Source organism: Canis lupus, chromosome 24 (genome assembly GCF_048164855.1).
Source record: "Canis lupus baileyi chromosome 24, mCanLup2.hap1, whole genome shotgun sequence".
Taxonomy (NCBI): domain Eukaryota; kingdom Metazoa; phylum Chordata; class Mammalia; order Carnivora; family Canidae; genus Canis; species Canis lupus.
Window position 1 is genome coordinate 41,108,706 of NC_132861.1, and position 144,179 is coordinate 41,252,884.

The following is a 144,179-nucleotide window of genomic DNA, read 5'->3' on the forward strand; positions in this document are numbered from 1 at the left end:
AGAAAAAGATACGATTAAGGTGAGTCTGGAAGAGAGAATAGTTGCAAGCCTCCCTCATTGGGAAGGGGTGTCTCACTTGAGCCAAATATAAAAGGAAATAAGCAAATGTGAGAAGTTTGCATAGAAATGGTGGGTATTTCCAAACCCTACCTCCCAACCCATAGCTCCTGGAGGAGTTTTGAAAACCAATCATTTTTGTACACAAATGTTTCTTCATGTGAATGCCTGTTTGTGCAAGAATCCTTGCTTGGACTTTACCCCATCCAGCAAAGCGTCTGACAGGAGGGAGGGAGGGGGAGAAAAGGAAGAAAAAGAGAAAAGGGGACACCTGAGTGGCTCAGTGGTTGAGTGTTTGCCTTTGGCTCAAGTCATGATCCTGGGGTCCTGGGATTGAGTCCTGCATCGGGCTCCCTGAGAGGAGCCTCCTTCTCCCTCTGCCAATTTCTCAGACTCTCTCTCTGTGTGTGTCTCTCATGAATGAATGAATGAATGAATGAATAAATAAATAAATAAATATTTTTTTAAGAAAGGAAGGGAGAGAAAGGGGGAGAGAAAAACAGATGTTTCAGTTATTTGCATGTTAAAGTATGGCTTGAACAAATGGCAACTTTTGGTATTTTTTTCTTGATACTAGAGCAATATAGGCTTATTGTACAAAATTAGGATTTTCTTTTTAATATACAGAAGAAAATCAGACTTACTATATAATCCTCTTCCTCCACTGTATCTGAATACCCTAGGCTTTATCATTAGCTATCTCCCGACACCCATCCCCTATGCCTCTAAATTCACATAGATTTTTAAAATCAAATCAGTATCTAAGTAGATAGCTGGTTAGCTTAATTTTACACTTTGTTATATTATGAGTCTTTTCCTATACCCATGAATATTCTGCATAGAATTCTGCAAAATATTCTGCAATATTTTCCAATACCCATGAATATTTGATTGCTTGGCTCTGCCATTACTTACCTAATGAGTTACATAATTTAACTGATCAGTTTTGTACTAATGGATGTTGTTTCCATTATTTGCCTAAAGTAAATAATACATGTATTTGTGAGTCTTTATGCACTTCTGTGATTATTTCCTCATGAGAATTTTCTAAAATTGAAAATCCTGGATCTAAGCGCATGAGTCTTTTAAAGCATTTAATGCATAAGATTGTGTTTTGCGTTTTTCTAGTTTTTGTTAAATTTGACTATTCATCTTGTTTTTTTCCCAGTATAAAAATGTCTTGAGTTTATCAAGTTAACTTTCTGTTTAAGTCATAATTTTTGCTTTTATCTGTGTTATACCATTTTCCATACTTTCCTTCAGGTTATTTTCTTCAATTATATTTAAGGATGAAGTGGTTTATTTTTATTCTTTCTATGGAAGCAGTGACAAGCACTTAAATGTAATTTCTCCTTTGACCCTGGCAAGAACTCAGGTGCTACCAATAATTAGCTCCATTTTACAGATGAAGAACTGCCTTTAAATAAATTAAACAATTTGCAAAGATCACAGAGCTAATAGAAGGTGAATTTTGGGTCTGATATCTCCAGATCGTGCAGGTTTGAAAGACTGTGAGCTTTCTTACCTGAGAGCACAGATCTGTGGGCTCCTCCCTGGAGATGGACGTGCCTTATTCTCTCTTAACATGAAGGGTAATTGGCATGTTCTACATAGGACAGTGTTTTCTGGTTTATTCGCTTTAAAGTGCCCAAGTGAGGGGTGCCTGAGTGGCTCAGTCAGTTAAGCATCTGCCTTCAGCTCAAGTCATGATTCCAAGGTCCTGGGATCAAGCCCTGCTCCTCCACTTGCTCTCTCTCTCTCTCTCTCTTTCTCAAATACATAAAATCTTTAGTGTCCAAGTGATAGCAAGCTTTCATGGAAAACTTAATACCAATTTCTAATATTCTTATATGAAAAAAACTCATCAGGGAGTTTTCTGTTGCATCTTCCATTCTTATGAGTGAGTCTTATGAATATTATGGGAATGTTTGGAAAGACCATGTTTATTTTGTCATCCTCTTTGTCTGTAATGCCCTTGCTGTATTTTTTCACCTGGGTAACTTTTATTGCCTTTCCCTAAATCATTCTCCTCCAGAAGCTTCCTCCAGAACACTCTCTGAGACTTCTAACGTGTCCTTGTAGCACCCTGCATGCTCTTCCAGGAGATCTACCAGGGTACATCCTATAAGAATAAATTTATAAATTGTAAATAAATGAATTTTGAGGAGCCTTCTATTTATAATTGCAGTATTTCTTCATAAGAGATTTTAACAGCTTACCAATAGAAATGTGAAGCTTTCTTTTAAATGAAAAGGCAACTGCTGTCATTTGGGCTTACAAACAAAATGGTTCTATCAATTCAGACAAAAGGCATGATCATAATAAAAGCCATGAACATGGCACAGCAGTGATAGACACCCACTTTCGTGGCTGCACAAAGAATGGCATCCCACCTCCATAGGAACGGATTTGGAAGGCCACCTGTCTACTGAAACAATATATTGAGGTCCATAAAGACGACGTTCTACTTTATCATCAAATGGCTGCTCTACACTTAGTCACCAATCATTCTAACAGTCACTAGGCCGCCGTGTCAGAGGTAGGCGGCAAGAAATTACATCCATGCCGACAGCTGCTCCAGGATAAACAGGGAAGCCCTGAAAAGTCCTCTCCTAACTCTGTCTTTCCTAGTTTGGCCATAGCTCAGATCACAGTCTTAACTTGGAAAATCACATTTCTCAAAGCAGAGCCTGGGAGCTGTAGCCAAAGTGATGGATGACACTAGGTCCTCATGCAGGCCCTCCTTGTGACCCAGACAGCTTCAGGAAGGCACTGTCTGCACACAGGGCAGGCACACGTGCCTTCATGCACTGACTTCTTCATAGCAAAAGTCAAATAGACCTTCACAAAGTTCCACACCCTGAGGGAAACAATGTGAAGGGTCTTGCCAACTTGGCAAGCTGATCTCACAATGCTGCTCTGCTGACAGATATCACCTCTCTGCACCATTCCCACTTTTCAGAACAACAGTGAGAAACATTCACAACTTTTGAGAGAGTGAAAGCAACTGTCAAAGCAGGAACAGAAAGAGTAGGAAGATAGTTCACGGGGCCATATCAGAGGATACCAGGGATTGGACCCAATCAATCAGAGGTAGAGATAAAAATATAACAACAGACACATGATGTGCCCTCTGGAAAGAAGGCAAAGACCATGCTCTCCGTATGCACCAAGGCAGAGCAAGCATCCACAGAGACCAGTTGGGGGGGCTCAGCTGTCCTCACTATATATGAGTGGAATTGTCTCTCCTTTCCTCCAACTTACTCAGAATCCTTTTGGTTGCAAGCAACAGAAACTACAATGCATACTTTCCCAAGGCTGAAAAAAGGAAAAAGAAGCAAAAAGAGGAAAGAAAAAGAAGAAAGAAGGGAGGAAAACAGGTGGGAAACAAGGAAGAAGGAAGAAGCCTCATTCAACTGAAAGTCTGGAATTGGGGTCAAATTTGGGACACAAATCACATCATTAGGGCTAGGTTTGTACCCCTTCCTCCTCAGTTCTAATTTCCTTTGCATTGATCCACTCTCAGCTAGGCTCTTCCCTTTGTATGGAAATTACACTTCAAGAATTATCTTAGCAGCCTCCAGAAGTGAATGAATATTTTTTCTCTAATATTTCCCAGAAAACAAACAACACAAAAATCCTTGGACACACTTTGGTTTGAATTGCCCTGGGTAGGATCGCCTATGCAAATCTAGATCCAGAAAATTTTTAAATCATATACCCTATATTACTTTCCCAACTCTACCATAAATAAGTACTACAAATTTCTGTGGCTTAAAACCTCAGAAATCTATTCTTTCACAGTTCTCAAGTCAAGATGTTGGCAGGGCCAAGCACCCTCTAAAGAGGGTTCTAGGACAGAATCTTTCCTTGTCTTTCCCAGCTTCTGGCATTTCTTGAGTGGTAAACACTTCATTCAGTCTCTACCCCCACCATCCTCTCCTCAGTGTGTGTCCCTGTGCCCTCTTTTTTTTTTATGAGGAGTGCAGATGTATTTATTTTTTTTTCTTTTTTTTTTAATTTTTATTTATTTATGATAGTTACAGAGAGAGAGAGAGGCAGAGACACAGGCAGAGGGAGAAGCAGGCTCCATGCACCGGGAGCCCGATGTGGGATTCAATCCCGGGTCTCCAGGATCGCGCCCTGGGCCAAAGGCAGGCGCCAAACCACTGCGCCACCCAGGGATCCCGTGCAGATGTATTTAGACCCCACCCCAAATCTAGGATAATTTTATCTCAAGATCCTTAACTAATTACATCTGTAAAGGTCTTATCACCAAATAAGATCACATTCTGAGGTTCCTGGAAGATAAATTTTGGGGAGACTATACTCAACCCACCACACAACTTATTACAAAATTAGAAACTAAATGAGACCAAGGAAAGGAAAGAATATGATCTCATAAAACGATAAGAAAAAAATGTGAGACTGTGGATATAGTTTTCACTTGCTATGTAACAAACTACCACAAACTTAGCAGTTTAAAGCAATATCCACTTAGTATCTCAAACTTCTATAAGTCAGGACGCAGGTGCAGTATGGCTGGATTCTCTACCGGCATCCCAGAAACTGAAATCAAGGTGTTGGACACATTGAGTTTTAGCCTGGAACCTCTGAGGAGTAATTCACTAACAAGCTCCATTCAGATGGTTGGAAGAAATCAGTTCCTTGTGGCTGATGGACTGAGGTTCATGTTTCTTTGCTGGCTGACAGCTGAGGACTATGCTTGACTCCTGAAGACTACCTACATCTCTGGTCACAGAGTCATCTCCCTCTTTAAAGCAAGCAACATCAGCACCTGGATAGCTCAGTGGTTGAGCAGCTGCCTTTGGCTCAGGTCATGATCCCAGGGTCCTGGGATCAGGTCCCGCATCAGCCCCCAACCCCACAGGGAGCCTGATTCTCCCTCTGCCTATGTCTCTGCCTCTCTCTGTGTCGCTCATGAATAAATAAATGAAATCTTTATTTAAAAAGCAAGCAACAGAAAATATGCTTTGTGTTGAATCTCTCATGATTCATTGCTTCTTCTTCTAGGAGAACCAGTTCCTTTTTTAGGGTTTACCTGCTTGGGTTAAGCACACCAAAGTAGGATCCTCATCTTAAAGTCAACTTATTGAGATCTTAATCAAATTTGCAAACTCCCTTCACAGCAGTACCTAGATTAGGGTTTCACTGAATAACTGGGACAAAGTATCTACATACTGGGGGCATATTTCTTAGGAACCATCCTAGAGTTTTGCTACCACAATGGGTCAAGGAAAGGTTGCCTGAGAAAGTCATCATGAATCTGAGACTATAGGCTGTCTTAGCTAGATGAGGAAAAGAAGGACCATTATGGGGATAGAAAGAGTGAAGAGCTACTCTCATTAAACTGTGAGGATGCCCACATGGCAAGAAGACAGAGAATATGGGTGAGTCTGGAGAAAGGTACAGGTATATGGGTAGGGCCACATCATACAGAGCCACAAAAGCCATGAGAGGACTTGAATCCTCCCCTCTGTGGGGTGTAGTTTATAGCCAGAGGCTAAAGGAGAATCTCTCTCACCATCTACAGAATTTGAAAATTTGAAAAAGGCCAAGTCTGTAGGGATAATAGCCAAAACGTTTACTAACTAATTGGGCAGAGTTACCAGCCTTGATCCTGGGCCATCCTCCTTTCTGTAGGCCCTGCCTGCATTGTCATTAACCCTCTGCCTGCTATTTGTAGGGAGATCCAAGGGGAGGATACAGTGGAGGACCCTTAGTTGAGTGACCACATAATTTATCACCCAAACTAAAACAGTTTTGAGAGTGATAAAGGGCATTCTATTAATGACACTAGGATAAGAAGTATAAACCAGGACCATCAGAATTTTGGGTCACTTTAGTTTTTGGAACTCAAGGCAATGACTATTTACTAACCAAAAAAGAATTTAAAAAAATATGTTAACAAAGTAAAGTCTCATTCGTGCATATTGACTGCATATCTGCACTACACACTGAGGCAAGAGGCTTGAATTCAGTAACTAATGGGGCATTAATTGTCATTCTGGTAAATTGTTCTAATACCCCAACTTCCCCTGCTTTGAAAGTACGTTTACTGCTATTTCTCCTAAATTCATTCCATGTGAATTCCATTTCACCTGATTTATGGATACACATTTCTTTCTTTCTCAACGTGTAAATTGCAAAATATTTCCTGTGGCTTTCCACTGTGATAGCATTGGGGAGAAATTTGATAAGACAAATAAAAATTCCTGAATGAACAATGGCGAGAATTGTGCTCAGGGATGCCGTCTCTTCAAGGTCTGAGGTAGTTTAATCCTTGCGTGTAAAGCCTGGATGGAGTCTTCCGTTCCTGTGCACAAAGGCCACTCTCTGTAGGAAGTCAGCCAGCTGTCGCTTTGCTCTGCTCTAAGCAGCGTAGAGAAAATCTCCACTGATTCCACAGGGGAGCATTTCTCGCTCTTCTCCATTTAGCAGCATGTTACCCATTCCTCAAGAGCCTACCTCAAATCCTGCCATTCCTGGGAATTCTTGGCTCATGATGCCAGCTGGTGGCTCTTTCTCTCTCAAGTTACACATTTTATGTCTTTTGTGTGCATCACGTGATGGGTATTTTATCACATAGCACCCTGTTCGATAAGTGCCTATGTTTCACAATGTCCCAATTTTGTGTGACTTCTCACAACCAGATCCCGGGGTATAACAAATTGGGCTAATCAGCTTGAGCCCCTCACTTTGGGGGGCCCTCACCGCTCCTGGGACCAGGTGGCTAAGGTTTCACATGACAGGGGTGAAGGGGAAGGGCTGCCAACTGGTCCGAAAACAGATCTGAGGCTGGTGTACACGCAGTCAGTGAATCATAATGACCCTGAGGGCAGCAGCCCCTTCCACATGCTCTCTTAGGAACATACACTTTCCTTCTGTTTTGCCTTCAAACCGACCCTTGAGATTCATCTTAACCTCAATATTCCCCAAAAAGCCTGTGGAGACCAGGCTCATTGTGGTCTACCTTATGCCTGTAAACCTTTAGGAGTATCTCAAAGTATTACTGCAGCCTCTGTCTAAAGCAAGTGTTGGCAAACTGTTTCCGGAAATGGACAGAGAATAGATATTGTAGGTTTCTAGGCCATATGGTCTCTGTAGCAATTGCTCAACTCTGCCATTGTAGTGAGAAATCAATGAATGTGGCTTTCTCTAGTAAAACTTTATTGACAAAAACAGATGGTAGGCTGGATTTGACCCACAGGCCATAGTTTGCGGACCCCTGCTCTAAAATTCAGTGTAACCTAGTGTCTGATCAGTATGTAAGCATCTGAGGTACAAACTGCCTGATTCATCCAAGCTTTAATTCTGTATTTTTCAGCCTTTCTCCTTTCCTTTCTTACATTATATCCTTGGTTTCTTAGTAACAGCAACTACGTATTTTACAGGGTCCCAATAAGTCCAGGCCCAAAGGGGAAAAAAAAGAAACATACTTTTCTATACCTAGTTCATACTTTGCTTGTTCTACAAACCTGAAAATCTCTTACTGAGGAAGAAGTAATATATATTTTTTAAAATCTTGGGAGCCATTTGAAAATGCAAACCTAAGTAGAGAAAATTGCAAGCTCTGTGCATGTGTTACAGCACATTAGTGAGGGATGTAACCTCATTACTGCTGACCTGATTTACCGTGCCTGTGTTGAGTAATCACATCAGAACTTATATGAATGAAAGCTTTGTTTTGCTGTCTTTTTAATAGTAATTGTCCTATGATGCTGAACTTATAGGACAACCTGAATTTCTTTTCTATTAAAGTGGCTAGCATGATTTCTAGATTTCAGTAAGTTCCTATTGCTAGATTATAACACAAAAACACATGGTGGATCTCTGCTGGACCCCCATGGAGTTGGAGAATGTTCTTAGTGTGAATCTGAGAATCAGTGTAAGTGAATTGCTGACTTTCCATCAAAGACTCCAGTGACTTGGTCTCTTTGGCAACCTGAATAGCTAGAGAGATTCCCAGCTATTCAGAAAGTAAATAATTCCAGGATAGCTTTCCTATAAACTGTGTTCTTCTCATATGATATCATCATATTTACTGCCCTACAGAATTTGTCCTTTTGCCTTTACTTGCACCTTTCAACTCCCTATTTCTGGACTTTTCCATATTATCCAATTCCTGTGAGATGCTTTTCTCCCTACCCCAAAGTTATGCCCCTCCACTTTGAGATCTTTCCTCAAAATCCTGTCTGTGTTTCAACCTTTTTGTCATAGTAACATGTATGTTAGAATTCTCTATATTACTTAACAATCAAGACTGGAACAAGATTTAGGGCAAAAAGCATGAGCCTCTGAGCTACATGTTTATGCAACAACTATAAAACCACACAGAGAATCCATTAGTCACTACATTTCTCACTAACCTGGCCCTCACTGCAGGGACTTCTTGGTCTTGAGGTCAAGGGTGAGACATCCAAGGCACCCCTGCCTCCCATGATCCATGCATAAGTCTTCCTGCCAGTGAGGAGACCAAGTACAGAACCTAAAATCAGCACAAGCAGTGCCTTCAAACACAAGGCGCAAAGGCCAAAGCATTTTGAACTCCCTTGGGAAGAAGTGTTACTGGGGTCAGATGGGTTTTCTTTTGAATGCCGAAATTTAACGTTTTCTCAAAAGACGCAGAAGAAGTTGTAATAGGAAAAGAATTCCATAAATAAAGGTTATTAAAATGCCAGAAAATCGTCAAATGATAGTCATACAAAACAGATCCCTTGTTTAAATTTTAAAACAAGCCGCCCTCACCTTAATAGGAAAAATATGTGTTTGTTAAGCTCAGGGGCCCTATTCTGCTTTCAATGAAAATCCGGAATTCCTGCTTAAGTGAATGGGGTGTGTGTGTGTGTGTGTGTGTGTGAGTGAGTGTGTGTGTGTGTGTGTGTGTGTGAGTGAGTGTGTGTGTGTGTGTGTGTGTGTGTGGCAGGTCTTTTAGAGTAATGATGGAGAATAGAGGGATGGGCAAAGGAGCAAGATAATGTTTCAAGGCAGAGTTAGAACCTGGAATAAGGACCATCCTGTGTGAGGCAAGTACTCACCACACCAGGATGACTATATACAGTTGTTGAAGGCCAGTATCCATTCTGATGCATCAATGTTTCATGCATTACAGTCATTACATCTTTTTAATATCATTCTCCTAAAATTTCTTTGCACCATAAGCCTACTTTGCCTAGCAGTTGAAATTTGCTAGAGGTCTTAAAAGAGAGTTATTATTTAAAATGGGGTCATACACCACCTTACAAGGACTATTTCCCTTACCTTCTTTCTGAGTTACATATCTATTATCTTTCTTTCACATTGTCACTTGCTATGAATCCAGAAAGAAACATGGTTAAGTGCCAATATTGGATGGCAATGGATGGTTAAATGGCAACAACATAAAAATTTACTTGTGTGCGATCAAAGAAAGATGGTTTGGGGTACAGTCATTTTATATTGTCCAGTTAGGTATAATTAGCAGTATTGCATCAGCTTATGCAATGAAAATTTACATTTTTAAGAACTAAACTATTCTAAAAATGAGAAATATATGCTGTCATATACTCAAGAGTGGATGCCACAAATAACTCTCTAAGTAGCTCAGTCAAAAAAGGGGGAAGGGGTGATGGTTTAACATCATGAGATACTTAGAATGGCAAAAACTTCTCTAAGGCACAAGGTCTTAAGTCTGGAACATAGTCAATCTCCTCTCCCCCTAAATCTCACTCTTTATCTCTCTGCTAGTTGGGTCCCTGCTCTCACGCTTCTCTGCATCATAGAGACATGGCCACTGATAACTCTAAAGTCACACACTTACATCCTTTGGTCAAAAAGCAAAAATGGCTATTTCCCTTCTTCAGTTTTCAATACCCAGGGGAAGGATGAGGGTTGTCCTGAATTCTCCCTCATTTCAGGTATAACATTTGAAGAGTCCTAAGAAGAAAACAGCTTCCTATCTTAACATATGACATTTAACTATCACATCCATTAAGCCTCTGAACTTCAAAAGATCTTGATCCATTGGCACATACTAGTGACTTACTATTAAACAATACAGTCTACTGTATTGGCTAAGAATGAAAGGAATAGAAGACCTGTCTGGAGAGATAGGACACCAGAGGTTAAAGTGGGTGGCCCAAGGGGCAAGACTTCCTGGGCTTGGACTTGTTTTGCTGCTCTCTGAATATCTGACTCTGGGATGAGAGCTTAACCAAGATGGCAAATGATAATGCCAGATAAGCCCAAAAAAGGGGCTTGCAAGAATTAAATTTAAATTAAATCAGTATCTGACACTTAGTATGACATACATCAAAATTTCACACTGAGTTAATCCTTCTTTTATTATCCAATGTAGTGCTAAATCATTTGGTCTAACAGAGCTAGCCAAAGGCAATAATATTCCTTTCCAGGATAAAATTTAGCAATCCTTAGCAGTCATACAATGCCCATTGTTTTCTGACCCCATCTCACCTCCCACTACTCACCTCATATAACCACACCAGATTACTGTCCCTTCTCTGAACCAGACCTATGTTGACTCCAAACCCCTGGGATTTTGTATATAAATTTCCTGCATTGTTCTCTTTTGGTCATTTTCCCCCAACCACATCTCTATGTATCTTTGAAGTCCTAGCTCCTGTGACTTCCTCTGAATTCCCAAAGGACATGTGGATTGCTTTCCCTGCTTTATCTGCCTCCATTATAACAATTGTCATCTTATATTATAATTGTTAAGAAATTTGTTTTATTCTACTAGAATGTAAAAGGAGGCAGTGTCTCATTCAATTTTCGGTTTATTTCTAGAGCCAATAATGACCAGAATATAGTACAGTTCAATAAATGCTGTTGAATAAAGGGGGAGATTCATTTTCTTTTATCTCAAACTTCGCTGCATTGAAGCATGAAAAGGGATGGCATTTTTCCCAGATAGGAAAAATATCACAAGATTGTTGGGCCCAAATTCATTTGAGCACAAAGGTGTCACTGGGCAACAGATGTCATCATGCAGTTATCCTCTCCAAGTCATAGCCCTTTCTAGCAGCTCACTTCTAAGGGTTTAGTACATAATCCCACCCGTCCTAAAGGTAATACACTCTTTCATCTAAGAGGAATTTCCCGCTTTGTTTTAACAAGTGTGATCAGCTCCCTGGAAACATTTGCAAATCCCAATCAGAAAGAAAGCTTCTTATAGCACACAGACAAACCGCCACATGCATGATATCACATGCAGAACAAAAGAAATATTATAGGGCTGACCAGCTCAGACATCTCTGCACTAATATTTCCAACAGATGTCAAGAACCTTTCCTCTTTTCATAATGTGATTGAGATAAATGTGTTACATTATTCCTTAGAGTAAAAAGACATTTAAAACTATGAAAAGATATTTGCATATGGATGTATCCTTAGGAAGATATAGAAATATGTGTATGCCTATCTTGTATACGACAGTTTTTACTAAACAACAAAAAATCCGATACTTTGACATACCTACAGCTTCTTGCTGCCTGTTGTTTGTTGAGTGCTTTTTAGGTCTATGTTATGTTAGACCTAAATCATTGAGTTCTTAACCATTTAAATGGTAACCATTTAAACTCTTTGAGAACTCTGAAAAGTAGGCATTTTTAGACCCTTCTAACATAACAGAAAACTAAAGCTTGGATAATTTAAATAACAAGTCAAAGGTCAGACATCAAGTAAGAGGTAGAGCGCAGATTTGAATCTGGTCTTATCTGATTTTAAATTCCTTTGCTCTACATTTTCAAATTCTTTTCACATACATCTCATTAGAATACTTCAATAACAATATGAGGCAGAACAAAAATACAAAATATTATACCATCTAAGGATATGCGTGCGTGCATCTATGCCCGTGTGGACATTCACGCAGACTACTAGGGTTTGATGATTTTAAATGCTCAAGACTTGTTTTGAACCTAGAACTTTTGACTCCAAAGAGATTTCGGTTTTACTAACTACTTAAAAAAACTATGTACTCTTTATAACAAAACCTATATTTAATGAAACTAATATCCACGGTACCAGATATTTTTATTTCTTTAGGCTATCTATGAACCAATCATCCTTTCTATGGCCAAGACATATGCCTAGATTATAGAAAAGACTACCTTCCAATGTAGACTTGGAGAATGTCAGCCTCCCTTAAAACTAGGGAGCAGATGCAAGACGTAGGTTTCTCTAATCACAATCACCTTTCCTGAATTTTGGATTTTGAGAAGGAAGACGAGAAAATGGTCCACATAGAATCCATTGTGGTTTGTCTTGGATGGTGAGGTGGAGATACAGAAGAATTATCACCTGCATCAGTTTTCAGGGGCAGAAGTGCCCAACAATGGTGTTGATGATGCTGGCTACTCTGGTTGTGTCTCATAGTCATAGTTTATGTGTAGGTTTGCGGCATGACTTGAGGTATTGTTCCTGGTTGCATCGCCCAAACCAGTTCTCCGATCCTCTTGGAGAATTAATGAGCCACCACTGATTTCCTAATAAATTGCTTTACTAGTTATATTAGTTTATTTTTGTTGCTTTCAATTAATTACACTATCAAATGCCCCTACCATTGGTCTAAGTGATAGATACTTTTTTCTTGGAGTCATATTTGACTATTTAAATAGGTATAATTTCTGAAGTTACATATACTTCAGAGAATTTTTTTCTTTTTTTTTAGTAAAGAAAATGCTTGTGTTCCAAGAAACTCTACAAGCGAGAAGGAGAAAGGAATAAACATATCATGAAACAACCAAGTCTTGTTTAATCTTACAGATCTTCTGCAGATGTTTAATACAATCATCCTTCGTTCCTTTCGTAACATTTTCCTGAAAAATATCTTATTTCTATGGGGAAAACTTTAGGCATGAAATGACTGGAATGACTGCAGGATTTTTTGACATCTTGAAAAAATAACTGAAACCAAGAGTATTTTGAAGTTAGCAGTAACATGCAGTCACCCACAGGGATATCTGTTTCCTTAATATTCTACCTTCAAAAATGTGACCTTTGATGGTCTGCTTTTTATATATGGGTGTGTATTTCTTTGATATTAATGTTTAATCATCTTTAGAGATGCACTCCAGTTGGAAATCTGGAATTTTCCCTCTTGATGTTTTTAGTAGTTTTTATTAGAAGCTGTATTTCCCAGATTGTCTCAGCTGAGGAAAGCATCATTACAGTAATTTGGCAGTAAAATTTAAATATTTCATGAGGGAAATTAATCTTTATTTGGTTAATGAACAGCAATGTAGACACTGTTTTTCTTTAATGAATGAATGAGGAATCTTCTGGAAATTTCATTCACTATAAATGACTTTATTGTCCTCAATATTTTAGCCCCAAATCTTAGAAGATTAGATTTTTGTTTGTCTGTTTTGTTCTGTTTTATTTTGTTTATGAAAAGGAAAGAGAATAATGAGAAAAGAAAAAGAAAAAATAGGAAAGGAAGAAATGTAAGCTGCCAGTCAGAGTGGAACAGACTGTCTCTTAAAGGATACCACTGAAAGTCATGGGCAAGTTTTTGTTCATCTTTTGGCTGAACACTAATAGCCACAAGACCTATTTTGTTCCATCAGCCTCCACATCTATATCATACCTACCTCTTTCCGTTCCTCAGAGGATCACTAATTTTGTTCTACCAGCTTCTTGGTTTTCTTCTTTGCCATGGCTTATAAGTCAACTGAATCTCCTGGTACAATTGTACTCCACTGAGGGACCCACATCCATCTAAAAGTTTCTCACCTACATACTATGAGCCAGGAATTGTGCTAAGCGTCCTACATTTGATGGTAAACAAAATGAATGGGGTCTTCACTTTTTCCAAATATACAGTGCAATGAAGATGACAACTTTTTCAAAAAGATTTATTTTCTTTATTTATTTAGAGAATGTGCCCAAGTGGCAGGAGTCCAGAGGGAGAGAAAACCTCAAAAATCCATTTTGAGGAGAAATCCTCAAAAGTCCTGCTGAGCATGGAGCCAGGTGCAGGATTCCATCTCACGTTCCTGAGATCATGACCTGAGCCAAAATCAAGAGTTGGACACTTAACTGACTAAGCCACCCAGGTGCCCCTTAGTAAAATAATATATAAGCAATTACATAAATACAGATACCTTTTATGAAGGAAAAGAGAAAGAAGCAGAAGAAAAGTTGGAAAAGGTAAACTCACAGAGGAAGCTCAACTGTTGGAAGATTAGTGAAAGTCTATCTGAAGAGACCAAACTTAAGTTAAAATCTGAAAGATGAGAAAGCCAGCCAAGTTGTCAGTTAGCAGAGGTGAAGGTCCATGCAAGGCCAAGAGTTTGATGCTTGGGAATTAAAATAAGGTCACTAGCTAGAGAAGCAAAATAAAGGGCAGTCCACATTGAAGTTCTAGTGTAAAGCTGGGAACATACCACTTAGGGCCTAGTAGACCAAGGTATAAAATAATACAAAGTAAAATAGTAAGCAACAGAAGGACTTTGAGCAAGCAAGTAATATCATCTGATTAATATTTAAAGACTATTCACATCTTTAGAGGATATATTTTGCAAAGAGCTGATTTACTTGTAAACTTTAAATATGATAAGTATTATGCAAAATTCCACCCACTGAGAGGATTTCTCTTCCCCTATTGTCCCTCAAGGCCAGTCATGCTGCAGGTTGTAATGCTGGTGCTAGCACATGAAGCATAGTCATCTTAAACAAGGCTCTTTTTCTCTCCACATCATTTGTTCATAGGAAACTGCTCTTAGGGCCATGATAGTATTTTGAGAGAGAAGCAGCAGTATGTTTGAAACAGGCATTGAGGGTATATCAGCCACTTTGTGCCATCAGGACATGCTTGGATCCTGACCTGTAAATTCAATTTCCATTTGATAAAAGAGTTCCCAAGGAAACATTTGACTTCATGGCTCATCCAATCAGATGAGGCTGAATTGATGCTGGAGATACTGTGCTTAGATAGCACAGTAACTCTATGTTTAGTCTCTATGAGGTCACAATAACAAGTTAGGGTCTCCTCTCCCAAATAAAAAATCACCTGCTGCAAAAATATCCCTTTGCTCCAAGCTCTATGGAGTTTGCCATCAGCTCATACCACAGTGATGTCTTCCATAGATACTCTATCAGATAGGTAAAGCCACTGCTATGACAAATTATCTCTAATTCTTACTAGTTTAACACTATACATATTTTTTTTGTCCCATTATATTATAGGTCATTGGAGGCAGTGAGGGAAATATACTCTGCTCTAAGATCTTCCCATCTTGTGATTCCCACAGGTCCTCAGAGATCTCTGGATTCAGACAGGTATTATGGAAAAGGGGCTTGGGGAAGGTTTTGTGGGGCAGGTTCATAAGTGATATACATCATTCCCACCAATCCTATTGGGTAGAATTCAATCATAGGAGCTAGGTGTGGATCTAACCATAGGAAGTCTAGATAATTTAGTCTGGATGTGTGGCCAGAAGAAGAGAAAATGAATATGGATGAGCACTACCAACTATTTGGCAAATATTGAACCCATTAGATCCAATGGGTCTTAAGAGATTGGTGACAACATCCTGATTGGGTTCTAAGTACATTGCACTTTATACACAATTTTGAGCTTTGCCAAGTCAGAAAAGATCATTTTATCAAGGCTCGATTTGTAATAATAAGCAAAGGCTGCAAATCGCTGATCAGACCACGTACAGAATAAGATCTTTCCTTGGGCCCAGTGTTCCATTGGCACAAAAACAATTATATATGAGAGTTCCATTCTAAATCTTTAGACCATTGAATGCCATCATCTCTCACATCCCTGGCATTGTTGGCTTCTACCCAAAATTCAAGTCTTTTTGTACGCCATTCCCTGCCAAACTCTCATGCAAACCCCATTTCGTTCTACTCATCATCACTTTGAGTCTCTCCTTGCCAATATTTTTAAGGACACTCTCTGGAATGCACGTTTAAGTGTAAACTCTCTATCTATCATCACCTTCAATTTGCTCACAAAAGGTTCCCTTTACCTAAAACCATCCCTAAGATCATGTTTCCCTCTATTTTTCCTTAAGATAAATTTTTTTTCTCCTTAAGACTTTTCCCATTTGCTTTTGGTCCACTCAGGTAGAGCCTACACATTCTCCAACTCCATGTTCCCACAAGGTTAAAAATAGAGAGCAGACGTGAAGATCAGGAAGCATGTGGAAATTATTCAATAATTTCTTGTTGCCCATTGCTACTTGTACAGCTTTACGAATCTGATCCCCTAGAGTAATTATATCTCTCTGGGACTCCTCATCCCTGTCATCTACTTATATTTTACTTCCTTCTCCACATTCACTAATGATATTTAGCAGTAGATTTATGGTCTTTGATGGGCGTAGACCCATAGTCTTGCCAACATCTTAGATGACGTCCATGTCCATTCTGACAATCCTACTATCTTAGGCAAAGTGCTTCTTGGCCTCCTTCATTTCAGTGATTCCTATCTTCACACAATCAGTTTCTACAAATCTTGGTTATATTTTTGTGAAATCCCACGTAGTGTTAGTTAAATTCTAATATGCCGCTCTCCCACCACAAACTCATCATTCCAACTCTTTCTATTTCTTGCCCTCATACAGATGGTCTGGCTGTGACACCCATCAATGCTTCCTAATTACCTGCATTTTCCAGACTTACTTCTTTTCATTTCCAGCTGATTTGTTTAGGATTCTCACATAAACACCTCCTTGTTCTTTCCCTAAACGCTTGTTTTCTTGCTTTCTTGTTTTTTTCTGCCTCACCTGTCCTGGAATAGTTTAGACCTGGGTAAATTTAATTGTCTAACTTGTTTTTTCTGTCTTTCAGACTGCTGAACACTGCTAACGCATTCTACCCAGTGATCTTGATGAGAACCAGTATTAATAATTTCCTAGCTCATATATTAATAACCCCAGGAGCCCCTCTAGCTACCCAAACTCCTCTTTTACATGCTCTTTAGCAGGTGTTCTAAATTTTGCTTCTTCCCTCAAAACTTCTAACCCATTACCTGCTTGCTCACTCATGGAAGCTTTGGACACAGCTAATCAAGAAAGATTAAGATCTGTTGAGGCAGAGACCTTTAAGTCCTTTCTGAGAATGAGGGAACTATCAAACCAAACAGAAAAATTCCTATTGATTAGAAACCTTATTCCTCACTTCGTTCCCTCTCTGAAGGAAAATTAAAACCTCAGCTCTCCATCTCCATAGGGGATTTCTCACTTACTTTTTACAAAGAAGCAATTTGATATACAAGCAAACATTTGCATTGTCTTTGTGATATGTCAGGCACTTTTCTGAGTGTGTTATGTATATCAAAACATCAGAGGTGTGACTCCATAAGCCACCACATGCGTCTTTCTAAATTATAGCATTTCCTCTGTTTATAATTAGAGTCAACACAGCACTCTGCTTCTGCCTTATGCCTACCTCACATTAATTATGTAACATCTAAACTGTTCCTCAATCTGTTATGGTATCAGCTAAGATCAGTGACCAAAGTCCTCTTACCTAGGACCCTGTCCATGGTTGGCCAACTTCACAAGGACCAGATCAGTCTTTTAGAATTAGAGAAGAGTTGCCTTGTTTAGCAATGGCCTTGATTCTATCTTCAAGAGAGAATATGACTGATAGTGAATTCTCTAGAGAGATCAGAGATGTGACTCAAGGGGAATGTCCACTTGAGGATAAAGAAGGCCAAGTAAGGAGCATCTAATGTTTGAGGAGACCACTTCTCCTTATCCAGATACAGGTCAGTCTCACATGCCAGAAAATACTGAAACCGATATCTAAATCCCAAACCCCAAACTGCTACCTTAAGTTCTAGACACAAATTTTCCTGAGCATGCCCACTTCCCTCCTCTTGTGTTCCCTATCTTAGCTAATGATCCCACCCATTCCCAATTACCCAGACTAGAAATGAAGGAACCTTGAGTCAAGCAGTCACAAAAATCAAAAAGATTCCATCTTTCACGTCCCTTTTCATCTTCCTCTTCCCAAGCTTTCATCATAGCCTATGTAGATAGGCAAATAAGGCTTCTCTCCACTCCCAAATCCTAGACGGGGGCTTTCCTTTGCTGTACTATCAGAGTGATATTTCCAAAATCTTAATCTGGTAATGCAACAGTTATACATTTTTCAATGGTCCCCAGAGGTATTATGATCAAGTTTTAATAGTCCAGGTAAGTGTTCAGGGCTCCAGATGATCTAGATCTGCCTTGTCTCTTCCTGTTCCCTATTTTGAATCCCTAATTCCAGGCATACTAAATACTCCAGTCCCTTAAATAAACATGATAGTTCTTATCTTCATTTTATTGTGTATGCTAAGTCCTTCAACAGACATCTTTTCCATACCACCACTACCAAGCTAAGTCTTACTCTTCTCTGGATCTCAGATCAAGTATCATCTCCTCTGAGAAGCCTGGTTTAAAGATTCTCCTCTTTCCTCTGAAGACACCCAGCAATCATCACACTTCACTCATTGTGTGTTATAAAAAGTTTAAATGTCTGTCTGCAAGCATGATTAATGCCTGAGGGAATTCACTTCCTTTATTCATGTTTATGTCACAATACTTATAAAAAATGGTCAGGTACATATTGGACACTAAATAAATGCTTGAATGAGATTTTTGTTTGAACTGCACCCACAACACCCCCACAACACCTTCTGGTGAAATTGCCGGTGGTAGACCTTCCGAAATTTCTATAGCTATCAAGTATATAACAATAAGATGTTTTATAAAGAGAAATGGACCAAATCAATTATTTGAGCCAAGGCAAAGTCAAAATATTTATTATAGTCTAGTTGCTTTTACAAAATACAAATTCAATAATGACCTAGCAACTCTTAAGCATCTACAAGCTTTTAAAGTCATTTCATCTTAACATGGCTATAGGGTTTTCACTGACTTCTACCAACATCAAAAGAAACAAGAAAAACATGTACATTTTAAGTGCAGGAGAAACAGGTTGCAAATATCTTGTGTTTTGTAATAACTTTTGTTTCATGGAAGTTTCTTTGCAGATTATAAATACTTATCTTAAATTATCTTATTGAAGCTTTAAAATCACCTGGTGAAAGATATATCATAATTCTTATTTTATAGATCAAGAAACCATGACCAGAGAAATTAGATTTGCACAAAAGGACATAACTAATAAGTGTAAAGTATTACTACACAATATTACTGTCGGTTTTCTGTCATGATTCTATATAAAATTTTCTGTTACTCATTAAATTTTCCTCCAATACACAGCTAATTGAGTAGAAGGAGTAGTCCAACTACACTCCAAATTATTTAAAACAATAAAGTTCAGTGTTTAATAATACAGATTCTGCAGAGAACTGAGGCTGTCATTGCTGTCCTGGCTATCCCACCTCACCTTCACCACTCTGATTCTATTTCCATATCAACAAACAGGGATGGTCCATAGTGCGTTCCTCATAGGGCCATTCTGATTACTGGATAAGATAATAAATGTAAAACACTTAAAAAGATGCCTGTACAAAGTGTTATTATGTAATATTAAAAACTAATGAGGGGCAGCCTAGGTGGCTCAGTGGTTTAGCATTGTCTTCAGCCCAGGGCATGATCCTGGAGACCTGGGATCGAGTCCCACGTCGGGCTCCCTGCATGGAGCCTGCTTCTCCCTCTGCCTGTGTCTCTGTCTCTGTCTCTGTCTCTCTCTGTGTCTCTCATGAATAAATAAATAAAATCTTTTAAAAAAATTAATGATTTCATGGAAATGATGACCTATGAGATTAAGTCGACAAAAAGTTGTGCTTACAGGGTAGTTCAATTTTTCCACCTAAATAATGCCACTTAATTTAAAAACTAATCAGACTCTCAATCATATTTATTTATGTTTAAATATATATACAAATATATATACAAAACAGGATCACTTAAGCACCTCATCCTAAACGTTATTGACACATACTTTAGTTGACCATTGAACACACAAGTTTGAACTACATGGATCCACTTACATACAAATTTTTTTCAATAAATACAATACAGAACCATAAATGTATTTTCTCTTCTTTATGATTTTCCTAATAACATTTTCTTTTCTCTAGCTTACTGTATCATAAGAACACAGTTACAATACTTGTAACATAGAAAATAGGTGTTAACTGTTTATGTTATCAGTAAGGTTTCTGGGCAACAGGAAGCTATTCATAGTTAAGTTTTGGGGGAGTCAAAAGCAATATGCAGATTTTTTACTGCATTGGTGGAAGGTGGGCAGGTTGGTGCCCCTAACCCCCATGTTGTTCAAGAGTCAACTGTAGTTTTAAAAATATAAAGACTTTAAGAGTCTTTATGTTTGTATTTTGAGAAAATTTCTTTCTTTTTTTTGGGGGGGTGCTAAGTTGGTAACTAATATGGTGGCTGTACTCTGTTTCAAATATTTTAGGCATGTGTAAGAAAAGTGAAAATACAAATGATTTACTTACAGAAATGAATGTTTATGGGAATAAGTAACACTTAACATGATTTATGGGTAGATGTGATAAATATAAACAAAAATAGAAGGTTCTGTATAATAGTGCGTTTTTTTTCCTTTTTATTGCGTACATATAACAATATACCTAAAAGCTACATGTAAAGGTTAAAATTCTATTTCATTAAATATTATAATTTTTCACAGTGTTACACTAATTCATAAAGATGGATTAAGTCAAATATAATATTATCATAAAATAGAAAACATTTTATCATAAAAATAGGAAGCATTATTATTATTTCCCCACAATAAAATACTTCTATTATAACCTTAAGACTCAAATGATTATACATTTACTTAAAGTATTAAGCAAGAGCAACTAGATTTGGAATATTTATTTAAGTTTATAATATCCACCATAGCGAGTAAATAAATGATAAGGATTAAGAAAAACGAATACCAAGATCATGGCATGAATGAGTCCTAACTCCTTTTTGGGAGAATGGGAAGAAGGTGAAGCCTGTTAAGAAAGGAGGCCAGAAGCCAGAAGGAGTGAAGGGAGCAAACAAATATCTGTTTCAAAAGAATATATGAGCTGTCCTAACTGCACAAATATTTCTACCAAGCAACCATTGAATTCCCATGAAGTCATGGCCAAAACACCCAGGAGGTAGAACGAAGAAAAGTGAGAGATATTAATCAAGACATTCCATCACCAGTAATGGGAAAACAACAGCATTTCACCCACAAGAGGACTGATCATTATGAATAGGTATCCTGGAAATGCTCGTAGAACGTGAAGACTATGTAACTGGCCAGTCTGTGAGCACATTTCTTCACCATAGTGATTCAAGTGAATGATTTCCATTGAAAATATGTCTCCCTGACACTCTGGAGTCAGTCATCTAAATCTGGCTTATTGGGAAGTCTGCTGGGCTGGATATGAAAAGCAGGTATATAATTGTTAGAAGAACATTTGATATTAGCATTCAGGAAAGTGGCCTAGCAAGTCTCTTTATGAACAAGGCAAGGACTTACATGTTTTTGATTTCCTCTTTTCCATCTTGATTGCTTTGAAAATGCCATTTCCTTTTGTTCAATATGTTCCTTCCACGTTGTCCTGCTAGAAAAATCCCCCTTATTCTTTAAAACATGGTTCAAATGTCACTCTCTGACAAAAGCCTAGTCGAAATTCTCAGGCAGAGCTAACCAAATCCTTCTCTGTGCATTGCTCACACTTTTATAAGGACATTTGTCATACCACTGTAATTATTTCCAGGTTGATCTGTCTAGTAGACGATGAGATCTTGGAATAAAGAAATGAATGAGAAAATGAATGGAGGGACATGTGTTTCAGAAAGGGAAATTATTGCTTTCTGTTCATTTAATGCCAAGAAAAATAGCTTTCTATAATCTGGGATTTCTAGCACTTTGAATTTATTTTATAAACTATAAATTGGGGACAACAGGTGGCTTCCATTTAACTGACTCAAAATTTACTTTTCTAACCCCATGTATTCATTTTTCTTTCTTGTTCTTGTCAATAGTATGCTTTGGATCAGTAACCCTTTCCTCTAAGAAGGAAAGGTCATTCAGATTTTTATTAAGTCCTAACAATTTCCTTTTTAGCTCTCTTTGTTGTTCTGCTCGCCAGTCTTGTGAACAGGGGATGCCATGTTTTTCTGTGAAAGAAAATGCCTCACAGAGTAACCCCATCCTGCTTGAAACATTGAACAACTTTTACTTTTATGTGCTGGAAAGAAAAAAAAACTGCTGCTCAACATGTTCTTCTTCCTGAGTTCGTTCTAATTTAACAGGAGAAAGGGAAAGGGTGCTTGGCACTCAAAAAGCTCAAATGATCCTGAAAAAATGTAAAATTTATGGAAATTTCAACTCATGTAAAAAACAAACTTTTTCCTCATACTTCATAGGCAAGATATAAAGAAGTATGGTTGTCAAAAAACAGAAAATTTCCTTCCTCTTCTTTAATGAAAACTGAAAAAAATAGGAAGAATTGTTTTGTGAGATTATTAAACTGTATACCCATGGAATCACATTTTTTTTTAAAAATGCTTCCTTTCCTATTCACCAGAAAAGTAAGGTTGATTTTTTGTATTCTAGCTAATTTGAATGTCTGCTTATGGGTTTTTTCTTCATTCCCCTTCTAAAGAGAAACTTATAAGGGTTTAACATGTCTAGTGTACACTAAACAACGACAAAATTAAGTCCTTACATAATTACTATTTTTTAAGGATTTATTTTTGCCGAATTGTGATTCTGCCCACAGATTTCCAGTTTCATAGTATAGACAATGTGAAGTCAGAAGCAAGCATTGGTGCTGCTTTTCTGGCAATAGGCTAAATGAAAAAATATTATGTAGAAATTATGTATGGAAATACTTGTTCATTCAACAAATATTTGTTATGTTTTTATAAGTGACAGACACAGTAGACCCAAGAGCAAAACAGACAAAAAGGAAAAAATCTTTGATGTGTAACTTACAAACCATTGAAGAGAAACAGAACATGAAGATAAATAAATTAATAGTGTGTGTGTGTGTGTGTGTGTGTGTGTGTAATGTTAAATGGTGATAAACTGTTAAGTACCAAGGAGAAAACTAACAGGAGAAGGGAATTGAAAGGGCCTGATTCCTTATCCTATCTTATTTTTTATTTTATTTTTTTTAAGATTTTATTTATTTATTCATGAGAGACACAGAGAGAGAGGCAGAGACATAGGCAGAGGGAGAAGCAGGCTCCTCACAGGGAGCCTGATGTGGGACTCGATCCCCAGACCTGGACTCCCTAAGCCGAAGGCAGACGCTTAACCACTGAGCCACCCAGATATCCCTCCTTATCTTATTTTAGATAGAGTTATTAAAGGGGCGCCTGGGTGGCTCAGTCAGTTAAGTGGTGGACTCTTGATTATGGCTCAGGTCAGGATCTGAGTGGTAGGATGGAGCCACACTTGGGGCTCTGCCCTCAGCAGGGAATCTGCTTGAGATGCTATCTCTCCCTCTCCCTCTGCCCTTTCCCACTGCCCGAGAGTGCACTCTCTCCCTTTCTCTCTCAAATAAATAAATCCTTTAAAAATGATAAAATAATTAAAATAGAGCTACTAAAATAATTTTTATCATAAGAACATGCACATAAAAACATAGTTTGATCAAAAAATAGGAAATGAGCCCTTGCTCGAGCTCTCTCTCTTTCTAAAAAAAAATATATTTAAAGATTTTATTTACTTATATATTTATTCATGAGAGATACAGGGAGAGAGAGAGAGGCGGAGACATAGGCAGAGGGAAAAGCAGGCTCCCTCTAGGGAGCTTGATGTGAGACTCAATCCCAGGATCCTAGGATCATGACCTGAACCAAAGGCAGACGCTGAACCACTGAACCACCCAGGCATCCCCCCCATTTTTTTTTTAAAGAGAAAGAGAGAAGAACCTGAGACTTCACAAAGCAATATTTAGTATGCCAATTTTTTGATTATGTACTCATGCATAAGAATGAACTACTTATTGTCAAGATTTCAAAAAAACAATAGCCTTTGAATTAGGTGATTCTGGTTCAGACAAAATGACACCAACACAAGTTTAAAAACAGGGAAGGGGAATAAGTGCCATGAAATTGAAGCTCATCTGCCTTCTAATAACTTTTATATCAAATATTTCTTTTAAGGGAAATAGTATGCATTCAAGCATAGCATCGAAATTCCCTAATAAGGAAACACAAAGAATACAAACAAAACAAAACAAAACAAAAAGCTTAAAGCTTAGCAGATCTGGAGTCTTTGGTATCCAGACATGATTTATATTACAAACAAAAGCAGTGAGCCTGGCCCAAAGTACAGAAGTGGAGCCTGATGAACTCAGAGCATTGAAACTCTCCTCAATAAATCACAATTACCAAAACACCAATGATAAATAGTTGGAATTTCAAAGTATTTAATAGCTCTCCCTATCTGTTGGTTTGTTGACCATTTGATACTCTCCTTCAGAAAGTGTTCTTTGGTAGTTCAGCCCCAATACATTAATATTTAATCATGAACCCATTGGAAACATGAGCTAGGAAATTTCTAAAGAACTTACTATTATAAACAAGACTGGAGCGCTGGAAAAGAATTATTTTTCATGAATCTATGTTACAGTTGAGAAGAGGAAAAAGGCTCTAAGATCACTTTAGATCAAAGCAGAGATGTTTAAAAATGGAAAGAAGAACTTAGATAAACAAGGAAAGGAACACTGTTGGTTCAGTGTCAATCAGAATGTCTCCAAAAAAGCAGCTAAGTCAGGGCACCTGGGTGGCTCAGTCAGTTAAGCATCTGACTCTCAATTTGGGCTCAGGTCATGATCTCATGGTCTTGAGATCAAGCCCTGTGTTGGGCTCCACACTCAGCAAGGAGTCTGCTTAAGGATTCTTTCTCTCCTTCCTCCTCAGACCCCACTCCATGCTTGCTCTCCATCTCAACTAAAAAAATAAATCTTAAAACAAAGCAAAAAAACAAAACAAAACAAAAAACAAAAACAAACAAAAAAAAAAAACAAAGGGCAGTTAAGTAAACAATTGATGTGTTTAGGGAGTGTAATCCAAAAGAGCAGGTAAGAATGTGAGTTTTATCAATAAATCCAGTCAATGATCATTTTGCATAAATATAAATAATGTTTTACTCTTGTAACATTTCATCCATGCAGAATGACTCAATAACATTTCTTTTTTTAATATTTTATTTATTTATTGAAAGAGAGAGAGAAAGAGCATGAGCAGGGGGAGAGGGAGGCAGAGGAGGAGAAAGAGAATCTTGAAGCAGACTCCCCACTGAGTGTGCAGCCCAAAGTACAGCTCGATCTCAAGACCCTGAGACCATGACCTGAGCCAAAAGCAAGAGTCAGACACTCAACCAATCGTACCACCCAGGTTCCCCAATATAACATTTCTTAAGTTGTTTCTTTTAGTAGCGTCATGAAGCAGCATCGATCTCCTCATTTTGGAGATGATGAGAATAAAGGCATTGAGATTGCAGAGGATGAATATAAAGGAAAAAGTGCCAGAATCAAGGCTAAATCCAAAAATGCGTATTTTTAATATTTTTTGTAATTATCTAAGTATTTATTTTTACACTGTTAAAACATTTTTATCGACCATAATTTTTAGCATTGTCTTGAGATCGTAATGCCCAAATATAAATCTAGAATTCCCAGTTCTCCCAAAGTGGACCCCAACACCAATAGAATTCCCAGTTCTCCCAAAGTGGACCCCAACACCTATTTACAATTAATGCAGCCTCCATAATTTACCCAATCAATCCCTCAATTACTCTGGATGGGACTTCATTGATAGGAAGAACCCAAGCACCTTCAATCTAAAATCACTTTCCATTCTTGTTCCCCACGCCACAATTGAGAGCTATCAGCAGGAGAAAGGCTTTGAATGAAACATAAATTGGTATTGTAAGCAGCTGTAACTTTAGGGAAAAATGTTTTGAGCAAAACTAGTCCTGAGCAGAACTGTAAAAGTGTAGTGTTTCTTATCATCACCATCAATTCTGTTTCTCTTTTCTGGATTATTTTGTTGGGTTTGTTTTGTTTTGTTGGGTTAGGTTGATTTGTTGATGTTTTTAAATCAAAACAATGCTAACACCAACTAGAAAACAAAACAAAACAGAAACACCTGCATTTCAGATGAGCTTGATCACAAAGCTATTGCCACGTGGAATTCACTCCAGAGTCTCTCATACTAGAGGTTTGTTCATCCTCTAGGTTTGCTCCTGAATTTTAACCACATCTCTAAAGACAGTAAAAAAGAATCAGAAATTCATACAGTCCCAAAAACAAGAGGATTTGACTGATTTATGTTCTCCAAAGAAATGGGTCTCTAATCTAGCTGCACATCATACTTTTGATTTTATGTTCAAGGCTTAAGGTTACACATTAAGTACAAATTATGGATGATGCATATTTGAAACAACTTGTTAAGATAAAATATTTCCTTCCATGATGTGAGATGACTGCTCACCTCATTCTCTACCTTTTCCAAAACATACAATCCCATTGACTCTCACATGAAAATCCCAAGCAACATACTCTTAAAATGTGTATCCTTAATTTTTTTCATAGGTCATATAACAATTTGTAGGTATAAGTTAAAGTCTTCCTTCTACCACTCTTTTTTTTTCTCATCACAACCACACCCACTAACCAAGCAACCATTATTAGAGATTCCTGTAAATTCTTTCTGAAGTTCTAAGCCACACACTTTTGATTTTGCACTACTGCTAGCATACCATACCGAATACTCTGTATTTCTTTTGCTTAATATCAGATCATTCTATATACATACATGAAGAGCTCACTCATTATTTTATAAGGGCCCAAGGTAACCCATTTTGAAAACTGGCTCTTGTCCTAACAAGAACCCAAATGAAAACATTCTCACTTACCATGGCCCTTCTTCCTGCTTCTATTCTGGGTTCTTAAAATTTTTCCCAGGCACTGACCAAAGTTGCAGCTCTACTTTTACCACCACTATCCGACTCCCCTTGGCTCAAACTACCACCTTGGATCTTGGCCATTGTCTACTCTTGCTTGTGTGGTTGCCTACGTATACAGCCCATAAGCCTTTCTAATCTATGCCTGGAGTTGACCCTCATTAACTATAATATTCTCTGAAATTACATGATTTGTTAGCAGTCACTGAGTTTGTGTCCCTTCTCTGTCACACACTGTCAACTACATTTCAGCATTTCTAATCTCATTTGTTTATCCTGAACCCATCAGCAGCCCTCTTCTGTGATTCTAGAACAAATGGTAAGATACACAATGTATTTTTCTTCCTGAGCTTAGAATCATCATGTTGCTCCTCTTCTTTTTTTGAAAATACAAATGTTGGCTTTTAAGAGGAATCTCTTCTCTGTAATATACTTAAACAATTCCCAGAGCAAAAGCTCTCTGCTCAACTATGAAAATGTTGCTCAGAGAGTAATTTCTGTGACTGCTTTCTTTCGCAACTTTTCTTTTTGACATAATCCTTCTAAAAGCTTTCAGCACCTCTTAGATGTTTTCTGAGATCCTCTGAGACATGCAAAAAAATGTGAAACAAGCAGCCATTTGTTCTAGCATCCTGAGTCTACCTCCCTCCTGAAGAATGCTGCCTATCTATTCTTTATTCTCTAGGAAAAGAAGAAAGGTGGTTTTGATCCTACCCTTTTTCCTAACACTGTAATATTACTTGTTAATTAACTTATAGTTCTGCTTAGCCTCAGGATAGAAGCAGATGTGTTTTGTTTGAAGGCTACATGAAAACTAGAAAAGAACAGAAACCACTTGGCCTCTTTATTGTTTATCTCAGTTAAGGGTAGAGGCACCATCATCCTCCCAGTCAGCGGGAGATAGGAAACTGGGAATCAGTTTCAAGAACCTTGCAACTTCCTCTCCAAAACATCAGCATCTTCAATGTCTTTGAACTCACTCATTTTCTAGTCTCATGGACATTGACCTAGCTCAGATTCTCTCTGCTTCTAATGGTTCTCCTCTTTATATCACCTTCCAGGGAGGCCTCTGAAAATGCAAACAGCTACTTTCCCCTGTGCCTTCTTTTTCTTCCCTGGAGGGGGAGGAACACTCAATGAGTCAGATCCCAGGCATGTGCCTAGGCCACATTTACTATTGAGCAAGGTCACTGTGGATTAATAATCGGACCCATGGGTATGGCTCTTTCTTTTGCTTTCTCCTTTTATGGATCTAGAATGGCAAAATGGTACAGGACTTCTCCCACATAGGGGAGACTGAGTCAGCCTAATGTCCTGCTCATCACTTCCCTTTCATACTCATTTCAGTCCACCAATCTCAAAAGTCTGTCCTTCTTTAAGGCCAGGAAGAGCACAGTGCCCAGGTTAGGGTCTAGACCTAGGGATAAAAAAAGAAGCTCCTCTGGCTTCTAGTCTATATACCACCTTCTAAGCCCATCTTACTAGATAGAGTTCTCTAGAGTTGAGGACAAACAGTCCAACTAATAATAAAATATTATTTTGCTTTTTCTTACCTTTGACCCCCCCACATGGATATTTCCCTTGGCAACCTTATGAGAAGAATAGCTGTATTCCTGTTAGTATTTGGATACCAGACCATCAGTCCTAACATTCCTTGGAACCATAAACGGCATGGTTCTGCAGTCCATATCCAATCATGCCAGGTCTTTCTTGGAATTCTCTGATGTTCTGTTTGCCTCCATTGGTACAAAATAAAATTTAAATCTGTAGAATGCCATGTAAGACTATCCAATATCTAGGACTAAACCTACCTTTATAATTTCTTTATTCACTTATCTCAACTCATGAATTCACCAGCCACTAACTTCCTAAATGGATCCTTTCCATGGCTCCATGTGTGGTTTATACTGTTTGCCCTCCAGGATGCTCTCCCATACTCTTGACCCCCACATGCCATACTCAGTCACTTCACACTTAATCACTGAGCACCTTCTATGTAGTAGGCACCAAGCCAGGGCCTGTGGAAATGTAAGGCAAACAAGATATTCAAAGTCCCACCACTCCTAGAAATCTTATCATATCTTCCCAGCTGCTAGGAATATCTCCTTCCTTTGTGCTCTGATCTTACCTTATTTATTGTGCCTTGGACTATAGAAATGTACCTATACTCCACATCCCTGCCACTGAATAACATGTCTCCTGGTGGCAGACACTATTTTTTTTATTCATCCCTACATTCTTTCAATGCCTTAAAAAGAGATATGTTTATAGATGACTTTATAAGATTAGTTAATTATTCTGCTGTCACCTGGAAAGTCAAGCTTGGAGTCTGGAGGTGATGGCTAATTTGTAATATTAACCAACATTTGCACACCACTTATTACATTCCAAGCAAAGATTGTTCGAAAGACCTTGCATACATGAATTCAATTTTCCCTCACAACAGCCTTTTGAGGTAGGTGCATTATTATATTCATTTATACAGATGAGGACACTGAGATATGTTAAATAACTTGCCACACAGTTGGTGAGTGGAAAAGCCAGACCACTGATGCTTATAGTGAATGACTAGGTCAGAACGTGCACATCAAGGGTACTTTCTGGAAAGCTCCAGCCTGAGTATTTCCCTTGCAATTTCCTAGAAGAGTGGATATCCAAGGTCATTTCAAAGGAATAAACCACACTGTTAGGAGATGGAACACCTCTGAAAAAAAAAAAAAAATGATGAGGGCATCAAAATTGCTGAGCTGTAGTACAAATAACCCTTAACTAGCATCCAAAACACTTGGTTTTCCTGGGCTTTGCCACTTAAGAAGTGGGTAACCTTGCATAGGTTACCCCTCAATTCTTTTCTTATTGGGAAATGGGCATAATTATGCCTGTTTTGTAGGGTTGTTGAGAAGATTAAATGAGACACTAAACAAGACAGCATTCAACATTAGAATATAGAACAAATGGAAGGATCCGTGTAGCTTCAGTTTTATGGCAGGACTATCCTGGTTGGCAGGGTAATGGGCAGGGAGTTTGTTGGGAGTCCCAGTGAGAAAGCTGTCATGTGGGGTTTGGTACAAGACCTGAATTTGCTTCTGTAGTCTGTGAGGATTCATTTTTCGCTATGTTGAGACAGAGAAAGAGAGGGTGAACAGGGCCTATTTTAACTCCAGAAATTTTGATTGGAAATTTTCTCCTTATTTTCAGTACTGTTTGAGAACCTGTTCCAGTGAATAAAATGATTTCCATCTAAGTTTAAAATCCAAGTCGATATTTTGTTCTTTTTTTAACTTGCAAGACTTGGAAATCACAGGCCAGAGCTGACAACATTCAACATTCTAAGTAAGGATCCTCCTAGGGGATTCAAAAATCTCCCTAGCAACTTCTTCCAGGTCCTTATATTGAACCCGAATCCCTCTAGCTGCAGCCCTGTTCCTCCAGCTTATTTTAGGAAGGAACAGCTGGTCTGCAATCTCCATATAATATCCATTCATGGATTTATGAAATCGTAATGCATATTAGCTGTGTTACGTATTCTGAAAGTAGCAGGCTCTTAGCGTTACCAGCAGTCATTTTTCAGTCCTCTGCAAAATATACCCCTGGGAGCTCTTAGCAGATGTTTGGTAAAAATTATTGAAAGAAACAAGAAACAAGACATTCCCTGGTTTTAAATCCATGGTGAGTAAATCATTCAAAAACAGCCACTAGGCATCTCAAAGTCTAAAAATTAGGAAAGGCACTCTTATTGTCAATATCCTTAACCAAGCAAAGACATCACAAGTTGAATCCCAAACGAAGATGCGATCTCACACAGGAGAGCATATTCCCATCACAACAGTTATGGCTTGTGTATGTTAAAATACCATTTTTAAAACTCTGATTTTGTGTAATCTTACCTACAAAGAAACAGATAGGATCAGGCTTTGTGTAACAACCTAAATCAGGAAGCAAAGAGAGAGAGAGAGAGAGAGCAATAAAGTAAGAATAAGAACAAGAAAAAAAGGAATGGAGGGTCAAAGGAAGAAGGAAAAGGGAGAAAAATCTCTTTTTAGTTATTCCTAAAACACATATGGCTATTTTACAGCATTTTATTTGTTTTCATTTATTTTCTACATTGCACTATGCAAAGCCTGTTCTGGGAGAAATCTTGGAAGGAGTGGATCAAAATAAAAGGGGCATATAGGGTCAGATGAAGAAAACAATTTCCCTGGAGAAATACTAAACATTGCAACCTCCCATTGTACTTCTCACTGAATGAGTTTCTATTCATACCAACTCATGATTTCTTTTCTCATTCAGTAGACATGGAAACTAGCACCTTGCTATTGTTATTTGTCTAGAAATTGACATTTTCTCCTTCCCCACAAGGATGTTTGAATTCCTTTCTCCTAAATATCCCCCTGGTTATAAGTCAAAATTCATGTCTCAGCAGTTGACAAAGACTATGGGCCACAAAATTCTATGCTTTGCTTAGAGCTTAACGTGTTGGCTGTTTCTAAGAAGAGAATGAAGTTCCAAATTATGCATAGTTATGAGGGAAGCATTTTAGGAAGTAATCATCAAGGAATAACAAAAGAAAGCAATTCCCATTGGCACCCTGCGAAGGAAGAGATTGAGCTTTTAATGCTGTGCTTGTAATAAGTGCATGCCAAAGAAACCCCAGACTGAGATTTTGAGAATAGAAAACAGAGAATGGTGAGACACTTTGTGGGAATAAACTTCATGTACGTCCATCATTGCAGGGCACTATGTGCATACAGAATGCTTTCTTCCTCATCCCACGAAGGGAACCAATGTTGTCTCCGAAGACAAATATCCCTTGTATGAGAATACTTCTATTATTCCTTCACAATGGTAAGTAACACATAGCCAATGTGGACAGCCTTGAAAGTACAGAAATTACAAAGAAAAAGGGAAAATTCCCCTTGACTGTGCTACCCCAAGAAAAACATTGATCACACTTTGATGTATTTTCATACTGGAATTATTTTTTTCCTTAAACAATGGCAATGTATTGTCTCATAGTTCTGGAGGCTAGAAGTCCAAGATCAAAGTGTTGGCATGGTTGGTTCCTCCTGGAATTTTTTCACACCCAGAGAGATTATTCCTTTCTTATGAAATTCTGATGACTCTGTAAATATGATAATTTTCATTTAATATAATAAGTATCTTCTATGTCATTGAATGTTTTCAAAAATTAAATCGATGCATTTTATTCCATAGTACAATGATGGTATCATTTGGTTGACCATAGTCTATTATCAGTACTGGGTTGGTTCTAATTTTTGAATATTACAAATAAATATTTAATAGGCATTGTTGTACATAAATCTTTGCTTAATCTCTGACAATTTTTGTAGGATAAGTCCCTGAATATGAAATTACTAAATCAAAGGGAAAACAAATATTTTGAGGCCCCTGTCCAAAATTATCAAATTGCCTTTCTGAAAAAGCAGGCCAATTTATAGTCACACCTGTTAAGTGAAAAATGTCCATTTCTTAAACCCATAGAAATCATTTTTGTATTTATCTTTGACAATTTAAGAGTCATGACATGGTACATCACTGTTAGTTTTACGTGCACTTTCTTAACAATTAACATGGTTGAACAGAGTGATTCCTATTAGTCAAGTGTTCACTCAAGCCAAAATGTTGCTAGCTCAGACCTCCTCAGCACTTTCCTTACTCAAAGCAGGGACAAGCGGAAGAAGCAAGGTGTACTTGAATTCTGGATTTGGTTTCCTCTTCTTGGCAATCCTTTCATTCATAATACCAGCTTCATTCATGAAATCTCATTATCTAACCAGGAAGTGAGATATTTACTTAGAAATGTAGACTACAGTGAATCATTGAAGTGTGTGAACATTATAAATAGATTCTTGTGGATACTAAGAAAGATGCTTGTAAGTTTTAAAATATAAAAGAAAGCCTAAGTCAGTCAACTCTGAAGATAGGACTGCAAATTCCCATCTGTATAGCTGATATGGTTAATGTTAAGTTTCAAGAATCTAATGTCAGTATTTGTATTTCAAATTGACCATTTTATTATCTGGTGTGTTGGCTATAGTTAACAACTTCAATAATAAAAACAAAAATCATTAATACACATAGACCAGCATATTAGATCCTAGATTTAATAAGAAAGAGAGATCGATGTTGCCCTAAAAGAATTGTGTAGGGCAAGTAGATATTCACTGCAAGAAAGTGCTAGATATAGTGTGATTATATTTTTGAAATATCTGAACTGGCTTTTACAGATATTTAAGGGTATTTTCTTCTGTAGCCTATCTTTTACCCTTTGTCCAATCCAACCACCTAAGCCTTCTTCATTTATTATCTCAGAGGAGGCATATAGCCAGACCAAAAGTAAAGGTGATAAAGACCACTCATTCTTCTATTTCAAAAATCTTTACCCTAAGGGAGTTGAAAAGCTTATTTTAGTCATTCTGGGGATTTGAGAAGTGAGTTCATCCACTAACACCTGCCCCAGTAGTTGATATCTTCTCCCTGGACAAGAGAGAAGGGAAGAAAAAGGAAGTGCTGAGAAGAAAGAAGTGAATTGATACTAATCATAGGGGCCAACTGGCCCCCAAGAGTGTGCCCAATATTAGGAAACTCAGAAGCAGCAGACAGGCAGCAAAATCAAAGAGATAAAAAGAATGAGAATGATTTCACAGTGTAGGTGCTCGTAGGTATACAAAACAAGAGACTGCTTTATGGGTTCTCATGTTCTGGCATGGCACAGAAAAAGCAGAATAATTCTCATGTGCTTTCTTAGGACATCCGCAAACAAGGCAGTTGCAGGTGGGAATGAGGGCATATTCACAGTCACATAGAAAATGGTAAGTAAGAACCAGACCGGATGATGCATGTCTGTGATAGATGACATCAAGGATTAAAGGCATTATACATCCTTCACTGCAAGCATTTTGGCACAGCTAAGGTCAGATTCCTATCCAGTAAATAGGTAAGAACAACATCTCCAAATGTGGTGGCAACAGAAGCCTACCAAGTTTGTGCTTCTTTCTCAGTGGTAGAGGATGCAAGATGCAATACTTTGTCCTCTTCTTCACAAGGGATTTCACAGCATATTCTAGACCATTAGATCCCTACAGCTTTACTGATGTGGCCTACCACATCTTGAAATATGGTATAATTTATCTCTCATCCTCTGGAGCACATGTAAATTACAAAGAACTTCAAATATCTGCTATTTATCAGTCCAATTTGCTCTATCAGTCCAATTAACATTATCTCATCAATACAGTAGACTAGGTTCTGCAGATATCCAAATGGTCCAATCCCTTTGGACTATATTATAACAAAAGCGGGGAGGATTAATTATCCCTGGGAAAACATAATAAATGTATACTATTTTTGTTTTTGTCCCACATCAACACAAATTGCATCTGAACCTACTTCCTCATAAGGGTGGAAAAAAAATATATGTTCACCATATTGATCACTTCATACAATGTACTGAGGCTGTGTTAATCTACTATAGCAAAGTCACGGACCTGGCCCAGCAACTGCAATTGGGAATGTCACTTAGTTAAGTTTGAAGTAGTCTACTCTTATCCACCAGGACCTATCTGGTTTCTGTTGGGCCCAGCTGATGGATAAAGTCTGGATATAATGCACACTTTAAGTCTTTAAAGGTGACATTAATATCTTCCATTTCTCCTGGTATGTGACACTGCCTTTTATATACCTCTTAGCTGGGGTAGTGGTGTGGAGTAGGGACAGGGACCATTTCAAAAATTTCTCTTTGGCCTTATACATTTTGTGTTAAGGTATTTCTTATCCCCACAGGCCAAGGAAAAAATATGAGGATTATAGGTCCAGAAACTGGGAGAGGAATCATGACTTTCTTTGGCATAGCTGCCCTCAGCCTCCTGATCATCCATCCATGATTTCTTTTGATAACATAGATTAAGCAGTATCATTATTGGCCACCCATCTATCTCCCTGCTAGGATGTACTTTGTTAACAACCTAACTCTCTGCATGTCAGGCTTCTTCACTGCTACTCAACCTTGACTCTCATTACAAAAATTAAGCCCTCATTCATTCAGAGGTTAAGCTTTATTACTTGGTCTCTATTATTTTGGAATCCTATAATCCCCTTTTCTATTAGGAAGCCAAGATATACAACATCTCCTATCATTAGCCCTAGCATACAGAGCATGGCCACTACTGAACTTCCCAATAATATGAGTACCCCCTTACCATCATATTCCTCATCACTTTGATAAATGAAGGGTATTTCAAATCCTCCCATAGAACATAGTTAGCTGGTGGGGTCTCCAGCCTTCCTTGGAATATCCAAGCTACATCAAGTGTATTCACTCCTCTAAGCCTTGGATACATTATTACTCCATTATCTTCCACAGAAATTCTGATACTTGTATTTCATTTTGTATAGGCCATTTCTTTTTTTCAAACTCATAAAAGCCATCCTAGCAGTATATTAGTGCAGTCTCCCTGGCTTCTGGTCAGGTGATAAATTCTGTGTCCTGGGAAAATATTCCTATACTGATCAGTTTTTCAGTCCAGTGCTCCCTGGATCATGTCTATATTTACTCTCATAGCTCCTGCAGGTACCTACTGGCTGGGCCATGTCGCAACATTAGCCTCTTTCTTTCCTTAGCAGGATAGCATTTCCCCAGGTGGATTATACTATAAGTTGGTCCTGATTTGGTGTCTAGGAAGGGAAGTAGTGGTGGACACTATGGCAGGTAGGGTGCATGTTGTCTTACAAGCTAGAGGCTACTGAAATGTCTTCAAGCCAAAGGGAGCACGGTCCTCTAATAGAAATGAGAAGGCCAGTTCTGCAGGCACAAAGTTTTAGAGGAATCCAAGTTTTCAAGGTTCTTGAGTACATCAAATTAGATGTCTTCATATCAAGTCTCAACATGTCATGCATTTCTAGTCAAGGCCTTGACCTTGGCCTGGCATATTTGCCAGAGTTGAATATTAGACCATACCTAGAACTCTGCTACAGACCTATCCTCATCACCAGGTTTTTCTGGCTCCTGAATACAAGAAATGAAAGTCTCATCATACAGAGGTAAGGAGGCCTTCTGAGTTTCACACTTCATCTTCAGTTGGTGATGAATCACTCAGTTTTCTGCAATGCATCCAGAGCTCCCAACAGCAATCTGATTCCCTGGACCTTATAAGTAGAATTCTCCCCCTGTATCTCCCAAATGCCTGAGAAATAGTACCAGCTAATGCATTCCCTTCCACAGAGATCGTATCTCCATCTCATCTGCGGTGAACACGTTAACACTAGCACAGTCACGGTATACAGCGATTGCTTGTATTCCCACCTATGTCTGGGTCTTTGGTACAGTAGTCTAGCTCCCAAACTTCATTTCGGAGTCTGCTTCCTAGAACTGCTCCTAATACCTACCACCTTAGGTCAGGTCCCTTGAAAGAGAGAATTGTGTGCTGAAATTTGTTTGGAAATATATTTGGGAGCACAGGCAAAGACCTAAATGAAGCAGATTTGGGCAGGGACGGAGCTAAAGAGCAATGCAGTTATAACTGAGGTCTCAGATAATTCTTTAGGGAGCTCTGGGCTGGGAGAGACTCTCAGAATTGTCCCATATTGAGGCTAGGGGGTGAGCCTTTGTACTCCCATTTCAATCATCATTGGATATGTCTTGCTTCCAGGAAAGGGCTATAACCTAGGGCATCTCTTTTAAGCCAAGGTCAAGTTTCAGGGTGGAATGAAGCTGTGAGCTCTCCAGAGACAACACTCTCCTCAGCTGGGGGAATAGATATCTCTGTGCTGATAAAGGAATCTGGGAAGAGTACCCAGGGTCCATTTCACCTGGTTAGGGCCTCCAATTCACCCCCCCTCCAAACATAGCTACAATGTATATAAAAAGCATAGGAAACCCCAAGTTGACTAAAATTGTTTTTGCTACCACTCTAGCAGGATAGAGATTCTAAAGACACGTAGAATAATATCGGTAACCATAGCGATGTTACCTTAACCTCTTACATATGACAAAATACAAAAACACTACTACAAAAATAATTTATAAATATCCTAGTCATTTATTCAACTATATTGCCAAACATCTTGCCTTGTGTGTCTGAGCTAACTGTGGTTCAAAATACAGAGATAGATAACAAAGTCTGACTTCATGGATGTCAATCTTACAAGGGAGGTCTGGCAATGAGAGCAGAATGAAGTATCCAATTGTCTGGTCAGAATTATCTAGTGGGTTCTAGTCTGAACGATGGCAAGTCTAAGGTTTACCTATGTGACAACTATGTCCAGATCACTTTTTGCCAGTAGAGTATGGACCCCAGGAATACCAGACTGCCCGAGTCGAAATCTGAACTTCATCACTAAGTACTTACAGTAAATTATTTTAACCTTTCTGGGGCAACATCTATGTGGATCAAATGGTGATTATTATTGCATATAAATCGTGGGGTTGTTGCAGGGATTAAAATTTAAAAACTCACACAAAGTACTTAACACTGTGCCTGGCACATAGTAATCACTATGTAAATATCAACTGTCATACATCGTCTCACCCTCGTAGACTTAAAATCCAGTTCCAGTTATTAAAATTCAAGGTACTCACATTTCTCTTTTGGATAAAGCATATGAAATGAGGTGCATCTGGCATACACTCAGACTGGGGTGGGATCGTGTAGAAATATGGGTTATTTTTGATGCCACCAATTCTGCCCTTGGTTACTAATTATTCATGTAATTTAGAAATCAAATCCATAATTATTAAAGGTGGAACAGTTGCTTTGTTGCTCAGCTATTCCCTGATCTAAATTTCATGTCATTCATAGTAGGCGGGCCATCCAGAACGTTGTAATCATGCCTCTGGGATGACTTACCCAATATTTGTTTGTTTATTTGTTTACCTCTAGAAGAAGGACCAACTGCTAACCCATTCCATTATGCATGTACCTGGGTTTCCCAAGTCTTTGCATCCAGACTATCTTCTATCACTATACTTTTCCTATCATGAAATTCAACAGTTATATGGGCGGGGGGAGGGGGGGATTATACGAAGAAAATGGAACTTGTCCTTGTTCATCATGGAAAAGAGAAACTATCTCTGCCCATAACCTCCAGGACCGCTTGGCTGCAAAGCAATAATGCACCACCCGGGCTGGGCTTCCTGCTTCTTTTGGTACCACTGGGACTGGCTTAGCAGAGAAGACAAAGCAAGAAGCAGAGCATGAGCAATTCACACTACAGTGGTATTCTTGCTACCTGCAAGACTAATTGAGGAGGCTCGCGTGTGAGAGTTACAGCCAGCCTCCTGGCTTCCCAAACAATGACACAATGGCTATCACACACCTACAGTGCACACGCAGCTTGCAGAGGCACCAGCTCACTACAGCAGATGCTTAGCACCTGGCTGTGCTGTGAGCTGGCAGGGGCACTCACCATATCCTATGCTGCAAAATCACAGGAAGGGCTGTTTATAAACCTGCGAAAGGAGGAAGCGTCTTTAAAGGGAAAAGGCTTTAGAGGAAATCCAGCTGCCTGGCACATTAAGCTGTTTCCCCTGCCTTCATCTTCCCGGGGACCTTGCAGTAAGTAACGCAAAAATGACCATTATATTTTCGAAACACCGCAGAGTGTTCTTGGGACCCAAGGCAGTATAGCCGGTTTGCTGGGAAGCTGCATTTGGGAGCTGGTAAGAGCATTTCCTCCTAAATTGCTGAATATCTAAGACTTTACGTGAAAGTCATCAGATGAATGTCTTTAACCCCGTTTTGCCTGCAGTCCGTTGGGCATTCCGTAGGTGTTTCAGCGCTTAATAAAACATGTCAATAAAGCAAAAGAAAGAACTGGGCTGAATTCTAAGAAGCTCCAAGTTAGACCTTCCCTGCAAATTCAGATGGGTAACACAGGCTCGATCACAGTTCTGAATCACAGCCACCAGGCACTTGGTTGATTTCGTGCAATTTACCAGAATGACAAAGATCGCCACATTGCAGCATAACTCTTCTGCATACGGAAAAATCTAATGAAACCACTGGGGAAATTAGTTTTAACCTAGTGCCCAACTGTAAATCTTTCTATGGCTGGTCACAAATTTAATCTTTGGCAAAGCTCTGGTTTTCAGCTTTTCCGTTGTTTTGCCCTACAAAGCTTAGGGTGCAATTGAATCATTGCCAAAAATGATCATGGTTAAAATTAAACCATATCCTCATATCCTCTCTCTCTCTCTCTGTCTCTCATTCTGTCTCTCTCTCTCTCACACACACACACGCACACACACACACACAATTCATTTGAAGCAAATACCGACAACTAGATTTTACTCCCAGATACCAGATAAAATGAGAGAGAGAAAGAGAGAGAGAGAAGGAGTGCAAAGAGTCCCTCCTGGCACTCTGTGTACAAATGCGTTTTCTCTCCACCACTTTCCTTGTGAAAGTGTTAAGAATATTACGTTAGAATGCTTTTGCAGGACTCCAAAGATTACCATCACCGTATTTCAGAATCACACATAGAATTATGATTTCCCTTCCAAGTCAAGTGCCGGCCTGAACCCCTGGAAATGCCTTATTCTTACTCCTTCCCACTATTCAAGAAACTCCTGATGTGAAAGTCATCGGAAGTTTGAAAGGACCAAACACAAAGCCACACTACTTTTCTCCTCCTAAATCCCTCTCAAAGAGTCACCTCTGGCCAACTGGTTTTCCCTACCTCAGCTTCCTCCAGACAGCTTAATCCCAACCTACAATATTGAACATTCCTGACTCCTACATCCCACTGACCCCCTAATCTTTTAAATCACTTCCCACTCCCCTTTCCCACATTCCTTGGATTTACCCAACTTGTGTGATTCAGGATTACTTTGCTTATTTACCTTGGGTCACCCTGGGATACCCAGAACTATTCCAGGGCTTGGTGAGTTTGCTGTCCCCTAAGGAAGTTAGAGGTAGATGACCTATAAATCCAGATTCTAGGACACTAATACATGTCCTAAATGCCAGATTTAGCATGCCAGATTGAGCAAATAAACATGGAGAGTATTCAATAAAATTTGAATTTTGAATAAACAATATCTTTTGTGTAAGCGTGTCCTTCGCGATATTCGGGGCATATTGAGAACCAAAATGTATTTGCTGTTTACCTGACATTTGGGTTTCTCTGAACATCCAGTGTTTTATCTGACCACCTTAGCTGAGTCTGGACATGGTGAGGAGGAAGTCAAAGCTTAATTAACCGGTGATATTCCAGAAGCATAGCTCAACAATGTGACAGATGATCCATGCCTTGCCTTAGAGTTTAGGAGAGCCTGTAGCAAGAAGGGCAAATCAAGGGGCTCTGGGTGGCTTAGTGGTTGAGCATCTACCTTTGGCTCAGGTCATGATCCCAGAGTCCTGGGATGGAGCCCCGCATCAGGCTCCCCAGGCTCCAGAAGGAGCCTGCTTCTCCCTCTGCCTATGTCTCTGCCTCTCTGTGTGTGCCTCTCATGAATAAATAAATAATCTCTTAAAAAAAAAATAAGGACAAATCAAGGCATGCAACTGCCCTTCCCTTGCCCAACACCCATGGCCAGTATCCTTGATCAGTCAAGATACCTCTTTCTGGTTTCATCACAGCCCCTCAGGCATCTATTACAAATTAATCAGATCTTGCTTGTGAGATGAAACTTTACAGTAATCTTTGGCCTTGACAGGACTGAGAAGGTGGAAATATAGAATTACTCAGGCTTGGTTCCCAGGCAAATCTCAATGCATTCTCCTATAGTCTCTGAAAAATGGGGGAAAAAACAATTACCTTAAAAAGCTATAAAACTGTAGAGTTGTTACTAGGTAGCTCAGCTTTGGTAATAAATGATTCTCTGGTAGCGGCTCTAAAATATGGATTATAATCTACATTGGGCCTCTTAATAATGCACATTCTGTGGTTCTTTCAGCTAAACAATGCATAATTCATATAGTGTCATTTTTATATACATTCAGTGACCACATATTGGCCACCTAGTGAATGAATGAGTTAAAGTTACTAAAATAGTGTATTTGCAAAATTAAATTCTTGTTTGAGTAGAGCTTACTGATGAGTCTAATACAGGGTGCTACCTCACCATGTAACACTAGAAGGTTGCACAACTCTGAGAGCAACTTGTGGAATTCCTGCAGATTTCAGGAAGTGTACTTGGTTATCTGTGCGGTCTTAGCGTAGCCATGGTTTCCAAATGCCTTCTACTTATGAATTACTTTTGGCTTAGCTTCTTCATTCACATTGGACTTTGTTGTGGATTGTTTGGTTAACCCCAGAGTGTAGAGTGATATATGCTTCTATCAATGGTACTTGAGGACCATAATTTTGCAATCACTAGACTTTAAGTCATATATACATTGTGACTCAAATGCAAATCATCTCTACCACTCTGTGAAGGCAAACCACAAAAATTTGCTTATACAGTGACACGTTCCCTCTTATTACGATATTCTTTTTCCTCTGTAGGGTGGGAATGGATAGAATAAGTGGGCTTTGGGGTCTCTTGCCCTGCCAATCACACTATGGTAAAAAATTGTTTGAAAAATTCTTTTCTAAAAAAAAAAAAAAAAAAAAAAAAAAAAAATTCTTTTCTAGAATAGTGATAGTCAACTGTAATCAGGTGATGTTAAATACTAATACATTAGTGATATCATTAGGTCAGACTTTTCTTCTCAAGAAAAATGTCATGCCAAGAAATATTAATTCTATGATAATAAGATTCCAATCAAAATCACATCACTATTTTTTTTAATTAGACTAAGCATAATTGACTCTTTCCATTTCTTTTCCCATGAATATTTGTCTCCTCTTCCTTTATTATGTTTACTGACAGTTGCTAGCAATCAAGTAATGGCAAAGCCAGATCTTTTTAAAAACTGTACAGGAAAAAAAAATCTTTGAATAGACAAACTCTTTTCTATTTAATTTCTTTTTCTTTTTTTTTTTTCTGAAAACTGGGAAAGTACTTCCTGCATTCTATTTCAGGACTAGGCCACTTTGGTCTCTTTAGGAACATAAACCAAATGTGTCACAAAAAATTAGTGACTTATGAAATCAGTGGAGTGGGTGTTGACCTGTATTTTGTTTTAGAATAGGCCAGAATAGGATAGCATAGCATAGACGACATACATTTCCCCCCCTGAAAAATTGTCTTCAGATGCAAGTGCATGAGCACACATCTTCTATGCCACAATGTAAAATGAGTATCTTGCCATGTGGAAGGGTGAGTTTAAAAAAAAAAAAAAAAAAACTTGAAAAAAACATTGCCCTAGACTAATGTTTCTCAAACTTAACGCATAAAAACTACCTGGGGATCCTGTTAAAATGCAGTTTCTGATTCAGCAGATCCACAGTAGGGCATTATATTTTGCATTTCCAGGAAACTCTGAAGTCATTCTGATGTTGCTGGTCCTGGGATCACAGTTTGAGTGGCAACACCCTAGAGGAAGAGCCACAAGTCATGTGCAAAGGAAGACTAGCCCTGTACAGGAATGGCAAATGGAAACCCTATATTCTTATATATCCCACTCCAGATACCCAACTAGCATGAGGAGCCTCCTATCATGGAATCTAGCTAAAGTAGTTCTTTCTACCAGAACCTCAGACTGCTTATCCTCCTTCTTCTGTTGCCTTATTTTCCTCCATTCCAATTTCCAGAACCCAGTTGCCTTTTCCAGTCATCTATGTGTTCTTGTACCATCCAGAGTAAATTCTCCATCTGGGTGACTCCTATTCATCCTCCAAAATTCCCCTTTGAAAGTTTCCTTAACTACTCCCTTGCCCTGTGTGTGTGTGTGTGTGTGTCCCTGGTAAAAGAGAATTCCAAGTACCCACATTAATCACTAACTACCCATAGGGTTTATCACCTGTCCTGGTACTCTAAATATACTTGCCACTCTAGGATTTTCAGTTGACATCAAGTTTTGGTCGATTATATTTCTATTACATTTCTTCCATTTTCAGATATATTTGTTCTTCAAAAAGTTTTCCAGCTAAACATTAATGCCTATCTCAGAGAATTATTGATTTGCCTTAAGCAGAATTATTATATGTCATCCCCTTTAACTGCTGCCCTGAAATGTTTGAATTCTGCATATGATGCTTCTGGTGTTCCTAAAGCCATCCCCAAGCTCTTGCTATATCTGCATCAAGGGCAAAGACAGTCTAAAAATGGTACTATTCGTATAGGTATTATTCAGGATTAGCTGAAGAATGATTTTAAAGGCAACATGGTATGACAAGCATGTAAAGTGTATTTTCTCCTTTGATAACATGGTCTACTCAAGATTTCCAATTGTATTCTTATATCCTTTTTATCTGTTATTATTACAGAATGATGTATTCTACATAAATACATCTTGAATTAAAACTTCACCCCTATGTGTGTTTCATGAAGTAGATGTTCAAAGCTTTTTTTTGAAAAGGGTATGGTATTTCGATTTTAATCATTTTATGTTAAGTATTTCCAAGCCATATGATACGCTTGTTTGCTTAAACAAGAAATTCTAAATTTGATCTACTTTTTCTGGATTGTTAGCATTATGACCATCAATCTATAACAAGAATTAAGACTTGTTTTGTTGTTGGTGGTGGCTTATCTTCTTTCTTCAGTCTTCCCTTCCTTTATCAGCTCTTTTCAATGTATTTTATCCTGAAGAAAAATGACCAAGTCCTTAGAATTATAAGAAAAGTAGGGGCTGGGAGTCAGAAAGCCTGAGCTCTAGTACTGATTAATTCTTAACCAATGATAAGAATTTATGCAATCCCTCTTCCCCAGCTTCAGTTACCTGATCTGAAAAGTATGTGAGTGACATGATCTTGAAGGTCCCCTCCAATTTGAGAAGTTCTCTTCTCACCCTTTTTCCCTGTAAATAGCCATCCTGCCTTCCATTCCCCATACTCACAATTTTCACACTCACACTTCAGCCTGGAAAGTGCTTCTTCCATGACACTCAACACCTTGCCCCACCTTCTTACTATTTCTCTGGTCTCAAGGACACATCACCACCTCCAGGGCACCTTCTTTGAAGCTCCAAATCCTGGATTATATGCCTCCCCTGGGTGCTTCCATAATATCCCTACCACTTCATATGCATTGTGTGTAATTGCCTGTCTTGCTTCACCTGACTGGGTACAGCAGGAGGGAAAGGGCTTACCTTCATTGTCCCACAGCCCTAACATGGGTCCTGCCATGCAAGAAAGGATGGAGCATTGACAAGGGGACTTAATGAAAAAGCACCTTTATTCATTCAGGAAATCAATAAGCCCAAGTGACCATGGAGCTCCCTAAAAAAGCATGATGCAAGAATTCGGAACACTAGCTCTCCTTTTTTTTTACTCTTCTGTTGAGATTCAAGCAGCTAGAAATAGCCTCTGGATAGCTTCTTCCTTGTATAAATTACTCTAGATAAGTTATTTTTCTATGCATGTAGAAAATTTTCATTTTGTTGAAAATCTTCCAAAAACATAGGTTGAAGTTTATGTATTTCTCTTCTCTCATAACTTCTTAAGGTAAAGTGTTTTGATTCAAGGGAGGTGAGAGGAGAAGTTACCTCACCATGGGTTGGATGGATCTTAACCCTAATATCTCTCTTAGATCCTGCCTTGACCCATGCAAGAAACCCTTCTCTGCCCTTTCTCTCTTTAAAAGCGAAAGACGAGAAAAACACCAAAAAAATCTTCCTTGTATTGGAACTCTGTCAATAACTACAGGGCACTGGATTGATCACTATGGTGTTTTATGAGTTTTCTCATTTTGCATCTACACCTTCTGAAGGTGTGGAAAAAGTACCGTGGATTCATCTGCAAAGAATGAGTTGCATCCAAATAAGATTCACAGCATGAAAGATAAGTAAATTTTTATATTTTGCTACTTGACAGAAACTATTTTTCTGAAATTTAATAAATCCAGTTGGTTTATCTTTCTTTGAAGAGCTTAGAGGTGCCTAAATGCTGAGTATTATTAAGAGATACTTAATTGACATTTTTTATGACATGCTACCCAAACTATCCCTTCCAGTAGAAGATGTGACATTTGTACACATCATCCTTGTCTACTAAGTATGCTTTTTTTCTTTCCCTTGTATTCTTCTAAGTTGACCAACTCCAAAATATTTTGCTTTAGGATGAGCATAACTGTCAAGTAAAAGCTCATTGTTTTTAAGTCAAAATTACATCTAGTTAATGCTACAAATTCTGTCAATCAGTTTCCCTTATTATTCTAGAAATATATATGAGAGAGTTTGATTTTTTTCAAATTCTCAGTAATCATAGAACAAGATTGGGTCCTAATTGCTAAAAATGGCTTAGGGAGGATTCCTCAAAGACCCATTAAGTCGCTGTTGGCACCACTGAGACCTTGGTTTCACAACAAAGAGAGCTAGAAGGAATAACAATTGAGCAGAAAGAAAAAAAGAGGTTACAAAAAAAAATTTTTTTAAGCTCTTCAAATTGCACAATTAAGATATATCTGGAATAACAAACATTGGAAAGACAGCATTGCAGTATTTATTTTGCAGAATAACACTTTAAGAATTGGTTTGTTTACTATCAGGTTTTCACTCCTGTTGTCATCCTTTTATAAATAATGTTTTCACATATATGGAGACAAGAAGCTTCCTGCATTAAAATTGTGCTATTGTTCCCAAGCTCTAAAAGTTTCATTGTCTACATTTGAATGCTAATACATGTAGCCTAGAATTCTCATTAATGTTTGATTTACATACCTACCCCCAGGAAATTTTTACCCCCCTTCCTTCTGATTCTCAATTGCATATTTGTCCTTGTGTCACATGGGAGAAATTCGAGAGGAATTTAGGACTTTTGCCAAATTCTCTAAATTCTTGAATCCTAACAGTTCAAGTACGATGAAACAGGAAATCCAAAGGGTATCCTCTGAGCAGGAAAACACCTCCTCCCTCATCAAAGGAATACAGTAAAACAATCCCTTATTTCAGGGAACTTGACTGGACTGTGAGAAGGGTGGCATACCAGATTATTACAGAAAATTCCTTCAAAAACAACTTGAGCCAACTCTAAATATCAGTCTCCATCACATGGCTCAGCTAGGATGCTAATTTGTCCAGAGAGTAGAACCAAGATGTCCTTCTACCAACAGACCTAGGTCAGGGCTATTTAAAGTTTCCTCCAGGGACTAGTGCTTGTCTTCAAACTGTTTATTACCTGTCCATAGTGCCACAAGCACAGAAATTGGAAGTATTTAGAAACTATTTAGTCAATTGACTTGCCTAATCAGCAGACTTATGTTTGTAGATCTTTTCTTTCCTTGGAAATAAAGCATAAAACCTGGTCCTTCATCATATATAGTGTGAAAAGTCATGAAGTAGGTGTTCCTTTAGGCACTTCTAGATTGTTGTCATTGGTGATGGATGGGCATAGCTATGGAAAGAGCCATTCAGACACAAGAGATGGCTGCCTAGGGTGTGCCCCAACTATTTGAAATCTTCCTGGGCTGAGGCACACTGGGGAGGAAGGGCACCACCACTATTGCCCAACCCAACATCAGAAAAAATGTTGTAGGCTTTTTTTTTATTATCATTAAACCTTCAAGAAAATGGAAAAAATAATAATTTCTCACTAGGAAATGGTACTGGAGCCTGACTCTCCCTCAATTACATACGGATTCAAGATAATTTGCAAAAACACTCTAAACTGGTAACTGCCCTCCCAGAGTTTCAGCTACGATACAGTAGCATAGTAAAGGATGCTTCATTCTGCAGGTTCATTGTCCAGAAGAATTTTAAATAGAATTAACAACACAGGGGATTGGAGTATCTGTTATTCCACCAAAAAGTTAGATGCACTTAGACTATCAGAGAATTTTCACATCCTTAGAGGATCTGGGAATGATCATAAAAGACTTACTACTCAGGGATATTTTTTCAAAATTCTAATTCTCTTCTTGATGGCATAACACTCAAAATAGAGTGTGTAGGGCAGCCCCAGTGGCTCAGCGGTTTAGAACCACCTTCAGTCCAGGGTGGGATCCTGGAGGCCCGGGATCGAGTCCCACATCAGACTCCCTGCATGGTGCCTACTTCTCCCTCTGCCTGTGTCTCTGCCTCTCTCTCTCTCTCTCTCTATGTCTCTCATGCATAAATAAATACAATTTTTAAAAAAATAGAGTATGTATAAATTAGAAGCATCCAAACTTATAACTAAGGTAAGCCATTTCAGTATGACCTGTGACTGGCAGAGTCTGGACTGCTTGTTGAGAGCCAACAATATTAATCTATAAGTGAATATGTGTGAATATTGTCAGAGAAAACTAAGAATGATATCTTTTTGGCCCTATAAGGCATTTTTCAAGTTAGGATAACACACCAAGTGACTTTAAGTACATCTTATATCTATTAAAGTACAACTTACATCAATTTATTTTGATTTGCAAAACTAACTGATACTACCCAAAGGCAAATGTTTTAATGTTTGAGGTTCTCCCTGATATCCTTAAGCATTTAAGAAGGAAAAGATGCTGAATGTCATATCGACTCAGACTTATTGACCCTAGTTGCCTAGAAATATCAAAATTAACCATAGAAGAAAAAATCTAGAAGTCTGATGGACACCGACTTTCTATTTTTCAAAGTAGAACTATAATAAATGAGCTGCATTATAATGATTTTATTGGAATGTATATTTGAGGATTCTGTGAACATATTGCTTGGATCTACAGGGAAAATGTTGTATATTTTGCAATTTCCCATCTAGGTGGGACTTCAAAAGCCACTAGGAAACACCGAGATTCACCATTCCCATTGGATGCTCTTTAGAACAGCTGATTAACACCACATGAAATTTGCCAGAAACACACCTATAATACCCTCCAAAATAACATTTCAGAATTTTTTTATATTTGACTGAGATTTTTTATGTTTGACTGAGAGCCTAGGCTGAGCACTGATGTATGTTCTAGCATGAGCTCTAAAGGTTGGGATGTCGAGTTTCCACTCAACGTGCCAGAAGCCTAAGGAAATAAAATCCTACCTCTCTTGCTTGTCTATAGACATAGCCAATGCTGAATAGAAAGAGTCACGATATGAAATGAGTACACATTGTCCAGAATGTTAAAAAGGCATTTGTTAGCTTCATAAAGTAGACACATTCATAAAGCCTAAAATAGCAAATGACTGGAAAGCTACTCCTTGCCAAGTGATAGGGAGAGAAGTTGAAAGCTCCTGCTAAACAATGTACAATAACTTTTACCAGTCAGGAAGCTAGCGAGGCAAGTAACAAAAAGATGTCTTGCTTTATAGATAGGTCAACAATTTAAGCATCAGTAAAATCTTTAGCCACAATGGAATAATCTCTCTTATCATAAATTCAAAAGCTCAGCATTACTTTGTAGAGCAGGGACACCAAAGAAAAAGGTGTCCATCTGTGATTAGATTACCTTAGCATCGTCCATTAATATTAGATATTCCCCTCATGAACATGTTTACCTGTTATTCAAATGCAGTTATGGTTGAATCTGCATTCAAATATTTGAAGTGTTTTTCTTCTTCAAGAAGAAAAAAATAATAATAGCAATAAAGGACTGTTGGGATGTTTCAATTTTGCCAAGAGAGATGTTTATCTTCAGCAATTATGTAGGAGAAATCTTACTTTTCTCCTCCCTTTCCTCCTTCTCTTCCTTCTCTAGCTCTTCTCCTCCTCTTCTTTTTTCTCCTTCTCCTTTTTCTTGTCCTTCTTCTTATCATTTCTACCTTAGAAAGATGTCAGAGCCAACAATAGCAGCCTTAAATTCTTGGGTGGAGGAAGGGGAGCGTCACCTGCTGAAAATTCTCCTTTTAGAAAAATAGAAGTGAATATTCAGCATCACTTGAGAACTGTTCCCTCTCCAACACCAAGCCTCCAGAGTCCCTTTGCTGGACCACCAATGAGGATGGCTGGTTCCCAAGGAAGTCTTTGTAATCCCCTTCACTTTGATGACTTTGTAAACACAATCACAACTGATAGCAGGCCCAGGACAAAATTCTTTTCCTTCTTCCCCTCCTGATGCCCTCTGTCCAGTAGCAAAATCCACCAGAATGAGGAAAAAAATTAGACAAATGTTGTACTTTAATGCCATTTCCTTCTAGATACAGAAGATTTGTAAATGTCAGAGAATGCATTTGATCCCAGAGAAGGCCAAGAGGAAGGGGCAGGAAATGGAAAGCAGTAAGGCTTATGTTCTAAATATGAATATCAATTTCGAAAAGCTCTCTGTTTCTGAACTTGAATAAGTTCATTTAACCTCCCTGCTTGCATTTTACCACCCAGATTGGAGGGACTAATTCAAAACAGAACTAATCTGAGCACCCCACTGAGGTTGGTGTTTCTAAAATGCTTCACACTGTATAAAAGGGGGAGCTAGGTGCCAAATGCTATTACTGTCCACTCCTGCCATGTTTCAAATTGACCTCTAACCTTTGATACAATGGAGTGTGAAACCAGCTTTAAGATCTATGTAATGCCAAACTGGCTCCAAGGGAAAATAGAAAAAGTAAGGCTGGCTGAGTAAGCTCTATCATACCACAATTTCACAGTTGAACCAAAAGTAGTACCAATTCAAATTGTAGGGTGTAAAGAGCCTAAAACTTTGAAGTCAATGCCCTGGAAATTGAAAGGGAGGGCTTGTTTATAACTGCAAGTTAACCCTTAGGTAGGACAGGATCAAGAAACAGAACCTCAGGGATGCCTGGGTGGCTCAGGGATTGAACGTCTGCCTTCAGCTCAGGGTGTGATCCTGGGGTCCTCGGATCTAGCCCCTCACCAGAATCCCCACAGGAAGCCTGCTTCTCCCTCTGCCTGTGTCTCTGCCTCTATGTCTCTCATGAGTAAATAATTTTTAAAAAAATCTAAATAAAAGGAAACAGAAATGCAGCCACTACTACAAGCTCATCTCTCAAGTTATTGAATTTAACTAACTGTAATAATATTAATAATGATAACAGTTGCAGCCCCATTTTAACGATCCCTCCTATGCACCCTGAGGTGTGCTGAATGTGTGGCCTGTGTTACCTCACATACATCTCAAAATTCCACAATAAGGGAGAGTATCTTATTACTCCCATGTTACCCAGAAGGCAGATTGAGATTGAATGCATTGCTTGGAGTCACTTGGAGAGTAATAAAGAAAGCCAGGATCCAACTCAGGCCACCTGACTTCATGGAGCACAAACTGTGACAAAACATCTATTCTGAGGCAAAAATCTCTGGTCAGAAAGCAGCAGATGGGCAGTAGATGCTGCAGTGCAGTACTTCCCTCAACACTTGCCTGACTGTGAAACCATTTACCTTTCAACATCCTGTGACTCCTGGAGCTGAAGCCTAAAGGTTTTCACGGGAATGTGAAGGCTGCAGATGGGCTCTAGCCCTTGTCCTATGGTCTCCATAAAATTCTCATTTAAGACTCTCCTACTCACAGCCCTTCATGTTGCGAAGTGTTTCTTTAAAGAATTTTAGGCCATATTAGGCTCCAAGACCACATGTCTACTGTCCTCTCTCCTTTTTGTTCTTGTCTTCTAGTTAAAGGAAGAAGGAGATTTTTTTGTTCTCCTCTGAGAAGGACTGGCTTCAGAGTGTCTTTGGCCAGTGAGTTTCCATCCCACCCACCACAGCCATGACATCCCTCATTCCTCTCCTGAAGACATGGTTGAATTACTCCCTCAGCATCCCCAGACTGCCCCAAACACTCGTGACAGTTTGGAAAATATCCCAAAGAAATACAACACTCTGCCTTAACTTGTCTTCTGACTTTCAGCTACTTTTCTCCTTCTCTCTGGATCCTTCATTTTATTTCCAAAAAGCCTAGAGAAATCTACCTCTGGGTAATTAGAAGTTTGAGAAAGGTTTCCAACTAAAAGCCAGAAATAATTTTTTCAAAAAAAAAAAACAAAACAATAACTTGTCAGTCTAAAGGGAGATTTTTTTTATACAGTGACTCAAATTTCTGTGGCCAAAATCTTCTTTCCCGATCATGATGATCTCCCTATTCAGTGGAAGATATTTAAGATTCTCTTCTTTTCCATAGCTGTGCTCTCACTGTGATAGACATAAAAATAAGAGAGAGTTATTCCCTATACTCCAATTCCTTATAAAGCATTGCTGAAAAATTACGTGTAGTGTGTTCTATCAGAAGTTGCCATATTTCTCCCATGAAAGCATCTTCTTCTACATTAATGAGCCTCACCATTGTCTAAGTATCTGCTCAGAGTTACAGGAAATCAGCAAGGGAAAAATCAGAAAGGACTGAGATAAAAACTGGCAAGGTCAGTGAGACCTGGCAGAGAGTTCCGTGTGCCTTGGGAGGTCCCAAGTGTAGGAGTAAAGGTGGAAAGTGGGAGATGTAAGAAGCAAGGAATAAGAAAACACTGTTGAAAACCCAATTTGGAGTGATTGTCCCAATCAAACATAAATGGACAAAGCTAAAAGAGCTGAGTTCAGGAGCCACATTCAGAAGTCCAGGCTGGGCAGAGGGGCAGAGGTCCAATCTAAAACCTATCTACATCACTAGAATTCTGGAATTCAAAGGAGAAAGGGGAAAAATGCACATTTCAAAATACTTGAAAGCATATCTCAGTAGCTGAAGTGGGAAAGTTGAATTAAGACAGCCTCTTCTGAAACAGCATCTTTAACCATCCCAAAGGGGCTAATGGGAGGTGCCCTGCTCCCAGATAGACAGGCTTGGTGAGCAACCTTCTCAGGGAATGCATTGTCATCTCAAGGCAAATTTGTATAAAGAATAATAATATATTTATTGACTAGGACCAAAGAGGGTATAGTCAGTAAATGTAAATTCCCTCCTTTTTAGGATACCATATTTATATTAGTAAAGAGTGGTGTTCATTTGTGACACTCTTCTGGGACTCCTATAGACTGAATGTCTTGGTTCTGACCTGATTCTGCAGAGTGTACTCATGCAGGCATGCAGAGCTACTCTGAAGAACAATGCCCAGGTTTAGGGTAAAACTCCTGACCATTTATCCAAGCAATATTCTTTTCACTTCTGCTAAGATCAGCTATCCTTTGCTAACCCAGTTCAAGAATTCAACCTCAGCCCCTCCTTAATGAAATCTGAGATGAGGGTAGCCAGAATAATGCCCCCCCAAAGATGGCCACACCCTAACCCTCGTACTCAGGAAAATGTTATGTTATGTGGCAAGGGAGAATAAAGGTTGCAGGTAGAATTAAGTGGGCTAATCAGCTAACCTTAAATGGAGAGATTATACTGGATTATATGGGTGGACCCAATGTAATCATGAGGTATTTTTTTTTAAGTGGAAGAAGGCGGAACAGAAGGAGATGTGATGATGAAGTCCAAGATTGGAGTCATACCCATGAGAAGGACCCAATGTCCCATTGCTGGCTTCAAAATTGGAAGGGAACCATAGGGCAAGAAATGCCAACAGCTTCTAGAAGCTGGAAAAGACAAGGAAACAGATTCTCCTCTACAACTTCCAGAAAGGAATAAATGTCTGCCAATACTTTCATTTTAGCCTACTGAGACCCATAACAGACTTCTGGCCTATAAAACTGTAAGATAATAAATTTATGTTGTCAGAAGCCACAAATTTATGGTGATTTTTAAAGTTTCCGTAGAAAATACAATTTCCAAGAGGTACCAACTGCTTCTGAGCCATCAATGAAGCATTCACATTCAAGACAGGAAGGGTCTCTCTCCTATGCAGAGAAAAGTTCTCATGTTAAAGAAAAAGATTGCAGTTGGTGTCTTCCCACATGTATAAAGCAACTAGGCCACAAATGACTTTTGGGTCCAAGGAATGTGTTGCTATGCAATATAATGGTGAAGAGTCTAGGTTAAGAAGTCAGACAAAACTAGTTAGCAAGCATTGCCAACATATAATTATCCAGAAATGACTATATATATCCTGTTTATACTGGGGTGTGGATTGTTTGAAAAATGCAACTTTTCTACCCCCTCCCTCTTGTTCTCCATCTCTCAGACATAAGAAAGGGGAAATAGACCTTTTTTTTTTTTTTTTCAATTCAGGTTCACACCTCTAAGACTGTCAAGAAGTAAAGAGTACTAAAGATGGAAGATGACATTGTTTACTGTTCCTGAAATTCATTCATGGCTTTGGTCAAAGGGTCAAGCATTCCAAGCTCTAGAAAACAGAGAAAAAAAAAGGGCATAATTCCCAATCCATCTAGAAAGATGTCCATTAAATGTTACTTTTAATATTGGAGAGAACTATTTCTCAAGCCATGTATAATGAACACAGATTTCCAAAGATGGCATCATTTTATTTGCCACTTTTCCTGATGGAAAGGAAAAAAGAGGTCATTCCAAATCAGCTATAATGAAGCCTACTATTCCTGTATGCTCTACCAATGAGATAAAATTATTTGGAAGATCTTTTTCCTAACTGAACAGAGATCAATTCTCCCAAGCCAAAGTTATCTTTATATCATTCAATTAAACTCTTTTCCTTCCTAAGAAATGGAAACCAAAAGAGGTAGAAATACATTTCATAAGAAAGCTGAGAAAATAGTCAAATATTCAGAGAAAAGAGGACTCACAGTGCCACGAAAGCTGCATAAGGCCCTTTTGTACCCCAGGGGCATCTGGGGAAGCCACATATGTATGTTGCAATGGAATTGTGTCATCATTTCCCTGAATCTGAGGGGAGGGTTTGCTCTATATAAATTGTGGTCACAGAAGCTAACTGAGCTCACTTCTGTTACATTTGTGGCCAGGAGAAGAATTGCACGTAATTATGCATCTTTGTTCACCATGCGTGGAAACAAATCCCGGAAATGAAACCAACTATTCTATCAAGTTCTCCAAGCACATATCCATCACATTTACCAGACCTCAAGAGTGTGAATTTAGAAACTCAAGAATGGTGCTTCCCCTGCAATGATTTCCCAAGGTGTGTGGTCAACAGGGGATGGAATCCTTTACAGTGTGACACGGAGCCAGGAGAGAGTATCTGGGTACAACATTGTAAATGAAGGACAGCTTCAGTCACCTAATACATCTGCAACAGCTGTTTTGGCACCCAGTTATTGAGCTCACAAAGACTTATTTAACAGTGAGAATACACAACGTAGTGTGTGTATCTGTGTATGTTTTTAATGACCTACACACAGGCTACTATTTTATAGTGGCTTCCAGCAGAGAGAGGAAAAAACAAGATTCAACTATAGAAGCTGTCTACATTTAATATTTCTGTTAGTTTTCTGTCTGCCAGTCTGGCAGATTGGCCCAATTGGAAAAACAACATCTATGATTGCTGAAACAGTTCCTGGCTACATTTGGCACCCTTCATCACTGTACGACACAGAAATCCCTGTCTGCAAATCTAAGGCAAAAGAGGCCAGGCTTTGTGTATCACCAAGACTTATCTGTTCGTCTTTATTTCAAAGTCCAAATTCTAATGTCATTCCTCAATTCAATAGCATAGCAGTCCGCCACATTTCACAAAAACAATGCAAACTCTATGCAAATCCTTGGGTTAACTAGATGTCATCAGTCCCGTGTCACTATAAAAAAATGAATCTCTCTCCTGTTTTCTGCTTTGTTTTGTTTTTCTAGGCCAAGAAAAAAAAAATCCAAACTTTTATTCATTTCACTCAAACTCTATTTTTAACGGGAGTAGAATTAAAATAATTTTTCTATACATTGATATACAAATAACAAAAATACACTTGACATCATGTGCTTTTGATTACTGTTGGACCAACAAAATTCTTCAATGTGGTGAAAAATGTTTAAAAAGTACTGAACCTGAAATTGGAAGTGCCAAGTCTGAAACTTGGTCTTGACTCTTAGTAACTGGGAGAGATTTGACAACTCACTCAACCCTCTGAGTCACCCAGCCTCACATTATTGGAACATCAAATAGGATTTCATGTCTGGTAAAAGACAAAGTCCCATTCAAATGTAATGTGATATACTAGAAAATTAAGAGAGAACACATTTGTCTGTAGGTAGTATTTAAACCAAAGCTTACCAGCAAATAAATCTGTAATTCTTAAAAAGAAAAAAAAAAAAAAAAAGGCTGAAAATCCTATTCCCAACCTTCATCAGTGTTCATCTGTGCTCTTGTTGAGTGAAGAAACTGTAATATTTGGTCCCACATCTAATTAGGTCCTGGAAATTCAGCAGGATGTGAATGGAAGTTTTGTTTCTATGCAAGAAATCCTGGCAACCAGAGCATCTTTTTTTCTCAGCACATCAACATTCCATACCACAAATTACTGGCATAGACTGCCTGCAGAATCAGCTACCTTACCCTTAACCCTTTGGCTGCCAAGGGATGGGAAGTACACATTATCAGCAGAGATGCCATGGCCCAGGGGATAGGCATAGGAGAAGACTGAGAGCACCTTGAGTGAGGCTTTGAAATGGTTATTACAAATAAAGCATGAGCTTTAAAGCCAGAGTGTGGTCATTCCAATCTTGATTACACCATTTTCCTCTTCCCATCTGTAGGTTGACATAATAATAATCCACAGGATGGTAGCCTTGTTGTGGAGTTTAATAAGATAATTTCGGGACACCTGGATGGCTCAGTGGTTGAGCGTCTGCTTTTGGCTCACGTCGTGATCCCGGGGTCCCAGGATAGAGTCCCGATGGGGAGCCTGCTTCTCCTTCTGCCTGTGTCTCTGCCTCTCTCCCTCTCTCTCTCTGTCATGAATAAATAAATAAAATATTTAAAAACAAAATTTCAGATGCGTGCCCCAATGGCCAGCAAGACAGAAAATACCCAACAAAAGGTTGCCATTACTCTAATTATCAACCGTGAGCTAATGTTTTGGGGTGCTTTAATGCCCACCCACATTTTCTATGCCTGAAAAACTGTTAGTTATGCAACAACTCAAAAATATAATATTATCTCAATAACGGCATATTCCTATATGTTTGTTTTAGAGTAATTACATTTTTGCAATAGAAAAGAGCTCTACTCTTCTTCCCCTCACACATACAAATCAGCTCAAGCTGGAAAACTAAATTTATTCTACTGTTTTTTCCCAAATCAATTTTCAAATCCTATCAATTTAATCTCTAAAACCCTCTCTCAGAGCCCCCATCCCTGCTCTTGTTCCTGCCCTGCTCTGCCCTGGACCTCACCACCACTCTCTCCAACAGCTTCTTGGTTTCTTATTTTGTCTCCATGCCTCCGATCTTGTACTCCTTCAACCCATGCTCTGCACTGCCACTCATTTCTGGATTCCCACTGGGCATCATGGGTAACATGAAGAATAATCTTCCAATAAGATCTCATTAACCAAAATATTCAAATTCTTGACTGTGACAGATAGTTCCCTTCACAAACTGATCCAAGGGAACCTTTTGGTCACAGCCAGGCACTCCCTAGGCACTGCCATTTTGTACCTAAGTGTATGCAGTGGGGTGTTCCAATGGGAACTTCTACTTCAGTGGACACCAGATGCCAAAGTAAGGGTGAGGCTGATGTAGGTTAGCAGAGGTAGGCAAAGCAAATAGAACCCTGAGTGTCTTTACCACACCCCAACCCCATTTAGGGTTAAAAAAAATGGGCCTATATGTGAAGAGAGGGCATTTTGTGGGACATTTCCACTAAAGAAGCTATTACCATTTAGTCTTATCCTTATCTTTTTTGGAGAGAGATGAAGGGATCCTACCTTCTAAACTGCCCCACCAAGAGAAGACTCGCTGCCCCAGCTGCTAGGAAAGCAAGTGGCACAATCCTTTTGGCTTTCAGCCCCTACAGGGACTCCCTCGGGTACAGAAAAAAAGCCTATTTCGGGCAGCCTGGGTGGCTCAGTGGTTTAGCACCTGCCTTCAGCCCAAGGCGTGATCTTGGAGTCCCGGAATCAAGTCCCATGTCTGGCTCCCTGCATGGAGCCTGCTCCTCCCTCTGCCTGTGTCTCTGCCCTTCTCTCTCTCTCTCTCTCTCTCGTAAATAAATAAAATCTTTAAATAAAAGAAAAGAAAAAAGCCTATTTCAAGATCCTGCCCTATCACAGTGGCCCATATCCAATGAAGAATCCAGTGATGGAGGCCACGCTATTTCAGCCTATCAGGCCAAATCCAAGTGGCATTTTTAGCACCAGAACTTCACCTGAGGCCTCCTTCACAGCTCAACGACTCCCTCTCCCCTTTCCTTCAAGTGTTGATCCCTTAGGCCTTTCCCAATAAACATTTTATATGTTAAATTTCTTCTCAGAGCCAGCTTCCAGGGGAATCAAACCTGCAATAGTGTGTTCTAGTGGCTTACTTTCAATACATCTGCCTCCCAGGCTGTAAGTCCCTTGAGAGCAGGGATGAGTCTTAATGTATCTCTGCATTGCTCAGACTCGGCACCTGGGAAGGGGCACAGGATTTTCATTTAATATAAGACATCAAAACCAGGATGAAAGAGTGAAATGCAAGATTTTAAATCAGCACAGGAACACTTTTCTATGCGAGGGACCTTTTTTAAAAAAAAAATTGATTGATTGATTTGAGAGGGAGAGAGAAAGAGAAAATGCAAGCACAAGTGGGGGAAGGACAAAGAGAGAGAATCTCCAGCAGACTCTGCCCTGAATGTAATGCCCAATAGAGGGCTCAATCCCATGACCCACGAGATCATGACCTGAGCCAAAAGAGAGTGGAACACTAAAACTACTGAGCTACCCAGGTGCCCCATTTATGCAAGGGTTCTTTAACATGGGGTGGTCCTCATTGTAAAAGAGAAATACTTTTTTTTTTTTTTTAACTATTATCACTTCTATGAGAAGAAATTTTCCCTTAAAACATTTCTGGCCTATGGCTCTAACCTCATTCTTACCTGTAGAAGTAAAGTAACTCACCCAGTCACTAGATAACCCTGTGGCTTAAGGACACTCATCCATTTGCACTTACATTTACATATGTAGAGAGACATATTTGGAATAACACTACTGGCTTTTCTCAACCCTCAGTTTTTTCCCAGCAAAGGAGAAACTGACTTATTGGCAGGTAAATTTGATAAAAGGAATTAATCCTTCCTCTTCCCCAGGTAATTTGGAATCTACCTACCTAACAAAAGCATATTGTCTTCTCTACTTCTGCAAGCTATACCGGGTAGCCCCCAAGGATGAAGTATGCAGCTGCAGAAAGCAAGGATAGTTGTCTGCTTTGGGGGTAGATTAGCAAGCCTCCTTAGCAAATTCGCTTGTGCTACTTATTTATTGCTTAGGAAAATATTGCTAAAAACCTAGCTGCTTAAAACAATTTGTTATCCTACAATTTCTGTGGGTCAGGAATCTTGACGTGGCTTAGCTATGTCTTCTGCTTCAAGGTTTCTTATAAGATATCAGCCAGAGCTGAGATTTCATTTGAGGGCTCAACTGGAGAAATATCTGCTTCCAAACTCATTTGGCTGTTGACAGGATCACTTTCTTGCACGACATTGGGCTGGGGCCTCAGTTCCTCATGGGCTACAGCCCAGAGGCTGCCCTATATTTCTTGCTTCTTGAGTGTCTCCATCTTGCTTCATCAAACCCAGTAAGGGAGAGGGTCAGTAAAGAATCTACCAGCAAAATGGAAGTTAAAATCTTATATATAGGCATCACTGTTGCCATTCTATTCATTAAAGCAAGTTACTAGGCCTCAAGGGGAAGAGATCACATACACATGAGGATACCAGCAGATTGATGTCACTGGAGGTCATGTCAGAAGCTGCCTTCTACAACCCCTAAGCCCCATTGTCCAGCAGTTTTATCAAAAAATCATAAAGATGATTATTCTTATTCCCATGAGTCTGATTCCAATGCCCATTTCTCCATTGGTTCCAATCTCAGGAAGGGAAGAAAAATGCCATTTATAGGGCCCCCTCAAGGCACCAACAACCATCCCTGAGATTATTTCACTCATAACTAGATAACCTTTCAGGGGCAAGGAAGACTGACCTCAGGTCCCTTTCTTGACTATGAACATTTATCCCAGTGTAAGGCAGACTCTTGCTGAGGACATTAACTTTAACCTGTAGCAAATACGCTCTGCACTTATCCTTAGAGAAACTTGAAGGAACGTACCCCACAACCTCACCCAGGCTAATGATTTCACATAACCAAATGCTGAGGCCAAATGTATACTTGTCATGCCAGCTCTCAGGAGACAGAAATACTAAAGACTCATGTGACTCTGGAGGAATGGCACTGGAGGGCGTGTGACGCCAAAATCCGAACCATGTCTCAGTCACAGAGAAGCGTTGAAAAGTGTGCCACGTACTTATCACCACAAAGGTCCTGTCCATATTGAAACAAATCCAAAGGATAAGATTGACTGAATTACATAAGTCCTTCTGTGCTCAGGAAGCATTCTCAAGTGCCATGCGTAAGACAGTGACATTTATACACTGGAAAAGGGCTTCAGAGCTAAATTGGAAGCAGCTAAGCATTGCTTGGGGCACTCATATACCTTACTTCTCTAAGGCATTGAAATTAATAGGCTCTAATAAAATGGAGCTAATTGTAGGTAAAGTCAAAGCCACATAAACCCCCCATGAGAGCAGAGGCTGGGTTATTCCCTCATCACCAGACCTATATATGGCAAAGTTTTATGGATATGTGTTTATAGGATGTTTTATAGATGTGTGTTTCACTGTTTAATTGCTAAGTTTTTGTTGTGTGTTGTTTGGCCACTAACAGCCTTCCCAATTCTTGGCTTTTTACCTACATTACAATGTGTGTGATTGCCATATAAGACTTCTGGATAGCTAAGGAGATCCTTTACAGGTTTTTAATTATTTGATCAAAAATACATATCAAGAGTACCAAGATGAGAATCATAGCCAACAACAGAAACACAGGACTAAATTAGATGTAAGCATCTTGACAAAGTATGGTAACAGGTGCTGGGCGTCTTGTGTTCAAATAAGAAAAGAAAGTCTTAAGAGAAATCTCACAGAGCTTAGATCACACCATGGTTTAGTACATGCTAGACATTTTGGTTAGGTACCTTCTGAAGATACAGACCATTTCTCTGGGAAATGGTGCTACCTGGACATTGTGAGAAGAAGCCTTGCCCTGTTTACAGCATTGTGCTTATTCCAAAGTTGGACAATCCATCTTATAAAGCAAGGTCATCCAACAGATGCCTCTGAGATAATGGAAATCTAGTCTGTGCTGCCCAATACCTCACACACTAGCATGTGAGACTACTGAGCACTTAAAACATGGCTAATAAGACTGAGGACTAAATGTTTATTTAAATTTGAATATGAATAGCTACCCACAAATAGTAGTAACTATCAGACAACACAGAGCTAGAAATTTACTACTCAAAGTGTGGCCTGGAGACCCATAGCCTTGGCATCCTCTGTTCATAGATTTCCCAACAGAATCTGTGTTTTACCAGGAATCCTAGGCGATGTGCACACACATCAGAATTTATGGAATGCTACTCCAAAATATTTCTTTATAAGACTGGCTCTCTAAGGGGATAAAAATCTCAGAGCTGTTTTTTTGAACCGAGAAACTAGAGAATGAAATCTTCTGGAGTCCTATAAAATGTGATCTGTATTCATTCAATAGACACAGTCTTTCTTCTCATCAGGGCTGACTTCACAAGCACATTTGGTAAAAGATTTTCGCTGACCCTAGAAAAGGCCTCTGTAGTACACCTAGAATTTCCATGAAACTTCCTGCCATTGATACTGGTTTGCCAATAAAGATCAAGGCTCAAAAGTTTATGTCCTAAAAAACTAATATGAAATTTGCTCTAAGCCAGGAGAAATCACAATATTAGTTATCTGAGGGATGCCTGGGTGGCTCAGCGGTTGAGCACCTGCCTTTGGCCCAGGGCATTATCCTGGAGTCCTGGGATCGAGTCCCACATCAGGCTCCCTGCATGGAGCCTGCTTCTCTCTCTGCCTATGTGTCTGCTTCTCTCTCTCTCTCTCTCTCTCTCTCAAATAAATAAATAAATAATCTTTAAAAAAAATATTAGTTATCTGAGCACTAAATGTAATAAGGAAGAGGTGAGGAAGGACACTTTCCCAGAAACTTAAAGTGGAAAGAAAGGAAGACCACAGGGGTGAAGGAAGAGAGAAGAAAGGAACATTGATGTTGCATGTAGCATGCTACACAGGCTATGTTTCTGGACTGAGAAAGCCCTTGTGGTCCAGAACCATTTTCTACAGAGAGTGGCAGCAGTCACTCTGAGAAACTAAATTCTGGGAACGTGAGGTGCCTACGTTGGAAAGGTCAGAGTGCCCCCAGAGGCACCTATATTTAATCATTCTTCAGCACAGCTGTTCCTACCACAACCTAAATTGTCGTTGTCAGGAGCACTAATGTGTCCCTTCTGTAGTAGACATCGTTGCTTGTATCTGTTTGCTTGTTTTCAGGCTCTGCAGGCACGTCCTCTTTTTCCAATATTAGCTCCATAATATCATCTGGGGATTTACCCACCAGTGACTCTTAGCCAAGTGTGTCACTACTTCCACACACAAGCAGAAAATAGGGCAAACTCAAACCACTAGCCCGGTGATGGTGATGAGTCCCAGGAAGTTTACCTACATCAATCAAAACAAAACAGAAGCATTGACTTTGGCTGCAACTTCCAGCAAAAAGACCCTTGTCCGTTTTAGTTGGACTTGAAACTGTGAAGTGTTGGGTTAAGCAGCCCTTTATAAGGTAGAGGAGAGAACCTGTATGAGTCTAAAGACTGAAAAGAAGGATGCCAGTTTTTTAGGATCTGACTGAAGCCTCGCCTAAAGTCAGTCCTACACACTGTACACCACGCGAATCAATAAATTGCTTCTTTTTCCCTCAAAAAGTCTGGATTTAAATGCATATCGCTTGGAACCAAATAAGCCCGAACAGATAGAGCTCCTCTCGAAGGAATATCTTAAAAAGAAAAAGAAAAAGTTGGCTGAAAGCACAGTGAGGTAAAAAACAAATGACAAATGCGGTGCTCTAAATAACACGTGGCTAAGAATACTGCTGTGAACAGGAAGCTTTCTTACTTTCTTTCTTCTGTACTGTATAAAGATTTCTGTAAGTAAATATATAGCCCAGAAATAAGATTTACAAAACAAACTCTTTAGAAAACATGAAAATATTAACTTGTGATGATAAAACTCCCAGTTGTTCCCATTCATTTATGACAGAAATAACATCATCCATCCATCACTTTGGTGAGAAGTCACAAGATTCCAAGTGTATAATACTTAGTAGCTCCACTTCACAGATTCAGCAACATTTAATTTTAATGTACAAATAGCAAGAGAAGTTAGGCTACACACTCTCAGCTATCTTGCCCTATTATTAAAATTTTACTTCTATAGAGAAAGCTATGAGATCAGAAGAAATAAGGGAGAAATACTTCAATGGGGTTCCCTAAAATGTTGGGAAAAAATTTAGTTATAGTGAATACAATTACTGTAAGGCACATGTTAATATGTCTGGGTTGTTTCTTATTAGTGAAACAATGTTTGGAACTGAGTTAGGAGTCTATTTCATATAAGATATTAGACGGTGTAAAACACATAAGCAGAAATAATAAATCAGTGTCAGAGTTTCTGACAGTGCATAATGTAATACCAGGCATAGAGTGGCATTCTATCTTGAGCCACTTGAACCACTTACACCCCTAAAGGAAATGCCAGTCACGTGTCCTAAATAACAAGTTTCCACAACACCGGAGACTTCCAGCATTCCATTGCTTTTTGGACACTATATGCAAAACTGCATCGAACATGCATTCATTTTAATATGAATCATTTTTAGAGGGAGCTAAGCATTCTGTGTCAAATCAGGAATGGGAGTTGCAGCCAATGAAGATGAGGGGGAAAAAAAGATAGCTTATCCCTTACTGCTGGCAAAGCCAATTAGGCGTATCTTTGTTTCATGACAGCTATATAAAGAGTTGGGAGTTGGGAGTGTGGGCATTTGATATGGATGTGCAAACTAATTCTTTCTGTTGGCTCACATAAACAACAGTTAGTGGCATATCCGGTAGATGTTGTTTGGCCTCACTTCCCCAGACCATGTAAGGCAACGCAATTTGATACCTGCAGAGGCTTTTTGTCTCTTATCCAAAAAAATTACAAGAGCTTCTTCAAATAGAGTATTTAAGATGTGCTGAGATAACAACCCTGATCCATTAGAATATTCAGTTTGAAACTAAGATCAAGCTCACATTTGCATTATGGGCTTGATGACCTTGACTTTGCATTTCTGCCTTGTGCTAGCAATACAGTAACCACTGGGTATATAAATTCAGCACCAATATGAACTTTGTCATTGAATTTATTTTATTATGTTTAACCTTTGCAATTTATTTACTGGTCCATCTCTTCTGCTGGATGATGAGGTCCCAGAAAATAAAAGCTTCATTTGTGTCTGCTGTGCCCATACTACACACATAGTGGGAACTCATCTGTTTTTGAAATAAATTCAGTATTGGTTTCTACAGAGAAGTGTATTAAGCATTTTGATTAATATTTATTAAGGAAGTCCCACAGGTAAGGTTAGTAGGATTCTTCTGGCCAGCACTCATTTTTATTTTACAAACACATAATTTTTGAAGTTCTCTTAAGCACAAAACCTATGGCAATAGCAGCCAGCATTTCCTTATTTTAGGTGTCCAGTAAAATACTAGGAACTGTCAATCCCCTATTTCTCCTTTTTTATATGGTAATGCAATTACTATCTAAATGTTATAAGTAAGGAAACTGATACTTCCTTAATAATCAAAGGACTTAGTTGTATTCTTAAATTCATACAATCTGAAACTTGAGTCCTCATTCTTAGCTATCCCACTACACTCCAACCTATAGATTGTATATTTTGATGACCATGAGAAGTAGTGGGGAATCCCAAGTCTGTGGAAATAGGCAAATAGATAATTAACTTTGCTATAAACTCTAATCATTCTTCCTTTTTGTTTCTTAGTTTCAGAAATGAGATCAACCACATAAATGCATTCAATCCCAAAGGTATATATGGAAATAGATCACAGAAGATTTTAAATCAGGAACTTGTTTGGCTTCAAGCAAGTTGGCACAAACCAACACCATTGCAAGGCACAGTCAGCTCTGTGCTCAAAAATGGTAAATGTGCAGAAGGAGCAATGAATCCTACTGCTTCCTGAGGATTGGTGGGTCTGAAAAGTTAGTTGAGCATGGAATAACAGCATTTCTTGTGTCAATGGCTCCTCCTGTCTCAGGTGATATAAAAATGACAAAGGGAAAAATATTATGAGCATTTTCTATGGCAACTGGAGATGCTTGGCTAGATAGCCATCACGCTAAACAGGTAAATAATTAATAGTGACTAATATATATTTGGACACAAAATGTTACTTGATATTTTCACATAAAGTTTCCAATAGCTTTACCAACATTAAAGCATATTTTTGTCATGTAAAATAAGAAAAAACAATTCCTCTGAACTAACACTAGAAAAAAAAACATTTACATAAGGTTAAGCTCATTCTGTTTCTTTTACAAAGAATCTATTTTGAATTCAAGAGCTCACAAATAATGTGGGAGACCAATTAGGGGACTACCAGGATGGCTGCGTTATTGAATATTCTAGAAATCATAGTCTGTTTTCCCGAGCCCTTTTTAATAGATCCAGAAGGGAGTAATTGAATATATGAAACCACTTGTCAGAGCTGAGACAAAATTAAGGTCAGTCTTTCAAAAAGCCAATAGTAGGAGAAACCATATCAATAATAATTCATGACTTGATGGCTTGATGGGAAAAAGCATCCTCATCTTCAGGCACTTCTACCTTTCCAAACATTTTCCCTGCCAAAGTCCGCCATCAAAAGTAAGAGAATAGCGATCTTGGAAAACACTGGTTCTGAGATTTGAAGAAGTTTGAGCTAATTTCTGAGATCATACATCCATAACATCCACAGGACATCCCCAAATATAATGCACAATAACAACTGGTAAAACAATCCATGACACCTAAACAGAATCAAGCAGGACCACGGATCCAATAATTTGAAAAGAGTTGTATAATAAAGCATCCAGATAGGTCTGTGGATTCTTCTGTGTTATGGTCTATAGTCATATACACTATATTTACATCTAATAATTTAGAATTCTTTTGATCATTGCAACATCTTTGTAGGGTATGCAAGCCTTGTCCTCATGCTACAGATGAAGAAGCTGAGACCTAGAAAATTTTAGGGATTGCCATTTTCATACAGATAATATAGTGGAGAGCCATAATTCCATCCTTTTCCTGACTTTTCACTAAACTAGGCAATTTCTCAAAGATGTTAACATGAAAATACTCAAATATTTTAAATTCTTTGGAATGTTTATATATTGTGGATATATTACTTTCCCTGTGTAAGCAATCTATGTAGATTATGATTCCAGTTATACTATCAAAATAATCTAGTGCCATTATATATAATCAGGCAATCTTAAATTAGAATGTGATATGTTTTCAATCTGGCCAAAATATGTAAATTGGTAAATATATTTAAAATGCAAACATATTACAGAATATGCAACAAATACTGGAAGCACTGGACATGGAATTTAAATATCATGGGTTTTAAATAGGCTGTATTTTGGGGCACCTGGGTGGCTCAGTCAGTTAAGCATCTGCCTTTGGTTCAAGTCATGATCCCAGAGTCCCTGGACTGAGTTCTACATCTGGTTCCCTGCTTGGTGGAGAGTCTGCTTCTGCCTCTGTCCCTTCCCATGGGGAATGCTATTTTTATGCTTCCCGTGCTATCTCTTGAGCTCTCTCTCTCCCAAACAAATAAAATCTTAAAAATAAATAAGTAAATAAATAAATAAATAGGCTGAGTTTCAAACCGAATGGCCCTGGGCAAATCATTTAGCTCTAGAAGGTTTTTCCACCCATGAAAAGGGAAGCTGATTGGTCCACTCTGCACCAGCTTGAAGGTCTCATTTATTTCTTGCTGTTGTTATTGTTTTGTCAGGGTTTTTGAAGTAATGTAGACATACACAAAATATTAAAAATCAAATAGCATAGAAGGGTTTTTAATGAAGGCATACTGGGAAGCTGGAGCTGCTGTAACAAAACATCATTGACTGGGTGGCTTAAATGACAGAAATGTATCTTTTCATAGTTCTGGAATCTAGGAGTATAAGATCAGAGTGCCAGCATGGTCTGGTCCTGTGAGAGCCTCCTTCCTGGCTTGCAGATGGTCACTTTCTTGGTACATCTTCAAAAAGCCAATATTGAATGGAGGTGAGGTGTAGACTTTCCTTTTTCTTATAGGCCACCATCTTATCAGATTAGGGATCTACCCTATGACCTCATTAATCTTAATCATCTTTTAAAGATGCTATTTCTAGATATTACCACATTGAGGTTTAGAACTTAAACATAGGAATTTGAGGTGGGGACAAAATTTAGTCCATTGAAGAAAGTAATAGCTCCTTCTGGATATTTAATCTGTTTATAATTGTCAATCACTTTTAAAGGTGGTTTTACTCTTGTGATGGTATCTTCATGTCTTTTCCATGTGCATTGCAGGGCTCTTGGACTCAGAGGCTCTTTAACTCTTTGAGGTAAGGGGTCTCTGTTCTGAGGTCCCAGATGACAAAGTGGAGAAGCTTTGCTCTGAGGCATCATGTCTCCCCACACCTGCCATAAAGTTGATTCTATTTCTTTAATAAAAATTTGAGTTTGGGAGAATGGGTTGCACAATAGGAAAAAAAAAAAAAAGTTTTGTCTCCCTTTGGAATTAGAAGAAAGGGGTCTGACTAGAGCTGACTCATCGATATATAGATTTTAAATTATTCCCTACATTTCCAACCACCTTCTCATTCCTGTGTCTCCTCATCCCAGCAGCCTCTGACACCTGCATTCCTTGTTGGCTGCATCTTTGTCTGAGAGTGTTCAAGTCTATGGCTATTCTGAAATATAGAACACAGACTATACGTGCTATATTTCATCAACCAAGATTTTTTAAATATCTTGTTTGCTTCAATTTGCCCCAGCTAGATTTTTTCTAGACTAATGCTTGATTTTTATTCTTTTACTAGCATTATTATTAAGTCTCCAGAGGCAGAAATAATTAATCCATTTACACAGTTCACCATTTTCAATGGGAAGCCTGTTTATACTTAATAATTGAAAATTTACTTCAGTAGCCTTTCACTCGATATTCAACAAACATTTATTAAATATTCTCTAACTAATAAGCATTGACCTACAAGCCTAAGAAATATACTGTGCATTCATCTAATAGTTTTCAATCAGGCCTCTTCTGTGTGCCAGGCATTGTGAAGGACTTCATCATTTAGTGTCCCAGGATACCAAAGTAAACAACCAAGAGGAGCTCTAAATTGTCTTCTCTCCAAAAGCTAAAAATTAAGAGAGAGATTGATTTCTGTCATGGATCTGAGTGGAACAGCATCTAGAGTCTCTTTCAATTTAAGAATTCTGAAGAATGCAATGTATAGGGAGGCCCAATGATCTAAGATGGTCAACAAGATCCATAAAGGTACCTCACTTTATCAGTTCACTTCTTTCCCATGGTAATAGTTATTTCTTTAGTTTTGGACTGGACTTGTGGGCAACCTTCTCAAAACTACATTTTCAGCTTTCTTTGCAATGGACTATGAATGAGATTCACCTGCATACAACTCCCAAATTGTTTATTTAAAAGGAAATGCCATGCCCAGGACCTCTTGTCTTTCCCTTTATCATGAGCTATAAATATAGATAAATCTCTGCCCAACTCCAATCATGCAAAAAAGGACTGTGGGTGGAAAAATAAAATGGATGGAGATCAAGTCCCTTAATGACTTCAGGGAGCAGGGTTTCCCAAGCAAGCTAAATTAGACAGATGGTTACATGAGGAATTGAAAACTTTGTCTCTTTTCAAACCACTATAATTCAACAGTCTCTGTATTACAATATCTTAAACTTTGCCCTAATAACCTAGTTTCACTAAGTGTCAACTCATGATCAGTTTTCAGACATATATTAAAATTATAAAAGAATGTTGCCAACTATAGTTTCCAATAATTCAGATTATACTCAAAATTTCAGGGGCTACATTTCTAAAAAGTAATTCAGTGGACAGAGGCATAAGGTAGCAATGACTCTAACCGTGGGCTAAGAGAAAAAAGGAGCAGTGAAAGAATTAAACAAGGCTCCTGAAGTTTCTGCTCACATCAGCCACTGCCATCCACATTCCATTAGCTTATGCAACTCAGTAAAAAAGTCTGGCTCAGTGGGATGGGGATGCATACCATACAGGACACTGTGGTCATTACAACAAAGGGTAGGAATATACAATCTTCTTACAAAGAGGGCAGCAATAACTGGGAGCAGTAACATAATCTCAACCATAACCAAATGGAACAAACTTTAAGTAAATTTCAGCTACAAGCCAAATAGTTTAAATGGGCTTCAATTTTATTCATATAACTTCATCTTCTTTGTGCTAAGTGGAGTCTCATAACTGGAAGAAAATATACTGTGTTTAGTTAAAACAGATTTTAGAGAGCCTTTGACAATAATAGTCTGGATTTATCAACTCCTATGGTCAGATATTCAAGTAGTCATTGCTGTATTTCCTAATATTCTTATCCCCTCATCTCTAAACTCTATACAGCAAATAAAAACATTTTGGCTATGGAAAGAATTCTAATCTTTTTATATAAAACTTATCTTTGGCACAGTTTTATGCAACCTTAATACTACCTTTAAATGCAACCTTAATCAACTTGCAAATTCCATTGATTAGAATTTAAAATGACAATTTCAATTCTATCATGAAGTAAGGTTTAAAAAGGACTTAGAAAATATTCCTCTACCATTCTAAAAAACTTGGTCTTTTCTCCTCTTTAATTTTTATTAATGTGAAGTTCATACAGCTTTTATTCAGAAATTTCCCAACACACAGAGAGAAAACAACTACCTTTTTTTTTTCTTTTTCAGTAAGGTTTGGTACATGGCTATATAAGCCATGTATTATCTTTTCTCTTTTTTCATCATTTAACTACATTAGTAAAGTAGTATACAATTTATCAGATTATTAATTTGAAAATCATGTCTATTAATCAATTGATTAGTCTTTAACATGTACAAATAAAAATTCTATTTAAAATGTAGGAGAATAAAAGGAAGCCCTATGTGAATGAGCATAGAGGTTATATCTTAAAAGATCACTCAAATGTATAATTTTTAAAAGTAGATCAGTGGCTCAATCAGTTGAGTGTCTGACTCTTGATTTCAGCTCAAGCCATGATCTCAGGGTCACGTGATTGAGCCCTGCTTCAGGCTCTGAGCTTAATGGGGAGTCTGCTTGAGATTTTCTCTCCCCCTCTTCTCTCCTCCTCCCCTCATGCTCTCTCTCTGTATCTCTGAAATAAATAAATAAATCTTTTTAAAAAAAGGATCAGTGGAAGATTTCTGCTTTTGGTCAGTACTAGAAATTTGCAAGAGACTTTTGCTTTTATAGTCATAATCAAAAAATAAAATACTTATAAAAAATAGTAGTATTCTGAACTACCAATGATATGAAGATGCAAAGAAATTGAAGGGAACCAAATACTGTATGTATTAAATAGGAAATTTAAGTAGATTATAAAAACTGAAAAAGGAATTAAATAAAAATGCTAGAAAGAAAATGAAAATGAAGTATTGATTTAAGGGTAAACTGGATTCACCAGAAGGAAAAAAATCATTGAACTTGAAGCAAACTTATTAGGAAGTATGCAAATGGAAACAGAAATGGAAAGACAAGAAGGAGGAGGAGGAGAGTGTTCAGAATTTATGATACAATATTAATGACAAAAGAAATTCTTTAACCTGAAGGAAAATAATATCAGATGGAACTCAAAATTGCATAAGGTATGGAGAGTAGCAGAAGGAATAAATCTGGGCAAATATGAATTAGTAATATGTGCTATTATTTTACATGTATATATACTTTTGGACATAATAAATAATAATAAATAATAATGATAATAAAATATTGGCCATTTAAAATAAAAATAGCATCTATGCATTGGGAGGAATATAGCACATGTAGTGAAGTAAAATGTGAGATAATAATAGAACAAATGTTGGGAAAGGGTAGTTGATATGGCACTATTGTGAAAGTTCTTACATTGTTAATTGGGAGTAAACTTTGATAATAAAAATGTATATCACGATACCCAGAATGGTTAATAAGAAGATAATCCCAAAAGATATACCTAAAATATGTGATTCATTCAAAATAATAAAGAAGAAAAAGAGGAAACAAAACTAAATTTAGTTTTATTATAAGATGAATAAAACTAAATAAAATTTAAAATCCAAGATGGGAGATAAAGCACATCATATTAATAAATATTAATAAATGGAGTAAATGGAATAGGTAAATAAATACTTGGGCAAAAGGCAAATATTATCAAACTGGGGTGGAAGGTGAGAAAGCAAGATTTGTATATTCTTTACAAGAAAGACACTTTCAATATAAAACAGCCAAGATGAAGATAGAAAGGTGAGAAAACTTGTACAAAATAAACTGACCATAAGAAATCTGGTATAGCTATACCAGTATCAGACAAAGTGGAATTTAGAACAAGCAGTTTCATCAAGGATAAAGAGAAACATTATCTAATGAGAAAAGGCTTGATTCATCAAGTAGATAGAGCAATCCTAAATGTGTATGCAATAAACACGGAGCTTCAAAATACATGAAGCAAAAACAAGTGTAAAACATGACTTCCACTTTTGGTCAATACGGAATAACAGGAGCTAAACTTACTTGCCTGCCTGAGACAATGTTTTTAATAGCATATATAACACATTGGTTTGCAAAATAGTGTCTAAGTGCATTGAAGGCTCATGATCCCTGAGAGATGGGAAACAAATTATTCCGGGCTTGCTGCCTCTACTTTGCAGCATAGGGAAGAGAAACTCAGACAACACCTGGTGGAGCCCAGTGGACTCCCTGAGTTGAGAATTCAGGAAGACAAGCCCATCTAAAGTCCTCTGGACAAAGTACTAGAAAAGAAGAGAGGTGTACAGAGAAAGAACCCTGGGGTTTTTTGGAGAGGCTCCCTCAAATGTCCAGTTGAGTACTGACAAATACATACATCCAAGGAAATTACCCAAGCTAGAGAAAGAACTACCCAAAAGAATTTGGGGTACAGTTCTTCATCCTTACAGAGAGCTGTTCATAGTATATTTTTGTGGTAGACACACTGAAAACTTTTGTGACCTTTGGAGAATTGCAGAAAGTGAATTCAGTCTTGCCTCAGTAATGGGGAATCACTCAGCCTTCCCCAAGCACTGATCCACTTTATCCTAACAAATTTTAAAAACAAGATCCAAAAGTATCAAACTGTTTCCAGAACTAAGCTCTAGAATATTTATAAGACTGCAAAAATAATTAACACCCACAAGGTGTTTTTTTCCACAGGAAAGATCACAATGTCCAGCCTCTAATAAAATATTACCACACGTGAAAGAAAGAGAAAAATATTACCCATAATGAGGGGATAAACAATTAAAGCCAACCAAGAACTGATACAGATGTTAAAATTAGAAGACAGAAGATGGTTATCATAAAAATATTTTATTTCAATAAGGTAAGTAAAGGCCTGGAAGATACTTTTAAAAGACCCAAAATCAAACTTCTAGAAATGCTACCATACATAATGTGTGAGACTTAAGATACATGCTATGGAATTAATAGCAGATAATAAAAAAATTGCAGGAAAATGATCAGTGAACTTGAAGATATAACAATAGAAATTACCCAAAATAAAGCACAGGATACTTTATTTGGATGATGAATCTAAAAAATAAGCAGAACATTAAGAGCTATGGGACAACCTTAAGTGTCTTAGTATAAGTGCCTTGGATTGAGCAAATATGCTTTCAATATAAAGCCAAAAGCATAATCTATAAAAATATCAATTGATAAATTGGGCCTCAAAATTGAAATTTCTATTTAAGCAATTAAGTAAAGAGAATGACAAGGCTAGGAAGAAAAATTTATAAATCATATATCTGAAAAAGGACTTGCATTAAGAATATATAAATAATTCTCAAAACTCAAAAATAAGAAAATAACCAACCCAGATACAAAGATACAAAACGAGTAAAAGATTTGAACAGGCTTCACAGATAAGCACATGAAAAGATATTAAACATTATTATTCATTAAGAAAATGAAAATTTAAGACCACAGTAAGCTACCACCACATCTCAATTAGAATAGCTAAAATTTAAAAGACTAACCATACCAAGTGTTGGCAAGGATGTGGAGAAACTAAAACTCTCAAATACTGCTGTTCTGGGAATGTAACATGGTTTAGCCACTTTGGAAAGCAGTCTGGCAGTTTCTTAATAGAGGAACTGTACGACTAATATATCATCCAGCCATTCTTAAATTCAAGATCTAAGGTAAGTTAAGACCTCTGTCCATGCCAAGATTTATACGTGAATATTCATAACCACTTTATTTATAATAGCCCAAATGAGAAAACAACCACAGTGCCCATAAACACATAAATGGATAGACAAGTTGATCTATCCATACCATGAAATATTATTTAATAATAAAAGGAAATGAATTATTAATACAGGGCACAGCATGAATGAATCTTAAAATCATTATACATGGATAAATCCTAAACATCATGTTGAGCAAAACAGACACACAAATATACTCACCCAGTTGCACACACACACACACACACACACAGCAAAAATACATATCTGTGGTCCTCTTTAGTGAGTTTCAAAAATAGACAAAGTTATTGTATAAATTTAAATTCAGGAAGTAGTGCCATGCAGACAAGGTGGGTGGATATTGACCAGAAGGGATACAATTCAATTTTTTATGGTGATGAAATTTTTTCAGTAATGATTATTTGTTCATATACAATTGTCAAAATCCCTCAGCATGAACACTTAAGATCCATGCAGTGTATTATGTGTATTTATACCTCAATAGCATTTTTAAGAAGGACCATGAAAAGTAAATTACTATTTTTATCACCCTTCACATATTATCTCTGCAATTATTTACGCATTGCTGTTGCAGAGTGAGCATATTTCCATCTTCATAAGAACATGCTCCAAACACAATTATTTCAAATACCCTAGGGAAAATATTAAAACACATAATTTTTCTTTAAGAATACAATATATACCAGAAATGCAATACCAGAAAAAGCAAAAACAAGAAAATAAAACTAAAAACAAGAGGTAAACTTAACCCCAAAGGGATTCTCTAAAACAAAAACTTCTTCTAAGCTTAGTTTAAACCAAATGTTTTCTTCATGCTCAGGCCTTTTCTTAAATTTCAGCTCATCTGAGGAAATCATACATATGGATTTTCATGGCCATTTGAAAATAATTGCTCTGTACCTATGTTCTGAGGGTATTATCCGCCCAACCAGCCAATCGAAACTCTCCTTGTAAAGTCACTTCTATGTTTTGTTGTTAGCTGGTCCTAAAACATAAGTCTGAAAGTAAAGGCGGGATTTTTAAGCTATGAAAATTAAAATCTCATTTTACTTGCCAATTCTGGGCTATCATCAGATCCTACTTACTAACTTGGGAGAACCAGATCCTCCAGCAAGTTATACCACACCCACAGAAAGGAGCACCCTCACTGAGGCCATTGGACCCACACAGGACACCTGTAACCTCAGCAAAGGGATGGACCCATGCTATCCTGCATGCTCCCTCAACTTCTCCTGTTGTCCATCAGTGCTGTCCAGAAAATGAGTAAGAGTCGGGCATTTGTCAATCTGATTTAATGGATGATGGTGTTTGGCCAAAATATATATACATATGGTGTCTGTCTGGCTCAGTCAGTAGAGCATGTGACTCTTGATCTTGAGGTTGTGAGTTCAAGTCCCATGTTGAGTGTTGGGATGACCTAAAAAGATAGACATATAATTAGCAGCAAAAGAGAGTAAAGGGAAGAAGAGAACATGCTGCAAGAGCAAATGAAGAAGACAGGGACAGAGCAGCAGACTTAATACTTCTGAGCTGCTGTCTCTAAAATGACATGACCCCTTGCCTCACAGGACTGTGAAGCAGACTTTTTTACATTAAATAGAAAATATCAAAATAATCCTTGCTTTTGTTTAATTTTTTATTTGGAGACATTTGTGATATTCTTTGAACTTTGAGGACCCTACTTTTGTGACCTTGGATGTCAGAAGGACTCATTCTCATTTGGGCGTAGAGGTGCGTAAATATAGGGAGGGCTGTATGTGATTATGTGTGAGTTTTTTTTTCCTGCGTTGGCTACCCCAAAGAGAAAGATTTGTAAGAGCCCCACAATTTTAAGCAGAGCCAATCATCTTCCTTTAGTGCAGAAATTATTCAAGCTTATATACAGCCCATATATCTGTGGGCTTGGAATCTAAGAAGTAAATTTATTTTTTTCATGTCTCAATCAAGTTGACAGACCATTCTTGTTCCTAGGAATCATAATGTGGATGACAACCCTTAGAGATGTTCAGGGCATCACCTGCCCAACCTTCCACTGAGCACTCCTGTGTATACGCTTCCTTCATTAAAACATCCAAATTTGAATTTCATGTTGCCAGACTTTACCACCAAGCTCCTCTCCCTAATGGCAGCCATCCTCATCATTTCTCAATGCTTTAGCTCCTGGACCTAATGTTCCTTCTCTTGAAACAAAGAGATGATTTTTCCTACATTCTGACTTCTGAGATTCTTGAGTCCCTGTATTCTAATGACAATGTTCTTCAACTTATCTCAGCCATTTATTCACCGTGCTCATACCAGAACAGTGGTTTTCAAAGCTAGGTCTCACTATCACCTGGGAACCTGTTAGAAATAAAAATTCTCAGACCTCACATTGACCTATTGAGTCAGGAAATGTGGGGTGAGGCCCAGCAATTCGTGTTTAATAAGCTCCCCCATGTGATTCTGATACTGGTACTTGTTCAAATTTGACCTCACTATCACCAAAGAATGCCATACCTTTATAATCCAGTTCCAAGAATGCCACACTCTGACCTCAAGTTAACTCTAGTGCCTTCACTCTGATGGCCCTTTGACCCTCCCAGGACCTCATCTCTCCCTTGAACACCCTGTATATTTCAAATCACTTCTTCATATTGTTGTCCTTTTACTCATTCGGCAAAAAACAAACAAACTCAACCCTGGTTAAGCCCAAACTTCAACCCATTTATGGTCTATAGCAAAAGAGCTAAATATGGCTAAAGAAAATCTACTATTACTTTAAATTTGCAGCTGCTATTCTCAGGGTCCCTTCCTGCCACAAGACAATCCCTGCAGATTTCCGATTCTCTTGGTCCTCCTACCCCCTGGATGACTGTGATGAAACTTCACACTTCTTCCTCAGTCTTCACTCCTCCGTGATGACTTTGTTTCCGGTGTTATCAAGAACAGCAACAACCAGAACAGAACTTCTATCATGTCTACTCACCGACCAGCTTTGGCACCCCTACCCTCTGCCTTCCTTCCAGTTTCTGCAGACGGTTTGCACTTCTGGGTGAAATCAACCCCTTCCACTTGTGCACCAGATTTCATCCCCTCTTGCCTACTCAAGGATTTTTTTCTAGGAATTATCCACTCTTCTCTGCTTCACTAGCTTCTCCCTCTCTATCTGACCATTATGTCTACATAAATATGCTGTCATTCCACCTGTATTAAACAATCACAACACTCCACCAAAGAGTTTCCGTAAAGGTCACCACTGACGTTTGTCTTTCACTTGTTTAACCTGTCAGCCATAGTTGACACAACTTTTCTTCCCCACCAGCTCTTCCTTCCCCTTGGATCTCCTCATATTCCTGCCCCCTGGTCAATCCCTCCTTCTTTACCTCCCTTCTCACCTCCCTGCCTACTAGAGAAGTGAGTGATACAGCGGAATCACTCACTTCTCAGCCCTTATTCCTATTCTTCCCTCATTCACTCCCCTGGTGATCTCATCAGTCCCAAAGCTTTAAATATCCTATAAACTCTATTTTCTCTCTGTGGCCCAGGCTATGAGCCAAGTTCATGCTGATATATTCAACTGCACGCCTACCATCTCCACTGGCCAGCAGACATCAAAAACTCAGTAGGACCGACACCGAACTTCTCCTCTTCCTCATCAAACCAGCTCTGATCATAATCTTCCTCTTTCTGTGAAGGGTAACCACATGCTTCCAGATGCTAAGATCAAAACTTTCAAATCATCCTTGACTTCTTCTGTTATCTCCCACATCTCACAATTACTGCAACAGTAATTCTGTTTGCTCTGTCCTTAAAAGATACCTCAAATTTGATCACTTTTCAATGATAACACAAAGCCTTGTGTTATCACAAGGATTATTGAGATAGTTTCTCAATATTATCACCTCACCTTTTAGTCAATCAGTCAGAGTAATATTTAAAAACAACTATCAGGGATCCCTGGGTGGCGCAGTGGTTTGGCGCCTGCCTTTGGCCCAGGGCGCGATCCTGGAGACCCGGGATCGAATCCCACGTCGGGCTCCCGGTGCATGGAGCCTGCTTCTCCCTCTGCCTATGTCTCTGCCTCTCTCTCTCTCTCTGTGACTATCATAAAAAAATAAAATAAATAAAAATGATTTAAAAACAACTATCAGATCTCTCCTCTCCTCAGAACTCTACAAGTTCTTTTAGTAGAAAATCCATCTAGTTGAAAATCTAGTTAAAAATCCAAAGTCCTTATCAAGACCTACAACGTTCTATATGATCTGACCTGCCATCATATCACCAACTCATTGATAACTATTCTCCCCTTGCTATTTGTAGCACATGGCAAGAGTTCTCTTACCTCAGGACCTTTGCACTTACTGGAATAGATGACTCCCTCACTTCCCTCAAGGCTTTACAAAAATGTCATCTTCTCTGTGAGGTTGTCTTTATCACCCTTTTCCCATAGTGCTGGGAAAAGGGTGGTACAGCCTCCTTTCCTTATGTCTTGCCTTATGTCTCTCTGTAGTCCTCATCTACCTCAAAAATGCTATGTAATTTACAAGATTATGGCCCCCTAAAGGGGGAATGACCTGCTTTGTTTCTTTCTTTCTTTGTTTTGTTATTGAATCTCAATTATGTGGAATAAGTGCTGGAACAGAATAGTCAATAGTAAATAGATAGTAAATAACTTTTGAATGAATGAATGAATGAACCAGGTCTTTAAAGGTACTCAATAAGACAGGCATCATGCTTGCTCTAAACTGAAATGAGTCACAAAAGCTCATGCTGTTATGCATCCTGATTCATGCCTCTTCCAGAGCATTTTTAAGTAAATTAAAACCAATAATCGTTGCTCTTGCATGGGGGAAAAAATGGAAATTGTCCTCTCATGAGCCAACTCTGCAATCAAAGAAGATGTACAAAATAGGGCACTTTTAACTTAGCAAATACAAAATATTTTTCCTTAAATAGCAAAGGTATCAACAGAGAAAACTAGTTAACAATTTCTCTAAGCTTCAACCTCTCCTCCCCCAGATCGTGGCATCTGAGATGACTGTCACTTACTCAAGATTAACCTCATCCTCCTCACCCTTATAAGACAACTTTGGTTCCTAAACTTAAACTTCCAAATTTTAACTTCTATCATCTCTGTTTTGTCATTACACAGTACACACCTACAAATAAGCTATTTCCTTAAAAAGACAGGTTATAAATCCAAGGCCATACTTATATGAGAGTAACTGAGTAGAACTAGGATGAAAAGCCAGATTTCTTTGATACTCTATATCAGGCATCTACAAACTTTTTCTGTAAAGGGCCAAACAGTAAATATTTTAGGTTTTGCAGGGCATATGATATTGCTACAACTGCTCAGCTGTGCCACTGTAAGGCAAAAGTGGCCATATGTAAATGAATGAATATGGCTACATTCCAATAAAACTTGATCTACAAAAATGGGCACCTGGGTGGCTCAGTTGGTTAAGTGTCTGCCTTTGGCTCAGGTCATGATCCTGGGATCTGAGATAGAGCCTCTCACTGTGCTCCCTGGTCAGCAAGGAGTTTGCTTCTCCCTCTCTCTCTGCCCCTCCACCTGTTCGTGATCTCTCTCTCAATTTCTCTCTCTTTTTCTCCCTCAAATAAATAAATAAATAAATAACCTTAAAAAAAGACACTTTATTTACAAAAATCAAGTGATGGGCCAGATTGAACAGCTAGGCTACACTTTGTCAAACTCTGCTTTATGCCTTCTCTGTATAGTTAATCAGTGCTTCCAGAGCTTATACTGCTTCTTGGGTATAGAAAGCTATGCACATGTTTTATAATGAGAGCAGTTTGTCGACAGTTATAATGTTATTGTCTCAGACTTTGCAAGATGTGAGTTGTACTCAAATCATTTATCTCACCTTCCCAAAGAGAACATTAAGGAATTACAAGTCAGAAAACAGTGAAAATTCCATTGAACAGTTTTTTAAAGGGAAATATAATAAGTCCACTTATACAAATGGACATCCACTATCGATGTAGGTTAGCTTTTTTGCATTCGCAAAATGGAGTGTTCAAAAATGTGTTTACGTGTCTTTCCGTAATTTTCTAAAGATAAGACTATTGATACTTGCCAGTTAAAAACACAAGGATCAAATCTGCAGCTATTACAAGACAGTAGGAAGTCACTGTCCTGGAGAGAACAAAACAGTAGAGCTACTCTTGGTTATCAGATATGAAGATGTACAAAACTCGATTTGGGGATTAGGTAACACTTTCACATCCATTGGCCTTTACTTCTTTAAGTTTCACCAAAAGAAGTGGGATAAAAGAAAGAGGCATGAAAGGAAATATGGCAAAACCAGACATCAGTCCAATGCAGTGGTTAAAAAAAAAAACAAAAAACAAAACCAAAAAAAAAACTTTATTAATGTTGGGATGAGAATAAAAGGAAATAAACTGGTAAAATGAAGAATAATAACCATAATAGATAACACTTACTCAGCATTTATTATGTGCCAGGGAATGTCCTAAGTGTGTTACATATATTAATTCACTTAATTTTTCACCAACTCTAAGACATAAACACAATTTTTTATGGCCCAAATTTCTCAAAGAAGAAATGTTAAGCAATTTGCCCAATGTATCCATCCAGCTAAGAAGTAGGGGAGGTGGGATTTGAAGTCTCAGAGTGTGATTCTACAGTTCATGCTTTTATCTGCTTAACTCTATTGCCTCTAATTAATAATAGGTTATAGAGATTCTTTTTTTTATTTGGAAAATGTTAACCCACTAATAGGCAAAACAGAAAAAGCTAGTGGAGAAAGTCAAGAAAAAACTGTAAAGCAAAATCTCAAAAAAAGGTGAGAAAGAAACTCATGCAATTTTAATCTTGGAAGAGAAAAGATACATTTTTAATTAAAATAGAAGAAAAGACATGTTGGAACGAGGTTCAGAGAAAGTGTAGTTGCTCACATTCAAGTATAAGTGGAGAAATCATTGGCTGACTAACAGGCACAGGGGTTGAAAATCTGAGAGTGTAAAAAGCTCTTGAAATGTCTCCTGTGAAAAATTCAACAAGATCCCCAAAGAGCTCCATCAGAGGACGAACCCAGAGCGCAGCTTGGGGCCAGGTGGCATGGATTTCTAATGGACCCAAACAATTATCCTATTCTGACTTCTGAAAACAAGCCAATTATAAATCAATTATCTATTCATTAAGGCAATTGCTCTTGTGACTCATTAATCCATTTCAGCTATTATAACTCAAAAGTTACAAACCATATCCCTTCATAAAAGATTCAATAGGTCTGACTTATCACTAATTCATTCTGGCCTTCTCCTCAGTTGGTCCAAATCTTCAATATTTTCTCTACTTACTGATTTCATCCATTCTAAGACACAGAATTGTTTCAGATATTATCATCACAGAAATCAGGTTATGTCTCACGCTTGATGATAATATTGGGCATATTTTTCCCTTGTGGTACATAAAATAACGATGTATCTTACCATCTATGACATATTAGATTAGATGAACAGCATTATTTAGTTTGCCTTCAATTAACCTGAACACTTTCAAGCCATGGAAAGGCTAGACACTTCAATACTACTCGAGATTTCTACGGCTCCTTATCCTACCTAACGCATTTCCACATGTGCTGTTTTGTACTCATGCCAAACCTATGAGATAGGTGTTTATTATCACTTCTTTTCAGAGGTCCAGGAATCAGAGGTCCAGAGAAGTTAACTCCCCTGCTCAAGGTCACTAACTCAGGGACCCAGGAGCCAAATGCATGTCTTCAGGTACCAGCTCTGCTTCTTCTACTACCCTGCCATGATTACCTCTAGGATTATGCTCTGAATAAAAGTACTAGTATCCTACACTGTAACCAAGGTCTATCAACTACCTGTACCACTTTGGTTATAACTGACAACCTCTCACTCATCAGTGTATAGGAAAGGCATATGCTGTAAGAATCTTCCCCAGCATCACTCTGTATTCGTGAACAATAACAGGCAAAGTAACTGGCTGTGAAATCACTTCCTATCCTTTGAATTCTTTTAATTTCACAGGCCACAGTCATCAAAATCCCAGGGTCTGCATGCTGATAGACAGAAGCCTTCTTGTATGCAAGAAAAGAAATTTTTTAAAAAGAGAGAGAAAGAGAATGCGTCAAACTGCTCTGCAGGATCAGGGCAATACTTTGAGCTGATGAAATAAATAAAGATAGCCAGTGTCATTATGCAGCCAGTGGAAAAACAACTCTCAACTCCCAATTTATTTGAAGACTACCAGAAAGAGTAAAATGACACAAAACTGACACAAAAGCCTGTTACTTACAGGGAATTCAATTAAATATGTCAATTGGCCAATAAAACTGCAATAGTCAACCCTTCTTTTCAGCATCACAAGATACTGTTTACCTTACATTACCCACAAAATAGACTGCTTGCAGATGATGGTGAGCTACCCTCAGATTACCAGGCAGCCACACCAATTTGGATGTTCATGCAAATAAAACAGTCAAACTTCTAAATTACCAGTCTGGCTGAAGAACCAGATTTATTTTGAGAGTTTGGTGACCGAAATAAATAGACTTAAAGCCTGAGGGTAGGCAGGGTCTACTTGGGTTGAGGGCCAGATTGCATCCAAAGGCAGACAAAAGGCCAGAGGGCATACTAGAAAGGATAGTAAATGAATTTCTGAATCAACTCTGTCACATTGGAGATTTAGCCAAATGCTATTGTAGACTCAGGCTATTAGACAGTAAAATGTATTGCCAAGGGGTAGTAAGTAAAACAGAGTGGCACTGAGGCAAGAATAGATCCAACAATGGACAGATTATGGTAATTTAACCAAACAAGGGTTGAAGGGAGGGTGCCTTAGTAAATAATTTGGGAACAAAGGGCCAACAGTTTGGAAAAACAGGTAAAACTGGATTATTACTTCTTTCTTTAAAACAAAACAAATTTCAGATGAACTAGAAATCAAATATAAAAAAAAAACATAAGAACACTAAGAAAAATATTTTTACACTCTTGGGGAAAAAAAGACTTTCTAACAATCTCAAAAATCAAAAACAAAGTAAATATCCATAAAGGAGAAAGATCAGCATATTTAACTCCAAAAAACTGTGATGTTTTACATCGCAATATTTCCCCACAACCAGACTGAAGGATAAATGGCAATCTGAGGGGAAAAAAAAAAAAAAAGGAACAACAAACAACTATTTTCAAGCCTCTACCCCTAAAAATTAAAATATCTGCTTTTTAAAGTTTTAGCAAATCGATATCTTAAATAACCGAAAGCTGCTTCACAAAAGAAAAACAGAACTAATGACTGCATGAGGGATCTTATTTGGGGGATGAAACATTCTAAAACTGATTTTATGGTGATGGTTGCACAACTTGGTAACTTTACTAAAAAAGAAAAAAAATCATTGAATGGTACACTCGAAACGGGTGGATTATAGGATATGTGCCTCAACAAAGTCATTAATAAAAGGACTAATAAACTTTAAAGAGACGTTCTTCCTTATTAATATTCAAAGAAATGCTAATAAAGCAACACCTCCTGCTATGATCTCCTCCCTAAACTTCCACAACCTCATGTTGTCCTGGTTTTCCTTATTCTTCTGTCTCCATTTTTCCTTCCTCGGCCGAACTTCCTTCCCATTTTACCACATTCCCTCCCTAGGAATTTGTCCTTCCAACTGGCTCGGTACTAACAGTAGCAAGGATGTTAAACAACATGGCAGGCCTCTTTTCTAAGCTCAGGAACGGTGTACCCAGCTTCCTGCATGGTGTCTCCACTTGGTTGAAAGGTGAACATTTCAACTCTGACTCACAGTTCTCTTCCTCAAGTCCTCCCCTCCTCTATATGTGGTTTCTCCATCCTCTCTCTTGCTCATGCCAAAACTCAAGAGATTCATCCTTGGTACCTTCATCCTCCTTACTTCCCTCATCCAATTCACCCACCTATTCCTACAGGATCTATGTCAAAAATATCTTTGGATCCCATTCACTTCTTTGCAACCCTACAGTTTCCCTAGAGTCCAAATATATCAACTCCCACTGAAAAATTTCAACAGCACCTAACTGGCTTCCATTCCTGCTCTTTTCTATTTTTAATCCATTCTTCCCAAACTACCAGCATCATTTTTTTTAAATGCAAATAATAGTCTTTTTGTGCTGGTCATCAAGATGCGTCAATGTCTCAGATTCTGCTTCCATGAAAGACTTGGTGCCCAGAAAGGGATATTGATGTCAATCCCTTTAGGGTGGCCATGGCTGCAAAAGAACTGCCTTGCCCCAGGTCACACCCCATCCTGGGGAAACCCATATCCAATATTGTTTAAGTAGTGGAAGAATAAATGCCCAAATATCTCAGCATCACCGGTACCACTCTGGAGGACCACTGCTCCCTTTAAGCAAGGCTGTGGTTAGACCTAAACCCCAGGTCACCTTCTCCCTCTGCTCAATTCTTCTTTTATCCCTTCTCCCACAGATGCTAATCAAGAGCACTCCTTAATAAACATCCTTCCCACTCAATTCTGTCTAAGGCTGCATCCTCTAAGGCTGCAGTAGTCTGCAGCTATCTTTTGTTTCCCTGCTTAACTCCCCACAATGCTATTTTGGGGGTTCTACTGATCCAGAAAGATTCCTCTCTTGCCATTCTCTTGCTCCATTCATGCTGAGTCTCTGTTTCAAATGCACCAAGCTCCTACAAGGCGTTTTTGCAAACTCCTTGGGATTTGTGCACTGATGAATCCAAAATAAACTTTCACCATGTTAATGGTATCCAAACCACTATAGGCTATGGGAACAGATCATCCATAGATAACACTTTTCATCACTTTATGAGCTTCGTATAGGAATGGCTCTGTCTTAGAAAACTTACCATTTTCTATAGCACCTGGCACAGAGCTTTGCTCACAGAAGACGCCCAACAAATAAAATGTGTATGGAATTGAGTTATGTGTCTTGGCTACAAATTCTAAATTGCAGGACCAAGTCACTATCAATGAAGAAATCCTCAAATAGCTTTTTACTACAGCTAAAGCCAAATTCCAATGAAGAAAGGGGATGGAGCGATAGAAGACAATTGATATATAAAATGTATAACTGTCTTATAAAGTTGGGATAGAAAGTCTGTCAAGGCAAACTAAATCACAATCTCAGCAATGACTCATCTGCAAGGTATTTAAGGAAACAGCAAGAAGTGTACTGGGCTATCTTTTCTCAACTTGTTTTTTTAAGATTTTTTTATTTACTTATTCACGAGAGAACAGAGAGGGAGGCAGAGACATAGGCAGAGGGAGAAGCAGGCTCCCCATGGGGGAGCCTGATGAGGGATTCAATCCCAAGACCTCCAGATCACACCCAGAGCCAAAGGCAGACGCTCAACCACTGAGCCACCCAGGCCTCCCTCTTTTTTCAATTCTTGATTATCGCATCTCAGAAACTCCCTTTTAGGAAAATTTTCTTCTCAATTAATTCATGCTTGATTAATTCTAGTCCATTACGGCCTTCCTCTTCCCTCGTTGAATCTTGTGCAAGTAGATCCAAAGGAAAGAATACTTGATTCTCCCTATTCATGCAGAGTACATCCCTTCTCTCCAATTCCAAGACCCTTTATTTAATGACATTTTTCTTTCTATTCAGGATCCCTATCGACCAACTTCTATCATTTTGGCTTATATATACACGCACATGGCTAAGTAAGATGAAATATACGTTCTTGAAACAAACAGCTGTGGCCCCTTTGAGAAGAACCTCCTTCTTAGAAGGCATTAGAAAGGTAAACACAGTTGACCCCTGAACCGCATGGGGGTTAGGAGCACTGATCCCCTACATAGTCAAAAATCCACATGTAACTTTGACTCCCCCAAAACTCAACTCCTAAAAGCCTGTTTGACCGCAAGCCATACCAGTAACATAAATAGTTGATTGACACATATTTTATATGCTATATGTACTACGTACTGCATTCTTATAATAAAATAATCTAGAGAAAAGAAAACATTATTGAGAAAATCTTAGGAAAGAAAAAATACATTTACAATACTGTACTGTATTTATCAGAAAAAAAAACACAAAACTGTATAAATGGACCTGCACAGTTCAAACCCTTATTGCTCAAGGGTCAACTGAATAATGATTTAAATAACTGAAAGGTCTGAAAAAATAATCTATTTGCATTTGAAAGACCTCCAGTAGAAGAGGACCAGGACTTAACTGGCAGGATAATGTCTCCTTAATCATGAATGACGTATTTGTTTGGGGTTTTAAATTTGATAGATAAACAGATTGCTTATATTTTAAAAAATCATTATAAAACAGCTCTTTAAAGATGTGAGGAACCTGAACAAACAACAGGTAATAGAAGTTTGTGGAAGAAAAGGAATGACAAATCGCCCCTAAACAAGCCAGCAACTTAATTATCACCTTTACTGAAATCCAAACACCCGGGTTCTTGTTTCAAGGAGACCTACTCACAGAATATTTTCATGACTAACCTTATGTTTGCAACTAAAGATTAAAAACTAAATATTATTTGACAAGTTTTTATATGACGACATACAGAGTGGCTGGAGCCTGGCTGTTGACTCAGACATTTCTGCCAACCTCCTTTGCCTGCCAAAATATAGCTTCAATAAGCACACATAAATTTTATTTTTAATAAATAACCACAAAACGGTTTCATAAACAGACCAAACTGTGGATAATTGTAGCTTACAATGAATATGTGTTACAGTTTCAGTAAATAGAAGTTACACATTCTGAAACTGGCACACCCTATCTCCATCTTATGGATTGATGGCAAACCAGCTCATGTTGGAACAGCCCCGTGATTTTTCTTGGTAAGAGGCCTACATCCTAACTACTTAGGCTCCTGACTTCTTGCAGTAGCCCTCCTGTTTGTCTCTGCAGACATTAGGTTTTAGAGTCCTGAGAATTTAAAAGGAGAGCTGAGGTCTCCACTTGGTGTCCCAAAAGGGTCTTTGTGGTAAGAAAAGTTCTTTATGCCCTGAACCAACATGTAGACAGCTAGGATGGTTAAAATGAATAAATAAAGGGCATTTGGGGGAAATAAATACTGATGTGATGAGAAGGAACCAGCGAGAATAAACTGTTCTTTCTAACTAACTTTTCTTGGAATTTACGTGTTCCTTCTAGTCAAAGGATCTTTTTGGAAGAGTGCATTGACTTTTCCTCTGCTGGCAGCTTTTTTTTCTTTCTTCTTTCTTTCTTTTCTTTCTTTCTTTCTTTCTTTCTTTCTTTCTTTCTTTCTTCTTTCTTTTCTTCTTTCTTTCTTTCTTTCTTTCTTTCTTTCTTTCTTTCTTTTCTTCCTTCCTTCCTTCCTTCCTTCCTTCCTTCCTTCCTTTTCCTCCTTTTTTAGTAAATCAACTGATTCCTTAAGAAAAAAAGTAGCTAACTGAAAGCTTAATCAATTTTACTTTCTTTTTTTTTTTTTCAATTTTACTTTCTCTCCTTTAGAAAGCAGCTTTATTTTTAAGCTTCCTTGACCACCGTTATGTTGATGAACTTCCCGCCCACTCATGGAAAAGAGTTCCACATTCCTAACACCTCCAGCTCTGAGTCTCCAAATTCACCTTCACTTCGCATTGACCCCAGGAAACATAGAGTGAGAAAAATCAAAGTGGGGTGGGGGAAGGGAGGGGTGATTGGGGTTATTTGTTTCTGGGGGGGGGTGTCTTTTGTTTGTTTCTTTTTTAACAGTTTGGGCTCCCTTTTGAAGACGAGGAAGGAGGTTTATCTCTAGTAAAAACAGGCCCTCGGTGGACAAAAGAAGTGATGATTGATCAAACGGGATTCAGAATTCCAGGCATGCCAACATATTGCTAGGTTAAATGGTAGAGATGACCCCACGACCCTGTGCTGTTGGAAAATGCATAAAAGAACTCTGGCAACATGCTCCACATTCCTATTTGTACTTGATAATCTTACATGTTTTACATTCTACCTGTGGTGACTTTTCACTCAGCTCGCAGTGGGACTTATTCAGCCATAATTTGCAGAGAATCCTCTTGCTGGATGTATGCAACTGGCACCTAGGAAGGACGGGGTAGAGGAGAGGAGAGCAGAGAGAGTAAGATGGTGCCACTGACACCAGGAAGTGCCCAGCCTGAGAACACGGAATACAGCAGAGCTATGGATTAACTGCCATGTGAGCTCAGGGAGAGAATGACTCATGCTGCCTGAGGTTGATCTCGAATGCCTTGTGGTGTTTTGTGACCTATGAAACATTGGCAGCCCACAGTTGCCGCCTCACCATTCCATTTTGCTCCTCAGCACTGCCAAGGTTAGATTTCTGGTCTTAACCTCAGCCCTCCTCCTGTCTGCATCCCTTAAAACCCTACACAAGCCCCAGCACCATTTCTCTAAGCAAACGCTTACTCGATTCCAGTTAGCCAGTTTTTCTATTCCTCACTCCAAATTAAATTGAAGTGTCCCTCTCTATTGCCTGTTAAGCAGTCACGTGTAGAAAGCTTTGGGGGATACTGAGGGTCCCTTTTCCTTCAGAAAGCTTATCAGCCAGTGGGAGAGTTAGACACGTTAAACATGTAATTGGAAAAAGATGCAGTAACAGAGGGGCAAAGAGCATGTGGCGAGCACTTAAAGCAGTGCCAAGTTTCGGTCTGATGGGACCACAGAAGTTTTCACAAAGGTCTGGCATGTAAGCTGAACCAACAGGCAAGGACACCTTTCTCTGAGGCAAGGAAATGTGCAGGCAAAGGACTAAAGACACATGGGTAGGTGGCTAAGAGCATCACCAGAGCATGAGCTACATGGAGGAATTGAATAAAGGGCTGCTGATCTGCACCCCATTGGATCCAATAAAAAGTTACTCTGGGGATAATGGGGGTGATTTGAAGTTTTCTTAGGAAAACAAACAAACAAACAAACAAACAAAACAATGGCTTACACTTGACCTCTGATTTAGAATGGTAACTCTGGAAGCAGTGAGAAAGACAGATTGAAGAGACTCAAGTCAAGCTAAAATGGATCCATGGCAATGACCCAGTAACAGTGGGGATAGAGGACTGTAAGAAAACAAGCCCGGTAGAGGCTGAAGTCAATGTTTTCCCAGTATGGACAAGGCTTCACTGTCACATCTCCACTTCTACCCTTCCCTTTCAACAACCAAACAAGTGACCGAAGAAATCAGATGTTAATTGAATAAAATGTTCTCTATCAAGAACAGTACTGTCCAATAGGAACTTCTGCAGTAATGGATATTGATCACTTGCAATGTGGCCACTGTGACTCCATAACTGGATTTTTAAATGTTATTTAATATTAACTAATTTTAATTTACATAGCCTCATGTGGCTAATGCCACCATATTGACAGTGCCACCCTGGAGAATAAAATTTTACTGACTGAGTCAAGACATTCAAAACATTTCTGAAAAATTTACATTATATTTCTACCAATTATCAGATGACAGTGGCTTTGCTGGATTTTAAAGATGATATCCATCTACCTTTCAAAAGCCCCAATTAATAAATAAGATGCTGCGCTTATATTTAGCTCAAGCATAGCAAAATTTCAAAAACATTTTCACTTCCAAAAGGGATTCCTTTGAGTTATTCAGAAGTATTATCTAATCTCCAGCTCTGCTTTGATAGCCTTTCAGTGGTGGATAATATTATGGAAGTCAGGAAGAGGTTGGTTAGTTCCTTCTGACTTCACAGAGAGAAGGATCTGTCTCCTGACTATACATTTTCCACTAAGAGTTGCCCAATGAGTCATTGCCCCATTGTAACTGAAGCACAGCAGGATGACCATGGTGTGTAGTTAAATGTTTTTGTAACTTGATTTGTGGTCTTCACTTTCTGGATCATAGAAATGATTTTGTTCAATATTTTTTCCTCTGTGGGTTTGGAGTCAAGAATTATGATCAGTTCCTAAGGCTTTTACTTTGAGTTTTCCATACAGTTATTTCAAGAACATCCTTTTGCAATTTTCTTGGAAACTGATTCCTTGTTACATGAATTCAGATACACTGTATGTCATGGCACATGACCATTTTCATCACTCCTTAGGATCTCTTACGGACACTGTAAGTAAAACCGGAATTAGAGAACTCTTTGCTTGCTAATAACCTCTGTGACAAAATATAAGAGAGAAGCATTGGGGCAAAAATAGTAATAGGAAGATTTTGGAACATGTTATTTATACATTGGTGTCTCCAGGAGACCAAATGTTTAGAAGGTAGCTATAATAATGTGAATCTCTGGTAACTTTCAAAAACAGGACAGCTTGCCTTGAGATGATAATGAAAGAAATAGATATGCCTAAAACCACAAAGATGGGTGTTTTTTAAACTATGGGTCACAAGCAAGGAGGTCAGGAAATTAATTTCGTGGATTACAACCAAATTTAAAAATGACTGGATTAAAATATAGAATAGAATAGAATAGAATAGAATAGAATAGAATAGAATAGAATAATGGAAAATAATGTATGTCACACATACTGAGGGAAGGGAAGGCCATATCATAAAACTCTATGTGAGTACTTCCTGGGTTGTATGTTCTGAGTTGTGATGAAAATAATTTTTAACAAAGGATTACTATACCGAGAGCCTGAAAGCCACTCATTACCAGATGAAAGGATTTAGTTTCCTGGCTGAATATATTGGTCCATGTAACAAATACTTATTAAGCATTATTCTATGCCTGATAATGGATTCGCTTATAAGAACAAAAAGCCCAATACATGGTTACTTCCTTCAAATAACTCACCTTCTAAGGTATACACACAAATCATAATAAAATGAATACTACAATGGATGTAAGAAGAGGTATCTTGGGACTGGCAAAGGAACCTCTACTTCTGCAAGTGATAGAAAGCAGAGAGAAGGCATGGGAATGTCTTCACTGAGTGGCATGTTATTTGTCCTTGAAAAATAGGTGACTTGGAAAAACACAGAGAAGGGCATTCCAAGAAGACAGGCTGTCTTACGTAAAGGTTGAGATGCAAAATCTCCTGTGCCTATGGTCTGGGGTGGTGCTTGAATTTCATTACACAGCTTGGTCATTGAAAAGCCTTCAAACCCAGAGATGCAGTGAAGTCAAGATATTTTATTTTGCTTGCTATTGATTTGTTAGTAATATGATGGTGTTTGATTTGCATCTTAAATCTCTCACATAAGAGCAAAATTTTTTGGAAGGAAAAGATCATCTCAAATGGCTCAAAAGTTATACCCCCTAGGAAAGAAAACAAAAAAAATTATTTGCTTAATAATCAGATTTATAAAGTCATACGTAGCTCAAGCTTCTTTCTTTTGGTGGCTCGAACAACACAAATATTTATTAAAAAATAGAATAGTACATAATCAGAAAATCAAGAAAATTAGGTCATGCTTTTGCATAGTTAGAACTCGCATAGGATATACATCATTTAACTTAATTTCACACTTATAAAATTTACATTATATTGGGGATTGGATAGAAATTGAGGTCCAGAACCAGGCATGTGTGTCATGAACAATCACAAAAGGCTTTTGGAGCCAATTTAGACAGCATGTGTGTGCTTTATAAGCATGAAATTATAGAGAGTTGAAGGCACTACTTCAAAATAAAACTTTTCATTAATTTTTTCCTTGGTATCATTTACATTTGAGTGTGAATCTATTTGGTATTTATTTCAAATTTATTTCCTTTTCCCTTCTTTTTTCTGTGATATCTTACAGAGGGTTTTTCAGATAGCATTTCAACTCACAGGCACCAAATGATACAGCAGAATTTAGCAGAAGTTTACATGTTAGTCAGTGCAATTGCTAAAAGAGATAATCAAAAAATTGTATCAGACTACGTAAATCATCTTCATCATTCTAAATGTATGTATTTTTCTTAAGATGGAAAAACATCCTTTCAGTTACTTTTCAAATAATCTCAAAAAATGAACCTTGTATTTTAAAAATGTTTAACATTACATATTCATTACTTTATTATGTACATCATAATTAGACTCTACATTTATATTTAGTATGAGGCATAAATTTGGATTGAATTTTTTCCAATTGATAAATGTAGGCTATTTCAGTGGGTTGCAGAGTCTTTAGCTCTTTAAAATCACTTTCTTCTCAAACCATTATAGCATTTAAATGAAAATTATTCTGCATCAAAACAAATAGGAAAAATAAGCCATTATCCTGGTTTATGATTCTGATGATGATGGGCACAGTTACTATTTTTGTTGTTGAAGCTGATACAGTGTGATATTAGTTTCAGGTGTACAACATAGTTATTGGACAACTTTGTAGGTTGCTATATTCACCACAAATGTAGCTCCCATCTGTCACCATGTGATACTACCATAATATCATTGACTAAGTGCCCTATATTGTCTCTTTTATCCCTGGGACTTATTGATTGCATAACTGGAAGCCTGTACCTATCACTCCCCTTCACATATTTTGCCCATTCTCTACCCCTCTGGCAACCATCCATAATTATGGGTCTGTTTCTGCTTTGTTTGTTCATTTGTTTCATTTTTTAGACTCCTCATATAAGTGAAATCCTATGGTATTTGTCCCTTGATGTCTGACTTATTTCACTTAGCATAATACCTTCTAGGTCTAGATATATATACATATATATATATACCCACAAATGGCAAGATCTCATTCCTTTTTATAACTTAGTAATATTCCACTATGTGTATTTGTGCATGTGTGTGTTTATATTATATCTTCTTTATCCACTCACCTATCAAGGGACTTCTGGATTGCTTCCATAACTTGGCTATTATAAATAATGCTGCAAAACATAGGGCTGCATATATCTTTTCAAATTAGTGTTTTCCTTTTCTTTAGGTAAATACCCAGGAATGGAATTACTGGATCATATGGTATTCCTATCTTTCATTCTTTTAGGAACTTCCATGCTATTTCCCAAAGTGGCTGCATCAATTTACATTCCCACTGACAGTGCACAAGGGTTCCTTTTTTCTCCACATCCTCACTAACACTTGTTATTTCTTATCTTGTTGATGAACCTTGTACTTTAGATCTTGCAATTTCCATGCGAATTGCCATTGTAAAGACTTTGACATGGCCTTGAGGTTATAATTTGGACTCCCAAAAATGACTGTTTTATAATGACTTTGATTCAAAATGAGAAAATAAACAGTAACATTTCCAAGCTTTATTGTAGCACAGTTTTAAAACAAAAATTAAATCTTCCTGTTCAGGTGCCTATTAAATTTTTCAGGTCTTGGAAGAGAGAAGTACAGTAATTATGATTGCAGTCTCTACCTAAGACTTAAAAATCAAACAAACCCAAAAGAATCATAACTTTTTAAAGCAGTTCCTAAGGGTTTTCCAGAATAGGAAAAGTGATGATAAGTTAGCTTGTATTTGGGTTTGGTTTTCATCCTGCGGGAATGAATATCAGAGTGAAAAAAAAAAAAAAAATATATATATATATATAATATCTTGGAGTAGAAGCTGCTACTTCTTTCTCTAACTGCCTGAATGCTGTCATGTCAGATTTTTCAAATTCTTCTCTACCTCGGAGAAATCAGATATTTCCTGGAGCACCAAGATGGATGCCTTTCTTTTCAGCAAGATTTCAATTGTCTACCTGTTTACACAGAAGAGGCTCTGTAATTTAATCCCCACCACCAACGACAATCATTATGATTAAATCGTGCACTGGTTTTAACAAGGTACACCTAATAAGCACTTCTCCTCATCAGATCCTGCATAAACAACATTCTTTCATTGTGCAACATGTAAAATAACTCCACTTTTGTGTCCTGTTGCCGCCTCTGACACCAGGCTCAACATGCTATCTCTTGACTGACTTTTCACTGGAAAGCAGAAGAGACACCGCTCAACCCAGGAGCCCATGACTTCAGCTAGTTTAGCCTATATGAAAGCAGGAAAGGAGACATATTTTCCACTGTTTGTACTCACTGTGGGTTTTTGGTGTACCACATGCCTGAGGACATGTCTTTCAAAGCACATGGCAAACAGAATGTGCCTCAGAGAACACGGCTCTTTCCAAACTCAGTTTGTTTCCTCGATTTTTAAATCTCTTCCTTCTAAAACACTCTTTATTCAAACAGACACATGCACATGTACACACACATACACACCCACAAATGGAATTTAATAAAAGTAAAGGAATACCAGAAAGGAAGACAAAGCTTTAAAAAGAAAAAAAGAAATACATGTTAAAAAGGTACACAACCCAGGATAAGAAAGAAAACTAGAGGAAAGGAAAACAAAATATTTTCAGCTCTGTAAAAAGGAAAAAATTTCAAAAGAGGAAAAAAAAAAAAAAAAAAACACCCAACAGAATTGCAGCTCATGTGTGGATTATCATTTCCTTTGGAGACCAGAGGTGGAACATGTGGGTCAGCTTCTCCTATCTCTGTCCAGTGTCTTGGCTGTTTCTGTGTTTTTGTCACCATATCTCACATTTTCCTTCCTTCTTTCTTCTTCCTCTTCTCCGCCCCCCCCCCCCACCTCCCGCCCTCCTTCTCCTTCTCCTTCTATATCCTTCCTTCTCAGAAAGTGAATAGAAGGTGGCCCTTTCATAACTGACTATTCACCCCTGGGAATGTGGAAGAAAAATGTCAAGAATTCTAAGCCATCAAGCAGCATTCATCTTAGGCAGAGCCGTAGTTTAGGAGGGAAAGTGAGTGAGCCTGGACACCAGAATTGTGGAGCTAACATCCTAGAAATTATTGATACTTATATTTCCCATGTGAGGACAACTCACAATTAAAGAACAAACTGATAGAGTCACAAAAACCCAATAAGGGCTTTTAGTTTGTTGTTTCCATTAGGGAACTTGTTTTGATATGTTCCTTCCATTCATGGCAGGCTTTGAAACAAGAGAAACAGCCGTCTTCCAGAGTCTTTCAAATCTGCCTTCCACATCAAATCTCACAGCTGAGCCCACACCCTAGATTATACTATGCATGCAAGCAGTCATGCGCATATAACTACATTTCTCCCAGAGAGATACTTTGCTGTCATTTCTAGAATAAAAAAGAATTAAATATAAAGATATGATAAAGATCTCCAAAATGCATATGTATATTAGAAAAAATATATGTAAATATATATAACTTTTCCTAATATATATCTATATATATGGAGAGAGATAGATGATAGATAGAGGTAAATGATAGATCTTTTTTAAAAAATTTTTTAAAAGATTGATTTTAGAGAGAGAGTGTGTGCAAGTACAAGTGGGAGAGACAGAGTGAGAAGGAGAGAGAATCTCAAGTGTGTTCCATGCTGAGCAGCCCCACGCAGGGCTCCATCTCAACTTCAAACCTGAACTGAAACCAAGACTCAGCCATTTACCCAACTGCGGAACCCAGAAGCCACTGTAGATAGATCTTCCTGTTTCCCCATCTTGCCCATGACTATTTTTGTGTGCATGTATCTTTTCACATGAAGACAATGTTTATTATGACTTTCCATCAAAAAAGTCACACATAATAAATTTCCAGAGGATTATCATGAATTTTCACTAATTAAATCATGATCCATCTTTTGGCCTGGTCCTCTAGGACCACGTCTAGGTAGCCACTCATCCAAGAGAAACAAATACATCCTAACCTCATTTGCATATAGTCCCCAACTTCCAGAGATAATGTACATTAACATGAAACCTGCTATCAAAAAAAAAAAAAAGAAAAGAAAAGAAAAGAAAAGAAAAGAAAGAAAAGAAAAGAAAGAAAAGAAAAGAAAAGAAAGAAACCTGCTATCCCTTCCTCAAATCCCAACAGTTCCTCCTCTGGCCTAGTTCTCAGAATAGCTGTCCTTCAAAGTTGATGCAGCTGCTGATGTTAATAGAGGTGTTGATGATGGTGGTGGTAACAGCAAAGATGATAGCCAACAACTATTGAGTTACTATTTGGCAGGCACTAACCTCAGTATTTCTCACAGATTATCCTGTTTAATCTTTATAACCCCATTAGATAAGACTCATCCACACTTAATAAGTAAGAAAACTGAAGCACAGAAGTATTAGGCAAATATCCTACTCAAGGCCACACACTAGTAAGTAACAGAACCTAAGCTTAAAACCAGATATCCAATTCCAGAATTTGGGCCATTAACCCAAACTCTCTCCTGCCTCTTATGATGTCCATGCAGGTCCTGAGCCACTGACACTCTGGGCCCGGCTATAAGAGGCTCAGGTCAGGCACAGTGAGGGTGGGTGTGCAAGTGCCGAAGTGTACATATGTATTCAGCTGACTACATTTGGGCAAATTTAGAGCCAATTGCTACACAATTGATTGGGCTATGAAATGATCCAAAAATATAAAGGGCCAAAACAAGCAAACTGTTTCACAGTCTGGCTATTCCTTTCGCATAGACAAAGCCAGAATCCCTGTGAGCAAGGCCAGTCTATGGCAATGTGGAGAACACAGGCACCCCCCCAGGTATATTCTTCACCACTCTCCCAACCAATAGATCCACAGTACACACTATCACAGACATCCATTTGTGTTCTGATAGTCCACCTGAGACATGAAATAAAATGTAAGTACAACATACAAACCCATGATTACACAAGAAACTGAGGGTGAAGGCACAAATACTTTTTACTAAAGAGTTCTAGAAAGGTATGAGGTTCACAGTGGCCCAACTCTTCACACTGCTGCCATACACACATGCGCACACACACACACACACACACACATGCATACTCTACAATGGGCCACCCAAATGGCAGGCAAAAACAATCAGAGAGCAGTAGGCAAAATCAGAATGAAATGCTTAAACTGAGCAATAAAAATCAGAGGGAAAATATTTCATGTATTCTGCTCTGTGATCATTCAGTAAATATACCGAGTATCAGTCCTTATAGATTAAGTCAAGGAACTTCCAGTCTAGTGCAAGAGATAGACACACAAACAAAGAACAAAGCAGAGAACATTTACCATCATTTAAAGTCAGCCATTTTGTGAATGGCCGTGTGCAACTACATGCATGTAAATTTTTGAGTGGATTTGGAATGAAACCTATCTCATACAGGGCTTAGCTGTTGTTTTAAGGTTCTGCTTATGTCTCCTTCCCTTAATGGGTGGCCAATCATTAAATATGGGTAACTTCAAGTATCAGTGAATCTTGGCTCCATGTTTAATTTCTTTACCTAATTATTTGGCTCACATCCTGAATATCAGGCCTCTATAACCTGACTTCACACATGCTTTCAGGTAACTTCAGTTAATGGATCCTGGTGTGCAATGGAAGACTGTGTTATATTATGTGCAAGGCCTGTCCTTTCTCAAATGAATCTTTTTTTTTTTTTTTTTAAGATTTTATTTGTTTATTCATGAGAGACACACACTAGAGGCAGAGACACAGGCAGAGGGAGGAGCAGGCTCTGTGCAGGGAGCCCGACCTGGGACTAGATCCCAGGACTCCAGGATCACACCCTGAGCCAAAGGCGGATGCTCAACCACTGAGCCACCCAGGCATCCCTCAAAGGAATCTTAACATTGTTTATGGTGATAAGATAGGTATACAAACACCTTTATCTCAATGTGATGCAAATTACTATGAGTGTTCAAGAAGTAAACAGGTTCCATTTCATGGAAAGAATTCAAAAGATCTTTTTTTTAAATTTAATTTAAAATTCTTAAGATGAGAGTGTTTAAAAAGGGAAGGGAGGGCAGCCAGAGTGGCTCAGTGGTTTAGCATTGCCTTTAGCCCAGAGCGTGATCCTGGAGACTGAGGATCGAGTCCCACTCCGGGCTCCCTGCATGGAGCCTGCTTCTCTCTCTGCCTGTGTCTCTGCCTCTCTCTCTCTCTCTCTTTGTGTCTCTCATGAATGAATAAATAAAATCTTTAAAAATTAATAAATAAATAAAAATAAAAAGGGATACTGGGTTTTATGCTATATGTTGGCAAATTGAACTCCAATAAAAAAATATGCAAAAAAAAAAAGAGAGAACATGTTTAAAGGTGATACATTTGCCCTATTTGCATCTAATAAACTCAGCTCTCTTGTGAAATAAAAAAATAAATACATAAATACATAAGTAAATAAATAAATAGGGAAGGGATAAAAATCAAATTCATTATAGTTCACAAGTCTTTAACAAGATAATACTCAATGTCCCTTGTGTCTGAAGACTTCAACAGCCACTTGTGTTTAATAACTTCAAGTAGCTGAGGACTTCACCAGAACCTTTTGGTGATTATGGATTTGTTATCAGTAATATGCACACTCAAGAAGCTCATAGGGAAGAGCTTCAATCTCAGGTAGGTTTTAATTCAGAGGCTCAAATAAAGCACCAGAATTAAAATTTCTCCATCTTTTGACTCTGCCCTCTGCTGTGTTGGGGACTTCAGATAACTCTAGGCTCACATTCTCCCATGTTCAATCCTGCAAGGAAGAGAAAATGTTTCTTCCCGGGAACTCCTGAACATCCCCCTAGATTCACTCCTTTCCATCTTTGAAGCCATCACTTTGGTTAAGAGGCTTTCATGCACTGAATGGTCAAGTTTGGGTAACAGACTCCATTCCCGGCATCAGATATGACAGTCTACCTGAATCAAATGGACATGGATTGGAAAAGGATGGTCAGCAAAGAGAAGGGAGAGGCACCCAATGTTGGGTATTTCAAACAAATATCTTCATTCAGAATATTCATTCTTCTGAATGAATGTTCATGAATCTTACATTCCAATCAAACATGAAGCAGCATCAATGAGGAATATAGGAAAACAAAAATATAGTGGTTTTTGAATTAAAGCTTCTATGTAAATATTTTATTCTTAAACCTATATTTGTCTTTCAATGAGTGATTCTACAGTCCTTTGAATCCCTGTTCTTCTCTGATGCAAACTCTGGATTTGTAATCCTTCCTCCTGAGCTCGTGTGCCATCTGCTCTCGTTCACAGGGCTCCCTTTCCATTGCCGTGGGAGGGTTTCTGGAGGGAAAATAAGTGCTGACTCTTCAATCAAACATGTGTTGAAAATAGAGAGAAATGTTATCTCTTAAGCTTATCTACACATTGAAACAAAATAGAAAAAACACACGCAAAAGCAGGAAAGAACACAACTACACCCTGGATGACTTGTCCATTAGTGTTACTCTGGTCTCAAGACTTTCTACTCAACTGTAGGAAATGTATAATAGTTCTGAGAGCACTATTTAGTGCCAGGGTTGGGGAGAAGGAGGAAAGATCATAAATGCATATGAATGTTTCATCCTACAGCAGATCACACTTTTAGCTAGGCTGAGAGTAAACCACGACCAACACCCCACAACCACAGCTATTAGACCCATTCAAACACCCACTGAAACATACACACTTCTCATCATCTGCCTTTTCAGATAATTACCATTATACATTTAGAGCAAGTTTGTTTGTATAAGCTTTTTAATTGTAGGTTGCTTCAAATTCTCTTTGGAATCAAGTGAGTTATACATGAACCATAACTTATTATTAGGAAAATATCAGGTCCTTAAGAAATGTATTATTGGTTGAATTCATAATAATGCCTAGTGGCGTACATGTTGCCCCACTTGAGTGGGACACATCATAATTTTAATGAGGCCCTGTAGGAGTCCTGGAGACAACACCATGACTCAAAGAAATGACTAATATTAGGAATTCCAGACATCATGGTAGATGCCAAGGGGAGAATTGTCTTAGCTTGTGTTTTACTTGGGGACTTCCTAATTTCACTATTTATTTTGCCAACAAGTAGAGTGGGTCTCATCTACATTAAACCTTCTGATACTAAGGTAACAACCTCTGAAATAAGTCTTGCAAAATCCACCAGCCTCGTCCAAATTAGATTGATCTCTTAAATACAATTAGTTTTCTGGCCAAACTCTTTCACTCATAAAAAATAATATGCAAGAACTACATGTGATTCAGAACTTTTAAAAGGATCTTAAAACAGGCCTGAGGAAATTATGCATTTATATGATGACAGCTCTGACATATTTCAAATATAAATGTCCAGCACTCCACATTGTGCAGTTCTGGGCAGAGGGGTGTTCCCATACGTGTTGTACTTTATGGGAATGGTGGTTTCTGAAGGTGTGCAATTGGTGGCCCAGGATATATGTCATTCTCCTAAAATGCAGCAGTGTGTGTGTATGTACATGCACATGTATCTATACCTACAACTACATCTATATATCTCAAATTAGCTTTAGTCCTTCAGAAATTCTTTCTCTACTCAACAGAGAGTATATTAGTTTGAAATTTTGCAATGCATTTGTAACATGGAAGCTAATCCAAGCCCTTTATAGCCTCCTACTGTCATTCTAATGTTGATAAATTATAAATGATGACTGAATTTTCCAGACATGTATGCCTTATCCATAATTTTAAGTTGTCTACTTGGTTTCTTTATTCCTATTATATATATACACACATAGTACTAAGGTGTGTGTGTGTGTGTGTGTGTGAGAGAGAGAGACAGACAGACAGACAGACAGATACATAGAAAGATTCAAAACCATGGCAATCATGAAGCAAGTTCTCTATAAGTCTAGAGAACAGGTGTCTAACCATATCAGGAACTAATTATGTGAGCCTACACAAGTCACTTCCACTTCTGAGTCATACTGTAATTTTTAAGTTGCATATTTAATTTAAAGAGGCTGAAAATTTATTAGTTGGTGATGGTCTACTTAACGGGTTCAGAAATACACAGAAGCCGTCCTCAGAGGGTTTAACAGCAAAGACAAGCTGGATACCGCTGTCAGGACATACAAAAGGCCTCAAGCTTAAAAGAAAATTGGTGATTCATACAGCTGGTATAATATTTTCTCTTAGCTGAAGTTAAGGTGAATTAATTGTAATAAAACTACCCAATTCTAAAAAAGAAAACCAAGCTGGACTATAACTGGAATAACACTTAGCTAATCTATCCAAATTGGATTTCAACCAAGTTTCCAGGGTAGAGAAGACTTATGACTGGTCACTAGTTTCCAGTACAAGTTTCAGTTTTCAAAATATTTCCTTTAAAAGAAAAAAAAAAAAAGGAGCAGAATACCAGTTTTGAACTTTAAAGAATAAGACCTTGCCGCATATATTCCTGGAATCTTGCTTATTGCTGTCTCACTCTTTCCCCCTACCTTCTCATTTCAGTAAAAAGGGACATTGTCCAACTAACATGATCCTTTCTTTGTTGCAGGACTATCCTCACTTACCATCCTGGGGAAATGAAGAGTGTCTATAGCAATATAGCCTTTCACATATTTAATCGTTACCACTAAAGAAATCCATTTATTCTTTCCTTATTTCCTCCTCTATAGATTTTCTATAAAATGTATATTCACCCTCTCTGCTGATTTATATCTATGGAAAATCAATGTCTTTCTTAATGCTCCAGAGATGTAAAGAAATAACCCATTCTCGGTAGCAACAAGATTACATTCATAGAGATAATTTGCCCGTGAAATATTACCCAGCAGTCTTCTGACCTGTTACCATTACTCAGCTCTGTGGTGCATTTTGTCTTTTCTGAGTAGATAGTGTTTGTAAATAAAATATTTTCACTACTAAACCAGATAAGGACGCAGTCTTGCCACTTGCTAGGATAGTGACGACTAGATACCGCACATATCTGTATCAAATTCAACTCTTTCCTATTGTTCTCAAAAATTACTTTGGAGATGAGCAAGTTGATGTTTAACACCAAGTCAACCAGGAGCCTTCTTATTGTTCTTAAAATCTCAGAGGTCATTACATGGGAGACATGGAGCCTCAAAGGATCCACCTTAAATAACCTTGCTATGTAGGAAAACCACTGATACCCACAGTGGTGAAGGGACATATCCAGACATACCCAACATCCCACAGGTGCCAGTATCTAAACAATCATCTGTCTCCTAAATCCCAGGGCAGTCTAAGTGGCCTAAGTCTGATTGAATTAAGTCTCAGTGTTCTTGGTCTTCAAATTACCCAGTAACACGTTGACATGCAAATAATTTCAAAATGGACATGTTTCCCATTTTGCTATGCATACTGGATAAAATTCCATTTCAGAGGATGGCCTGGCAAAACATCAATAGCTTGCCAGGAAAAAGAGAGCAATTTTTCCCTTTGTCCCAGGAATGTCGTCCCCAGCAAATATACCCATGGGGCAGGAATTCCCGTTATGTGCAACAGGCAGGATCATCCCTCTATCTCTAAAAAAAACTATCTCCAGAAGTCTTTCTCTGTAGAACCATTTTGGAGAGAAGGCAATACACTTTGTGTGGTTCTTCCATGGGGAGGACAGGGAAAACTTCAGAGGTGCTCACTCTGAGACTGAGCTCACCTGCAGGCTATTTTGAGGCCCTTCCATTTCTGTGAACCAGATAGTCTTGCTGCACACATTCCTGCCACAGCTCTTCTGCTCTTTTGCCACCCCTTCCACCATCCCCCAAAAACACGTTACTCCTACTCCTCTCTCTATCACCCATTCTCCCATCCCAAATAAGGAGAAAGATGACGAGAGCCTCTCTTACAGGGTGGGGGCAGGAGTTAATGGGCAATTCTTCTTGCTCATGGATCTCACTCTGGAAACAAGCTGTCCCTGAAGCAAGCACTTTTTTCCTTTCGTCTGCCCACCTGTCTTGCAGGAAGGCTTCCTTCCCCAACTATGACACCTATGACAGAGTAGGTACATAGTCAGAACTCCACTTTGGTGTTGGGTCCTAGCCACATCTTCCTTATATCCAGAAATAAAACTTATTTCTCTCTCCTGAACCCCAGAGACAATTTCAGAATTGGTTCAGAGTCTGGTGAGGAAAAACATGGAGATGAGGTCAACTGGCCCCTTTAGAGGTTTTGCGAGGAATGGAGAGGTAGAGTGACAGATCCCATGGAAAACCTGCTTCAAATGGGAATTTTAACAAAAGAACTGAGCCAAGGCCAACATCTTAGTCTTATTTGCCTTAGGCCAAGACTCAACAGGGAAGATATCAGGTATTTTTGGCCCACCTCTGATTAATCCATAAAGAGATTCATGGAAGAGGTAAAAATGGTTATAGTTACTCATAGAGAAGCCAGGAGGGAGTAAGATAGAGTAGGGGAGGAGGCGGGTTTGGGGCAGCATAGCACAGCGCATGGAGCCCAGAACCAGGCAACCCCCCTGGGTTCCAATCCAGGCTTTTCTTCCTGGGAACACTGCGCCCTTATGACATTCTCTCTGGGGTGACTTTCTCTCATGTGGGAATAATCATTTGTACAGAAGGTTGTTTTAAAGACAATATATGGAAAGCCGTAAGAAACAGTAAAGAACAATAAAAATTGAAGGGACTGTTGTGTGAAGCAAAATGGAAAATCATTGAAAGATAACACAGTAGGCCATTGACACTTGAACAAGAGTGTGAATCACGTGGGCCCACTTATTCGCAGATCTCTTTTCAGTAAATGCAGTACAGTAGAGTGAATGCATTTTCTCTTTCTCATAATTTTCTTAATAATATTTTCTTTTCTATAACTTACTTTGTTGTAAGAAAACAGTATAGAATACATGTAACATACAAAATATGTGTTGTTTGTTATCAGTAAGGCTTTTGGTCAACAGCAGGTTATTAAGTAATTAAGTTTCAGGAGAGTCAAAAGTTGTATGTGGATTTTTGACTGTGTAAGTGGGTCGGTGCCCCAACCCCTGCATTGCTGGAGGGTCACTGTGATTTCAGGCTGGTGGGTCTACGATGAAGAAAGGACCCTGACTTGGATAGGATTAGGGAAGGAAGAGAACTATCTTAGGGCAGGACCAAGACAGAGAAGGAGAGCATCAACAGACCCAAGTTCAGCTCAGGGCCACCACTGGCCTTTAAGTCATTCCCTTGCAAACCAGAGAACAATGCCCCTACCCCACACAGATGAGCCCCATGCCAAGCTGCTCAGTGTGGTGAAGTGGACAGGGCAGGCAGTTCAGCCCCCATTTGTCTTGATGGCCTGTAATCCTGTGTACTGCACAACCCAATTGCACTTGCCAGATCCTGATTCTGTGTGAGCTTGGGATACCCACGTTTCTCTGTTTTCTGGTTCCTGTCCCTAGAAAGCTGGAATTATAATTCGTGCTTGCCACTCTCACCTGGTTTTAAGGATTACATGATGTACATGAAAGCACTTAGGGAGGCATATACAATGACAGATTATTACAGAGCAGCCTAACCCAGATCTCTCTAGCCAGGCAGTAGGGAGGAGGGAGACCAAAAGGCACAGTTGGTCATGATTAGGCTTGAAGACATGCTGCATTTGGTACAAAGAGGAACAGTGGGGGATCAGGAGACATGTGCTCACTAGCACCATGAGGGATGCAATAGCTTTCCTCTTGTTATTCTTCTAGCAGAGGGAGATCACCATTTTTGTCATGTTTTGTATAATTACCCAGAGGCTATGGTGACATTTTTGCACACTTAATCAATCTAATAATCAAAACCTGAGACCATGTACACTTCACCTCTGTATTAAATCTCTTCTCTCACATCTATTCAGTTATCCTCCCCCTCATGAGTCTCTTATGCCTTCATTTCTTTTCTCACACATTCCTGTAATTTATTCATCTCAAGATGCACTTCTGTCTCATTTAATCATTTAAACAGACCTTTGGTGCCTTTTTAATTGATTCTTCTTGGGTTTTAATTTGCATCTTTGACTTTGCTATCCTGATTTCTTTGACTATCCTTCTCTCTACATGACATATGTTTATGCTTTAGCAGGTTTCCAATATTCTGGAAGGCTTCAGAGGCCAAGGTTGAAAAAAAATGTTATTTTAAATAGAATCCTATTTGATTGGCCAGGCAACTGAGCAAAACCAAGAGTAAACACTCCACCTTCAGGAAACAGACAACCAGGGTCATCCTTTGATGCCCAGAGCCAACCTGGCAAGCTCCTAAGCCAACTGAGGATTGCCAGAATGGAGAGAGGCTCATTGATCAAAGAAGTGTAGGGTTTCCTGTGAGGAATTTAAATTTGATTTTGCTTCTGTAAAATTTAGGAACCTACTGTGTGTTTCCCCTGCATTTGGATTCCTTTTTATAGGAGGTGGGGTGTTGGAATAGGGGAAACACACTAATGAATTAATAAATGAGTTTGTTCAGGAAAGCAAGGAACAAATGAGAGGCTCAGCAACGATGTATTCTGTATTACCCGCTGGGAACAAGATTTGTGTTTTTAATTCTGTATAGATTAAGTAGAATTGCATAAGGATTCCTATAAATTAATTTCACCATATTCCGTCCATGATAGGAAGAAAGGGAGGGAGGCAAGGTGCTATGATTCTGACTCCATGAGCCCATATGGTAGATAATCCAATGAAGTCTTCCCAATTTCCCACCTGGGGTTCTAACCTTGGGTTTGGGTTACATGAGTGATTGAATTTTTATTGGGATCCCGCCACTAACCTGACACAATCCTTCTATTTTTATTTCCTCACTGATATAATGGGAGCCATAAGATGGAAATTATTCCCAAGTGGTATTATGCAAAGGAGCTAATATTTTTAAGCACCCAGAAACTCTACCATATGACAGAGAAGTACTGAATATTATGGATGCCACATGCATTTTTTTATGTTCTTCAAAGGAAAAAAAATTATTACTTGAGTTTTAATCACAAGCATAGAATCATTAAACTTGCAATGTGGATGTGTAAATTCTGCCAAAAAAAAAAAAAAACCCACATGCAAGAAAATATTCCAAATCTTTCATTTGTTTTAATGAGCTTCAGAACCAACTATTGGCACCCAATTTTTTAATATGCATCCACTTTCCTATTGCTATATTTAAACATTCTTTCACAAAAAGTGGTCAATTTACTTCAAATGTACGATGGCTTTTTTAATAAACTAAGACCTTGTTATAATGAATATGCTGCCTTAATATTTTCTCTTGGATCAATTAGAAGACCTAGATTCTAAGCATACATATGTAATGTTATGAGTGCTGATCACTGCTGGGCCCAGAGCTGGAGTGATTAAATTCAAAAGAAAAGGAAAGATGGAGAGTGCTGAGAGCACTCAGGTTAAGACAGAACTGGAAGCAATAATAAAACATACAGGTATATTGTAAGAACAAGTCCAAGGGATTTGAACGAAGCTCACGCACAAAGGAGGTACCAAAAGATACTTGAGAGAAAAATATATGTGCACGAAAGTTTTGGTAGTCTAGCCCCAGCAAGCAAACACCTATTATTCTTCCAAAGTCCTCTCATTCTGCTGAATCTCATAGAAGACTCCATATAATGTGAAAATTAAGGATATTCAGAGATTGAAGCATAAGACTGAAAGGTCTAGGCACTACACACAAAGGAAAAAAGATATGTGTCTGCAGAGCTGCATAAGAGCCACAGGCCAACATCAAAATGGAACCAGTCTTGGTGAGCTGCTGACCTGAAACACTTTCAAATTCCTTTTCCTAGGAATTTCCCAAGATTAACTCCATAATTAAATAGCTAGACTTTAGGAGTGTGGAAGGGGCAGGAGCTGCTGGCATAGAGAATATGCTCAGTTCCAGGGGTTCAAACATATAGATTCAGGAAGCCAATTTCCCATTATTGAGAAGAAAATATTGACAAGGAAGGGAAGATGGAAGGACCTAGTAACTGATCACAGATGAGAAAACCCTTATTTAGAAATAATAATGAAATTCAGAACATCTTTGGACAGAATCTAGCATACAAATAGTTGCAGGCAATTCTGGAAGGAAAAGAAATTAAAATAGAAATTATTACTCTCTAGAAAACAAATAAGCATTGACCAGATAGCCTTATACTTATGTTCAACTTTTGCATACCCATACATTCACATATGTTGGTGAAATATGACAATATATGTGATAAAATGAAAATAAAGTCTCATAAATGAAAACAAAATCTCTAATTCCCACTCAAAATTTCTACCCTTCTCAACAACAATGTGCTCTGATACAGCCCTGTGCTCTAGGAAATAGGTTGAATTGTGTCTCAAAAAAAAAAAAAAAAAAATGTTGGAAATTCTAACCCCCAGTACCCTATGATGATTCTATTTCAGGAAATGGGGTCTTTGCAGATTATCAGCTTAAGATGAAGTCATTAGAGTAGGCTCTATCCAACATGATTGGCAACCTTATAAAAAGGAGAAATTCACGATGGCAAATGATGCGGAACATTTTCTTATGTGCTTGTTGGCTATGTGCATGTCTTCTTTGGTGAAATTTCTGTTCATGTCTTCTGCCCATTTCATGATTGCTTTTTTGTTGTTGTTGTTTCTCAGGTGTTGAGTTTAATAAGTTCTTTATAGATCTTGGATCCTAGCTCTTTATCTGATATGTCATTTGCAAATATCTTCTCTTATTCTGTATGTTGTCTTTTATTTTTGTTGACTGTTTCTTTTGCTGTGCAGAAGCTTTTTATCCTGATTAAATCCCAATAGTTCATTTTTGCTTTGGTTTCCTTTGCCTTTATGGATGTATCTTGCAAGAAGCTACTATAGCCAAGTTCAAAAAGGTTGTTGCCTGTGTTCTCCTCTAGGATTTTGATGGATTCTTGTCTCACATTTAGATCTTTCAACCATTTTGAGTTTATCTTTGTGTATGGCATAAGAGAATGGTCCAGTTTCATTCTTCTGCACATGGCTGTCCAATTTTCCCAACTTGCCATATCAGGGAAATACAAATCAAAACCACAATGAGATACCACCTCACACCAGTGAACATGGCAAAAATTAATAAGACAGGAAAAAATAAATGTTGGAGAGGATGTGGAGAAGGGGGAACCCTCTTGCACTGTTGGCGGGAATGCAAACTGGTGCAGCCACTCTGAAAAAGTGTGGAGGTTCCTCAAAAAGTTAAAAATAGAGCTACCCTACAATCCAGCACTTGCACTACTAGGTATTTACCCCAAAGATACAGATGTAGTGCAACGCCAGGACACCTGCACCCCAATGTTCATAGCAGCAATGTCCACAATAGCCAAACTGTGGAAGGAGCCACCATGTTCTTCGACAAATGAATGGATAAAGAAGATGTGGTCTATATACACAATGGAATATTAGTCAGCCATCAGAAGCATTTGCTTCAATGTGGATGGAACTGGAGGGTATTATGCTGAGTAAAATAAGTCAATCGGAGAAGGATAATCATCATATGGTTTCACTCATATGGGGAATATAGGAAATAGTGAAAGGGATTATAAGGGAAAGGAAGGGAACTTAGTGGGAAAAATTGGAGACAAACCATGAGAGACCCCTAACTCTGGGAAATGAACAAAGGGTTGCATAAAGGGAAGTAGGCAGGGGTGGGGGTGTTGGGGTAACTGGTGATGGGAACTGAGAAGGGCACATGATGGGATGAGCACTGGTTGTTATACTATATATTAGTAAATTGAACTTCAATAAAGACAAATTTTTAAAAAGGAGGAATTCAGACACAAGGACACACACAAAGGAAAATGCCATATAATGATGCAAGTGAAGATGGAGACTGGGGAGATCTATCTACAAGGAGTGCCAAAGATTGCAAGTAAATCATCAGACACTACAAAAGAGACATAGGACATAGTCTTCTCCTTAGAGCTCTCAGAAGGAAAGAACCCTGCCAACTCCTTCATCTCAGATCTCAAGTTTCCTGAATAGTGAGGCAATACATTTCAATTGTTGAAGCTACCCAGTATGTGGTTTTGTTACAGCAGCCCTAGGGAACTAATATACAGTGGTTTCTTTTACTACCATATCCTCAAACTTCTAATTTCTCATAATTATCCAAGATTGCTGGACTGGTACAAGAATGCTCACAGTATCTCTGTCTATAATAGCCCAAATCAGAAATAACCCTAATGTCCGCCAACAGTGGGATAGAAAAGTACAAGTTAAGACTACCGTCCATCAACAGTAGAATAGATAAGTAAATATTAATATAAGCACACTATGGAATGCCAAACAGCAACAGGAATAAACAAGCCACTGCTATTCACAACAACATGAAAGATTCTCACAAATATTGAGCAAAAGAAACCAGAGACAAAGAAATACATAATATATGATTCTGTTTAGACAAAATTCAGAAATAGACAAAACGAATCTTTAGTGGTAATAGTCAGGAATTTTACCCTTTTGTGAAATGTGGTTATTGACTGGATGAAGCACAAAGGGATGCTTCTTGGCCAAGAGAGATATTCTCCTTTTTGGTCCAGGTAGTAGGTGCATGGGTGTGTTCACTTTGAAAATTCATCAAGCCACTTACCTATAATATGTAAACTTTTCTGGATATGTGATGTAGTTCAATTTTTTATTAAGTTTTTTATTTTAATTCTAATATAGTTAACACATAGTGTCATATCAGTTTCAGTCGTGCAAAGTAGTAACTCAACAACTATACATTACTCAGTGCGCATCACTGTAAATGTCCTCTTAATCCCCTCACCTTCCCTCTGGTCACCCTCTGTTCTCTATAGTTAAGAGTCTGTTTTTTGGTTTGTCTTTTTTCCCCCTCCCTTTGTTCACTTGTTCTTTTTTTCCTTAACCTCTACATATGAATAAGATCATATGGTATTTGTCTTTCTCTGACTTATTTTACTTAGTTTAATACTCTCTAGCTCCATCATGTTGTTGCAAATGGCAAGATTTCATTCTTTTCATGACTGACTAATATTCTGTTACATATCATATATTATATATATACCACATCTTCTTTGTCCATTCATCTCTTAATGGACATTTGGGCTGCCTCCATAATTTGGCTGTTATAAACAATGCTAAAAAAAAAAACAATGCTGCAAATAAACAGGGATGGTTATATTCTTTTAACTAGTGTTTTCGTATTCTTTGGGTAAATATCCAGTAATACAATAACTGGATTGTAGACTAGTTCTCTTTTTAATTTTTTGAAAAAACTCTATATTGTTTCCCACAGTGGCTGCACCAGTTTGCATTCCTACCAACAATGCAAGAGTATTCCTTTTTCTCCACATCCTCACCACACTGTTGTTTCTTGTTCTTTTTTTTATTTTATTTTAGCTATTCTGATAAGTGTAAGATGAAATCTCATTATAGTTTTGATTTGCATTTCCCTGATGACGAATGATATTGTGGATCTTTTCTTGTCTGTTGGCCATGTGTTTCTCTTCTTTGGAGAAATGTCTGTTCATATCTTCTGCCCATTTTCTAATCAGATTATTTGGATTTTTGGTGTTGGATTATTATCACTTCTTTATTCTAGTTACTAATCCTTTATTAAATATGTCATATGCTGTCATCTTTCCCATTCAGTAGGTTGTCTTTTATTGTTTCCTTTGTTGTACAGAAGCTTTTTATTTTGATATAGTCCCAATAGTTTATTTTTGCTTTTATTTCCTTTGCCTTGGGAGACTTGTCTGGAAAATGTTGCTACAGACAATGTCAAAGAAATTACTGCTTGTGCTCTCTTTTCTAGGATTTTTATGGTTTCAGAATATACTTGTAAATATGTGACACATCCTAAATCATATACTGGACCATCTTCCAAAGACTAAGAGAAAGAAAATAATATTCATTGAGTGTTTACTATGTTCCATTCAATAGCCTAAGATTTAACATACCTCAATGTATACTTTCAACCAATGCTTTGAGTTAGACACTGTCATTACAGATGAGGAAGCTGAAGTTCAAAACATTTTAAATAACTTTCTCAATATAATGTAACAACCAACACTCAAAGTCAGAATGGTGCTATGCATTAACTGGAAGGCAGCAAAAGATAGTATAATTTTCCCCTTTTATATCTTTTCCACTGGATAAAGTTCTGGGATAAATCTCTTGTCTATCCCCATGGGACACAAACTAGGCATATCAGATTCTGTCTCCCTGAAACTTGATCTTAGAGCAAAGGGCATGAATACTGGATTCATCCCAGGGTTGACATTCTTCCTATTTTACATCCTAAACTCCCAAAGTTAATCTGGTTCTTTCAGTATTCTCCTCAATTCTGTAAACAACCTCCCAGCTTTCCAATAAATTCCTCTTCTGCTTAAATAGGCCAAACTGGGTTCTACGGTGGCAGACTATGTACCCTCACTGAATCAAGGAGGAACATCTTGGAGTGACAAGAACAAGACCCAGAGCAGACCTGTGACTTGCTGGCATTTCTCCACACAGAGCAGGCACAAGTATCAGGCCCCTCACCACTGCTCATTTCTCCACTCCATCTTCTTGCCAAGTGACAGCTTTTGTTACCGAGTTGCTGAAACATAACTGTGGTTGTGTAAAGAGTCCCCTTTACAACACCTCAGTTTTGTTTTTTTTTTTTCAGGCTTTCTTCAGCTGCAGTGGACTTTGCCAAGTATCATGATCAATTGCCCAACATGCTCCAAGTGCAACTTCCACAGCATTTTGGCAGTTAATCACTGGTGGCTTTGCATTGTTCTTTGTTTCATGTGCCATTTCGCCCATTTGTTTGTTTGTCCCTTGTTCTTTATACTCCTCATGCTGCTCAGCATAAGGTTAGCACTCTGAGGTTGAGCTGAAACCCCAAATATAAGATCATTGCCTCCTGTTATCCAATAATTTTAATTTCAACAGTGAGCCTGATAAGGAGAAGGCTCATTATCCTTACATTATCCATACAAATTATCATTTGTTGATAATTAGTATGATGCTAACATGTTCTCTAACCCTTTTTGCACTCCTTTCAAACACATCCATTTCATAAGGATGTAGACAGAAGGTGTTTTACTTGGGTTTCATAAATGCCGGCTACTATGTATCTTCATTAGCTCCACTCAACATTCCAAAGCTCCCCTAAAATGTCCCTCTTCAAACTATATTAAACATATCCAACTCTCTATCTGAACTTTGTCCCCACTGTTAGCTCTTAGGTTTAATATTCTGGAGGTTGAAATGAGGCTAAAGTTTAATTGCCATCAGGAAGAAAATCCATTTATATTTGTAATTTTGAACTTCATACCAAAATTTCTATCACTGAACAGAACCCAAGAAGCATTCTAACATTCTGTTTTATGTGCTTGGAATCTCTGAAACTCTATCAGACACTCAAAAATGAGCATGCAGCCACCCAAGGGTTTGAATAACAAAGTTGGAAAAGGACAGCCAAAAACAATAAATTGGCCTCCGTGGTCTGAGCCAGACTCAGCCATGTATAACTACTGAGCTGGAATAAATAAGACCTCTGTTGAAAATGGTAATGAGAATATCTTTAAAAAACTCAAAGAATAAAGTCAAGAAAAATGACAAAACTTAGTTCTAAAACTTTAAAATACGTTACTTCTAAAACGTCAAGGCATCATTTTAATAAATGGTGTCTTGACCTCCATGCAACAAATTAAATGCTGATATAAATAAGGAAAACATTATTTTGATGCAGCCTGAGAGCTCCTGACATTGAGACAGAACATCTCCATAGAAAAGTGCTTCCCAAAAATTTCCCCAGAAATGCCATAAAAGCAAATGGACTGGGAACATGAGCCTACTAGTAGGCAGGGGACACAGCAAAAATAGCTCATCTCCAGCATTAAATGTCTTTAAGTCTTGTGTTTCTCCTACAATATCATGGTAGCTTTGCATTAAACATTAATATATATCTGTATAAATTTTTTAACGACTTAATTTAATTATCTTTGGGAAATTTCTGAAGCTTAATATTTTATTAAACTTTGCATAAAGCCAATACTTGGAGAAGACATGTCATGTTGATCCTAAGAGTTCTTGAACTCTGCGCACCACCAATTATCCATACAGACACAAAAAGGCCAGATTAATAAGCATGTTTTTAGCAGAATTCATACATTTCCCAATCTATTGGCAAGCAACTACTACTAACTGATGATATGAATATAACATTAGGAAGCACCCTAAGATATGCATATTCCTAGAGGATTAGTTAAGGAATTGATTTGGCTGCTATAATGGAAAGACCCAAAATAATAATGGCTTAAATAAGATACATGTTTCTGTCTCATGTTAAAGTCTTGGCTAAGGTGTTGGCCCATGTTGGAAACCAGGCTCCATCTGTCTTGCCATTCTGCCATCCTTAACATGGCTCAAGGTCTCTCCTCCATCTAGCTCTTACCCTTGTGTTCACATCCATGAGAAGACAGTTGTCCTTCTCTGGAAGTGGCACACGTCATTCCCATTAATATTGCAAATGCGCAGAATTTAGTCACGTGGGCCACACCTAGTTGCAAGGGAAAATAGTATTTAACAAGACAGCCTTATGCTTGCAAAAGAAAAATAAAGAAAAAAAAGAAAGAAAGAAAGAGAAAGAAAGAAAGAAAGAAAGAAAGAAAGAAAGAAAGAAAGAAAGAAAGAAAAAGAAAGAAAGAAAGAGAGAGAGATTAAACTAAATCATAAGAAATGGTTATTAGAGAACAACCAGCAGGTTCTGTCATTTTCGACTGAAGTTATCAGTATGATAAGACCACTTGTTCAATATTCAGTAAAAGAGTACCAGAAATCATCTTCTACATATTGTGGCTAAATAGTCATAGGTATTGATTGATATTGTATAGAGTTGTCAAACAATTAGAAATTTAGTTTAATAAAAGAATCTAAAAAAAATTAAAATAATTGAAATCAATAAAACAGAAGATGACATATAAACATTCTAATCCAGGTGGCATTATCAGTGAGCCTTAAAAATTTAAACTATGGGCACTGATGGAAAATATTTTCATGAAATGAGATAAAATGCATTTACCACTTATTTAATTTTAGAAGAGTGAAATAACAAAATGGAACTTTATTAAAGTACTTTGCTAAGGTTAAAAAAAGTGTTAAAAAAGAAAACCTGGGTTAGCAAGATGGAAGAGGTTAGGGGTCACAGGAAGTGGACTCTCAGATAGAGTTGAGTAATGAGTGCCCTTATAAGGGCATTTGGGTGGCTCTGTCAGTTAAGCATCTGCCTTTGGCTCAGGTCATAATCCGAGGGTCCTGGGACCAAGCCCTGCATTGAGGCCCCTGCTCAGCAGGGAGTCTGATTCTCCCTCTGCTCCTCCCTCCGCTTGTGATCTCTCTCTTTCTCTCACTTTAATAAATAAATAAAATCTTAAAAGAAGAAGGAAGAAGGAAGAAGAAGCAGAAGAAGAAGCAGCAGCAGCAGCAGTAGTAGTAGTAGAAGTAGTAGTGCCCTTATAGAAGGTAAAGGAAGGAAGGAAAATTGGGTTGGGGGAAAAACTGAACAGTAATTCAGTCCCAACTAAGGCTTCAGCAGATGCCATACGAAGCTTTGAATGCAGTTGGCCTATCAGAATTGTCCTCAGTTGGAGTGAGAATGACAAGCCCTTTATACTGCCACATCGATTAGTCATTGAATGTGGACCATTTCTGGAGGAAGACATGATTTGGTAGACAAAGTATTCTTCAACTGAGATAAATCCTAAAAGAGACTAACATTTGATGGCTATCTTCTAGCAGCCTTTCCAGCCACTGGGCAAATAAGTCTCTCCACTGTTGCAGGTTTGTTTTTCTGAGAAGCAGACTTCAAAACATAGATTAGCATGTAGGATGTTTAGGGAATGTTTTTGAACACTTGTTAAAAGGAGAGGAAAGAAAAGCAAGAGCTGATACATCCCAGTGAAGAACTTAGCAAATGTTAAAGGAGGCTCTAGAGCTTGGTTGGACCTTCAGATTGGTTCCCTGCTGGGGAAACGGGATCAGGTCTTTACCTCCTATATTGATCAGTCACTGGTTGTGGGCCATCCAGAAGGAGACATGACCTTGGGTGAGGCATATTTCCTCAGCCAAAGCAATTTCCAAAGTGGAAAGACAGCTAAAGAGTCTTGTCTGGCAATATTCCCAGCAGCTGGGGAAACAGATCCTCCAACCCCGGAAGATCTGGGTGCATATCACAGTGTTTACCATGCAAGATACACTTAATATTTTCATCTCGTGGCCAACAAAAAAACTTCAAAAAAATCATTTTATATGTGAAGAACAGATCCAATAATTTTATCCTTATGAAACTGAAGGCACTTGTTACCTTGCTTTTTTCTCCAAAGAATACTTGGTAATATTCACATAAATTAAATATGGGACTGATATATGACTCTACTATATAAATATTTCTATTCCTTTCACTCCTCCATTCTAGTCTTGCCAGCAAATTCCTGCCTTTATTTCCCTGCAAAAAACAAAGCTATCCGCCTTTTGTTCCCTCTTCTACCCTCCCTGAGACCCTGTTCTCAATGTCTTAAAAAATAAAATGTGATCCATTTAGGGGTGAAGCACTCTATACCTTTCTCCTGTCTTCTTGCAGCTCACACATTCTTTCACTCCCGCCACTTTTAAAAGCTGCTTTTCCCCAATGAAATATCTCTATTTTGCATATTTAACGCATTTACCCATTCTGAAAATGTCTTTCTTGACTCTTCTGCTTTCCCTAATTACGGCTGTGCTTCCATTATTTTCCTTGCCATAATTTCTTAAACTAGCAACATACAATCATGGACTTGTTCAACAACTCTAGTCTACACCCTAGTGCCCTGAAATCCTATGTTACTTCTCTTCACATGCTCCCACCTACATCCTACATGTGCCCTACCCCCACAAAAGGCTACATCAATCTCTTCTGGGTGAATTTTTTCACAATCCTCAGACTTGACCTTCAAGTACAATCGGACGGTGAGCACCCATTTTGTTCTGAGACTGGACTTGACTGACACTGTGTTTTGTTTTGTTTTGTTTTGTTTTCCTGAGTCCCATTGCTCATTTTTACTTTTTCATTCTTCTCCTGGTCACCAACTGGGGAAATTGTCCAAAGCTGCCTTTAACCCTTTATCTAAAGCATCATTATATGTTATCACCTCTCATTATTTTTTAAAGACTTTATTTATTTATTCATGAGAGACACAGAGGGAGAGGGAGAGACATAGGCAGAGGGAGAAGCAGGCTTCCTGTGGGGAGCCTGATTCAGGACTCGATTCCAGGACCCTGGGGTCCCCACATGAGCCAAAGGCAGATGTTCAACCACTGAGCCACCCAGGTGCCCCTCTCTCATTATTTTAATCATTACTCCTATGCTGATGAGTCAGACAGGCATCTCCATTCTGTTTTCTTGGGTGTTTTCTTCTTGGAGCTCCATCTACCTCAGGGACATTTGTATGTGCTCAACCAAAATTTGCCTCCAAATCAACAAATTCAAGACCAAATCCATCATCCATAGAAAAGAGTCTTCCACTTTAGCCTCTTCAGCACTTTCATTCTCCTCGTTGGTTCAGGCAAAAAATTTGAAGACATCTAAGAACACAAGGTATGCAGGAAAAGAAAGCCACATCCATTATCCTAATATCAGCATTTCCTGAACCAGACAGTCTTTCTGTCTTTAATCCCCCCATATTCCAATTGATCCTATATGTTGTTTCTGAATTTGAATAAATGTCAACATTTCATTCCCCTTTTCAAACTCTCATCCTAATTGTCTAAAATGTGGAATCCAGACTCATGAATCAGGTTCTCAAGACTCTCCTGAAATTAATACCAACCTTCATGGCCAACCTCATCACACACAAACTCTCTTCCCAGTGCCCACTCTCAACTAAGTCTTTCCTTATACTATTTTCCTAAGAGGAAGTGACCTGCACCATTCATTTATTTTATTAAACTTATTCTTCTCAGGATCCATATTAGGATTAAACAGTTAGTCATACTCTTCTAGCCCACTGCAACATTCTTCTCTTTATTTTTATAGCAAATCTCAAGTGTCCATTACAGTAGCTTGCCACACTATGATTTGTGGGACTTATAATTATGCCATGTGAATGTATCTTATCATTTCTGTTATAAGATATTTAGAACACTTTAGCAACATTTTTGAGGGCTTAAGACAAATTCAATAATACTTTCTGCATTAAGATTAATTTTATTGTATATTATGTAGTATATTATATTAATATTGTATTATTATTGTAAGAATAATGTAATGCAATGCAGAATTTCTGTCCAAAGCTTCAAAAAAGAAAAAAGTAGAAACAAATCCACACCTATGTATTATTAAATGGTTAGAGCAAAAGTGGTTAGGCATTACAAATACAATTATTTTTAAAATTATAATTATCTTCTTATTATTGCATGATTTTCATTTTTTTCTAATGAAATAAGGCAAACTAATTAAATAGCTGGAACATTGATGATAGACGTGCTCTCTTGCTTTTTCTCACCTAAAACTCCACTACTTTTCAATTATTCTTAATGTCAAATAAACTGCACACACACACACACACACACACATATTTCCTCTGAACAAATCCTAGGGGTTTTTTTTATATAATTTTGTTAAAGAAGACCACACAAATGGGTAGGAAAGAAAACATTTTGTCATCCTTATGCTAGGACACTTACACTAAAATATTTTTGCCAAGAAGAAATAGACTAAACATACATCAAGCCAAATGGAGACACTTACTTTCGTGACTAGAGGTACTTCTTATGATTTAAGACATTAGACCATAATTTGAGAATGTTTGAAAAGAGCATACAATTGCTTTATGTTTCTGACAATCATTGTCCAAAAATCTATATATCCAAAAGATGTGCAAACAGACATGAGTGGTTAATACTATTGTTTTATGTTATATTTTAGTTTTTTAAACTAGCACAAACACTTTTGAGGACAGATATTTTCTATTGCTGTATTATTTTGATGTTCTACTTTTTTAATGAAATATAAAGTTAATCATGGTCATTTTCCTTGGTCATCTCTATCTTAGCATTTCCCAGCCCAAAGTTCAAGTACAAAAAAAGTAGAGTTTTTTGATACATACAGTATTTATTGCCATTTTTCCTTCATCTGGTTAGAATTTTTCAAAAGAACTAGTTTCTACTAAACACTACCTTTTTTTTTTTTTTTTGAGGCAAGAATGCTTTCTTGGGTGTGGCATGGGCATAGATTGGGACAATAGTAACCCTTATTCATTTATTTGATACATACTTTTAAGCACTCGCTTATGTGCAAGGTTCTATGCTAAATGCTAGAAATACAGCAGTGAAAGTGACATAGTCCTCATCCTCATCAAATTTGCATTAAAAAGAGTAGGAAGATATTAATTATGCAATAATTTAATCATAATTGTGATACATTTAACGAAGAAGACAAATAGCTTGGTAGCTAGGAGACTCTTTTGAATTATCCCTTTCTTCAACCATTGTTCCCCTATTCTTTATACCTGGGTTTTATTCCCATAAGAGATTTGATTTAAACTGCTCGTAATTAACAAACTCCAGAGGACCTCTCTTGAGTGACTCAGCATGACTCTGCGAACTTTTCAAAGAGATCAGAGTACAAGATTTTGAAACACAACCAACATGTTTTGACCAAGCTTAACCTTATGAGATTTGACCAGGGTAAGTTAAATATAAACAGGCATCTTTAAGAGTAACCATACATTAGACAAGTTCAAAATGATGAATGGCGAGCAGTCCCCCTCAAAATCACACCCACCCTCTCATTAAGTACAAGAAAGGCACACACTGACAACTCTCAGAAAAGCTGTGATTGATCATCATCCTAAAAACAGAATCCAAAAGGAATCAGCATTAATTATAAAAGAGTTAGATCCGGATTGTGAAATATATATTGAGGCTCAAACACATTGCATAGTAAATGAATAGTCTACTTGACAGAGAGGCCCTGCACCTCTCACATCACTGCTGCCCAGATTGAGATATGCACATGAAGAGATTCACAGGAGACCTCCCCTCTCTAGCAGAGAACAGGCAGGTGGCACTAGGATCCCTGGGAACTACCCTAAGAGGCCAACATCTACTTCCAGCCACAATCAGTGCTGGCAGCAGGCAGAGCAAACACTATGCATGGGCAAGGATACATAGGACCTCGGAGCAGTACTGAGAATAGTATTTTCTGTTTTTTATTTAACATAATTATCCAAAATAGTAGGGTAAAAAAGACCCTAACACAGTAGAATTGCACCAAAACTCTAAATGAAAGGCTTCTAAAACTCGGGTCCTATATGAAACAGTCTCTACCCCACCTGAAAGTCTGAGAAAGACATTCGACCTCTACAGTAAGGACAACTAAACCAACCTTTCTACTGAAAAGCATCCTGCATTGTAAAAGTATGAGATAAAAGACGAAAGGAAAAGAAAAATATGGAACCATTATAACAGAATAACATCTGAAACTCCGAAAAGAGTATGCCTTGGTTCTAAGAGTTGGCTCTAATGGTCTATCTAACACTGAAACATTAGACATATTTCTCTCCTTATGAGATAATTTACAGAAGGGCCATCTAATAGAATTAGCTATGTAATGAAATAAGGTATATAAGATTTTCAAGGAAGAAACAAAAATATCATTTTTTTGCAATAGAATCAATACAAAACAAATAAAACGAAATTAACAATACTGGATACATCAGAAATTACCATTTTTAAAATACAATAGATAAAAATCTTCTTCTAAATACAAATATCTTAAATAAACTGAAGCATAGTGTTAAAGGCCTATAACAACAACAACAAAAAAAAAATACTTAAAGGATGCCTGAGTGGCTCAGTCGGTTGAGCAATGGACTCTTGGTTTAGGCTCAGGTCCATGATCTCAGGGTCATGGGATCGAGCCCTGCAATGGACTCCATGCTCGGTGCAGTCTGCTTGAGATTCTTTCTCCCTCCTTTTCCCTCCCACTCTGCCCCTCCCCATGCATCCTCTCTCTCTCTCCCTCTTTCTCTCTCTCTCTCTAATAAATAAATAAAATCTTTTAAAAAGTACATTGGATCTTTACTCATGGACTCAAAATCCTTTTAGACATGAAGACTTGTATCATGTATGGGTCTTCCCATATGGGAAGTTTCAATATCCTAAGGATGTTAATTCTCTTCCAATTACACTATAAATATAAGGCAATCCAAATAAAAATCAGGAAGTTTTAGTTGTGAGTATAGGGCTGTAGAGTGTGGACCTTAACAACATGATTCAAAATTCACAAGTATATGCACAAAATTAGAAAAACAAGAGTAATGAATAGGCTCCTTTAAGTTAATCAAACATATTATAAAACTACATTAATTTAGATTATTTCAAGTAAAAAGGAAGGTAAATACATAGATGACTATTTTGGTGGATGATGAGGAGTATAGGTATACTAAAAACTGAAGTAGCTTAAAACCCAATCTTCCATTCACTCTGGTTCCAGGATGGCCTAGGGTAGGAAGAACATAGGATATGCAGGAGCAAAGCATAGCCTGGGCTCACATGATCTACTTTCTCAGATAGGACTCACCATTCTCACTTCCCAAATGAATCAGTACTAAGATCAATCTTGCCCCATCCTAGGCGAGCTGCTCGTGTGGACAGTTTTGTGCTTCACTATTCCAGTGGTCTTTGTCCATCCAATGGTTACCTTTGATTTGGCTGTATAAGCTGAAATTCAACTCAAGAAGCAATGCTACCTTAGCAGAGTTAGTTTCATCAGATGTATATATCAAGTATATGAAGAAAAAAGTACCATTTTCATGTAACAAATACTACGCAACGTAGAAAATATAACATCGTGTGGCAAGTTGTATTCTCTCCAGGATATCAAATAAATGTGTCCAAATAAATTCTAGACAATCACAGATTGAAATATAGGTGAAACTATTAATTTATTAAAGGTATAATTGTAACCATTCTTAAGATATCTCCAAAAGTAGAAATACTAACAAAAAGGATTGGGAAATGTGAGTAAATTAAAGTTTCTTGGGAGGGAGGGAGGAACAAGCAGAGCACACAGGATCTTTAGAATGGTGTAAATACTCTGTATGAAACTGCATTGATGAATACACGGCTTTATACATTTGTCAAAACACACAGAATATACAATAGCACAAGTGAACCCTAATGTAAACTATGGACTTTGGGTGATAGGGATGTACCCATGTAGTTTCTTCCATATATACCATTGGCCCAGGGCGTGATCCTGGAGACCCTGGATCGAATCCCACGTCGGGCTCCCGATGCATGGAGCCTGCTTCTCCCTCCCTGCCTATGTCTCTGCCTCTCTCTGTGTGTGACTATCATAAATAAATAAAAATTTTTTAAAAAAGTGGTATGGAATGGTAGCTTGTGGGGTGGTGAGAAACAGGGTAGTGTATGGGCACTTTCTATACTTTCTGTTCAATTTTGCTATGAATCTAAATTTACTCTAAAGAATAAAGTCTATTAATTTAAAACAAAACAAAAAATTTCTCCATGGAGAAATACAACCATAAACAGAATTTTTTAAATCAAAACTTAAGAGGAAATTATTTGTCATGTGCATAATAGGAAAATGGTTACTAGCCATAATATACAAACTGTGCCCAGTTTAAAAAAAAAATTGTAAATACACTATTAGTTTCCTAGAGCTGCTGTAAGGAATTATCAGTGGCTTGAAACAACAGAAATATATTCTCTCACAGTCCTGGAGGCCAAAATTCTAAAATCAAGCTATAATAGTGACGTTTAAAGGGCATAGGAAAAATCCTTCTTTTCCACTCTAGCTTCCTTCTTGTGGCCTAGGAGTCTCTTGGTTTGGGGCTACACTTCAGTCTTCGCCTCCATCGTCAGGTGGCCTTCTCCTCTGTGTGTGTGTGTCATCTACTCATATCCCTTATCAGGATACTTGTCATTGGTTTTAGGGCCCACCCAACTAACCCAGAACATCTCATCTTGAGATCCTTAATTATAGCTGCAAAGACCCATGCAGCGTAAATGCCTGACATTTTAAGAGTTTCATCATCAAGGTAATCACTTAAAACAAAACAAAACAAAAAAACATTCATTTTAAACAAACAGATTGGCAGCTGCTTCTGGGGAAAAAAAAATAATAAAAACAAGAAACAGGTACAGAGCCAGGCCCCACACACCCATGAAGTTTTCTTTTCGGAAAACCCAGGGCAACCAAGATAATGTGGCTTGAATGACCCTGCTACCACTCTCCCACACCCTAATTCCCACTCTTAGGCTTCAAATTAGCAATAATAAGTGGCCTTTTGAAACTTCAGACACCCTACCCTTGGATCCTAGAAAAGGCAAAGCCCCAGCTTCTCCCTCTCTTTCTTTGTCTCTCCCCTGTCATCCCTGTGTCCTCACATGCCTTTTAGGACTTATGACTAATAAACCTTGTTCCTCAATGTTCCCTGATGGCTTTTTGCTGGAGTATATCCTGTGATCATAATAATAATGAAAAGGGCTAGTCTATCCACAACCCTAGTGGGGGAAATGTCTGTGGGGCTTGCTACTAGTAATGCTGCCTAAGTGGGAGCCTCAGAGCATTCTAGTCAAGAGCATCACGATCAATAGGCCAGAATAAACAGAACAACTCTTTCTCCAAATAAGTTCACATTCATAGGTCCCAGGGCTTAAAATGCGGACATGTATTTTGGGAGCCACCATGCATTCCCCTATATACACTCATAAAAATTAGGCAAAATATATTAACAAGCAATTCCCAAATTAAGAAACAAATTCTTTTTAAAAATCATCAACCTCAGTAAATATCAAGTAAATACAAATATAATTGACATTGAAATATTTTTCACTCTCAAATGCATGATGAAATCAAGAACAAGCTCTGTGTAACTATATCCAAAGTTTATCTTGGAATATTTGGAAAATTAGTCCTCTAGGAAATTATTTCTTCCCCACAAACTTCAAGCAGTTAGTGCAGAAAAATAATACACATAGTTTGAATTTCCAATTTTGATTAACAGCTAAATAATATGATTTTATATCCTATGTCTCACTTTGAGGGTTTTTACCCAGAGAAGCAACAAAATGAAAATTGCTTTACATATTACTCTTCCCAGTAAATTTTTTATCTCAGAAATTAGATGAAAACTTGGATACATCTTTAAAAATATGAAATAAGCTTACTCTTAAGTGTTCGCTTATAAAACAAAGAATCTTTCTGAAAACCATATAACAATTCCCTAATTTAATGGTTTTGCTAAATCATAAATTTTTCCTGAATATACCTCATATTGGGAGTTAAGAATATATGCTGGTACAACCACCTCAGATGATATCTACTAACAGTGGACAGACATAAACTCTATTACCCTGTTCTACACTAGGCATATATTAAACAAAAGTGTGTTTGTAATCAACACTATTGAAAATAGTCAAATACCCTAAATGATATCCTTCAAACAGTGGTATGAGCAAATAAATGTGGCCCATTCATACGATGAGATACAGCAATAATAAAATAAACTACTACTTCACAGAACATGGATGGATCTCACAAAATAAAATTGAGTGAAAAAAGGCCAGACACAAAGAGTATATATATATATATATATATATTCTTTATATATATAAATAAAAATAAATATTATATATATATTATGATTCTATTCATATAAAGTTCACGGACAAGCAAAATTAACATGAGAGAAGTCAAGACAGTGATCACTGTTGTGGTGGGTAATGCCCTCGAAAAGGTACATGGACACCTGAGAGGATGCTAGAAATGCTGTTTCTTGATGGAGGCAGTAGTTACATGGAAGTATTTACTTTGTGAAAATTTACTGAGCCAAATACTTGTGATTTATGTACTTTTCTGTATATTATATGTATGATAAAATTCTGAACCACTACTTCTTACCTATTTTCCCTTTCATGGCCAACAAATTGACAGATGTCCTAAGGAGAAAAGCAATAGAGAATATGCTTCCTCTTTCTCTGAGACCTTCACCTATCAAATCTCAGGATGAGGATGAGTCTGATACATCTGTTAAAGGCAGTGGCAGAAATCATATAGGTTTATTTGCTTGCTTAGGATTCAATGAGACAACACCTATCAAATACTTAGCATAGAGCTGGGGACACAGTGCTACACTAAATTGACTTTATAATTTACCACCCTAAACAGGACATTTCTGAGTGTCAGAGACTGCTATTAATAAACACACTGGACCACAAACATACATTCAGATTTCTCAGAGACAAATTGAAAAGTAGGGTCAACCTAAAGCTAAATAAATTATGACATGTATAATTAGTATGCTTGAGCTGGCCTTGCTGTTAGAAAGTACATTAATAGGTTATAGTTTTTTATTTATAAAAGTGAGGGAGTCTTGTATTACAGATGGAGTGTTACAGTGAAGCAATCATAGATCAATTACAAAACATCTGTAAACAATGCTTAACTGCTCTTGTGAAAAAAAAAAAAAAAAAAAAAAAAAAGGTCTCTGCAGAAGGGACACCATCAGACTTTAGCCCAGGTCAGGAAGTGACTCTGATGCTAATGTTTTTCCTAGCTCTGTAGACTGTGCTGGAGAACTGAATTCAGACGACCAGAAACCAAAGCATCCTCATCTTTTCTGGAGAACATAATTTTTATCACTTACCATATTTCTTCATATTAAGTATCTCCGTGTTGAATTTCATTTTTTATTTATAAGTTGGAAGCCCAGTAGTCCGGGTAGCATGGTTTATACAAGCATATTGCTATAAATGCCATTGCATATTACAGAGAAATGTTTGGAATCCCATTAGCTGTGATTTAACACATTTAACACAAATTTTCATGTTTACGCCTAACTGCAATTGTGTCTTTTCTTGCTGACACCAAGATCCCCTGGGTGGGCCTCAGAAGTCGATGACACTGGGTGGCCAAGTGTGGCAAAACAGCAAAAGACTGGGAAATAAGACAGAGGCAAGTTTGGGTAGCACATGTTATGCTCATTTCCTGCATAAATATTGGCTATACTTGGGTTTCCTCTCCCTGATGTGTATAAACACGGTTTTTCCCTGGTATTCAAAGATGACATCACAAACCAACAACAGAAAAAAAAAATCTTTTTTTTTTTTTTTTCCAAACCGAGGAAGAAGTTTCTGATGTTCCATTCTACTCTTTCTTCAGTTTGCTGTTCCTGTATAAAGTAGTTGGTTCTATAAGAAATTCTTTTATTAAGTCAGAGACAGGCATAATTGGACAAGGTCACTATTGCTCAGTGTTCTTTCTCTGACCCTTCATGATATCTGGTTGCCAAAAACATTCAGAAAATGTCAGTCTACTATAGAGTCTACCCAAACACATAATTTCATTTTTCATATTTTGCCAAGCCCTATTCTCCCACATTCAACTTCTGAAACAAGTTTGATGTGAAAAATACTGGTTTAATTCACCATCCCCCTCCTGCCTTTTTTGCTGCTTGTTTACTTCTCAGACTATAAGCTCCTCGAAGGGAAAATGTGCAACAACTCTTCTTTCCTGGTTGTAAGAGTGCTGTTTAGCCTCAGCATCACATGTTTATTGAACGAAGGAATAAATATACAAGGAATCAGTAGCCCCAGACTGATGGCCAGCCCAGGTCTCAAGGTAACTCTTCAAACACACAGCAATCACATCAGTGAGTCTCATCCTGGGTCCTCATTGACAGATCAACTTTTCAAAGCTGGAGAAACGGCCAACTTGGAGGAGAGGGTGACCTAAAATTATGTACCTGGCTCCTCATCCTCTGCACCTGTTTCTGGAGTACCCCAGTAAGTAAAGAGCATTCTAGAAGAGTCCAATCATGAAGAGGGGGTATGTAGACGTTGTAGCATTAGGGTACAGTCTGGGGGCCAGTGGGCAAGAAGAAGGCCCACCTCTTCCCGGAGTCTGCTAGAAATAGTATATGCCCCATGAGCCTATTTTTGCATAATAAAAACCCCGTATACTGAACTCAAATGTGCAAGAACAAGAAGACATGGTATTTTATTTGTCTGAGACTGAGAAATATAATCAGCTCATCAAATCATTCATGACACCCTATCTGTTGGGTAGCAAGGGGAAAAAAAAAAACAAACAAAAAACAGTACAGTTCAGGTCAATAGATTAACTTGGTTTGAAGCAAAACTTTAAACAGTCCCTTGAGATCAGTGCTTGGTTTCCCAGGTCCTCTTCTCTAAGATGGCTTCTGGCTCCATGAGGTCAAGGCATAGCCATCCGTACTTTATGCCAGAAAAAAGGAAGAGATGGAGTCTTCAAACCCACATGGTACCTCTGTGTCTCCTGTACCCTGCAGTTGATGGTCCCCACCCCAAGCCTGCTGCTCTGAACTGGCCTCACTCTTGGGCATCTGCTTGTCTCTGGGAACTGGTGATGGGAGCACTCTAGGCCTGCTCCCTCCTGCTCCATCATAGCTGGGTCATGAACACTAGCCAATTGGACTTTGCCTCCTCAGTCATGCCAACACCTCTCCAATTCTCTCCTATGTTCTCTGCTAGCCCTTGACCCATCAGCCTTATTGCAAAGAGACTCCCAGTTCCACCTACATAAACCAATCTGTACCAACCACCTTTTTATCTACCAACCAACCTTTTCATGTTTCTAAGAAGAAAATCCTTCACCTGCCCACCCACCTCCCAGCCCCCACCCCCAACCCGTAAAATCAGCATGACTTATTTCACTTCCTCTCTTCAACTGTTCGTGTTTTGACATGAAGATGAAAACATGTTCCATATACCAATTGCATTCCTCCCAGCTTTTCTGGTAAAGCTTTTCTAAAATCAGTGCTCCAGAAACAGGTTTTTCAGATTTCATCCTAACCTTTGAGTTTTTCATAATAATCACAGTGTATTTTTTTTTAACTCAAGAAGATTACTTATCTGGTGTGTGATAAGGACTTCCATCCTTCATCAGTTCACAAGATTAACCCTTCTACAACTCCTTCTTCATCCTTCAAAGTACCTCAAAATAAGACAAGAAGGAATAGATATAGGGCAACACACCTTGTGCTGCCTATTTACGATAAGACTAAATAAAAGGTTCAAACGTCATGCACAAGTGCTGTGAAGCCCACTGAAATGTACCTGCCTTTGCAGTTCAAAGTCTTGACTAGAAAAAAATATAGAGATAAAAGGAAATAAATCATTTCTTCCACCAGAGCCAAAAAAATCTGTACAGTGCAGAAAACATCCATTTTAAGACAAAATTTAACTGGAATTTAAAATCCCCCAACAATCAAAGATCTGTGATAACAGATGTGACCATAACCCACCTTCTTGGATCAATAACAGACACAGGGGCCCTGAAGCCAGCCACACTCACTGCAGATCTGAGCTAAGTCATCTATGTCCCCACTCAGACGCCAGCCACCACACCCAAAGCAAGGAGCCAGGCCTCTCCAGGTGGTATTTTGGTCACCAAAATGCCAGTCTCCCCCATTGTTCTTGAGACTTCCAGGCCCATCTTCCTGTGGAGATTTTGGAAGAAAGGATGTAGGAAATCAAAATGTCAGCTGTAATGATAGCTCAGCTAGGTATTAAGGCAGAGGTCTGACTCAAAGCCCAAAAAAGCTTCCTCCTGCTTCCTTCTTATGATAAGTAACCCACTGGCAGATCAGCCATCAGAGAACAAGAGCTTTGCTCTAATGAGAGCCCCACTTGAAGAACCTCTGTACTGTGTAGTTCCAAAATAGTTGATGGCCATCTATGCCTGTGCAAGTGTCCTGGGGTAGCCATAACAAAGTACTACGAATTGGGTGGCTTAAAACATTCTCTCATAGTTTTGGAGGCTGAAAGTCTGAAATCAAGGTATGTGGGCAGGGCCATGCTGCCTCCTAAGTCTCTTAGGGAGGATGCCTCCTTCTCTCTTCCACCCTCTGGTAGCCCAGGTGTTGCTTGGCTTGTGGCTGCATGACTCCAAGCTCTGTCTCCCCCTTCATCTTCACCTTTTCCCTGGCTCTCCCTCTCTGTGTTTCACTTCTTATAAGGACAGCAGTTGTACTGGATCAGAGCCCACACTAACCACTTCATTTTAACTTGATTACATCGGTACAGGCCCTATTCCCAAATAAGTTCACATTCACAGGTACTGGGGGGTTTAGACGTCAACAGATTTTTTTGGAAGATATACTTCAACCCATAGCAGTGCCCAAAATCTTTAGTATGTTTATTCCACCACACAGAGAAGCCAGGACCAAGTGATATAAAAATTTTGCCTTCTAGTAAGTCAGATAAAGTGTGTTTTCCATCAGGAGGATCCAGTGAGAGGGAAATGAAGAGCAAAAACTTCCCAAAAAAGACACTTTCTTATGTTATGGGCAAGAGTCAAAGGAAGTAAGATTAGGAAAGAAGCAGTTTATTTTACCATTACACTGTATAAAGAGGGACTCCCAGGGACTACTTTGGTAGCACCTACGTGTTTAATCACTTTATGAGTTGATCTAACTATGGATATAAGTCATTTAATGTACTAAAACTAAATTTGGATGTTTTTATCATTTATAAAATTCAGTTGACCTGAAGGAAGTAACTGATTTAAGGTTAAATATTAAGCAGGTAAAAAGCAGAAAATACTACCCATATCAATAAAAATCAAAACTTGCAAATTCAAACAAGTGGCTATTGTTTTTGTCTGTCAAAATGGCAAAGATTAAAAAAAAAACTCCCTAGTATTTTTGATTAGCAAAGATATAAATAAAAAGGCCTTCCTTTACATCACTGGTGAGAATGGAGATTATAACCCTGTAGACAATAAGTTTGCAATAAATATCACGTACTTTATGAAAAGAGTCTCCATATGACCCAGAGATTCTTTTCCTAGGAAATTATCTTAAGGAGAATCTAGTGCATGTGTACCAACTTTTAGTTATAAGAATTTTCATCACATTAGTGTTCCTGAAGAGACACAAACTAAATCAATATTTATAGGTAAATAATAATAGAGCCATGTGATCAACTCCACTTGATGCCATTTTTTTAAATGATTCTGTTAGATCAAGGATCAGAAAACCACAGCCCACAGGCTAAATCTGACCCACTGCTGTTTTTGTAAATAAAGTATCATTGGAACAACCATACACATTCATATATGCACTGTATATTGCTGGTTTCTCAGGTTTAAATAGTTAGGACAGTATTGCCCACAAATCATATAGTATTTACTTTCTGGCCCATTATACAAAGTTTGTTGATCCCTGCTATAGAAAAAGTCATATAATATGGATGAAGTTGTCAATTATGCTTATTAGGGATCCCTGGGTGGCGCAGCGGTTTGGCGCCTGCCTTTGGCCCAGGGCGCGATCCTGGAGACCCTGGATCGAATCCCACGTCAGGCTCCCGGTGCATGGAGCCTGCTTCTCCCTCTGCCTGTGTCTCTGCCTCTCTCTCTCTCTCTCTTTATGTGACTATCATAAATAAATAAAATTTAAAAAAAAATTATGCTTATTAAAAGGAATAGTACAAAATAATGTGCTTGATGGGAGTCTATGGTTTTAAATGTATTTATTTAAAGATTTATGTATATATGTGTATGTAAGTCAGTACAGCAAAAATTAATAGTCATTATCTCAGGGAAATGACATTTTGAGTATATATTTTTCTTTTTTAAAAACATTTTCTATCTTCCCAAAATGTCTGCCATGAATATGTGTATACACATATAAACGAATTTTTAAAATAAATATTACTAATTCAAAAATTGATTTAACTTTGAGTCAGTTCCTTAACCTCCCTGAGCTTCAGTTTTGGCTACTATTCATAATAGTATCTTCTTCATAGGCTTGTTGTGAGCAGTAGTGAAAAGATCTACTTATACATAAGGTGAGCAGGAGTGTCTGGAAACTTCTATCCACTAATAGAGTATCAGTAGAGAGTCCTGACAAAACTGCTTAATGCACTGGACACATCTGCCAAAGCAACCCCAGAAAAAGTATAAAGCAATATCCACATCTGGTAGAGGAGCATCAAAGTTCACAGTAGTTTTTACTTAAGCAACTGGTCTGACTAGCAGCACACTGTGGGGCTTTCTGCAGGAATGGAGCTGTGCCTAATTTTGGTGGAAACTTTTAGGTATTGTGTTTAGACGTGTGTCATATAATTCTTACAACATTAGATATAAAATGGCCAGTTTGGCTTAATGATTATAATAAGAATCCTAAAATCATAATTCATCTGTCTTTCAAAATTAATAACCACATCAAGATTTATTTGAAACCAAGGAACACAATCACCTCAGTGAGAAAGGACTTGTGTGCTAGGCAGACCCCATGTAAACACCATAAAAGAGTGAGGGAAGAGAAGTTATTCCAAAATTGTTCAGTTGCTTTCTCTCCCATATTCAGAGTGATAAATTTTGTTTGGTCTATTTTGAGGCTTCATTTATCTCCTGGAAAATACAATATTTCACTAAACCAGTATGTGTCCAGTTTCTTTTCATTTCTTTTTAAATGTCTTCCCATTATCAAGTTGCCCAAAAGCCTTTCCAGAAAGGATGCAAAGGGTATCTGAAAATAATACAAAACCAGACCAAATCCTTATGGACCAAAAAAACCTAGGAATGCATAAATTATATAAATCGTGTGTTCTTGTCACACACAGTTAAAAGGACTGTTGATGCCAGCTGTCCTTACATCAAAGAGGAGATTTTGATCTCTGCTGGGAACTAGCTGTATAATTATTTAACATTTCTTTAACTCTCCAACTACTGTTCATTGTAGGTAATATCCCAAGTTCCTTTTAGGAAAAAGCAAAGCAATCAAATCAATTTTGTTTTTCTGATTTATTTATTAAAGCTTACATTAATGCTCAAATATATTATACAATATTCAAAACTATTTTTAATCAATCATTCAGTTACTAGAAATTAAAATTAAAACAAAAAGTATCCCAACTGATTAAGAGTACAAACAGGACAGAGATGTCTATTATTTAGACTGAAGTTGATTCTGCAGGAAGCCAAAACATCTAGTTGATTTAATTAAAGAAAAGAGAAACTTAGTCAATCCAGATGTCTGGCATCATTAAAACCAAACACAGGGATGATTGATTGAATCTTTGACGTGATTCACCAGATGTTTTAGCCTCTTGGAGACAGACTAAAAGGAAAGGATTCGGATGGGTTTCAAATTCCTTCATTTCTCTCTGGGTACTCAGTGTGTATCTTCTTTGCTTCCACTTTGGTTACCTAAACCCTGCACCCTATGGTAACATGATCTCCTATTTTCTTTCAGACCAAATCTTGGGATATCTTGATCAAGTAACAAATTGAGAACCAAGTGGTAATGTATAAACAATTTCATTTCTGCTCCCTAGACATATGACTTCATGCCGCCTTTTTTTTTGGGGGGGGGGGGAGACTACAGTGCATGCAGCTCCCAGAAGCTGAGTGGTAAGAAGCACTGAAGATGCTCATACACATAAAATCTGACAAGATCAACCAAAATGATAGATCCAAGGAACATAGTCTCAAAAGGTATTATTAGCTTGATTGCTCTGCAGTGTGAACATTCACTGTTCAGATTGCCTATAATCAGCTTTCCCTACATTAAGCCACTAATGAGTTGATGGTGAGATAAGCTTTTCCTCAAAGGACATAAATTAGAGGCTGACAATTACCAAAACAAAGAGAAGAAAATACAAGTGCATTCCTTCATAGTGTCATGGGGATCTGCAGGTTTGTCTGAGTTCTGAGTTAGGACAACTCAACTCCTTTTTTAAAGCCAGCTGATTGGCAACAATCATCCTAGGTGTAGGCAAAAGAGATTCCACCCTATGTGTTATAATTTAAAAACAAAACAGGTGATTTCCTTATATCTCCATCTTTGGCCTGAATGTCCCATCCCTGAGAATAAGGTCACTATAGCTCTCATCTTTTGCATCTCCGTAGAGCTTCACATGTATTATCTCAGTTGCTTGGCTCAACAGTTTAAGAAGTGTATCATTATACCCATTTTTCCTCAAGAAGCTAAAGGACTTTCCTAAGGACATAGTGAGCAGTGATCAAAAACCCAGATATTGGGCAGCCCCGGTGGCGCAGCGGTTTAGCGCCGCCTGCAGCCCGGGGGCGGTGATCCTGGAGACCCGGGATCGAGTCCCACATCAGGCTTGTTGCATGGAGCCTGCTTCTCCCTCTGCCTGTGTCTCTGCCTCTCTCTCTCTCTCTCTCTCTCTCTCTCTCTCTCTCTCTGTGTCTCTATGAATAAATAAATAAAATCTTAAAAAAAAAAAAAAACCCAGATATTCTAAATCCTAGCCTAAGTACCACAGTTGCCTCTGAGAATGAGTTAGAAAAGAAATATTGAGACCATTGGGTCCAAGAGGACATGAGGTAAAAATGCACTCTAAAGAACATCATTCGTTAGATCAGTCTGTTGATACTTTGAACTTCAGTAAAGGAAAGAAATAGGACAGGCCCACTCGGGACCCAAAAATTGTCATGTAATTTCATGTATTTGAAGACAATCTTCATAAAGCCAAATTTACTAACTGAAAATTTCTGGAAAACAAATTTTCAACTCACTTTTCCTGGCATAAAGCTGAGCACAAGGCTAAGGCTGGGCAAGTAGAAAACAATGTCCCTTGAGTCAAGCAATTGGTTATGACAAGGAATTTGACCCAAACTAAGCCAATGAGTACAAGCCCAAGGGCTTTTGCTGGCACTATCAGAGAGAAGAACCTCCCTTTTCTCTGGTATTAATGCCCACAAGGACAACAGAGCATCAATGGAAAATCTGCCTGAAGAAAACCCAACACAGAGGAAAGCAGAGCAGAAGGTTGAGCAAGAGACATCACCCAATCTCCCAGCCCAGATCTCTGAAAGATGCTGATACCAGCTTTGACTCTTTACTCTTCAGTTCCATGAGGCCATAAACTCCCTTTGTCATCTGTTTGTTCAAGTTACTAAGACTTGGGTTTCGGATGCTTATAACCAAGAGTCTCATTCAACACAGTCCTCAACCTAACCTTTAAACATTCCATGTACCAGACTTTCTGAATGCTTTAAATTATAGTGTGGTCAACTTTGTTTTTAAAATAAAACACTTTAGAATCACAGGACCCTTAATTGATGTGACAGCCATGAAAATGTGCCTCTCAGATCTCTCACTATAAAGTACTGACCAATGTCCCAGATGTTATGCTCTGAATCCGCCAGCACTTTTGATCCAATGCCATGTGTCCCACCAGCTGCTTCCAGCCAATGACTGAGGCAGCAGGAATAGTGAGCAAGCCATTTGTATGAGATGTAGGGCAGCTCTAAAGAGTGTCATTGGCTGCAAGACTCCCCATCAGCCTTTCCAAAATTTCTTATAACCGTACACTGTCCAAGAGTCTTCCACCCAACCTTTTTCCTTCCCTCTCTCTAATACAAGAATGTGTATCATGATCTAAGAGCTGTCTCAGGATATCCCAGTTCCCTTCCCATTTTCCTTCACAGGTATTTTGTCAAGAATTCTAAAGGGTTGGAGATTTTCTCATCCTGCTTACAAGCTAGCAAATTAGCCTACCACCATTTTGTGGATGCTGGCAGAAGACAAGAGACTCATAGATGAGAGACAAAGGAGAGTGTCTTGCTCCCAGCAATAGCAGTAGCTACAATATCAACATTTGCTTTAGTTACTCAAGCTGGAAACCCCACAGGATGATATTAAGAAGTCCAAGTGACACCCCTACATATGGGAGGGTTATTTTGGAGTTGTATTTTTGAGATTGTTTTTAGAGAAAAGGTTCCCCAAGCTTAGAAAACTTGAATTTCTTATAACGAGCCTGAACTTCAGCTTGAAGGGAGACATTTTTATTATTCTGGAAGGAGACACTACTTCTGATTTCCAAGGCTGTTCATTATACAAGTGTCCTTGAAAAGATAATGTAGAACAAGGGAAGTCACTCCCTTTCCTCATGAAATGTACAGAAATGCAAGAGATTCATGTGTTTCTCATTTCATCCAAAAAGTTTCTTCTACATCTAATCTTATCTTGACCTCAACTTCTAGGAAACTCAAGCTAGCAGAGATGGTGTTACTACTATTTAGATTGTGTGGCCTTTAAAAGTAGAAATAATGTTTTGCCTCTGTTTTCAGCCTCCACAGCACTTGGCAGGGTGCTTACCAGATGCATGTTGATAAACTGAGTCATGGAATTGAGTTTAATAGTCTAACTAATGAACATAAGACTTGACTTTTAAAAAGGGAAAGGCATTCTTAATATAGGCTATAAATTATTTCTTTTTCCATATTAGTTGAACTGTTGCTGTACACTGATTCTGTTTAGCCATTTCTTTGTCTCTGCCTCCTCCAAATTCCCAAGGTGATGACTGTCACATATAAGCTTGGCCCAGTCATCATTGAGCCAAGAAAGATCCTTACAAATACCCTAACTCCTGGAAAATAGAGCCTAAGGGAAGAGCTATTATCTCTTGATTATGCACTACAAAAATAAGGCTATATGTCTCATAATGTACGCATAAGATTTTGATTTATACAAGTGACTTAATGATGACATGGAGAGGCCAATGGCGTTAAGAGAAGAATTTTACTATTTACATTTCCCAAGAAGAATGGATATGCCATGTCATATAGAGGCACACAAGGAAGCACCAGTTTTGGGCAGGAAGCAGGAGAGAGGGGAACATCCAAATCAGAGGCTTTAGTGGCTTTCATGGGAAAGACATGGCAGGACAGGCTAAAACAGTTTAGGACTGGTTGGTTTAAGTAATTCCATCAAACCTTGGGGCATAGAAGCTATCCCTAGTTGTCAGGTACCTGGCCCTGGGATGATGTAGGGCAAGAGAATATTGGCTTGATGTGGGGTTGGAAAAGGAGATGGTTAGGGAGTATGGGCTCCGAATTGGTTAGTTTACATACAGAAGGTGTGTTCCCAGGTGAGCTTTTCACTATCTCTAAAACCTTGGTAGCCTTGGGGATGGTTACTCTCCAGTAAGTGAAGCCACAATTGCCAGAGCATCAAGGATACAAAAAATAAGAAGATATAGTTAATATAACTGGCATTGTGATGAACAGATGCCAAATAGACCAAAATACAGTCTAAGAAAACAGAACATGTTGTCTCCCTCTCTGTCTGAACCACGGACAGCTCCCGGTGCTCGCTGCAGCTCTCCACTAGTGAGTAAGTCCTCCCTGAAGAACTCTAGTTCCTTGAATGATGAAGAAGGAGTACTTTTGTTTGTCAGTTAAGTTGTTCCAACTTGTCTTTACCCAGAGGTGAATTTTCTGGCCTCCTTCCCTTTACCTTGACTTTTACCCTCACCTTCCTGGTTGTTTTGTTCAAATGGCATCAGTGCCCATGGAGAAGGCCTACTTGAATTCAGTCGGACTTTTGAGCAGAACCAAGGGGAATAAGCCATGTCTTCCATCACAGCCAGTCTTTCTAATCTTACTCTATCTCTGCCTTACGTGGATTTCATTCCCAACTCATCAGCAGGAAAAACCAACATATTATATCTTTCTAATTTAAAACAGTTAGACATGGATGGTCAACTTGATAATTCTATTTATGACCAAAATACAGATTGGAATTTGAAATAATAAAGAACAGCTCAGCATGGCTTTTTATAAGTATATTCAGTAAATATATAATGAACTCATACATTTATTGCCATAGGTAAGCCATTGATTACAAACTAGTAGTGAATTTTCATTGAGTTAAAAATAAAATTCTACTTCACAGGGGTTTTTGTGGGGCTTTTTTATGCTGTTAGGGGAGGGATGGGAGACTCCATATTCAAGACTTATTTCTCTGTAATCTGCTTAAAAACTGCAAAAAATGAAAAATACCAATGCCTTAAAAACTCTCCGAAGACTCCAACCATGGACTAGTAAAAAAAGAAAATAATAAAAACTCATTAAGAATTCAAGCTTTCAAAATGAAATCTAATTTGGCATTAAACCTGCACAGGAGAATTAAAATCAATGCTTGAATTACATAGGTCCCTGGTGAGCTTTCTGCCATTGTAAGTGGTGGTCTTTAAATATGCCCCCAAAATGGAACAACATGATAAGGTGGTACCAGCCATGTAGTCAAATTCACTGTGTAAAGCAATAGATTGTTACAAAGTAAAGAAAATATGTGACAAACTGTTTTATTTCTATATTGTCTGTGAGCTCCACGGTCCTGTGGATAAAGCTGCTAAATAATTAGTCTTGCTAGCCCACAGTCTTTACTGCTTGCCAATGCCTAATGAGCTCCTATTTTCATTTATGGAAGTCAATGATTCATAGGGCGCACAGAGAAATCTTTTATCAATTAGGTATAAAGAATCATATTCCCATCTTGATTTGTATCATCCCTGGATGGAAACCACTTTTGCCAAGCACTATAGTTCATCAAGAACTATCATCATACCATTTATATGTTTCACAGCCATACTCAATTCTAACTCGATTTCCTAAGACAAAGTACTACTGTAAGTGGAATTCAGGAAAACAAGGTAGTTGTAGCTTGCAGGAGATTCTACAGGGGAAAATAAATCCCGTGATCTGTTGCTGTGCTAACCTTAAAGAACATCAAGTCTAGGGGAAAATATACACTGTGTCTAGGTGGAATCCATAGCTGACACACATGAAAAAATGAGTCAAAGTAAATATCCTTTATTTCATTTGTATGGATGGAATTTTGTCTTTACTACATAGTCTTTTAACTTCTAGCCAATTGTCAACAGAAACACATAGATACAAATACAGTCAAACTAGTATCTTACAATTTCACATAAATGGAAATATTGCCAAACATGCCAGAGTATGACAGCTATGGAATACTTCAGGATTGCTTTTTATGCAACCCTATTTACTGAGCTTGATTTCAAAGTGACAAACTGGTTTCAAACTAGCAATTCGTTTTTCCCACACACACACTAATTGGTGTCTACAATAACACACTCTCCTTCATTTATGGAGATGATGCTACGGATTTGCCACTTTCCAAGCCCGAGTAGGTAGATGGTGAATTAGTCTGTCAGTAGCAGGAATACATTTGCACTTATCTCTGCCTAATTTCCCCTTCTCCTCAAACATGTGAACATCAGCACACATCTTTAGACAGTTAGCTGGGAACAGGGTGCAGACAGCAGCCATGGCTCTGTCCTCAGGGTCTATCTCAATCTTGACCTCATGAGAGGCTCCTGGAGACAACATCCATAAGTTATCAGATGCTGCAAAATTAGAGCACTCAGCTGTTTTCTGGGACATTGCCCTCTCACACAGGCAATTCAAAATACAACCTTACAATATTTTTCCTGCTTTCCACCATGTTCATTTTTTAAAAAGAGAAGGTTATATACACTGAGGACCAAAGTTGCCCTGACTTCTAGAAGTCCTAAGTCTTCTTGGACTTGGAATAACTTCAATTACCCATTTAGACACTTTACATTACATGCAAGAATATTGAGGCAGCCATGACAAGATAGTAGGGAAAAGAAAACCCCAAGTCACTCTATAATAATTGGTTCATATGTGATTGCCAAACGTGTGCCACTAAGATATATAAAAATACATATTTGTTTTCCCAGATACAGAACACTAGAAAATAAATGTGAAAATCACTACTCTGAGTCCTTCCTGAAATAGACTAGTAGAGTTTCTAAAACTTCTATTTTGCAGGGTAATATATCTGTCACTAATGACACATGCGTCAAAAATCAGCATACCTCCACTGAGAAGTTCCCTAAATATTCAGGATTTGGTATATATTGGCTTTTAGAAATGCTTTTAATTGTAGAAAGTATACTACAAGAGGGAGAAACACTCTAGTTATTTTTGCTGAGAAACACTCAGCAGCTATGTTTACTTCTGAGTATACCCTTCAAATCATGCATATCATTATCTAAATGTTGTTTTGTGATTATACTATAAACATGGACACCTTGGTTTTGTTCTTTTATAGGATGGAAACCATTACTATGAAAAAAGATAAAGTCGAATAGACTATAAAAAGGCACTGATTGTTAAGAAAGATATAACTATTGTAAAATATGATTTCACAGCAATGAAAATGTACTTGTGAGGAAAATACGTTGACCCCTTAGGCAGGGCTAAATGAGGCTTCTCTAGGGGAACATCAAATACTGAAACATTTTTCTAAATGTCCTGGAAAAAAATTATTTTCAATGAGAATTATAAAATTTGCCCTAGGGCAGATAAAGATTTTGTGGAGCCTTAAAAAATAAAAGAACCCAAGATACAAAATTAAGTATGAAAATGAATATTTATTTATAATGAGAAAATAACTCACAGGACATCACAAAGTTTTTGTAGCTGACAACACAAAATCTGGAAAAGCATCATTCTTATTAATTAAACAACTTTTATTAATTAAACATATTTATAAGATTATTCCTACATTTTTGAATGAATACTGTTTGATGGCCTCTTCATATGAAAACTATGTTGTAATATCATTTTCCATAGAGAGAAGAGAAAAAAATGCACTTTGCTCTAGCATGGTTGGTTGAAATCTATTTGTTATTATTGACAGTTTATAAAACTTCTTTTTAGCTTGGTGGTTTTTCTATAATATCATGCAAATTTCAGAGTTGTCACATTTGGGGAACCTCTCTCAAGCTTCTCCTTTATATGCTGCTTGTCACACTAATAACTATATATCCTGCCTTGTCAAATATATTGCTGAGGGAGCCATATAATATATTAATGAGGGAGCCATAATATATATATATAATATAATATATATATATAATATATAATATAATATATTATATTGAGGGAGCCATATAATATAATAATGTTTCTCCATTACACTTTGCCTCACACCATTTCTGTTTATCTTAATAAACACCAAAAAATTATTAAGAGAAAAATTGTATTTATTTCACATTAATATTCTTTACTATTTTGAAACACTTTGCAGGTAATCAAACTAATCACAAATAATTATATTTCTAAAGTGATTGATAATGGTATCTGTTTTCCTATCTTTCATATTTCTCTTTAATAATCTATTTATCATCTCATGGCTATTTTTAAATCAATAAAATTATCTACCAATGTAATAAAGTCATCAAGAAGCACCTATGTTAGGAAGCTTAAAATTCTTAATGTTGTAAAGTAAAAAATCATGATGCAGGGGCACCTAGGTGGCTCAGTTGATTAAGTGACCCTTAATTTTGGCTCAGACCATGATCTCAGGGTCATGGAATCAAGCCCTCCATGGGACTCTGTGCTTAGCAGGGAGTCTGCTTGAGATTTTCTCTCTCCTTCTCCCTCTGCCCCTCTCCTCCTCTCTCAAATAAATAAATAAATCATTTTTTAAAAATCATGCATTCTAATGGGAACACATAGCAAATCTTTGAATAAAATGGCATGCTATATGACAAGTTTGAACTGGGAACAGTTGAAAAGAGGAAGTTGACAAATTTCTAACATTAAAATTAACCCAGTTAACATCTCATATATTTTAAAAATATGTCCCATTTCATTTTCTGCTGAGGCAACAAAACCAATCTGAAGGCAAATATAATGTATTAAATGTGATTATAATGATAGAAGTTATTACAATACTACATTGTTTTATAAGTGATTGGACCAACTCCTATTATCTTATAATGTTTGCAAAAGATGTCATTATTTTATTGCACTTAGTAGATTTAAATCTGAAGATTTCCTTTTGCCTGCTAATTCAGGTCAAATCAGACAACTATGCATTCTCATCCAAAACTCAGAGATCTTTAACCTCCTGTGGGTAAAAGTCATGGCTGATAAATATTTATAGGATTCTGCAGCAAAGCTTCTGTTTGTTAGAAAAATCTCCAAGAATGACATGACCTCAGAATTTTCTGGAATCATGTTCCTGATGTGATCTATAGGGATCAGAGGCTCTTGCCTTGTTTAAATATAAAGCCCTAGGGAGGAACTTTAAAAATTGAATCCATCTTTTATGTTTGACATTCCCTTCACATTGGAGCCAGAATTTTTTTTTATTTTTTTTCTTAATCTGATAAGCTAAAACTTTAAGTGTGAGATAGTATGTTATGGGATATAAATATCAAAATGATCAAGACTGACAATTTTAATGACATCTAAAAAGTTGCATTTCTATTTTAGTAACCTGCCCCTAGGCTCCTCCCAGCCTCCCCTTCCCTGCTTCTAAACATCCCTACATACTCTTCCTCTTTCCACTTAGCTTTGAAGAAAAACTACCTTCTCCCTGTTAAAAGCTAACTCAAGACCCATCAATGAACCCCATGCCCTCCTGGCCTGAAAGGATATAGCTCTGCAAGTTAGCCCTTCTCTGCTTCATTTTCAACCCCTCCTTCTCTACTAGCTTCTTTTCATTCATTACTAAATATATTCAAACGCCTCCCATTTCCAAGCACCTTCCCCTTGTCCTGTGTCTATTTACTTTCCTCTCTCTCTCTCATTCCCTCTAGGGCCAACCTTCAGGAAGATGTCATCTTTGGTTGTCTTCCCTTATAACTTTTCCTTAATCCTCAATGTATTCCAAAAAGGCTTCATCTGTGCCATGAGCTGCTCTCACAATCATTACGAAGTCTTCCACATTCCAAGATCCAGAGATGACCCTGAGGCCTTATCTTATTTCAGTTCTCCGTAGCATCTTCTGACCATTTCATTCTTCTTGAAGTTGCTCTATTGATGCCATCCTTCTCCCTCAATGATTCTCTGACTATTTGTTCATGGGCTCCTTTGTTCTCCTTCTCATCGTGGGATACCCACGTTTCTGTCTGCAACCCTCTCCACTTCTCATTTGTCATCCTCTCTTGGCCACCTCATTCATCTTTGTGATGTCAACTCTTACCTATATACTGACGGCTTTCAAAACTGTCTCCGTCCTAGACCTCTCCTGTATAGATAGCTACACTTCCTCTTAACAGACATCATACCTATAGCTCTTGTGGGAAGCCTTCTTTTCTCACTAACAGTAATCTCCACAAGGACATGGACCTGTCGTTCATTGCTGAATCCCCAGTAACTAGTCCAGGGTGGCCATCACTATGAAAAATGTAGCATTCTCTTATTATCTTAAGCTCAAAATTTGAGTGAAATTTTCTGATTCTTACCTCTCACAAGGGAGCATTTAGCAATTTCAGCTGATCCAATTTCTTAAATATCTCTTGAATCTGAATCTCTCTTTCCTTTATTGCTATAACATCTTAACTTCAACCAGTTAATTTGACTGGGCATTTCCATCCAGCTTCTCTTCCCTTCTACCTCCCCATAATTACCCCAGGGCTCTTTAAAAAATGCAAATGAGTCCACATTTCTTTCCTGCTAAAAGTTTTTCAGTGGTTCCCCAACAGGTTTAAAGACCTTAATCTTTTAGAATATGTGCATATATTTATGGATATGCACAAGCACGTATGTATTTGTGTATGTACATGTGTATATATCTGCAGATGTGTGAGCATGTCAGCCTTCCTGACTTGGCCCCTGCCTACTTGTCCAGCCTCATTCTTAGTGTTCTCCCTATTCTAGTTCTGCTCCAGCAATACCAGATGATTTACAGTTCCCCAACTAAGGCCAATACGCTGGAATGTCAGTATGATGGAATGTAACTGGCAGGTTTGTCTAACTTCCCACAATCCAGCTCAGATGTCTAATTTTTTGTTTAAGATCTTCCTCAATCCTTCCTTCTCCATAGCTAACTGTTCCTTCCTCTATGTGGTCCCACTTCTTAGTATTTACTTCCCCTGTTGCCTTGATGACTGGACTCTACTGGGTATTTCAGCTCAATCCCAACCATTAGGCAGTTAGTATTTTCCAAAAAGTCTAAGTATTCTTAATAAATTGTGTTTGTTAAAGCAACTTTAGGTTCACAGCAAAACTGAGAAGAAAATACAGAGAGTTCCCATATATCCACAAACCTCCACCCCTACCGCCATACTCATAACTTCCTCCACTATCAACATCCTACACCACAAGGGTACAATTGTTACAATCAATGAGCCTACATTGACACATAATTATCACCCAAAGTCCATAGTTTCCGTTAGAGCTCTTGGTGTTGCACATTCTATGGGTTTGAGCAAATGTATAAGGACATGGATCCCCCATTATAGCATCATACAGAGTAGTTTCACTACCCTAAAAATCCTCTATGTTCCTCTATTCATTCCTCCCCATTAACTCTTGGCAATCATTAATCTTTTTACTATCTCCAGAGTTTTGCCTTTTGCAGAATGTCTTATAGGTGGAAGCACACAACACGCAGCCTTTTCAGATCAGCTGCTTTCATTCAGTAATAAGCATTTAAGCTTCCTATACAGAATCAGCGACTTTTTGATTCCCTGGGACTAAGATAGTTCTGTCCACAGAATAGATACCAAATAAGTCTCAGTTGCATTAAATCCATAATTTGTTCTAATTGTATAATTATTTGCATTTGTCCTCACTTGAAAATACATTGTTCTATAATTTTCTGTCTTCTTTCTCTTATTTTAAGGGAAAAAAAGGCCAAGTAAAAAAGAACATAAAAAACCCACTTGACTTTTAGACTTTAATGTATAAATTTAAAAGATGACGAGTAATATTTTCCATATACAATCCTGAGATTTAGCAACATTTATTTGTACTTTCTTTCGAACCAAAACAGTATATATCCATTAACAATTGAATTCTTTGTTTCCTTAAAACTGTATTTTCAATGGCATTGACTTCTCTCCATTCTGACCATTTTTTCCTGATCATCTTTTCCATTCAGGACCATTAAGCCTGAAGTGACACTGTCAATTCAAACTAAGCTTTTATCTACAGCAATTATGTTGCAATTCTGGAGTGAACTTTCTGAATTCATTTCAATGGCAACACACAATTGACCATTCCACTTTATGTCAAAAGTAAGAGTATACACAGGAATTCTTGGCTAATACTACTTATTGACACTGATGATTTGTATTACCATAATCCATTGTCACGTGAATCATCCGGATTGCCTGAAAGCATGCTCACAAATGCATCGTTTCTCAAATGTTGGTGTACATCAGAATCACTGAGAGTGTTCATTAAGGTTGACATTCCCCAGCCACACTCAGTAGACCTCCCTGAGAACCAACAACATGCATATTTAATGATCATCCCAGGTGATTCTGATACAGATGGTACGGGAATCTGCTTTCAGAAACGGAAGTGTGGAACTTCATATAAAAATGCTTGCAAGCAGGTGGCTACTAGCTACAAGAAACCTCTCAGTGAAAGTAATGAGACTGATCATCTGTTAAATTTAATGCTCTATTCTAAATGAAAATTACAGGAGCAAACCTAATTGATTTCTATGTGTTAATTAACAGGGGGGAAATAACCAAAATGTCTCTAGTACTGCAATCTGTAGGATGGTTTGTACTTAAAGACAAAATGGCTGTTTTATTAGTATGGTTACATTCTTTGGGTGAGGACAATTCTCAAGAGTCTGGAACTTGAGGAAATTTCTTCCTATAAAAGGAGGTTGGCAATCTTAAGAATTTGCCCAAATCTGCAAAGTTCTGGTATGTCATTTTCCCCATCAGATTAGAAATACATTGCTAGTAAACATATTGCTCATTTGGACAGAAAATCAGCAATTGCATTTAAATCTCTCCAGAGGTACCTGAAAAGTTCATATGGCTGGGAATGATTAGCTGAAAGCCAAATAATAAAGCCATGTTTGCTCCCTCCTTTGCCAGCATTGTTCCTTTTCTCATCACAAACTCAGGCACGTATAAGTGACTTCATCCTTACTATCTCATGCTCTTTCACCAATTGTTTGAGCTAGTGAGATCATATTGATATGCTTAATCTCTACTCTTATTTAAACTGATAGATAATAACAAAATCATGTTGTGGATTAAGAGAAAATAATTGGTAATTTATTAGCTCATAATGGAAATTGTTAAAGTATATTGTGATTTTTTTTTTTTTTTAATCACAGCACATCCTCATCAAGGTTCTCAGTAATAAGGACCAGAGATAAGTGAATGCTCCCAGGGTTTTCTGAAAGTATGATCATGTTTACTTTTTTTCTTGAGTATAAAAGAAAATTTTATAATTTGAAATTGTGTAATCAGTGAGAAGTCAAGAAATGAAAAAGGTGCCAAGATAGAGTAATAAAGCAGAAACTAACTTGGACCAACTTTAGAATTGGGCAAATATGTAAGAAAGTGAATACATTGGGCATTGATCTACGTAGAGAAATTTCATTTCTATGAAAGTTAGAAATTTAAAATGAGCTTCTGACTAATAGAAAAGTCAGGAATATATCTAGCAGATGGACTTCAGACACTTGTGAAGTGGTTGGAAACACTGCTATCTTTAAGCAGATGGCCAACCTCTAATATCTTAGGGTCAAAATCAATACCCTTCTCACAGGAAGCACCTTTCCCTGACACCAGGCCCTCTCTTTAAACTTCTGAATGTGAATTTCATAAAGAAAGAGGAAAACACATAGAGATAAGCATACAATGCATTGTTTTCCAAATGCATAGTTATTAAGGAAAGTATTTTGGAGATAGATGCAAGAGAAGAAAAAATAGTAAGCCCAGAAGTATATACAAGCAAATTTTACATTTTAGTAATGTCTAATTCATTGCCAGTTATCTCTCCACCTCAATCTCCAATGAGCCTCAATTTGAACATGTAAGCTTATCCTACAGAGGGACACAACTCTTACTAAATTGGTCTCACAGACACATCTTGTCACCTCTAGGCTTCATATAGTTGAACAGCAAATAATTAATGAGCACTTAATGTGTGTAAGAGACTATGCCAGCCCTGTTCAGATTTCAAAAGCTTTCAAGAATAATCCCTACCCTTATAGAGCTCAGATGTTCTGGTAGAGAGCAAAGACAAATGTGTGAAGTCCCAGCACATAAAGTTCTAGGTTGGTTACCAGGACAGAGACCTCACATTTGTTTAGGAGAAGGTAAGAGAAGGTCTCTCTGAGGAGGTGGTACTAAAACTAGGTGCAGAGAACAGGAAAGATTCAGATAGGCAGAGGAGGAGAGGGATGATCTGGAAAGGGGACACCTTCTTGAGAAAAGCAGAGTAACAGGACAATGTGGTAAAGTAGTGAACAGATTTCCTGAGGGGTAAAGAATGCAAAAAGAAAGAAGAAATTGCTATGTTAAAGAGTAGTTAAATAGATTGAGCATCCATCTTCAAAATGAGGTTTAGAAATTTGGACAGAAAGAAAGATGTAGAAATGCAAAAGGATAGAATAATCCTTGAGCATTTATGATGTGCCAGGGACTGAGCTAGAGGCTGTGGGGGAAAAAAATGCACTGTTAACCATCAACACAGAATGAAAATTATTCTTAAAAAATGTTAGCATGGGGTGTCAAGTTTAAGAGCTAAAAAATTGATTGCAGGGACACTGAATAAAAGGTCATTTCAGAAATAAAGGAAGATCTTAATCCAAGTGGTGGCAGTGAGCAAAGGAAAATGGAGAAACATTTGTTCATGCTGTTTCTATCATGTCATTTTAATAAAGTAGATATTTTCACATGTTCACTTTGAGGATATTCTGAAGAAAAGTATAATCAGAATATATAACAATTGAAGGATTTTCAAAGGGAAAGAGTTCTCCAGAGCGTAATTCCTTAAACCATCTTAATTCCTTCATCACTTTTATAAACAGAGAAGATAAGTGGTTGCTAATTTTTCCATTTTTATTCTTATTTCATTGAAATTATCTTAATCAAAATAAATTATTTTCCCCAGAGAAAGTTTCAAGGCAATAATTGATTTATCAATCACTATTTTTAAAGTTGCTTGGATTTTTTTTGTTTTGTTAACAACGACAAATTTTACCCTTTTAGATCCCATTATGTGAGTTTTCTTTGGTGGTAAGTAATTCTACCCAGTTTAACTTATTCAGGTCATATTTCTAAGGATCAAAGAATTATGTCAAAAATATTTGATTTTTCTATCAACTTATTAAACATATTGAAGTTCATGATTTGCCATTTTAACAATGGTTGAATTTATTTTCCATTAATTACTCTACTGGAAATGTTCATTATGATCCCTAGAAATAGACTGATGGTTTGCATTATTTGTCAGGTAATAAGTTAGACATTTTTTGAGGAAAAACAATCCTTAGCTATTCCACATTGCCAAAATGTCAAAATCCTTTAAAGTCTCAAAAATCTTATTTCAAAAATGTCCATGAGCATTTTCCCCTCAAATGTAATGCTCCTAGTTCAATGCTCTTGATATCTTAAAGATTAGGCAAAAACAATGGCATCTAA

General features: G+C 38.0%; 1 long non-coding RNA gene across 4 annotated transcripts; it reads left to right on the plus strand.

Moving 5' to 3' along the window:
• The first annotated feature begins 15,052 nt into the window (after positions 1–15,052).
• LOC140616093 (uncharacterized) lies at positions 15,053–73,893 on the plus strand. 4 transcript variants are annotated; one of them, XR_012016623.1, is made up of 6 exons: positions 15,053–15,184; positions 15,268–15,360; positions 31,722–31,833; positions 63,865–64,227; positions 71,339–71,507; positions 73,471–73,893. It is a non-coding gene; the product is annotated as an uncharacterized lncRNA (long non-coding RNA). The 4 variants fall into 4 exon arrangements; XR_012016625.1 differs by lacking the exons at positions 63,865–64,227; positions 71,339–71,507; positions 73,471–73,893 and adding exons at positions 33,758–33,821; positions 52,270–52,511; XR_012016626.1 differs by lacking the exons at positions 63,865–64,227; positions 71,339–71,507; positions 73,471–73,893 and adding an exon at positions 53,003–55,037.
• The last annotated feature ends 70,286 nt before the right edge of the window (positions 73,894–144,179 follow it).